Below are 142,653 nucleotides of genomic sequence, written 5' to 3'. Positions count from 1 at the left end.
GTTCAGGGCTGGAATCTTCTGTTTGTTTTGTTTTTGAGACAGAGTCTTGTAGAGTTGGCTTTGAATTAACTAGGTAGGCAGGGATTACTTTGAACTTCCAATCCCCATCTCAGCCTCCTGAGTGCTGAGATTACAGATATGTGCCACCAAACTCGGTTTATGCCATATGTGTGGGATCAAACCCAGGGCTTCATGTATGCTAGGCAAGCACTACCCACTGGGCTACATTCCCAAACTAGAATGTGGTTTGGATTGGGAGCATTTGTCAGGGTCCTGGCTGTCACAGATCTCTTGTCTCTGGAGGTGGAAGTGGGGATGTCTGGGTTCTTCTGTCCATATGGGTGGGCACCAGCTAGGTGGTCAACACCACCCAAAGCTGTAATCCCACTTCTCTGAACTCTAGTCTTCTGTTCTTCCTGAGCCCCCTGAAGCTCAAGGTCGACGAGGGCAGGGGTAGGGGTGGTTCAGCTTTTGGCAGAGGAAACAGTGTCACAGTGTCAGGGTTTCTGTCTCTGCTAGGTGAAGGGAAGGAGGGAGGTATTTCCCCTGCTTTCTCATCACCTCAGCCCGCAGGCCTGTGGGTGGGAGCCATGGTCCTTCTAGTCTGTAGTGTTTAAGTCGGGAGTGGTTAGTTGCTATTGGAATGTACATTTATTATAGTAGAATGGAGCCTCTGAGCAGGATCGGTGCCCACAGTCCTGTTATGTGGAACACGCTTTCTGCAAATGGGTAAATTGTTAGAGGGGATTCATTACTTGGAAAGGCTGGGGCTGGGTTTGGTTTCCTCCCTCCCTCCCTCCCCCTCTCCTTCCCTACCTCCATCTCTCCTTTCTCTTTACCCCTTTCTTTTCCTCCTCTCCCTCCTTCCCTTCTCACTTTTACTTGAATGAGTGCAAAATTCACCACAGCAGGGTAGGGTGAGGGCAGAGAGCGATAGTTGAAGTCCTTGTCACCATTGTTGGGAGAATGAGACTGGGGGTTGACTTTGTGGTTCACCTGGAGGCTGGTGTGGGTAGCTCAGTTGGGGTGACTGGAGGGAGGGGAGTTGCCTTGTGTTTCTGTTATTTGCAGTGGTAGCTGGTGTCTTGGGGACCTTTGGGGTGCTTTTGTGTGGGATGACTGTATGTGTGTTGGCTTCCATGAATTAATGTGTCTGTATTTTACATTTTTAATTTGGTGTTTAGTGTGTGTGTGTGTGTGTGTGTGTGTGTGTGTGTGTGTGTGTGTATGTGTGTATTTGAGCATGTGTGTGTGTGTGTGTGCGCTCCTGCTCGCACCTGTGCATGTCATGGTGCACATGTAGAGGAAAGGGGACAGTTTGTGGGAGTTGGGTCCTCTCCTTCCACTTTGCAGGTACTCATATTCACTCATATAATCAGACTTAACACAAGTGTCTTTACCAGCTGAGCCTCCTCACTGGCCCTGTGTGGACACATACACGCACACACACACACACACACACACATGCACACACACACACACACACTTTATTTTTATTTCATGTACGTGAGTGTTTTTGCATGTATGTAAGTGTACAGAGTATGTGCTCCTGTGCTTATGTTTTCAAGCTTCCTTTGAGTGTGTGTGTGTTTGTTTCACTGTATTTGGGCTTGGTTTGTACTAATGGGCACACACTAGTGTCTGTTTTGAAGATGGCTTCTTGTGTGTGAGAGTATACCTTGTCTTGTTCACTTTCTTCAGCCTAGGGGTAACTCTTGAGGGCAAGAGGGTGAGATCTGGAGGGAGGTCCCAACCAGCACCTGCTGAGAGGTGTGATTCATGCCTTATTTACATTTTTATGATCCAGCTACTAGCAGAGACCTCTTAGGGCAGATGGTCAGGCTCCCCACTACAGGTAGAGTGGACAGCTGCCTTTTCCACCAGCAGCCCCAGGCCTCTCCTGATCTAGAGATCCACAGGTTCTGGCTTCCCGATGGCAGTTCTGTGGCCACAAGGGGGACATTCTTTTTCTACCCAGGGCAAGATGCTCTTAGAGGAGGAAGATCATCTTTCACCTAAAGCTAAGCTGATGGATGGGACCTTCTCCCTACTCTGTACCCCAGGGACAGCTTCTGGGTCCTTTTTCATACTCACTACACGTACCTGAACTTTGAGGTAGCAAGTCTTTTCAGATGACCTAGGAATGAGAGTGCCTGGGTTCTAGCCAGAGTATGTCTAGTCTGGGGATGAGGTCACACAGAGGTGTTGAGGTCCTTACATTCTTCCTCTAGTGTCCTCTCCCTTACATTCAGCTCAGGTACCCTGGGCATCACTGCACAGATGGCCCAGGTATCCTATACTGTGGTGCATGTGGCTCATTTGCCACCATATTGTGTGGCTCTGTCTCCTCCTGCAGTGACTGCCTGGAGCTGGGGGACAAAGGAGCACATGGATGTAGTTTGGTGGCTTTTATGGCTTCTTAGCTGGCCTTCTCCAGCTTTCTTGGGGTAGCAGGTGGAAGGTGAAGGGGCAAAGGGAGATTTAGGAATGATATCTTCCTAGAGACCTCTCAGCATCTTTATGTATCTCTGGTGGCAGACATCTGTCTGAGTTTAGGCTAGCATCTGCCTGGCTGGAGACAACATCTGTTTGAGGCTGGGACACCTGGCTGAGCCCAGCACATTATCTGGCCTCGGGATAGCTTCTGTCTGGGCTCAGGACATGTGTTTGAGCCAGGCACAACATCTGTCTGGGCATCATGCAACATCTTCCTGGCCTAGGGGCAATGTCTGTTTGAGCTTTGGACATGTGTCTGACTTGGGGACATCTGCTGGGTCCAGAACAACACCTGTCTAAGCCTAGGAATGGGCTTGTCATTGCGGATAAAATCACCCTGGAGTCTTAACTTTGGTCTGTGGCTGAGAACTGTGTGGATGGCTCCCATCTCCGGCTCTCTTTTCCTTAGAGAAGAGTGCTTACTCGGAGTGCTTCAATTTACCTGTAGTTGTGAGTACCATGGTCTGGTTGCTTGGGTATCTTAACAGATGATCCAAACCTGCACCTCAGTGATTCCCAGAAGCCGGGGTTAAAGGAAGCGATAAAGGAAGTGACAGGTTCAGTCTAGTTACTGGACTGGAAGGCTTCTGCCTCCCTCCATCTCATCCTTTTTGAGTAGTTGACTCAGGTCAGAGTGCTCACGCAAAGACCCAGCTCAGCCATGGCACCAGGCTCTGGGCAGTGTGTCATGACTTTCCATATGCATGCTATCCAGTTCCAGTCCCTGGTGGCCCGTCCTATGTTTCTTTGAACGTAAAAGCATCGGTTCTGTCCCCAAAGCAGCCAGGCCCTCCCCTGCTTCCTGCCTGTGTATACCAGAGTCTCTTTTCCTAGAATGCTTTTTTCCCTCCTTCATGCCCTTCAAGTCTGGGTTGGAGGGTCAGTAGTACTGGGAAACTTCCTCCTCCAAATGGAGACATGGTCTCTGCCCCGCTTACATAGTCCATCTCTGTGACAACATTTATGGGCCCAAATGCCTTGGATTCTTTGTTGTCTGTTTCTCTACTGGCTGCATTTAACCTGTTCCCCTAGGACCCAGCTCCATCCCTGATTTATAGTGAGCACCCTTAAAAAATGTTTTAGCAGAGTCGTGGCTAGACTAGCCTTGAACTTACCATGTAGTGTTGGCTGGACTGGAACTAGATAAGCGTAGACCAGGCTGGCCTTGAATTTACAGAGATCTGCCCACCTCCTGCTGGGATTTAAGGTGTACCCATCTTCCTTCCCTCTTTTAACATTTTTATTTATTTTCTTGGGTTTTGGAGATGTATCTTGCTATGTAAATCAGGCTGGCTTGGAATCAATGGTCCTTCTGCCTCAGCTTCCTGGGTTCTGGAACCGCAGGTGCGCACTACCGTGCCTGGCTTAGTGCTTGCTTTTTAAAAAGGGGATGGTGAGAGGCTATTATAGGTACTGGCTTGCAGCCTCAGAGAAGGGGTAGGTCTTCTTGTTCACACTATAGTCAAAGTGGGCTAGGTCATGGACCCAGAGCGCCAGGATGGGGGGAGGGGGCTGTTAGGGCTCTGTTCTGCTTAACCTCTTCCTCCCCCCCTCCCAGCCCCAGACAGGGTTTCTCTATGTAACAGCTCTAGCTGTCATGGAAATCACTCTGTAGACCAGGCTGGCCTCAAACTCACAGAGACCTGCCTGCCTCTGCCTCTCAAGTGTTGGGATTAAAGGCCTGCGCCACCCCTCATCCCCTGGCTCTGCCTAACATTCTTTATCTATGACCAAAATGAAGATGAATAGGCTAGTCGGAGTAGAAGTCATTGTTACCAGTAGGAGCAGGGGAAAAAAAGCAGGGGAGGCCAGGGGCAGCCGTGAATCTGGGCTTACTATCCTTCGTGTGGGGTGAGTGACAAGACCAAAGCTAGTGAGGACAGTGTCCCAGCACGTCAGGACCTTTCCCCTGAGGGACGGAGGAGTATAGATTCTGGCTTAGCTCGAATAGAGAAGCTAAGGGGCCCTAGGCTTTGCTTATCTAGGCAGAGCGGAAAGAAGTAAGGTATTAGCAACATCCATTTGTGTAGAGCAAAGAGATCTCTCAGGTGGGGCCAGCCTGGCATCTGGCCAGGATGAGAGGGATATAGATTCCCAGGAGAACACCCCCCACCCCCTGGGGCTTTGGTACCTCCATGAGATGGTTAGGGAGAGAGGGCTCCTGGGACATGGTCTAGACATTGTAGCTTTTACTCTAACAAATAGGAGTATCTCTAACTGTTTTTGCTGTCGACAAAAGCAACATAGTCTCATTGGTAAAGATTCTTTGGAAGTATCCGAGATAGGAAGTGAAAGTCCTCCATCTGCCTCTCAGCTTCACCTCTTCGCACTGCTCGGTCTTTCCAGAACCTTCTGCACATAGATATAATATTTAATAAGAGCCACGGTTTATTGAATGGTTCTGTGCAGTTGTTGGGCTCACTGTAATTACTGGCCTTCCATGCTGCATCCTTACACAAGTTTGCAACTGTTACCCCGTTTTACAAATGAAGAAACTGAGGCTTGGAGAATTCAATTAATCTGCCAAAATGATAGCTTGCCTCATATACCTATAGATGTATTTTATGTAAACATACAGATGTAGACATGACTATTTTTCTTTTTCCTTTTCCAAAAAAAGGTATGGTATACAGCCCAGGCTGAACTTGACCTTGACCTCTCAGTTTTGTGTATGTTGGTATATAGGCATGTACCACCATGCCCAGCTAGATAGGACATGGGTTCTTTCATTAAAATTTTAAAATTACAAGAATTTCTTTGTGCCTGCACATGCTATGGCACACCTGTGGAGGTCAGAGGACATCTTGTAGGAGTTCTAGCTTTATGACAGGGTCTAACTCTGTAGGCAAGGGTGGCCTGGAATTCACTAAAGCTGGAGTTTACAGTTACCCGTGCCTTAGCTTTTCAAGTGCTGGGATTATAGGCCTCACCACTGCTCCCTACCTAAGCTTGCTTTTAAAAATTAACTGTGCTCAACATGGTGGTGCACACCTTTTAATCCCAGAACTTGGAAGCAGAGACAGGTGGATATATGCGAGTTCAAGGCCAGCCTGGTCTATATAGTGAGTTCCAGGACAGCCAGGGCTACAATGAAAGACCCTGTCTTAAACAAACAAACAAACAAACCAACAAACGGACTACTATACTTTGGATATCTGTGTATGTATGTATGTTGTAAAAGACACTTCATGTTCCCTGCCCTTGGGTTTGCCATACAGTATACTACCCATTTGTGTCTCATGTGGTAACATAGGAGTCCAGCCCACTCCTCATGAACCCTCAAGACTGCAGCTTGTATCTGAGGGTCTGCAGGGCTAGTGTGGGGCCCAGGAGTGGACAAGCTGCACTGTTGGGGGCTGGGGTCTAGGATGGCATGGGAGAAATGCTGGTCTCAGGAGGCTTGTTTTCCAGTCCTGTCGTAAGCCAGTTTCCCCTACCTGGAAACGGGAAGCAGATTGCTGGAGCAGTTCAGATCATCGACTGGGAGCCAATCAGTCAAATTTGGATTTGCAGTGTTAACTTAGCTTTTAAAAAAAAATTTTTTTTTTTTTGTTTTTTGTTTTGTTCTGTTTTTTTTGGAGACAAGGTTTCTCTGTGTAGTCTTGGTGCCTGTCCTGGATCTTGCTCTGTAGACCAGGCTGGCCTCGGACTCATAGCGATCTGGTGTAGCAGGAATCTTAAAAATTCTTATTAATAAAATCAAACCTGAGGAGAGTTATTGGGGTCCATGTTGGTAGATCAGAGAGACAGAACAAGCCACAGCTATCTCACCTTGCCAATTCCTCAGCTGGTCTTGTTTCCTCAGACTGGAAGCTTCTGTGTCCTCATCCCAATGGCTCTCAGCTGAACTGCTACTGGAAAGCCTGAAGCTTAACCAGCCACATGCTTAACCAGCCACATGCTGCTAGTTTCTGGTCCTCCGCCTTATATATCTTTCTGCTTTCTACCATTACTCCTGGATTAAAGGCTGCTTTCTGGATTAAAGGCGTGTGTCACCATGCTTGCTATTTCCAATGTGGCCTTGAACTCACAGAGATCCAGAGGGATTTCTATCTCTGGAATGCTAGGATTAAAGGTGTGAGTGCCACCATTTTCTAGCCTTTGTATCTAGTGGCTGTCTGTTCTCTGACCCCAGATAAATTTATTAGAGTATACAATATTTTGGGGAATACAATACCACCACAATCTGGCTGTAAATTTAGCTTTTTTTTTTCTTTTTCTTTTTTTAAAAAACAAAACAAAACAAACAAACAAACAAACAAAAAAACAACTGCATGGTCAGGTGAATTTCCTCAAACTCTCTAAGCTGTAGTTTTCCTAGCTTTAATCATAGTCTTCCCATTTCAGCTTTTTTAAAATTTTTTTTATTTATTTTATTTTATTTTTTATTAAGTCTAAATTTCTTTGTGTAGCCCTGGCTGTCCTAGAACTTGCTCTGTAGACCAAGGTAGTCTCAAACTCATAGATCTGCCTGCTTCTGCCTCTGAGTGCTGGGATTAAAGGTGTGTACCCCCCCACACTCTGCTTTTCGAATATTGGTTTACCAGTGTGGTGTTGTTAGCATTCGCAACTATTATTTAAAAACAAACAAATACTTATTTACCTATTTGTGTGTGTGTGTGTGTGTGTGTGTGTGTGTGTGTGTGTGTGTATGTGTCTTTCTTCCTGCCTGCTACCTGTGTATGTGGGAACATGTGTGCCTGTGGAGGTCAGTTCTCTCCTACCATGTAGGTCCAGACAATCAAACTTTCGTATTAGGCTTGGTGGCAAGCCTCTTTACCCGGCGACCCATCTCACTAGCCCTCCACTGGTGATTTTGATTTCTTGTTTGGGGTTGGTGTTTGAGAACCATGTGTAAGCTCTGAGCCTTGGAAGATGAGAGCAGCCCATTGTACATCGAGCCTAGGAGGTTTCGAGCTAGAAGATGGGCTGGCTGTTCAGGAGTTCTGATCTATCCTTGCAGAACAGAGAAGGAGGGAGCTTCAGGAGCTGAAGGTCTGGGCTGGAGAGATGGCTCAGTGGTTAAGAGCACTTGCTGCTCTTCCAGAGGTCCTGAGTTCAATTCCCAGCACCCACATGGTGGCTCACAACCATCTATAATTCCAGTTCCGGGGGATTTTAGGCCTCTCGCCTTGGGCATCCTAGGGCACTGTTCTCTCTCTGTCTCTCTCTCTGTCTCTCTCTGTCTGTCTCTCTGTCTCTCTCTCTCACACACACACAATTAAAAATAATAAAAGTAAACAAAGTAAACAAACAAACAAAAGGAGCTGAAAGTCTGGAGGAAGCTGGGTCAGATGTAGCAGGACCTGGTGGAAATGTGAACAGCATGCTGAGTCCCGATAAAGGCGTATTCTTGTTTCCTAGGGTGGTCACTAGGAGGCTTGAGATACCTGGTGTTTCAATTTAGCCCTCTCCCCCGCCCCCGCCCCCCAGCAAACCACAGGAAATGATCCAGGAAACATGGGGAGAGGATGGGAGAGAGACAGAGAAGGGGTGGGAAGCTAGCCAACAGCTAGAGCTTTATTCAGCAAGTAATAAGTTAGCTTCGAGGACACCAGTCCGTCCACTGGGTACCAATGTTGAACACATCTGGAAGTCCTACCACTAGATGAATGAGTCAGTGTCTACCAGCTGGGTCATTTCTCTGACTATGGAACACTCTGCCTTGGGGCCTGACTCTCCAACCCTTGTGGCCTCCCCTAGAAGGGGAGAGCTGCATCCTGGAGGTCAGCTGGAGCCCCCCAGGGAAAGCTGCAGTGACTGGCAGTCAGAAGCCAGGCAGGAGTGTACTGAAATGGCACTTCACATACTATCTCATTAAATACTTTTAGTAGCTAGTGTGTGGGAGAAAGCGGTGTGGCAATTAAGTGATTTATACTTCTAACTTGAAAATTCTAGAATCTAAGATGGTGAATTCATTGGGCTCCCCTGGATGCTGAGGGCTCTTGTCCCAAACCTCCCAAGCAGCAGCAGACAGCCTCCCTGGTGCCTGGCGATGCTGACTCATCAGAGAGAGATGTAAATTCCTACCTGGTTTGCATATGATTTACACATATTTATTTATGAGAGTCTTTGATTAATGTCAAAGTGTGTCTGTGATTTTTCTGTCAGGCTTCAGGGCCCCACAGAGGCCATGGCTAGTGTGAATGTGGGTGAAAGTCTGACTGAAGACGCGTGCTGGGCTGCTGTGGGTAGGTAGGTGGTTGGCGGGTTCAGGGGCACAGAATGGGCAGACTGGAGCCTGGGGTACCAGAATGGGTGGTTTGAGCAGCTGAGGAGAATGTTGTGTGTGTGAGCTCTCACCAGATGACGGGGTCAAAACCCCAGGTGCTGGAGTGAGGCGACAGATAGATGTCATAGTGACAGGCAGGCTGAGCGAGACAGAATCTGGAGTCACAGGGAAGGGCCATAGCGGGTGTGGGGAAGTGAGTTGCAGAGGGCCCTTCCAAGCCACCCAGGAACTGAGAGGTAGAGGGGGCCTGACTCTAGAGTGCCCTCCCCCGCCGCTGCCAGGGTAATTCCTGGCCCCAGATGCCTCAGGGCAGAAAAGCTGCTGATCAGCAATTGTGTGTGTGTGTGTATGTGTGTGTGTGTGTGTGTGTGTGTGTGTGTGTGTGTGTGTGCAGGCAGCGCCCAGCCCTGTGCCTGGAACTGTGGAGAAGGTCTGTCCCAGCCTGCAAGCCTTGGCAGGGGAACCGGTGAGATAAGGAGGCAAGGGCAGGCCCTGACCTCACCTCTGAGGGCTGTGAGCCTGGCACCCTGCGGTATTTTCATCCATTATGTACCTTAATCCTCCCAAGGGCCCAGAGGGGCGGTGGCTCTCTTATCTCCTCTTTGCGGAGGAGGAAGCAGGCTCAGACTGCTGTAGCGACTTGTCCAAGGTCACACAGCAAGGGCGTGGAAGGGTTCGGATTCAGAACCCAGCTCCGCCTCCTTCTGGAGCCTGGGCACTTGGTTCTACCCCAGCTATGTGCCGAATAAGGATATCAGCCTCTTTGGTTGTTAAGAGGGTGAATGAGGTCAAGCCTCTGGAGAGCTTGGCGTGGTAGCTGGGACAAAGAAACTGCTCAGTAAAAGGCCTTAAGAGATGTGGTAGAGCCCCTGGTTGCTGCCATGTGTAGGAACTGGAGGCCATTTCTGTGTAAGTAGTACACCGGCCAGGCAAGAGCCCTGTTTGCATAAGTCCTAGCCATAGGTTGGAGGGGAACACCGAGACTGGCTAGTCAGGACTGCCTGGATGCGTGTATGTGGGTTTGGTGAGGACTTGACTGGAAAAGCAGAGGGCATGGTGGGGAGAGGGAACTCCACCAGCAGGCAGTGCCCAGGACCGCCCTTGTTTCCAGCTGCAGAATTCTAAACCAAGAGCGGAAGCACGGACTATGAATGGGCCTGACGTGTACATTTCCCACGGTAGCTGTATCGACAATACGGACTCCTGCTTTTCAGTGTTCAAAATAGAGGAGCTCAGAGTCACATGCATTCATTCAACAAATAGTGCCCATTTGGGGCCAGGCACTATCCCGGGTGCTGATAGGTAACACTTTTTCCCTTCCTTCCTTCCTTCCTTCCTTCCTTCCTTCCTTCCTTCCTTCCTTCCTTCCTTCCTTCCTTCCTTCCTTCCTTCCTTCCTTCCTTCCTTCCTTCCTTCTCTTTCTTTCTTACTATCTTTCTTTCTTTCTTCCTTTTTCTTTCTTTCTAAAAATTTTTCAAGACAGGGTTTCTCTGTGTAGCCCAAGCTGTCCCAGAACTCTCTCTGTAGACCAGGGTGGCCTTGAACTCATAGAGATCTGACTGCCTCTGCCTCCTGAGTGCTGGGATTAAAGGTGTGCACCATGCCCACCTGACTGATAGATATGCTTGTTTTATCCAAGTGTTTTCACACACATTACTTCCTTTATTCCTCACAACTTTGCAATGAGTCACGGAAGTGGTCTGGAGAGAGATTTGGTCTCTTCTTATGTGCCAGCCACCTTGGGCATCTGGTATCTGCCACCAGGAACACCAGGGTGGGTGGGGTGGAGCCATCCGGCTGGACCGTCTCCGACACAGTTCTGTCCCCTCTTATTTTGTTAGCATCAGCATCCGCCTTCTCCTCCTGCCCTGCCCTGCCCTGCTCCACCCAGAGTTGCCCAGCTGTTCCCAGCTCTTTGGCACAGCTCAGCTCCACACCCCAGCTCAGGACTGAGGCTCCAGGAAGGGACAAAAGAAGGACCTGTAACTGTTTTCTGATCAGACTCACTAGCTCAGCTGGAGGCAGCAAGGCTGCTGTGTGGCCTGTTCACCTCACTCTGTTCCTTAGGATGCAGAACTCCACAAGGCTCAGCCCTGGTGGGCTTCTAGTTCCTGGTAGCTACGAGTGGCCAGGCACTGAGCTGACACCCATGGTCTGAGCTCCTCACTTGCTTGTGGTGTGAAAGAGGTGGTAGGGAGAGAAGTTTCTTCAAATTCCAGGGGCCAAGGAAGAAGCCTGATACTTCTTCAGTTTGCCTTTGGTGAGAGAGAAACCCCGCAAAAGGAATTTTGTTGGGAAGATAAAGGGACATCGAGTCTTGCATGGAGGCCTATGCTGCTGTGTTGATTTGGAAACCGTGGCTCCATCTCCTTGTCTGTCCATCCACCTTCCATCCACCTACCTACTCACCTGTCTACTTCCCCATGCGTGCATCCATTTATCCATTCATGCATCCGTCCACTCACCTATTAGCCATCCACGAACCCAGATATCCATCTGTCCATCCACCCACTTATCTCCCTATGTATGCATTCATGCCTGTATCCACCCATCCATGTATATCCATCCGTGGATTCTGGCGTCCCTCCTCTTACCTGTCTACCAACCTGACTCCATCCATCTAGCTCTTCGTCTGTCCATCTGCCACTGACTGTTTGCTGATGCAGTCTGCAGCTCCCTTCTGCTTATTGAATTAGTAATCTGGGGGAGGTGGCCAGTCCTCTGTTCTGTCTTCTCCCCATCTGGTTTGTGGGGATACTCCTCATGCCGTGGAACTGCCCCCTCTCTGGAGCCAAGGAAGAAGTCTGTCTTGCCTGTGGGTTGGCAGTGGCCACCCAAGTTGTGTACCTTGGTGGGGAATCTTGCATGATGTTCCTGCTTCTTCTAGACTAGACTTGTGACCTTCAGAGTTGTAAGTTCGGAATGTTAACTTGGTCACCAGGTGGGCAGGCCAGGGCCTTGGCTGCTGACCTCTGGCTCACAGAGCCCAAGGTTGATGTTTGTTTAGCTCATGGTTCTTAGGCTTGTGGGGAGGCGGAGCATTGTAGGGGGAGGGCCTGGAGGAGGAAAGCTGCACATTTTGTGGCAGCCAGAAAGTGGAGAAGAATCAGGAAGGGACAGAGAGAGACACATCCTTCTAAGGCACATCTCTGGTGGCCCACTTCCCTCATTGAGGTCCCATCAGTGAAGGCAGGGCCCTGGTGACCCAGCTGCTGTCCCCAAATTCCTTACTCTGTACACTGCTTGTATTAGGCTCTGTGCCTTTAACATACTAGCCTTTTGGGTGAGGAGAGTCCTCATCTCCAAACCCGACTCTGCCTTGACCTCTCTCACCCTTTGGAGGTGACCCACCTCTTCGTTTCCTCACAGATTGCCCTTGCTGCCACTCTGACCTCCCCTTGGGTGTTTAAACTTGCTGAGCTCTTGTCTATCCCAGGACCTTTGAACCCCCTAGTTCCCTTTCCAGGACCAGTTCCCATCTCCTCATGAGCTTGTCTGCTCACTTGATTTAGGTTCCCGTTTAACTGTCTTCTCCTCAGAGCCCTTTCTGCCCACCGTGGCAAACAAGTGTGCCGCCCGGTTACTCTCTGCTGCCAGAGGGAGAAGAGTCATCTTCCCATCGCCCAGGGAAGTTAAGAGCTTGTCCAAGTTCACAGTCATCAAAGCAATAGCCAGCTGCCCTTTATTGAGTGTCTGCTCTGTGGCAGGAAGTTGCCTTTATTGAGTGTCTGCTCTGTGGCAGGAAGTTCCCTTTATTGAGTGTCTGCTCTGTGGCATCAAGTTGCCCTTTTTTGAGTGTCTACTCTGTGGCAGGAAGTTGCCTTTATTGAGTGTCTGCTCTTTGGCAGGAAGTTCCCTTTATTGAGTGTCTATTCTGTGGCAGGAAGTTCTCTTTATTGAGTGTCTGCTGTGTGGCAGGAAGTGCCCTTTATTGAGTGTCTGCTCTGTGGCAGTTTTTTTTTTTTTAACCATCTCTTCTGTCAGTTCTGCCCTTGCAAATAAAGAAGCTGAGGCTCAGAGAGGTCAAGTGACTTTTCTGAAGTCACCCAGGAGATAGACCTGAGCTGGAATTCAGATTTGCTACCCAGGCTTGAGTTGTTCTTTTGCAGCCTCCTTAATTCCTCATGCTTGGATTTCTCTTCATACTGCATACATTGTTTACCTTTTTATCAGATTCCTGGTCTCCTGCCTCCCAGGTCAGAGGATTTTCTCTACGGATGGAACCTTCTGCAGGTCACTGGGGAGAGAAACAGCAGTCGGCAAAATGGAGGCAGCCCCTGGTGTCTGGCATCAGTCAGGAGGAGAGGCCACCCTTGCCCGGGCTCAGAAGCGGGGTCTCTCTCCTTCCCTGGGGGCTGCCTGCCTGCCTGCGAGCTGCCGCCTGCCTCCTCAGCCTGACGGGGCAGAGCTCTGCTTCATGTTTTATTAATAGCACTGCCAGCCTTCCTGTTTTCACGCTGATAACCTGCTGGGGAGGAGGTGGGAGGAGGCAGGGAGCAAGGTGGCCAACCCTGGAGCTCCAGGCCTCCCCCATGGAAGAGCGCTCTGTGGGACTGGCACAGCCCCAAGCCTCTGAAGTCGGCTCTTGGAGGCTTTTCACGTGGTCTGACAGAGCCCCTTGGAGGGGACAGGTCCCTTAGGAAACTTGTGTAGGAGGTTGGAGCATGGAACCTGGGGAGCCCCACCCTCGAGTCTTCTAGGATGCTAAGAGTGCATATGACTTTGGTCCTCCTTGGAGGCAGATCTGTGCATACCCAAGTGGCCATGGGTTCAATGGGTTCAGGGATTGTGGGGAGAGGGAGCGAGGGGGAACATCTGAATCCCAGAGCCAGACATGGTAGCACACACATGCAATGTTAACACTTAGAAGGCGGGGTCATGAGGGCTGTTTATAGAGTTTTAGGCCAACCTGGGCTACACTGTGAATTTGAGACAAGCCTGGGCAACCTAGTGAAATTATGTCTCAAAAAAAAAATCACATACACTCCACCCACATTGGTTCCCAGGGTTCCCTGGGTAGGAGGTGGCTGACATCTTGTCATACAAATGCCATACCTGAGCTGGCCTCTCCCTGACCTCTCCTCTTCCCCCCTCTAGATCATAATGGAAGGGCTAAAGGAAAGAAGCAGATGGGAGCTGGTCGTACACAGTGTGAGGTGGGTCCAGGCTACCCCGACAGCCAGCCTGCAGGCTCCCACAGGGGGCCACTTGTATAGGCCTGCAGGTGCCAAGCACAATGACGTCACATTAGTTCCTTAAACTTGGCCATGGTGGGAGTATTCGTGCCTCAAAAAGAAGCAAATTCAGTGTCTGCAAGATGGCTCAACAAGTTTAGGCACTTATGGCACAAGCCGGGAGACCTTGGTTCAAGCCCCAGAACCCACCTAAAGGTAGAAGGAGAAAACCAACTCCTCGGAGTTGTCCTGTGATCTCTACAGGTGTGCCATGGCATGTACACACACACACACACACACACACACACAAAACACACACACACAGATAGTTAATAAAATTAAAAAATATATAAATATATATATATCAGCAAATATATATATATCAGCAAATATATATATATCAGCAAATGCCTAGTCAGGTGTCATGGTGGTACATACTTGTAATTTCAGCATTTGGGAGCCCAGGGAGGAAGATTGTGAGTTTGGGACCAACGATAGAGAAAAGTTCAGTTAAAAAAAAAAAAGAACGGCAGCCGTGTGTACTAAGGATGCAGACGGCTCCCAGGCCTGGGGATGTGGCAGTCTTTAGCACAGCTCTGGAACCTGCATGGGGGTCCTGCCAAGTCCCATTCTTCGTAGGCCCGTACTCCTGCTCTTGACCTCTACCCAGACTGCCTTCTCGAATTTGTTCTTGTTTCTTTTCTTTTCTTTTCTTTTCTTTTCTTTTCTTTTCTTTTCTTTTCTTTTCTTTTTTCTTCTCTTCTCTTCTCTTCTCTTCTCTTTTCTTTTCTTTTCTTTTCTTTTTTCTTTCTGAGGGAGGGTTTCTCTGTGTAGCCCTAGGTGTCCTGGAATTCACTCTGTAGATCAGGCTGGCCTCGAACTCACAGAGATCCGCCTGGCTCTGCCTCCCGAGTGCTGGGATTGAAGGTGTGTGCCACCACTGCCTGGTTTAAATTTGTTCTTTTTCCCGGGGCTTGTTTCATTTCCCTTCCTTCCTCCTTTAATTTCCTTAAAAATTTGATTTTATGAATATGGATGTTTTGCCTGTATGTACACCTGTGTACCCTGTGCATGCAGTGACCCAGAAGAGGACATCAGATCCCCTGGAACAGGAGTGGTCGGGCCCTGCCTGACATGGGTACTGAGACTGAATTGGGGTCCTATGCAAGGGCAGCGTGTGCTCTTCACCACTGAGCCATCTCTCCAGCCTTGTCATGTGCTATAGAGGAAAAAAATACAAGCGAGAAACGGGTTCAGAAGTGTGCAGGCAAGTTCCAACTTTGTTAGGCTGGTCAGGAGCGCATCAGACTTCAGTGAGAAGGTAACAGTTAAGAGAGCGAGCAGGCAAACTGGCCAGTGCAAAAGTCCTGGGGAAGGGTCTGCTGAGTATGTGTGAACAACGAGGGAATCAGTGGGCCCAGAACAGAGTGAATGAGGGGGGAATAGATCAGAAGTACTGGAGTTAAGAGGAGAAGATAAGAGAAGGGTCCAGCAGGAATGATTAAAGAGAAGATGGGGTGAGGGTTCTAAAAGACCACAGCTTCCCCCTCTGCCCTAGGTAGGGTCAGATGTTGGGGGGACAGGGAGCAGGGAGGGGCTCTACCTTGAGTAATTCAAATAGTCTTTGTTGGGCTGGGGAGATGGGTCAGTAGGTAAAGAGCTTGCTTTAAGAGCATAGGATGTAGGTTCAGTCCCTAGAACCCACGTTAAAAAAAGCTGGGAGTCGTGGCGTGTGCTTGTAACCACAGTGTTAGGCAGACAGATCTGTGGGCTCCCTGACCAGCCATCCTTAGTCCAGCTGGAGTTCTCAGCCAGTGGGAGACCTTGTCTCAGAAGAAAAAAAAAAAAGGTGGGTGGCTGGCTGAGACCTGAGGATGCCACTAGAAGTTGTCCTCCAAATGCTCCTGTCTGCATGCATGTGTAACTGTGTGACACACACACACACACACACACACACACACACACACACACACACACACACCTTTGGCCTTTTGTAGATCCTGGTACAGTGTAGACTTGCCTCAGTTTCCTCTTTAAGCAACTACGAGCTGTTCTCATGTCCTGACTACGAGAAGCTTGCACCCGAGACCACACTGCTGGTCTGGAGTGGTGCTGTTCTTTCCTTTGAGTGTCTGAACTAGTGTGTCTTCTCCCGAAGCACCTGCTCCCCAGTTCCTCCTCTCTCTGTCCTGGGGTGCACCACACCCTGGCAGAGATGATGCAGGCGGGCCCCAGGGCCTAGAGCGGTGGACAGTGCAGGGACAAGTGGCAGGTCGGGCAGGTTGAGTCTGGTGCAGCCTCCTACCAAGACTGCTGGGTGGACGTGGTGCAGGGTGTGGCGTCTGGGCTGGAAACGTGTGGACCAGATTTATTGATCCAATGCCATACCTATCCCAGAGCCCTGAGTGCTCAGCATCATAGCCCTTCCCCCTCAATAAATCTTCCCAGTACATTTTACTGTGTGGACTTTCATGACCCTTCAGATGTCTCGTCACTCGGTTTTAGTCCCACTTGGAGCTGTCCTGAGAGCTGTGAAGATCATGCCTGGCACTCTGAGAGGTGGGCACTCCAGGAGGCAATCTGGCTGGAGCTGGGGGAAATGACAGCTGGTGGTGGGAGTGGGTGCCCGTTGGGAGCTCCTGTACTCTCTCTCGCTGGCACCTGGCTTGCTTGGGAACGTCAAGCCCTCCAGCGTAGGGATAGCCATCACCTCCTGCAAGAGAAGTCCAAGAGCTGGAAGTTGTGGCTCACACCTGTAATCGCTGCACTCAGGAGGCTCAGGCAGGAGGATTGCCATAGTAGGGACCAGTCTGGGCAAAATAATACCTGCCCCGCTTGTCTGCCTCAAAACAAACAAAAAACAAAGAGGTTCTGTGGCTCAGAGGGGAAGTCACATGCTTGATGTCACACAGCTTAGCTGATTGTCATTCCTTCCATGGTTCCAAATGGAGTCTGTCATTTTGGATCACCTAGGAGGCTCTCTCATCATACCTAGTGACCTTCCATGACTTGTTACCCATGCTCCCTCCTTCCCTCTATCCCTTCCCCCACCCCTTCTGTTCAGCAGAATCTCATGTAGTTCAGGCTAGTTTCAAATTTGCTGTGCAGCTGGGTCTGTCCTTGAACTCGTGAGTCTCCTGTTTCCCAAGTGTTGCACTGATAGGCCTGTGATCCTGTGCTGGCATTCTCCCTGCACTTCATTCCTAGCTTGTAGCTTGTAGCTGTGCATCCAGCTTTGTGGCCCTTACACTGCTCTCTTTCTTTCCTTAGTTGACACCCGAGCTCCATCAGGCATAGTAGCAAACGTGTAATCCCAGCACTTGGGAGGTTGAGACAGGAGGAGAACGGATGGAAGTTTGAGGTCAGCCTGGGTTACACACGGGGACTTCATCTCAAAATAGCAGCAACCAGTTAGATAAAAACCCGCAGGCAGTGATATGTTTTGGGTGTCAAGTTGAAAAGGGATGAACTTGTCACGGTCCATTTCTGTTGTCAACGCCTCTGGGTTTGGAGTCACCTATTTAAGAGACCTGTGTGGGTGTTTCTGGAGAGGTGTAAGTGGGGAGGAAAGGCCCATCCGAACATGAGTACAGCATCACATGGCTGGCGTCTTGGACTGAGTAAAAGGAGGAAGAAGACAATGGGGTCCGAGTACCAGTGTCCGTCTTCCTGACTGCAGACGAGATTGGTCAGCTGTCACGGTCCTCCCTCCATGCCTTCTCAGTGGGTTCTGTCCCCGCACACTGGGAAGCTCTCCCTTCACTTGCTTTCCTCAGGTAGTTTGTTGATGAGAAGAATAGTGAATACAGGGCTAGGGAGAGGGCTCAGAGGGTGAAGCATTTGCCAGGCAAACGTAAGGGCCAGAGTTGGATTCCCAGAATCCACAAATAAAGCTAGGTAGGTGTGATGGCCACCTGTAATCCCAATGTGGGAGGCAGAGACAAGGACTGCCCGGAACAAGCAGGCTAGTCAGACTTAGCCAAAATAGCGAGTTCCACATTCAGAGAGAGACCATGCCTCAGTTATGTAAGGTGGGGTGTGATCAAGAGAGACTTCTGTTGTTAACTTTGGGCCTCTACATGCATGTGTGCACCCGTGGATATGCACCCACACACATGTACGTGTGCACTCACACTTACACACATGCATCCACGCATTTGAACATATGAATGCATATGCATATATATTACACAAACATGTAGACAAAGAAAAGGGGTGGATATGATCAAGACACATTATTTACATGTATAAAATTGTCAAAGAATAAACAAGGATATTCTATAAAGCGAAAAGTAATGAATACGGGAAGAAACCCCCAAGCTCCATGAGGGCCTCTGTGTTGAGACTGTGGCCATTCCAGGGTGCAGTACAGCTGTTAGGTGACTGAGCAGACAAAGGAGGTAAGAAACAAAGGCACGGAGTGGTCGTTTGAGAAGGGAAGCATAAGCTGCCAGTGTGCAGCATCTCAGTGTAAGGATGGAGGGCCGAGCAGGCAGAGAGCCTCATGCTCTGGCCCTTACTCAGCATTTCTCTCAGCGTTCACCCCAAGGTCAGTTTCAAGCTCAGACCCAACTCAGATTCCAACTTCAATTTGACCCAAAAGCCCTTTCCTGCTTCTCGGATTGCTCCCAATCCACTCTTAACCTACCCTGCAGTCCAATTTCTGTTTTCGTCTTGTCTTAACCCTGGACCAGATCACATCCCAACCTCAGCTTCTGGTGCTAACCCATCTCCCCAGACTTCCCCAAGTCTAGCACAGCTTTAAACCCAGTACTGACCCAACCTCAGCTCCACCCATCATGGTCTTGATTTTCATTTTAGCCTGACCAACAGCTTTAGTTTGGGCTGGATTCTACCACTAGATCTTACCTCAGCTTCCATAAGAGACTACACACCTGTGTAGTAGCCCCACCCATGGTCGTCCTGGCAGGTCCCACATCCCAGTGTCCCAGGCTGACACTCCTGAATTTTCATGATTTGTTGGCATCATGGTGGAACTTTCTGGAGGCAAGCTGCTGAAGGGCCATCATTTCCATTTAATAGTGGAGGGAACTGAGGCTCATTGGGAAGGGACTTTTCCAAGGCTGGGCCATGAGTTGGTTGTAGAGCTTTGAATGTGGCTCCAGGTGGCCTCTGAGCGCTGACCTGAGTCCTGAGTCCTGACCCAGGGCTCTGAGTAGGACCTCCTCAGGAATATCACTGTAGCTAGGAATTTTTCTTAAAAAAAAAAAAAAAAAATACTTACTACAGAAAAATCATGCTACCTAGGAAGTACTCTGTGCTGGATATCATGCTGAGTCGCTGGTATGAATTCCATTCTTTAATCTCCTAAATCCCTTAAAGTTTGGTGCTATCATGCTCCTTATCTTATACATGAAGGAAATAAGACTCAGGAAGCTTGGTGTTCCCTGGCTGGTACACGGTGGAGCTAGGTCTCAAGCCTGGGTCTTAGCTCTGTAGGTTTTCACTTTTAATGCCTTGCTGAAGAAAAAGGGTCAGAAACAGTAGTGTTTCTCTTTTCTTCAAACAAGCATCTACAGATCCTTCAGTAGAAGCTGGCACAGATAGGCTTAGCGTGTACAGCTCGCGCAGCTTGTGGTGAGGGAGGCTGGAGAGAGGACGTGCTATCTTCGCTGTTACCATAGGGAAACAGAGGAGACGGCAAGGTTTGTGGGTGATGCACTGGATGGTCTGTATTGTGCAGGACACTATCTGCACTCATTATGCATGTGGGTGTAGTCTCTGAGGTGTGGGTATGCTGCACATTGATGAAGAGGTTGTGTACCTGCGTGGGAAGGTGGTGGGTGTGTCAGGAGTTAACCCTTAGCAGTTTCATGCTGTGTATAGTGCAAGGCCATGTGGAAGATCCATTAAAACCTCAATTTGGGGTGAAGGGGCTCATATGATAGAGTGCTAGCCCAGCATGCACGCAGTTATAGGCTTAAGCCCTGGTACCACATAGCTGGGCATGGTGGCACAGGTCTGTGATCCTGGCCACTCTTGGGAGATAGACACAGGAGGATCAGAAGTTCAGGCTTGTCCTTTGCTTTGTAGTGAGTTCAAGGCCAGCCTGGGCGACATGCGAACCTGTGGTGGTGGTGGTGGAACAGCTAAAGGGACTTTTCAGGAAATGTGGGCAAGGGTGAGCCTCTGGGGCTTTAGTGGACATACCTTCCACCAGTCAACACCTTCTGGGTCTCCCTGTGTATCAGTAACTTTTGTGGCCCCCACATCCCAAAGAATCCTAAGAAGAAACTAAAAATTGTCCTGATTCCTTTTGTGGGTCAGCTTGAGATAGGCTATGCCTGGGAGGGGGTGAATAGAGTGTTCCTTGTGGTTTCGAGAATCCTCTTGCTCATCTCTGACCTGTTTGCTTGTATGCAAAGGTGGGTGGTGAGCTCGTGGTTCTTTGAGATCTCTCCCATATGTTTTTCTTCAGCCGCTTCAGATGGGAGTCCCTCCTTCCACTGCATCTCCAGCCTGCAGGCATAGGTGCTGGCCATGGTGCTGAAGACAGTCGAGGTCTCCACAGGGGCTCAGAGGCGGAAGGGTGAGCCAGGCACCGGACTCAGGACTTGGGACAGAGCAAAGTTTTCTTTTAAGGTGCACCGAGCAGTCTGTTCTTGTTTACATGTAGTGATCACAGCTGTCTTGGAGGCGGTTATTAGAGGAAACTGAGTTTCAGGAGCTGTGGGTCTAACACCTGCCAGGAAGCTGGGGTTTGAGTTCCAGGTCCGGTCTCAGGACAATTAAGGGCAGCAGAGAAAACAGTGGCATGCAGAAATGGCTGATGAAAGTGTGAGGGAATGTCTGTTGACAGTGATTCGGAGCCCGCGGCCAGAGATGAATGATTGAAACACCAGGCTTGTTAAAGCGGGAGCACGTTTGATTTCTCTCCCCTGCACTGCATGCGATTTAGCTGGAGGGAAGTTAGCAATCAGCTAATTGACATTGAATTAACCATGAAACTCAGCCCGTGCCTTCTCTCTGAAGCGCTCTCCAGTAAGACTTTATCAAGGCTTTGAATTATTGATTATTACTTATAGCTCTGATGGGGTGATTTCCTTTTATTTGTTTTCACGTTGGGTGTCCTTCATAAGTGTCCCTGAGAGAGGGAGGCGTCAGACACAAAGCTTGTTACTTCAGAGTGGTGGAGAGAAGGCTGAGTCCAGGGAGGAAAGATCCAGAAAGACCATCCAGCCCCTCACAAATAAGCCCGGACCTACTAAACTGTAGAGCCGGGAGCTTTTGTGTTTGTTGATGTGGCGGTAGAAACCTAGCACACTGACGTGGAGGGGCTCTGAGGGCCTGGTCGGTCCCAGTATGAGGCTTAGAGTCTGAGTGAGGATGTGCTCCCCACACCTGCCCTTCAGGTCCTGCCTGTAAGGTCCCACCCTACGTCTGTTTCTATTCCTGATACTTGAATATTCTACTGCAAATTCCAACCCAAATGGTGTTCTGAATGCTGTTTGCATGTGATCGGGACAGGGAGTATTTCTCTCAGAATTGGAATTGTTTATGTCTCTCCCACTGGTCTGGTTCTGCCCCTTGGAGCCCTGAACAGTGCTCTCTATCTTTTGTCCACTGATAGCCCTTCAAAGATCTGCAGTCTCTTGTCTCCCCAACCAAAGATCTTTTCAGTTTTTCCTCAGAAGATTCAACTTTGAGTCTCTTTCCCAACTTGATCTCTTTTTGTTGTTTTTTTGTCTTTTGTTTTGTTTTGTTTTGTTTTTTTCAAGGCAGGGTTTCTCTGTGTAGTTTTGGTGCCTGTCCTGGATCTCGCTCTGTAGATCAGGCTGGCCTCAAACTCACAGAGATCCGCCTGGCTCTGCCTCCTGAGTGCTGGGATCAAAGGTGTGCGCCACCACCACCCGGCTGTTTGATCTCTTTTTATGGGAATTCAGTGTATTTGGGCACTTCTGAATATACAGCATCCTGAACTGGGCGTGTCACTTCAGGTACAACCTGAGCGTGACATGGCAATAGGACCGTCTCCTTTTTCAAAGTGACTCTTAGAGGGGCCCTTGAGATGGCTCACCAGTGAAGGTGCGTCCCATCAGTCTTGACTGGTGACTTGAGTTCAGCCAGAACCCACATGGTGGAAGGAGAAATTGTCTCCCGTACATTGCTGCCTGACCTCCACACATATGCCATGGCATGCATACTCTTGGGCACGTGCGATGTATATATATATATGCATACACAAAACATATGTAATACAATCCCCAAAACACATTGAGTATTAGAGCCTGGTTCAAGGTCATCCTTGACTGCACAGCAAGTTTGAGACCAGCCTGAGTTATGTGAGACCCTGTCTGAAGGAGAAAAAAAGAAGAAACAAATAATAATAAAAAATGTGAATATTAGGACCAGATGTGGTGACTCATGCCTTTCGTCCTAGCACATTGGAGGCAGGTGGAGCTCTGTGAGTTTGAGGCCAGCCTAGTACAAATAGTGAGTTGTTGTAGGCCATCCAGGGCTGCTACACAGTGAGACCCTGTCTCAAAAACAAAAGAAAATAGCAAAAAACTGATTAGGACTTGCTTGGTAAATAGTTTCATTTTCCTGGCAGCTGCTGCCTCTTTAATTCTGGTTCTTCCATAATTTCCTACCTTCCTTGTAGCCAGCCGGGGCCACATGATTCATCTGGCCAGTGACCTGTGGCCTGAAGTGATAGATGACCTTCTGGAACGAGACATTAGGAATGGCATTCCAGCTTAGTTTCCTTGCCCTGCTGGCCCAGAAGCCATGTGTTCTAGGTGGCTTGAGTGTCTGACTCAAGCATCCTGTGTCCCCGAGTCCCCCCTGGAGATAGAGCTGTCCTGAAGGGACCCGCAGTGGACTTGAGCAAAAATCAGTGCTCTTTGTGAAGTCACCAAAGCTGTTCCTGGTTACTGTTTGGGTAGCTCGGCCTCACCAGACCTGACTGACAGGTCAGCCGGCTGGCCGGCCGCTGCTAGCTGCATCAGGCTTCCCATCTGCTTAGTCACCATACAGCAGTGTCCCTGTCCTGTCCCCACGGCGCTCTGCAGTAACGTTCATTTCCTGACTTTGAGGTTAGCGGCTGTGCACTGTGTCTTCTATGTCTCCCAGGGCCTGCTCTCTTGTACAGAGGACATCAACTTTGGCAGAATAAAGAGCAGGAAAAGGAAGTTCCGGGCATCCAGGGAGAGGCAGGCAGCATCCCCCATAGGGCTTTCTTTGGAATGAGGCAGTGCGGATTGGAACCTCAAGTTCTGGGTAAGAGCACTTGCTCTGTAAGCTTGAGGACCCGAGTTCAAATCCCCAGCATCCGTATGAAAAGCTAGGAATGTGTATTTGTCATCTCCGCATTGGCGGGGGTGGAGATTCCAAGACCTCACTGGCTAACTAGTTACTAGTTACTAGTTATTAGTCAAGAGACCCCCTGCTTAAGGCGATAAGTGGAGAATGATAAAGGAAGACACTGGAGGCCTCTGCATGTGCATGTGTGGGTGTTCCCACACCCACATATCTCTCTCTCTCTCTCTCTCTCTCTCTCTCTCTCTCTCTCTCTCTCTCTCTCACACACACACACACACACACACACACACACACACACACACAGTTCCATCACTGACCTAATGGGTGTCACTTGGATAGTATGTAGACTCTAAATTTCTATCAAATAGGATAATAGTCCCAGTGTCTCAGGAGCTGAGAATATAATAATATGTTTTATAGCATATTATTAAACACATTAAAAAGTGTCTAGCATGTTGTATTGTAAGTAAGTGCCAGGTGCAATCTTTTCTGTCACCGTCATTATTGTCACTGGGTTCAGGGAGCATGGGTGCCCCAGATAACTGGGTAGGAGCAGAGGAGAGCGCCATCTGGGAAAGGTCCCTGCCAAAGGCAGTCACAGGTGGGCATTTAGGTACAGGTTGAGTAGATCTTTTCTAGCTCGAGACCCACATCCTGGGCCTGTCCTTGTGGAACTGTCCCTCAGAAGATGAACTTGAACCTTTCTTCTGCCTCACTGGATTTCGTGAAGCTGTGTCTGGCTGGGTGTGCTGGTTGTCACATCTGGCTGGATGTGCTGGTTGTCACATCTGGCTGGGTGTGCTGGTTGTCACATCTGGCTGGTTTCTCCAGTACAACTTGGGTTCTACTTGGAACTCTGGTGAGGTAACAGCGTAGTGAGGAGCCATGTCCCTGTGGCCTGGATAGGTGCCTCATTAGAAACAGACAGCACACACAGGCAGATGTCATCGAGAGATTAAAAGGAATCCCTATGCACTCTGTAAGGTCCCCCACCTTACTGACAAATGCCACAGTATAAACTCACACAGTTTTGGATTCTAATGTCTTTGGGGGAAGCAGACAGGCAGCTCGCCTTTTAAAAAGTTATTTTTAAAGACTTACTTATTTTATTTTGTATGTATGAGTGTTTTGCCTGCATGTGTGTTTGTGTACCATGTGTGTGCCTGGTGCCCACAGAGGCCGGAAGAGGGAGTCAGATCCTCTGGAACTGGAGTTGTGAGCCACCATGTGGGAGCTGGGAATCGAACCTGGGTCCTCTGCAAGAGCAGCCAGTGCTCTAAACTGCTGAGCCATCTCTCCAACCCCAGCTTGGATTTTTGAGCATTGAATTCATAGATAATAGAGTCCTCAGAACCCCATGAGGAAAAACCTCTTATCCCCATTTGACAGGTGAGAAAACAGAGACCCAGAAGCGTATGAGCTGGGGACTGGAGGCCAGGTCTGCCTGGCTGTGGTGCCCTCTTTTTCCCAGCATACCAGTTTCTTCCCAAGACTTCTCCTGTGGGGCAACATTTCACCTTTGCACTGTGGCAAATGCACCCTTTTGTTCCCCCTAAAACATTTCTTAATCACCACACATGGTGGTCTTCCTTTCCTGAAAATGGGGTAATAAAAGCACCCACTTCCTAGGACTGTGGTGAGCACCGAGCCAATAGTCACAAGGCATTCAGTACTGGCGCCCAGTGTTCCCTAGGAACCAGCACAGCCACTGTGTGGCGGACACTGTACTAACCATGCTCCAAGCATGGTGCTGCGTGCTTGGTGAGCTGCATCTTATCAATATTCAAGCCAATCCTTGAGAACAGTGTGGGAATCCCCCTGTTGATTTGGGGGAAATGAGGCTTACGAGGCGCTACCAGAACCTGAATTCACACAGTAAGGAAACAGAAGCATAGGCATCTGAGGCTTTATTTTTAATAAAAAATTCATTTATTTGTCATGCATGTGTATGTGTGTGTGTGTGTTCACATGTGTGGGCACATGTGTGTGCATGTTCATGAGAAGGCCTGAAGTAGACGTCTGGTGTTTTCCTCCGTTTTTCAGGGTAGGCTCTTTTGTTGAACATGGAGCTGGTAGCAGCTTGCTCTAGGGATGCCCCCTCTCCTGAATAGTCTGGCACACCTGCTCAGCTTTTATGTGAGTTTTGGGGATTTGAACTCTGATCCTCATGCTTGTACAGCCATGACTTTATTTACTGAGCCACTAGCTTGAGGGCAGGTCAGTCGGAATTTTGATTTTCTGACGCTGGGAGTTACTCTGTGTATGATCAGAGGCATGGACTAACGTGGTACTATAATACAAGCTTCTGTGGATTAAGTGGTCATCACACACCGGCTACAGCTCCCTTCTCCTCTCTCAATCTCTGTCTATATGCCTGTATTTATATCTGTGTCTGGGTTTTCAGCACTGCCCTCTGTGAAGTGGGTCCTGCTCATTGGCTGAGTTTTTGACTGGTGGGAATTAGGTTACCTCTTCAAGATCACACAGCTGAGAAACTTCAGTGCAGAGACCTAAGTCCAGGTCTACATGGGCCATGCAGTGGAATCCAGCTCTGTATCACCGACCCAGCAGGAAGATGTCTGTGCATGTATACGTGATCATACATGTGTGCATATGCTCATACACACACTTGGGATGTCTTGGTATACATTAAAAAAAAGTATACCAAATATATAGTAGAAACTAAAGGATTCAGGATGTTTTCAGAGGAAGGAATACATAAAGACATAGATGGCCAAGAGTAACATGAGAAAATGTGTGAATAGCTGCCTTTCTAATGGTCCTGGTAATCTGAACAGGTCACAGCCAATTTGGTGCAGCTCAATCCAGTCTTGGGCAGCCCTGTACATTGGAGCTGACTCCAACCGATTTGGTTTGACTGAAGCCAGCTTGAATCAATTAGATCTGGTTGCTGCCAGTTGGCACCAGTCTGAACTGGACTGACCCACTTTACATACTAGCAGTCTCTTCCGGCTGCCTAGCTTTCCAGCCTTCGTGTTGGGACTCCGGGTTGAAATCCTCTTGGACTGCCTGCTTGTGTGTCTTTGGTTGGGGCACTTGTTGGGGAGGGAGTGTAAGTAGATAAATGACTTCGTAGGGTCTGGCCCTCCACTCTCCAACAGCTGGAGGACCTCAGCTGGCCAGCCCTAGCGTGGATGATTGCCAGAGCATCGTCTCCCCACTTTCCATTTCTGCTGCCCCTCTGCCCCGCTGTGCGATTCCCCTGCTGCATGCTCTGCCCCTGCTGGGCCTATTCGAGCTACAGCACTCCTCTCTTTCTTTTTGAAGGTACAAACAGGAACCAAATGAACAAACTCAGAGCTGTCCCCTGTGACAGCAGGGCCTGTCAGGGATGGCCAGGCTCATGGGTGGGTGGTGTCACCTGTGATGGGTGACCTGACTGTGTTGCTCACATTGTTCTTAGACCCTGAAACGGATGAGACATGCACCGCTAAGCTGGTGATTCAACGGAGCGTGGATGCGTGTGGGGGCTGGGGGAGGGAGGTGGGTACAGAGGGCAGGCTCAGGCTAATGGGATGCCACATCGCATTACTGTCCTGCAGGAACAAGGCTCCCCCAGACAATAACAAGGGCAAGGGAATGAGTTCCAAAGAGACCCAAAACAGGACAGGGCTTCCGTGTGGGGCAGACATCAGCTGTGGGCCTCTGTGCCCAGTGGGACTAGGTTGGGATAAAGTTGTGGGACTGATGAGACCAGGATGGCTAGAGGATGGGGCCACCTCATTGGGCATTCTAACCTTACGGCTGGAAGACACATGTCTAATGCATTGTTCAGATCTTGGGAAGGTTTGGCAGCTGGGGCACAGGATCTTCCTCACATGCAGAAAGAGGTGGGGAGAGGAACCAGGGTCCTCTTTTCATCCTATCTTATGATTTTCCTCTTGTGTCAGCTTTAGAGGAGACTGGTGGAGGCCTGGCCTAAACTCCACACCCCTAGTTTCTTGCCCTGCTCTGCCTGTCCTTAGGCAGACAGTGCAGGACTCTCAGGAACAGCATTTACTTCTGTGGGCCCCAGCTCTGGCTCCTTGGTAGGTGGGCAGGGTCGTGCAAATCCACAAGGGATCGTCTCCTTGGCCTGCATCATGATCTGCTTTGCACTAAAGCTCCAGGTTGACTCTTTCCCAAGGACTCATCATTTGAGAGTCCAGCTGTGGTCAGGCACAACCGTGCTCAAGGAACTGACTGTGGACAATGCCCACGGAGGACCAGCAGTCCGTGAGCTGGATGTACCCAGGGACTGCCTGTGCCTGTGGGGTGACTGTGCCTAGGAACGGTGGTTCCAAGAGACCCTCTGAGGACTTGCCAGGTTGGGGGCCATTTGAACCGATGGCTAACTTGCCTGCTGGAGCCATGCCTGAGGACCAATTGCACTGAGTGTGGCTGTGCCTGTGGACTAATGATGTCCATAGTGTCTGTAGCTAGAGGACTGATGTGCCTGCAGATTGATATGCATGGAGAAACCTGTGCTTGGAGGTTCTTTTCCAGGGACCTTGGGTCCAGGAACCAGCCTTTCCCAGATGTCAGTTATGTTCAAGGACAGCTGGATTTGGCAAACAAGCCGGGACCGAGGCCTGGTCATGCCTAGGGCTGGACTGGGCTGGAGGGGATTATCATATATAGAAATGTAGGGCACGTGGTCAGCCATGTCCAGGGACGAGGGTGTGCAGATGTAGGGACAGAGACGGAGAAGCTCTTCTGGGTTTAGCACACAGGAGCGTCCAGCTTTGTGTCACCGTGCCTGGGCTGAGGGACAGTGAGCGGGGGACAGCTGTGCTCAACACCAACAGTCTCAGGCCCCACGGCCATTTGGAGCCTGGGGAGTCGGAGGGAGAGAGAACATGAAGTCCTATTGCACACGAGCTGTGTGTCAGTTGCGTTCCTGGTCTTTTCTGACCATCACATCATTTCCCCTCCAGGAAAACCCTACGAGGCAGGAGTTATCACCCCTCATCGACAGCTGAAAAATGGGCTCACAGATAAAAAATCTTTTCTAGTTTTTCTGAATCGGGAACCCTGTATTCATTTATTCATTATTTGATATGTGTGTGTGTGTGTGTGTGTGTGTACTCACATGTGCATGGATGTGGAGACCAGAGGGTGACTTTGGGTTTTATTCCATAGTCTCTGTCTATCTTATTTTTTGAGATAAAGTCTTTCACTGGGATCTGGGGCTTACTGAGTAGGCTGGCTGGCTGGCAAACCCCAAGGACCCTCCTGTCCCTGCTTGGCCTTCCCAGGGCTGGAATTACAAGTGTGTGCCATCATGTCTGGCTTTCTGTGCGAGCATGGGGGGACTGAACTCAGGTCCTTGTGCTTGCTCGGAAGCACTTTACTGACACCCATCTCCCCAACACCCCTGTTCTTGTTTTGTTTTGTGTATGGCCCAGGCTGGCCCGGAATCCGTGATCCTCCTGCTTCAGTCTCCAGAGTACTGAGTTTACAGGCACGAGCTGCCACACCCCGCTCCTGTCTCCAGGACTCTTAATCAAGATGACCGCGTGATTATGACTTTGGAGCATGGGACCTCTCTGCGTTTGGCGGAAGGGGAACCTGATCACAGGTCAGAAACCAGGCTTGCAGTTTGCATTTGGCAAGCTCAACCTGTTTGTGCCGGCATCCCTGACTCCCCAGCAAGAAGGGCACTTGGCAGGCTTGCTCGGAAGGGCTTCCTGCGGCTGCATTCCTGCTCGCTGTCCTGGAGGCTGAAGGGAGCCGCACAAGCCCCCTTTCAGAGTACTCAACAAGGCCCCTTCAGAGTCTGGGCTCGGCTGTGCAAACACGCACATCTGGGCTGCTGTCCGGAGCAGGGCAGCGGAACTCCCCCACAGCTGGCCCTCTGCTCCTGACCTTCAGGACAAAGGGAGGCTTTGGCCATGTGGGGGCTCCCAGGAACTTGGGGCTCTGGAGGGCACAGCAGGGAACAGCTTTCTCCGGCTGCCACCGGGAACTCTGTCTCTGACAGCGCTTCCTGCTGAGGGCATGCCCTTCCCCCCCAGAGGGTTGGCACCCACCAGGACTGAGGAAGACAGAACAAAGGCTGCAGGCAGATAGGAGCCAAGTCAGGGCACCGAAGAAGCGGGCAGCCAGCCTGCTCTAGGCCCAGTCCTCCTGGAGTTGAAAGACACAGATCAGTCACAAAAACAAAAGCCACATTTGCTTTTGTTTTGGTTGAGCTGCCTCTTACGGGGTGTTCCTCAGCTTCCAGGGCTGCCTTGGGTGCGCCACACCTTTCGTTCTCACAGCAACCCTACCAGAGTGCTGCTATTTTCTAGATTTGGCACTGAGAGCACAGAGAAGGGAGGTGACTTGCTGAAGGTCACACAGCAAGATTTGAACCTGGGCGCTGTACACCCACCCCCCCCCCCCCCCGCGACAGAGTTTCCCTGTGTAGTTTTGGTGCCTGTCCTGGATCTCACTCTGTAGACCAGGCTGGCCTTGAACTCACAGAGATCCGCCTGCCTCTGCCTCCCGAGTGGCTGGGATTAAAGGCGTGCGCCACCACTGCCCAGTGGTGTACACTCTTATCAACAACTCACATTTACAAACCACCACAGGGGCAGTACAGGGTGAGCTGGGGGAAGAATAGGGTCTGGGCTGCCCGGTGGAGGCTGCCATGATGGTTTGGGTGGGAACTGGCAGCCATCTGGCTTGGACCAGGGCAGAGGCAGAGGGCATGGGAAGGAGGGCAAGCTGGAAGAGACTCTGGGTGTGGAATGGCAGCCGCTGGCGGCTGGGCGGGTGTGGGAGTGAGGGCGAAGGTGGAGCTTGGGGAATGAGCCAGCCAGCTTCACCAGCTGCTGTCTTTGCCCTGCTTACCAGGCCCACCTTGGCATTTCTGCTTTTTCAGGAAAATGGACGGTCTATGGGACATGTGAAGGGCCACAAACATTGCTGCACGCTAGATGCTGGGAACATCCTCAAGGGCTGGTTAGGAGAAGGTGTGTGTTCAGAGGAAGCCTAGAGCTGGGCCACAGACTTGTATTTGAATCCAGATTCCTTAGATGATCTGGGAGACTCAGTGTGGCTCACTTAAGACTCTCTGCTTTGATGGGCAGGAGGGAGAACCTCAGAAGTAGGGGCTAGGCCTCTCTGGGCTAGTTTAGTTGCAGGTTCAGCTCATCGGGGGAGGCTGGCTGGGGGAAGCTCAGGAGGTCGGGACATTGGGCTCCAGGATGTGATATAATGTTGGGCACGCCTTCTTTATTTGGGGCCTTGGTTACCTAACCAGGGACATAACTCCCCCACCCCTGGTGGTTGGACAGTCAGAGTGGTCTTGCCAGGTAGAGAAGAGAATGGTAATACCCACTTAGCTCCTGGGTCCAGGCTGGTTCCCAATAGCATCTTATCCATGCCAAGCTCATCCATTCTTTCCACCATGCTTACAAAGTGCCAGACCCTGCCTGGCAATGTAACTCAGTGGTAGGATGCTTTCCCAGCGTGTTTGAGCCCACAGCCCTGGACCACAATGCAGAACAGCACAGAGTGCCAGGCAGACCCTGGCCTTTGGCCTGCTACACGGTAGTGACTCAAGGTTGGCAAAGCCTTAGCTTCCCAAAACACACTGTGACAAGGCAAAAACAAAAACAAAAATAAACCATCAACATAATGTAGAAACAACAGCATCTTCTACAGGGACAAAAATAAGTAAATAAACAAATGAACAAACAAATAAATAAAGCCAAAATCAAACTCCTAGCACCAAAGAGAGACAGGAGAAGTGTTTCTTCAGGTGGTGTGGGGACATCAGGTCTCCTGGGTGTCAGATGAGCTGATGAGATGCCATCTTATGACACTTAGGGACGCTGGCCAGTGCAGGTGACTAGGGTGTGGCAGGAGAGCGCTGGAATGTGGGAGAGAAGCCAGGTCATGTGGACCTTTACAGTTTTTTTTTTTTTTTCATGCAAACTCTCTTTAAACATTTTTATTTCATTTATTTGAGATGGTTTCAGTATGTTGAGCTGGTTTCGAACTCCTGAGCCGAAGTGATTGTCCTGCTGGGCTGGCAGGTGTGTGACACCTGGCCCCGCCAGTGTGAACTGTTTTCCAAGAGCCCTGGGAAGCCTTTGAGAGCTTTGAGCCTGCAGAATACAGTCTGCTTCCCTGCTGTGCTGGAAGGGATCCAGGAGAGAGGGGGCTCCAACACCCGTGGCCACCCTTGGCTCTGCTCCTGCCCTAACCCTCCCAGAAGGATTACTCCTCTATCTGCTGAGACCCTTCCCCTGACTCTTCCAGGCCAGGGGTCCTAGCTGTTCCAGGGCCCCAGAGAGTACCAAGCATCCAGGAGCAGAGGATTGGCGGGAAGCCACAGGCAGGGACTGGAGAGCAGTGCCAGCAGGCATGGGCATGGCTGTCCTGCCTGTTTCTACCCCCTGCGCAGGCCAGAGCCCTACCCCCACCCACATGGGGCTTTTGAATTAAAAAGTCTTAACTTTTTCTTTTAAATGGCAGCTCTGTGTACTGTACATGGTAATTAATACATTAGCATTTATGCAAAATACCATCACAGCCAGGCTGGTATGTCAGCTGCCTTCCTGAGCTGCAAAAATGTGAACGCCCCGAGGTACCTCAGACAGGCCCCCGCCCCCAGCAGACAGCTTCGTTTGACCCACGTCATTCACTAACATGTCTTGGGAGTCTGGGTGCATGCAATGCATCTGTGCACATGGACCAGTGTGCATGTTGCTTCTGTGTAGCTCTGTGAATGCATGTGTCCTTGTGTGAACACACATGTGTGCCAGTGTTTATATGAGTGCATGCATGTAGTATGTATGTACATGTGTCTTTGTGTGTCTGTCTGTGCCTGTGTACATAGGACTCTGTGTTTTCATTTATGTGTGTCTCTAAATGTGCATGTTTGTGTATGTGTGTGTGTATGGTTTACATCTTGGCATGCTTATGTACACATCTGTGAGTTTGTGTATTTGGTGCTTGATTTTTGTATATGTGTGTGTATATATATATATATATGCATATATATGTCTATATCTGTGCTTCCATGTTACCTATGTGTACATGTGTCTATGTATAATGCTATATATATACATACACACACACACACACACATATATATATATATTCATGTTCACATGTATCATGACATCTCATGGACAAACACCTTTATGGGTCATTGAGCATGTTTGAGGGGACAGATTTGTGTCTGTGTATGCCTATATGTGTTTGTATATATCAATGTCTATTCCTCTATCTGTCTAAAAATGTGTGTGTGTGTGTGTGTGTGTATGTGTGTGTGTGTGTGTGTACATGTATATGTGTGTAACTCTCTAGTGTCATTGTGAAGAGGAAGCAAATGTCCTGGAAATGGTAACATCTGAATTCAAGCTCCAGCCCCATCTCTTGCTAGCTTGTGACCTCTCTGAGCCTGTGTGACAGTGGACTGATGAACCTCTACTGTAACAATGGTGACACATGCCCAACAGCCACTGGATTGCTGCAAAGGAGGGTCACATCACTGTGGGAGAGATGCACCAAGAAACAGGCAGTGGCAACTTGCTCGTCACAGAGACAGTTCAGGCTGGCACATGCTGTGCTGTAGAGTGTCACGGATCCCAAAGGAGAAGATGGGACAGAGTGGGTCTGGAGAATGTTTCTCTATGAAGTGGCATCTTGGAGAGTGATCAGTTCAGTAGACAAAGACCCTGGGAAGAACAGGCCATCCCTTGGGAGTTCAGAGTTGGAACACCACTGCCACCTACCCCTTCAGGATGGCTGCAGAGCAGGATGAGGGGCAGGGCTTGCTGGGGAGGACCACCCAAGGCTGTGGGTCCTGAGGGTGATGGGGAGATTCTGAGCTCCTTCCTCACCAAAGAAAGGTATGACTTCACGTGTTTATGAACAAGGGCAGAGAGGGACACAGTGGCCAGGGAGGTGACTGTTGCTGAGGGCGTGCTGGGAGACAGCGAGGTCACTTGCTGCCCATGCACGGGGAGAGTGGGAGGTATACTGAGGTCTTCGGAGGTTGATTAGAGACGGATGGAGGGGACCGAGAGGGAGAGCCAGCAGTGGTGCTCAGTCTGTGGCTCAGTCATTGGGAGATGGGTGAGCGTGTTCACTGAGACAGTGGACACAGGAGGAGGAAGGATGAGTAGTATACAGAAGGGGTCTCTGGAAGGAGGGGGATGCATATGAGGCATCATCAGCTTGAGATAGCTATAAAATGGAATCCATTCAGTCATCTGTCCATCCATCCCCCACGTGTGTGAGACAGTGAGAGACCAAGAAGAACAAGACAGAAGATTGCCATAGGCAGAAGGAAAATCAGGTGCAAAGCCCCGAGGCAAGACATGGCAGAGCCCGGGAAGAATTGTGAAAGGCTCTGGAAGGTGGGAGCTTGTAGGAGAAGGGAGGGAGCCAAGGCCCCATCTTGCAAGGCCTGTAGTGGGTTAGGGAGGAAACTCGTTGGAAGGACATTGGACAGTAGGAGGACAGGGTTGGATGGGTTTGCTTGTAGAAAACCTCTTTTCTCTTCTTGTTCATCCCCACTTGAGGGATCCCTGGTCTTCTGAGCTGAGAAATAGGGCCAATGATGACCTCTGCAGTTGGCCACCCGTATGTGGATGAGGGTGAGTGCTGGGTCCTAAAACTATGTCTCAGTCCTCAGGGAGCTTGCTGTGTGGTGAGGGAGCTGGCAGGTACAGAAACAGACCCTACTGTGCAGGGGACGCCACAACAGGGACCTGCCTGGGGCAGGTTCTCAGGAAATCTTGGTTGATTGAATTATTCATGGAATGGAGACTACCTTCTGCTGTGGCTAGAGGACTCACCTGTGGCAGGGGATTAGGGCGACTCAAAGATGAGATGACTTCCAGGCTGGATCCTCCAGGATGACAGACATGCATCTGTCAGGTGGAGGAAGGTCACGGACAAGGGTGTGGGCGTATGACGGCATTGAGGGCTGGGTTGGTAAGACCGACATCATCACAGCGGCTGCAGTGGTGTGCACAGTGAGGTGTGGAAGGGACCCCGAGACTGGCAGATCAAATCACAAAGGACTTGAGTGCCAGGGAGAGAGGCTTAGATCTCCCCTTGTCCCTTCGGAATAGGGGGTCACAGAAGACTGGGTTTGTATTTTACAGAGCCCTGCATCCTAGGTCCGGATGAAGGAAGGCTAGGCTAAAGGCAGCAGAGGTGGAGTCTGTAGCCCAGGCTGGCCTTGAACTTTCTATGTAGCTGAGGCTGCCCTTGAACTCCTGATTCTCCTGCCTCTACCTCCTGGTTCCCCATACCTGGCTGCCTACTGTTTTTTGAAGCCTGGGCTTAGGAACAGGCACTGAGCAGGTAGCTGTGTCCTGACCACTGCTCTGCTCCCTGCCTTTATCTCACTCCAGGCCTTGGACTTGTCAAGTCGCTTGTCTTCGCTGGACACTAAGTTGTTCTTAGGTGAGAAGCCAGAGTTTGCAGAAAGTAGGAAGAGAGGGAGGGGCTTTGTTTCACCTCGTGGGGTGCAGGGTCCCCTCAGGGCACTGAAGTGGTGCTGTGAAGGGAACATTGCTTCCCTTCTGCTTTCCTTCTCTCCCTCCTGCACAGAGTGAGTGGGAGGAGGGTGAGGACAAGGACGAGGAGGAGCTCATGTATTTTCATGCAGCAGCCTCGACACTCAGCCACAGTCCCAGCTCACAGGGGCCCGGAGGCCGCTCTGGGGTGGGCCGACCCTTCTCGCAAGCAGACGCTCTGCTATTGTTCAAAATGGAATTGGTCCCAGGAAGCTTGGAGCCTTCGAAAATTCCTATGAATTTTGCAAAACAGCTCCGAGGCGATAAAGCATGTCAGAAGACTCAAATGTGGAAAACCCTATCTAGAAACTCCACTCTGGACAGGCACGGCTCCTGGAGGAGGGACAGGGGCACGCATTGGGCCCTAAGCACCCTTGCGCTGTAGCCTGGGAGGGTGCCCAGCTGTTCCAGAGAAGGAGACAAGCTACTGGGTCTCCTCACCCCCCTTCAGTCTGATTTGTTTGGTGTCCTTGCCTTTGGGTCCCTCACAAAGCACTTCCTATCCTTTCCAACGCACCTATAATTCTTTTGAAAGCAGCTTTATCATTTTGTTAAAGAAAAAAAAAAAAAGGATACATATGCTCATTGCAAAAAGAAAAAAAAAAAAAACCCAGACAATATGGAAAAGTTCAAAGAAAAAAATGTAAAAACCACCTCAGATTCCACCAGCCAGAGATAACCACATAACATTTTGGTGAACGTCCCTCCAGACTTCTCTCGGTGCATAAATATACACAAATAGATTCTACGTATGCAGCTCTACCCCGAGCAAGATCAGATGACACATGCTGTTCTGTCACCTGTCTCCCCCACCCCCCACTCAGCAATATGTCCTGGACATCCTTCATGTCAGTTCCTATGGATCCTGAGTTACATGCCTGGATCACCTGGTCTGTGGCTCTGCTTTGCTCTCCTTCCCCCGTCCCTAGGTCCCCAGCCGATGGAGACAGACATATTTCCAATTGTTTTGCTTAGAAATATCCCTGCAGTGAACATCTATGGGCTTCTGTCTTTGCATATTTCACTTATTCATCTTTACTCTGCAGATGTGACTCAAGCGTGATCTATATACTAGCCCAATACCAGGGGCTAGAGGTACCAACGATGTACAGAGCAGCCTTGGTCAGTCCTTGCTCTTACGGCAATTTATGGTGATGTGGTGAGACGGGACAGGGAATACAAGGATTTTTTTTTCCCCGGTGAGCGTATGTATTAAGCGGCCGCACGAATATTTATCCAATTAGCACTCCGTCCATTGTACCAAGGAAAAGCCCATAGTTAGGAAGCAAGGAGAGGACGAAACTGGAAAGGTCACTTGTCTTGGAGTCAGGGAAGCCTTCTCAGAGCAGGTGATGAATGATAAGGAGGTTAAGGGTATAGCTTGGTGGTAGAGGGTTCATCTAGCATGTGTGAGGGAGGCTCTGGGTTTGATTCCTAGCATCGCTAAAGGAGGAAGAAGGCAGACGTGTGGACAAAAAGCAGAGTGCGAGCTGTTTCCATGACAAACATACGGGGGATTCCTAAAACTGGAGTAGTTGGGTCAAGGGGTGAGCAGAACTTGAATTTTGTTACAGGTTGTAAACTGCACTTGGGGAAGGTGTCGAGAATTTACAGTCCTATAAAGGGTGGTACTCTACCAGGCTACCTACGAAGGTTCATTCAGCTAGCTAGCACAGAGCAGGATTAGCAGCAATCGCATGCAGGAAGTGAGCTGCTCGGCCCAAGTCATCACTATTCTAATTATCTTTGCCAATCTAATCAGTGAAAAATGATATTTCATCTTTGTTTTTAGCCAATGTGTCTTTTTTTCCTTTTGGACTCTGCAGGAAATTGAGCTCTCAGGAGGGGGAGGGGCGGTGGAATTGAGCCATCTTTCTTGAACCACCTTTGTCAGAAGACTTCCTACATCCTTTAGGGAGGGAGGAGATGCCAGGAGTCCTCAGCCTGCACAGGGTCCCATCCTCGGAGTAGAGCCCCTGGGTCTTAGAGATGTGTCCCAAGTGGCTGTGAGTTACCAAGGGCGGGCGCCAATCAGAGCTGATGGAGGTGGGTGGAAAGGGGGAGGATGGAACCTGTGTAGGCCAGCAGGCATTGTCCCTGTGGGGTGGCTAGGCAGGGGGTTGGGAGACTCAGGAGGCTGAATCCACATGCCATTAGGAGTGCTTAGAGATCCCAGGTGCTCCTGGATGATATTAATGCAGCTATATGAATATTAATAGCATGTCCATTAATATTAATGACAACAATAAACAAGTGTGAGGATTATTTTTAAAGAGGACTGCTACTCCAGCTGTTGCCTCCCTTCATTAGGAAGCCTCTGAGGTCCCGGCCTTTCTCTCCTCAGACCTCTAACAGACACCGTGGTATGCTCTCGACTTCTGCCCAAGCAGAACTGAGTCCAGTGGACATTTCCAACACTTTGGGTTGAAAGGGAATTGATGTAGGAAACCCCAGGTTTCCTTCCAAGGAGTTCTGGGCAATATGTGAGGGCAGGCAGGGGACCAGGGGGGTTTGTGTGTGGGCAGCCAGCTGTAGTGACTCCACATCGCACCCTCTCGAGGAGCAAGGCCTGACAGTCCAATCCGAGTAAGTCCTCCGATGAGTGTGGTCAGGGGCGTGCCAGGGGCCAGTCCCTCGGAAAGGTGGCTAGAGGAATTACCCTGCTAAAGCGGCCATGAATTATAGAAAGGAAGAGGGGGAGAAAGACCCAGAATATCATATGTGTAAATAAAGTGGAGTGGCGGCCAGACATAAAAGCCAGCTGCCGAACTCTGGCACCCACTGCGCCCCAGTGCCCGCAGACCCACCTCCTGCCAAGTACCACCGCCAGTCACCTACCTCCTTCTTCAAAGGATTTGTTAATAAGTCAATGACGGAACATCTAAAGGGGAAAAATATTTCTCTTTATAGTTGGAGATAATTGTCCCAGGAAAAAAAAAACAAAAAAACAAACCTTTAATTACAACTCACATGGAGAAAGCTTGATTTGTGGGCAAAGCCCGAATGCTGAGGAGCTGGGTGTAAAATATTTGTAATATTTAGGGAACCTAGAGTTTTACATAAAAGTAAACAGCATTGCCTGAAGGCACAATTTCCAGCAACACAATAAAATGTGCAGTGAATTTATGGCGGCCATCCATTAGCTCTTACCAAGGCAACGTCGCCCCTATCTGTCGTCCATCATTATAATAGAGGGTTAATGCACCGAATTTACATAAAAAAGTCATATTGTCTGCATGAATTATTTACACTCGAAGCTGTTTTTACAGCTTGGTTTCAAGCTGGATTCTGGGAGAGATTCTGCCAGTAAATTACTCTGTGGAGACCCTGGGTCTATAACCATGCACCGAGCTAGCAATGAAAAGAAAGGAAAATAGGCAGGCCCTGGCGGGTCGTTGGTGCCTACGCCTCTCAGGTGGGGGCTGGAGGCCCCGGTGGAGGCTGTGGGACCCTGTGCAGATGGGGTTCTGCCTCTGAGCCCAGGGTTTTAATGGTCACTGTCCAGCTGCCAGGACACTGGAAGCTGGCCAGTGTTCTTGGAAACACAGTGATTCTCCTGAGGCGAACAAGGGCTCCCTGCGGCTGGTGTCTAAGGTCTTTTGGGGATTGGGGTCCTGGAGAGGAGAAATCACTGCATTTGTTGGAGTTGGGCCTGTATCAGTAAGATCTCTGCTGCTACTGTGCAGATGGGGTGAGGGAGGCCTGGAGGGCACTTACACAAGAGTCAGGAAGTGGGACTTGCTTGTGACCCTAGCAAGTTGAGGGTGGAGGAGTGTGATCAGCCACCCAGTGAGAGTCTCGGTCTGAAGACAAACAAGACCCAGCCATATGAGGTGGGACAGCTGAGACTTGAGGGGAGGAGTAGGTGTCTGTGGAGGGGTAGGCTGCTTGCTGTCTCTGCCCTCCTGTTTTCGAGGTCCTTTAGTTAATTGGAAGCTGTTTCAGTCATTTTTCTGAGGCGGGGTAGACTGTCTGGACCTGGGTTCTCATGTTCTTCTTTCCATTGGTTTTGCAGTATTGTAAACGGCTTGTGTTCTTGCTAAGTGTGAAGTTACAAAGTGCTGGTTGTGGAGGGAAATACTTTTTGTTTGTTTGAGACAGGCTTTACCATGCAGCCCTTGGCTGACCTGGAACTCACTATATAGACCAGGCACATGCTGCCAAGCATGGCAAGACCTGGGTTTTTAATTCCTCGTCAGTTGCATAGCCATGGGGAAGTTTTGGGAGCTCAGTTTCCTCATCTGTGAACTGGAATTTTAATTAATATTAATTAGTATTTCTATGTTTTGAGACAGGGTCTCACTAGGTAGCCTGTCTGGCTTGGCAATTGCTATGTAGTTCAGGCTGGCCTCCAACTCACAGAGATCTGCTTTTGGTGTGCTGGAGAATCTCAACTCTTCTGTTCCCAGCCTGCCCCAAAGGAAGGGTGGGCAAGAGACTCCAGTGGGGTAAAATGCACCGGGAGGCTAGGGTGGGGTGTAAGCTAGGTCCCAGGGGACAAGGTGCTCTGTAGAGGGAAATGTTGAGATCAGGGATGCAGAGGCATGTGAAAAGAGTGAGGTGGATGATGGAGAGATGAAGTCAGACAGTCCCACACGAGGCAACAGAATCCTCGGAACTGAGAGCTAGGGTAGGGCAGGGAGCAATTGAGACAGAGGAGGGGAGGGGGGGGAGGGGAGAGGAGGGGAGGGGAGGGGAAGGGAGAGGAGGGGAGAGGAGGGGAGGGGAGGGAAGGGAGGGGAGGATATGGGAGAGGAGGGGAGGGGAGGAGAGGGAGGGGAGGAGAGAGGAGAGGAGAGGAGAGGAGAGGAGAGGAGAGGAGAGGTGACTGTCCTTGGGAGGAAGGAGACTCAAGCTGCCTGGGGCTCTGAGGCCACACTTCCCTGGACAGAGAAGAGGTTGGGCTGGCCTGCCCTGGTCTGTGCCACCTTCAGCCTGGACCTGCTCTCTTTATCCTGTTCCTTGCCTGATCCCTTCCTCCAGTCTAAGAAGCCTGGGGCTTCTCTCTGGCCCTGTCCTTTTGCTTTCCAGAGCTGCAGGCCAGCGTGCCTCCGACTCCCCAGACTCCCCAGACTCCCCAGCACCGGGTTGGGCATGCGCTTGTAGCTGTCACTCGACTCGGGTCTCCCGCTCCTAGAGCAGCCCCAGCGGGTCCCAGGGGCCTGGAGACAACAAATGACTCCCTGCTGATGGGCTCGCTGCCTCCTGCTTGCCAGCCCGGTCTGCCATTCTGCTATGCACAGGCAGGTAATCATGCAAGGCCAGGGAGCCTCTCCCCGCCTGTGGGGTGTGATTTAAACCTGAACTTGGCTTCACTTCCTCTCATCCCCTGGGAAGCAAGATTTAGATGATAAATTTCCCAACTTGCTGGGAGCCTGCACACACACACACACACACACACACACACACACACATACACACACACACTCTTATACACACATACACGAATTACATACACACACCTATGCACACATACACGAATTACACACACGCACACCAACACACATACACATATCACACATACGTTCATGCACACACACATGCATGCACACAAAGGTTGCAGACTCCCCATTCATGCTGGCTCGTGTGTGAATGCTTACGTGCAAATGTGCCCACTCATTTCCAATCACACGCAACCAGTTTTACACGTGATGGATGTATATGCAGACACAACTCATGGCCACAGGTTAAGGGAGGAGGGAAGTTAATTTGTGATTAGGACAGCAGTGATGAGTGGGAGGGAGGGGGACCAGGGACAAGGACGCTGTGGTTGTCAGAGACCCTCCAGGCCTCACCTGCCTTGGTGCACGAAAGACTGACCTCTGGCTATCTATCTATCTGTCTGTCTGTCTGTCTGTCCGTCCGTCCGTCCGTCTGTCTATCTATCTATCCATCCATCCATCCATCCATCCATCTATCTGTGTGTGTGTACGTGTGTGGGTGCACCTGTGTCATAGCGTGTAAGCGGAGGTCAGGAGATAGTTGTGAACGTTGGTTCTCATCTTTCACTGTGTGAGTCCCAAGGATTGAACTCAGTTTGTCAGGCTTGGTGGCAAGTCCCTTCAGCCACGGGGCTATCTTGTGGGCCCTGCATTTCTCTTTCTTAATTATTTTTTATGGTTTTTTTTTTGTTTGTTTTTTTTTTTTTTTTTTTTTTTTTTTTTTTTTGAGACAGGGTTTCTCTGTGGAGTCCTGGCTGTGTTGGAACTCACTCTGTAGACCAGGCTGGCCTTGAACTCACAGAGATCCGCCTGCCTCTGCCTCCCGAGCACTGGGATTAAAGGCGTGTGCCACCACCGCCCTGTCTTTTTTTTTTTAAATTAAGTTTTAATTTATCTATTGTGTGTGTGTGTGTGTGTGTGTATACACACCTGTTTTTGTATGAGTGTGTGTAATGTCAAGGAAATTGTAGTCAGTCCTTTTCTACATGTGGTCCAGCAGATTTCAGTCTTCAGTTGTGCTAATGTGCCTTACCACTACATTTGCAGCTCATGTGTGCTTTCGTGTGTTTGCAAGCTTGAGGCCTTCGTTGATGCTGAGTGAGAGTCAAGAACATGGAAACTGGCTGTTGAAGGTCTCAGACTGGTCCGTCTCTCCTACTTTCTATATCTGTGTCTTGAAGAGTTTTCTGAGCCTTACTTTTAGCTGCTGAGACGTGTGTGTGTGTGTGTGTGTGTGTGTGTGTGTGTGTGTGTGTACCTTTCACAGCAGAGGATGCTCCACATGCCTGTGTGTGCAGCCATGATTCTGATGGGTGACCTGTGGGTGGCCTTGCTCTGTGGAAGGATCAGTGAGGTGAGGCCAGAGACCGTCCTTGCTTAAAGTTGATTGCACGGCTCCTCACCCCCCCCCGCTGTAGCTGACACCCCCGCCGACGTTTATGTTGAATAGTGTATTTTTCCAGCTTTCTGAGGCTCAGGCTAACTTTGATGTACCGTCTTCCTGTTTCAGCCTCTCGAGTGTTGGGATTACCCATGAGTGTCATCACACCTGTAGTATGATTTTAAAATGTATCCCATACTGTGACACTGAACAAGGTAGAAGCTAAGTTTGACTGGCTTCTGCAGTGTGACCTCTGGGAAGGCTAAGAATGTTTAATGAGGTCATAAGCGCTAGGCCCTGAGCCTGGGGGATGGGGACCTCATAGGAAGAGGAAGAGAGACCGCAGGAAACTCAGTCCCTCTTGCCAACCAATGGAACTCTGTGGAGTTCCCAACAGCGAGAACTTCACCAGATGTGGCTGCCAGATCTTTTTGTTGTTGTTGTTGTTTTGAGACAGGGGCTCTCTATGTAGTCCTGGCTGTCCCTGGGACTTGCTGTGTAGACCAGGCTGGCCTTTAACTCACAGAGGTAACCCTGCCTCTTCCATCCTAGTGACGGGACTAAAGGTGTTGCACTACCATACTTGGTGGCTGTCAGATTCCCAAGACGACGACGAGTTAAACAAATTCTTTTCTTTATCAATTGCCTTGCTTGTGATATCAAGTCATAGGAGCAGAAAGCTGCTTCAGCTTCCTTCTTAATGCTGTTTTTAAGTTCTCTGAGCCTGGGCTGCGTCTGGACATGATGGGTACTCATGGGTCTGCTTGCTTACGGGTTCTCTACCAGATGGATGACCGAATGGAAACATCCTTGAGGGTAGGAGCTGTAGCGGGTTTCTCTATGAATGTCCCCACTACTGAAACTGTCTCTGGCAGAGAGTGGCCTTAGTGTTATGGACAAGTGATTGAATGACATTATCACCCCCTCCCCCAAGCAGTCCCTCAAGTGGCACTCTTCTTGATGGCTTGACCATGCCACTTGAAATTGCCACCTACCCCCACCGCCCACTTTCCAATTCTTGTAGTTAGAATAAGGTTTCCTTTTTTCCTCCCTGCATTACTTTCTGTTCTAGTTTTATTTCTGTTGATGTGATAAAAACAAAACAAAACAAAACAAACAAACAAACAAAAAAAAAAACCACACACACACACCCTGACCCCCCCCCCAAAAAAAAAGCAGCTTAGGGGAGAAAGGGTTATCTTAGCTCACGGTTCCACGTTACAGCCCACCACTGTGGGGAAGTCAATGCAGAGACTTCGAACAGCTGGTTACATCACACCTATAGTCAAGAGCACAGAGAAATGAATGCATACATACTCTTTTGCTTCCTTGCTTGTTCACAGCTCCATTTTCCCAGACAGTTCAGGACCTCTGCCTAGGGAATGGTGCCACCCATAGAGGGCTGGGTCTTCTCTCATCAGTTAACTCAATCAAGACAGTCTACACCCCTCCCCTCAAGCCCCAGCCCCCATATGCCTACAGGCCAACCTAACAAAGACAGCCCCTCCCTGCGACGTCCTTCCCAGGTGGTTCTAGATTATGTCAGATTGACCATTAAGGCTAACCATCACACTTCAATACGCCAAACGGCTCAGTCATTTAAGATTTAAAAAAAAAATTTTTGAAGTTGTATTTGGTTCCTGGCATCCCTCACAATGGGTGGGCTTTTTCGGGGGAGAGGAGGGGCAGGATTTTGCAAGGTTGCCCAGGCCAGACTTGAATACACAGCCTCCCAAGTGCTGGGATACAAGTGCATGTTATTGTGTCTGGATGGTGGGTGTGGTCTTTCCACTGATGTCTCCCAATACTTAGCATAGTGTTGGGAGGCGGCAGGTACTTCACCCACATTCACCAGATTAACAGGTGGGCTTCTGTGAGTCACAGGGGCCTGAGTGGGCTCATAGTGTTCAGTGTAAGTGTGCTTGTGGGCGTGGTTGCCAATGGCTATAGTTTTGATTGTGTGGGTAACTGTGATAGGAAGCAGGCTGGGCTTGCTCCAGCGCTCTGTTCCCATGGGGCAGGATTTCGATGGAGGCTTCAGGTTCTGGGCCTTTTGCCTGGATGCAGTACACAGACTCACAGGTGGTGTTCTCATGACTCTAAGGAGTCTTTTCCTTCACTGGTTGTCCCCATGGTGGCCATAGACCTGAGTTCCAGGGCTGGCCCCAGAATTATTTCTCCTCTTGCCATTGGTGGGTCTGTGCCATACACGTCCAGAAACTCTACAAGCCGCAGCCTGGTTTGACATCCCAGGATGGGCGCATGATCAGGAGGGTGAAAGCTGGTTGTCAGTGCTGGAGTGTAGCCATGGGGGGCAGCAGGTGCCTGAGCCTGACAAATGACTGAGGAAGAAGGACCAGCTGGCCCTGAGCCTGGCTAGTGGAGGAGTCCATGGCTTAGCGTTAGGAACTGGGTTAGTCAGGGTTCTTTAGAGCAACAGAACTGATACGACATAATAATTTATATGTAATAATAAGTTAATATATATTAATTTACTATATAATATACAATGCACAATAAGATATGGTAGCTGTTCATTCCAAAGCCCTGGAGGTCTCAACTGTCCCAGTCTGGTGCTGGAGCCCTAGGGAGATCCCAGAGAGCTGCAAGTCTTCAGTTTACATTGGATTTAGGAAGAAGGAGGTTCAGCAAAGGGATGCTTCAGCAGCAGGATAGATAAACTTGCCATCAAGAGTGAGAGCAAAGCAGGTAAAAGGTGAAAGCGCCTTCCTTTCATGACCTTTTATGTGGATTGCCCCCAGAAGATGTAGTCCAGATTTGGGGGTGGGTCTTCCCCCTCTAATGATCCCACAAAGAAAATCCCTCACAGGCGTGCTCTGTTGCTTGGGTTTTAGCTGATTCCAGCTGTGGTCAAGTTGACCACTGAGACTGGCCATCGCAGGAAGACCGTTTATAGGGCCAGGATGCAGGGTCCACTACCCTGTCTTCATGGAGAGCCATGGAATTGGTGCCAGAGTCTTGCTAGCTGAGGGTAGTGGGCACAGAGCTGCTGGGAGGTGGGATGAGGAGTGGCCCTCCCGTGAAGGATAGTACACAGATGATGCTCAGCTGGAGCTTGGACCAAAAGCCAAGTGCAGCAGGCTGAGAGGTCAGCTACTACTTCAGACCACCCTGTGATGAGTATGTGGTGTCCAGAGTCTGACCGAGCTGGGCTTTGTGATTACATTGACCTGCTGTGTGACCTTGGAGGGGTTTTGCCACCTCTCTGCCCCTTGGCTTCCTCAGAAGTAGAAGCATTTCTTTTCCTTTTATTCTGTGGAAGGATCAATCTCTCATCCCGACTGTAATTTTTTTTTTTTTTTTTCAAGACAGGGTTTCTCTGTGTAGCTTTGCTTTTGGAATCATTGTACCAGGCTGGCTCACAGAGATCGCTGCTCTCTCCGATGCTGATTAAAGCATGCGCACCCCCCCTCCAACTGTAATTTTTATTAAACAACAACGTAAACAAAGCAAAACAAGACAACAGATTTTTGTGTTTGTTTATTTATTTATTTATTTTTGTTTTTTGAGACAGGGTTTCTCTGTGTAGTTTTGGAGCCTTTCCTATAACTCACTCTGTAGCCCAGGCTGGCCTCGAACTCACAGAGATTCTCCTGCCTCTGCTTCCCGAGTGCTGGGATTAAAGGCATGCGCCACCACTGCCTGACAAGACAACAGAATTTAATGGGCCTGGTGGTGCATACCTGTGATCACAGCATGCAGGGTATAGAAACAGAAGGATTGCTCTAAGTTCTGGTCCAGCCTGGTCTATTGAAGTGAGTTCCAGGTCAGTCAAGGTTTTGTAATGAGACCCTGTCCCTGCCAAACAAAACAACAGAAACAACCCAAAAATGGAACCCAAAAGCCTAACCAGGGCTGGGAAGAGGAGACTGTCCTAAGAGGATCAAATAGGAAAGACCCAAAGATGTGGCTCAACGATGGCTCGATGGATAAAGGCACGTGCTGCTGAGTTTGGTGGCTTGAGTTGGATCCTTAGAACCCACATGGTGGATAGAAAGATCTGACCTCCACATGCATGTGCACATGAGTATGCACATACGTACATACATACAAAATAGATGTTTAAAAATTGATTAAAAAACAAAGAGCCACAGGGCGGTGGTGGTGCTGCATGCCTTTAATCCTGGTACTTGAGAGGCAGAGGCAGGTGGATTTCTGTGAGTTCAAGGCCAGCCTGGTCTACAGAGCTAGTTTCAGGACAGCCAAGGGGTACACAGAGAAACCCTGTCCGGAAAAACCAGGGAAAAAAAATGGAGAGAGCCAAACTTTGAGAAGAGGTTGAGTTGGTGTTGAGGTCTGACATGCATGAGGAAATCTGTGGTACTTGAGAGAGAAGGCAGTGTGGCTTCACCAAGACTGGGCACATGTGGTACATGCCTATGATCCCAGCACTCAGATAGATCAGGAATCCGAGGTCCTCTCTGGCTAGATAATAAGATGAAGCCAGCCTGGGCTATGTAATTCATACATACATATACATGTGGGGGGTGGAAAGAGAGAGAGAGAGAGAGAGAGAGAGAGAGAGAGAGAGAGAGAGAGAGAGAGAGAGAGATGGGAAAACAGAAAATGGCATGTTCAGATCGTTAGCTAAGTGACTGGTCAGTGAAGCCCATGAGCCAGCAAGGGCCGCAAAGGAGGCGTTACTTACTGAGCACCAGGTGTGTGCTAATAGGCCACACATGGTCTTACCTAATCCTCACAAGCTTGTGTCCTAGGTGTGGCAGTCTACATCATGGGACAGTTTCCCAGAGGAGAAATGAAGTTCTGGGAAACTAAATGGCCTGGGATTCAAACCTAGCCTTGCTTGACCTTTATACCCTCTCCTGTGGCCTCTGAAGATGTTGGATAAGGCCTCTCATGACCCATGGGGACACCAAGGACTCCTGTGAGGGCACAGAGCTGGTTTAGGTTTAGCCGCAGCGCGCAGGATGCTCATTTGGGAGAAGGGCCATCTGCAGGAGGTCCCTGCAGCCTGCAGCTGGGTCACCTTAATTCGAGGTTTCCTGTTTGGGTCAAAGGAGCAAACCACTGCCCAGCCTCAGTTTCTGCGTTTTGCTGCGGTCCCTAGTGTCCATATTTGAAAGTCGAGGCCATTTTCTGTTTTCCCATCTCTCTCTCTCTCTCTCTCTCTCTCTCTCTCTCTCTCTCTCTCTCTCTCTCTCTCTCTCCACCCTCCACATGTATATATATATGAATTACATAGCCCAGGCTGGCTTCATCTTATTATCTAGCCAGAGAGGACCTCGGATTCCTGATCTATCTGAGTGCTGGGATCATAGGCATGTACCACCATACCTGGTTTATGCAGTGCTGGGGATCGAACCCAGGGTTTCATGCATGCTAGGCAAACACTCTATCAACAGAGCAACAGACTCAGCCTTTCTTTTTCTTTTGGAGTCTGGCCCCGACATTCCATCTAGAGCAGGCCCCAAATGACATCTTTTATAAAGCATTTTTAATATTCATTTTATTTTTATTTGTGTGTGTGTGTGTGTGTGTGTGTGTGTGTGTGCGTGTGCGCGTGTGCGTGCGCAGTATCCATAGAAGCCAGTGAGGGTGTGGGATTCCCTGGAGCAGAGTTACAGGTGGTCATGATTCTCCTGATTTGGGCGCTGGGAATTGAACCCCAGTCTTCTGCAAGAGCAGCAAATGTATTTACCCCCAGTCTTCTGTTCTCCTCCCCTGCTCCTGGGGAGGGGGGAGAAAGATTCCATTTCTGAGTTTTGGTGTGAGCAGTATGCTTTGGGACTGATCCTTATACCCATCCAGCTATCTTCCCTTGAGGGGAAGAAACAGGCTAAGGGAAATGCCCAGAGAGAGGCCTGGTCCCTGTGGCGCAGGCCAGGGACGTCCCCCCTCTTCACAGCTGCCTGTCTCCTTCTGTCCCGGGGCCCATGTGGGCCAGGCCCCGCTCTGCTCTTTGCTCTGTTGGAGTCGGGTGGCAGCCGGGAGCTGAGCCTTGCTCCCGCTGGGGCTGCGTCGTCTCCGCTAGAGCTCCGTCACCTGCCAAGCTGAATTGGGCACAGGAAGCGCCTGGCGGGGAGACATGCTGTTGAATTTGGAGACTCTGCTCCACTCCAAAATGCACTTCTCCTGGCAGCTGCCCTGCAGGGAAGCTGTTGAGTCTCCCTGGCTCTGCCAGGATCACAGCCACTTTTTCCTGAGAAACAGGGCTGCAGACAGTTTTACTCATTAAAGCCTTCTTTTTCCTCTTAAATCTGTTTTTGTGATTTTTTTTCCTTTTTTTCTCTCTCTCCCCCTCCCTTTTTTTTTTTTTCACGAACGGAAAAGTAAAACGGATGATATTGAAATAAACAAGGCATTTGTGATAAGAAGGTTAAAGCAGATTGCTGGGGGTGGGGAAAGGGTTTGGAAATGCACACAGGCCTCTCCTTGCCTCTTGAGGAAGAAGGGCAGTGAGAGAGAGTGTATGAGTTGGCCCCTGCCTCCCAAGGCTTTTGGGGGTCACTGTGAAGAGCAGTGGGAAGGAAGATCACCTTTATTAGGAGCTGACTGAGTTCGAGGCTCGCAGTGTGGGGCTGCTCATTCAGTTCCCTAAGAGCCCTGGTTGGGAAGGGACCATTGCACAGACTGAGAAGGTTGAGGCCCCACTGGAGTCAGGCCCAGCGGATCCCCAGAGGATACTCAGGACTGGGATATGAGCCTCCATCCGTCTGACCTTGTCTGCTGTGCTGTGTGGCTACATATTGTGACCTGGCACAGTTGTGTTTTGAGCTGGAGGACAGGAGGCCGAAGAGGAAGGACGGACGATGAGGAGACAGTGGCTGTCCCCGAGCAGTGAGCATGGCGCCTGGTAAGGAAGCATGTGAGTGTGCCGAGTCCTCTCGCGGCTGCGCTCTGACAGACAGGGGTGTTCTGGGGAAGGGCATGCCTGTGTGGGTGTGGGTGGGTGTGGGTGCATGGATTTGGCTTGACAGCCAGAGCAGGCTTCCTGGAAGGGGAGGGCTGTGGGAGATGCAGGCGGTCCAGAGCAGAGCATCGCCGCCGCCGAGGAACAGAACAGAGGTCGGAAGGGTGGGTCTGGCTTGGGTAGGAGGAGCTAAGGCTGAACAGGTGGCCGTGGTTGTGGGTTGCCTATGTGTGTTGGTGTGGGAGGCTCAGCTTGGAAACTGTAAGACTAAGAAAATAAATAAGTAGATTGGGGGGCGGGGAGCCCCGTCCTGGGAGGCAAATGTGTCATCTTCATGCTGGTTCTGCCCTTTTGGCTTACTGTGTGATTTTGGGCAGATCCCTTTCCTTCTCTGGGCCTCAAGATTTTCCATCTTCAAAATTCTGGAATTGGGTCTCGGAGCCCAAAGAATACTTGCAGAATCCCACGAAGAAAGTCAGAGGGACTTGACTACCAAGCGTTGACACTGGGATCATGAAATGCCAGCACTTCTGGAACATGGCCCTTTGGAACTGCCTTCTGAAACTCTGGGTTACCCTCCTGAATAGAGCCACCGAGGCAAAGGGAAGGACTCAGGAGAGGGTAAACTGGCATCCTGGGCAAGACTGGGTGTGTCCAGTGTCGTAGATGGAAGTGAGACCCAGGCATTTGAGGAAACCAACTGGGATTGTTGAGGAATAAAGGCCGGCATGGGGTGGAGGAAGAGGCCAGTGCCCAGGGCTTTGGTTCCCTCCTCTGGGTCATGACCACCCACTGAAGGGTGGCAGCGACAAGACCCCGCTGTTGCAGCCTGCTTGGTGATGGGTTGGCGGACCCAGGGGAGAGCTGCAAAGACCAGTGCTATCAGCAACAGGTGGTAGCCGTCTGATCTGGGGGTGGGGACATTGGATGATAGCTCCTGCTCGCAGGTATAGGCTGTGGAATAAATGGGGCACTCTGGTTGGCTGGAGACAGGCGCGAAGGGAGGGAAGACACAGGAGGTGTAGCAGGAGAGACATGTATTAGGGAGACCAGGGCTCGGTTGTGGTTTGGTAACGTTGAGTGGAACACGCGTGTGCCTCATTCACATGTCTCCTCGTCAGGGTCCTTGGCTGTGGGATGCTGCTCTCCACAGTTTTCACCTAAGGGACAGTCAGTCGATTCTTCTGCCTCCTGTCCTGGGCATTTTGAATTTTGAGGAGCCCACCCTCTAGAGATGACATCAGGAGCTGTGACTAAGGTCTCCACTGTGTCTCAGGGGACCTGAGTTGGGGAGAGAATGTCCCCGTGAGAACACCGTGGAGGGTGGGTTTGACTGGAGTGACATTTTTGTGTCCCCTGTCACGGGATGCAGTTTGCTGGGGCGGGGTCCCATGGCTTGTAGAACTGATCAAGGGCTTCCTACCTAACTCTGTTCTGGAACATCCCCCTTGGTAGCTTGAATTGACCATCACTGCAGTATTTATACCCCAGCAAGTGGCAGCTGCTCCAAATCAGAGCTCTCTCTCTCTTTTTTTTTCCTCCCCAGGAGTTGATTGGTAAATTTGTAGAGGCTCATGGAATGTCTACTGCTTACTTAGAGTGTGGTAGGATGGATGCTGGGTACCTGGCACGTGGCCCCCACAAACACAGAATGTATTGCACACATTATTTGATAAGTGCAGCTTTGATGTCCCCTTTGTAAGGGACACCTTCATTTGTTCGGAGGGACCACCTCCCCTCAGCCTCTTCAGCTCACCATCTCAGGTCTCAGACCTTGAGCTCTCCCTTCCTGGTGGGGTGGGGCCAAGGTGACGAGGACTTGGGAGTCTCGAGAGTCTAGGTTTGCATCTCTGCCTCCTCTTCTTAGATGTGTAATGACCCTGGGCAAGGTATTTTAATAGCTCTGCTCCTCAGTTAAGTCACCTGCAAGCTGGGGATGGCTGGCCAACCTGCCTCATTAAGTTGTTAGGGAGATGGAATGAGGTCATGGGGGTGTAAGCGCCTGGCACCCAGGCACAGTTTCAGTGAAAGTTTGGCCCAGGCTGGCCTTTGTTCCCCTGACTGGGGACCCACCTCTGGCCGTGGGACGGAAGACTGCAGCCTAGAAAGGAAGGCTTTTGGCAGAACATATAGGTCATAGCACTGAGGGCTGTGGGACCCTCCAAACATATTGACATGCAGCGGAGGGGAACTCCCCAGCCGGCCGAAGAACCTACTTGTAGGGCCTCACCTGCAGATTGCCTCATAAGCGCCTGGTGTGTTTCTGGGGCGGCCTCAGCAGCCTGGGCTGCCCTGATTTACCACTCCAGCCCCAAGCAGATGAAATCAGCCGGAGTCATTTGAATTTTACCCGGCCTTGTCACACAAATCTTCAAAACTGCTGTCTGGCAAGAAAACTTTCTCTGTACTTTTTGCTGGAAGACTAGATGCTCTAAAAATTGAGGTGAACTAGGAAAAAGGAGGAGGTGCCTGGGGCAGGGAGGCGAGCACTTCTCTCTGTGTGACATAGGGCACCTCACTGAGTGTCTCTGAGTCTCACAGGATTGTGGGGAAGGCCAGAGGGGCCAGCTTGTGTGGATTCGTGTACAGACCTCCGTCAGTTCTGTGGTTGGGGAGATGGGACAAATGGCTGAATAAGTAAATTATCCATGGCAGTGGGGAGCAGAGAGCAAGAGAGTTGGGAGCTGGAAAGACAAGGCCACACAGTTGACAGAGGACTGGGTCTAAAGGAAGCTCAGCTCCCCACAAGGTGAGGGAGGGAGGCTGGAGAGCCTGGCATCCGGAGGAGCAGCAGCGTGCGGGACTCTGGGATGTCTTTCCTCCTGCCCTGGGTAAGCAAGAAGAATCCTTCCCTTTGTTGTTTCTCAACCAAATCACAGGCACAGTCGGTCCCTTGGTCACAGGGAATGAGTGGCCTCATTAGGCAGAAAGTAGAGGTGTTTGTCAAGAGTCCTAGGAAATGGCCATTTTCTCTCTCTCTCTCTCTGGGTTTGAAAGAGAAACACGAGACGTTCGTTTCTGGCAGACAACTGTTCACAGACATAGTGACCCGAGGGTCTAGCCAAGACATGGAGGAAGAATCTAGAAAAAGCACAGACAAATTGTCTGATCCTGATCAAACTGTGCCTGAGAACCCATTATATCCAGAGCAGTTAGTAAGTGAGGTAGTAAATCTGTTTTATTCATTCTGATTTAGTTTTTTGGGTCTCATTTGCCATATAAATCAGACACGGGCTACCGGAGGGGTCTGCACGGGGAAGCGAGAGGCTGTGTGGTATAAAGTAGCAGTTAGCGAGAGCGCTGGTGTTGGAGCTAAAGGTCGGTCGGAGTTTGTGCTGCGATGGAGGTGACAGCGGGTGCCGGAGGACCGGACGGGAGGGAAGGCTGGGGTTGGTGAAAGAGGGCCTCAGGGCAGGCTTGGGAAGGAACCTGGGCGACTCTCTAAGCAGTGGGGAGTGACCGTAGCAGGGCAGGGCGGGACAGCAAAGCATGAGAGGACAGACTTGGGGACGCTCGGCCTCACGTGGGGGCATCATTAGGTTGGATCGGGAAGTGGGGTGAGGAGGGGACACAAAAGGTTAGCATTTACTGATCTGTGCCGAGTCTGTTACCAGTACATTTATGTGTGCTCCCTCATTTAATCCCTAAAAGAGCCTGGGCCTGTCCCACCCCATTTTAGTTTGACTTTCAAAGATCTTGTGTGACTTGACTAGATCATAGGATTGGTAAATGACAGAATCAGGTCTTGAACTCAGGCCACCCGATGTCAGACTCTGCCTTCTTCATCGTGTTTCTGATAATGTAGGTGACACTTTAATAGAGGTTAGACTCGGGTAGAGATGACAAGGCTTGAGAGGGGACAAAGGACATTGGGCCAACAAAACCCTAGTTATATGCTCATCAGTCAGAAACCATACAGGGTAACTATTGTCTATCATGTGTCTGTCTGTCTGTCTGTCTATCTGTCTATCTATCTATCTATCTATCTATCTATCTATCTATCTATCTATCATCTATCTTCCTCTTCCTCATCTATTCATCTACCCACCCACCTACCCACTGTCTATCATCTATCTATCTATCTATCTATCTATCTATCTATCTATCTATCTATCTATCTTCAACAGCAGCAGCATCTATTCATCTACCCACCTACTCTGTCTGTCTGTCTGTTTACCTATTGGGTAGGGTGCTGGGGACTGACTCAGGACCTTGTACCTTCTAAGTCTGTCACCGAGCAACACCTCACTTTTAGAGTGTTTTTCCTGAAGTCAACATTGCAAGCAGACACAAATCTTGACTAGAAAGTGTAGATACTGGACAGGTGAACAAATGGTCTTAGATGTGAGGGTCAGATTATTGTCTGGAAACTCCAAGACAATTCCTGAAAAACAGCTGGAAGAAAAAAAAAGAGTTTAGTAAATGTCCTCACAAGCCCTGGGAATGGTGGTGCACACCTTTAATCCCAGCACTCAGGAGGCTGAGGCAGGAGGATCTCTGTGGGCTTGAGGCCAGCCTTGTCTATATAATGAGAGTTCCAGGACAGCGAGGGCTATGTAGAGAGACCTGGTTTCAAAATACCAAAATAGCAACAACAAAAAAGTAAAATCTACTGGGTTGTTTTTCTTTTCCCTTTTCCTTCCTTCCTTCTTTCCTTCCTTCCTTCCTTCCTTCCTTCCTTCTTCTTTTCTTCTCTTCCTCTTCCCCCATGTCTTCTTCTTATTCCTTTTTTAAAACAAAACAAGACAAAACAGGGTCTCACTATGCAATCATGGATGTCCTGACCCAAAATTGACTTATGTGGCCTCAAACTTGAAGAGATCTGCCTGCCTCTGCCTCCTGAGTGCCGAGACTAAAGGCATGTGCTACCATGCCCTGGAGGTTTTATATTTATAACATGGCTATCTAAATGAAAAGGCTCTTCCACAGTGTGAAGGAACCCAAACCACAGCATACCTAGAGATGAACTTGGTCAGAACTGGGGTATCACATGAAGAAAACCAGAAAACTTGAGAACAGAACAGAGGCAAGTGGATACAGCTCACTCCTAGCTGCCTTGGGAAGCTTTGAGACCACAATGGTACCAGCTCTTCCCACATGAATGTATGAAATTAAGATAACCAAGAGCTCTGGGCTGGAGAAATCGCTCAGCTGTTAAAGACTAGGCTTACAACTGAAAATATGAGATAACCAAGAGCTCCAGAAAAAGTTGGCGTTGAATTTGACAAAATAATCTTAAAGCTAATCTGAAAGAGATTAAAAAATGAGAAAAGTCAGAAAATTCTAAAGATAAGAAAATGAATATTTATCAGATATTAGTATGCTTTATAAAGGACACTCATTAAAACTCTCATGTTAAGAACAGCTCCATTCTGTCATTGGGACAGAATGGAAAGTCCAGAAATGGATCCAGATATTTAAGGGGATTTTTTTAAATGCACAATAAAGTGGCATTTCAATTGAATTGGGATGATATGGATGATTTTATAGATTTCATTGAGCAGGAAAGATGGGCCAGTTATAACATAATAGAGTTCTTAGCCTACTGTGGTCATATCAGGCTGTGGAGACCGTGGTGATGTAAATGAATAAATATTTTGTTCATCCTAAGGTGGGACACATTCTTCTAAGCATACCATGATACCCACAGGTCATAAAAAAATAATAAATTTGTTCTGGGAAAGATGAGTTCAGTTCCTGGGACCATGGTAGAAGGAGAGAATGGAATCCCACAGATTGTCCTCTGACCTCTACATGTGTGTGGAGGCCCATAAATAAATGTAAAAAGTTAATAAACTTGACTATGTGAGAATTAAGAACTTAAGTACATTAAACAAGCAAACAATTAAGGGTTATGTGTGGTGGCACACATCTTTAGTCCTAGCCCTTGGAAGGCAGAGGCAGGAGGATCTCTGTCAGTTTCAGGCCAGCCTGGACTGTATCGTAAGATATTGTTAAAATAACAACAATAGCAGTAACAACAACAAAGTTTCAGGGTCATTGCCAGCTGCAGAATGAGCTTGAGGCCAGCCTCCAAAGAAGGAAGGGTGGAAGTTGGGGAGAATGACTCAGTGGTTAAGAGTACTTGCTGTTCTTCTTCTTTCAGAGGATGTAAGTTCAGCTCCTACAGCCATCTGTAATGTGCTCCAGAGATCTTCTGGCCTCTTCAGGCACCCAGACACGTGGTAGATATGCGCGCGCGCGCGCGCGCGCGCGCACACACACACACACACACACACACACACACTCACACACACACACACACAAAATAAAATAAAATAAAATTAATAGGGGGACTGCAAGATGGCTCAGCAGTTAAGAGCACTGGCTGCTCTTCCAGAGGACCTGGGTGCAACCACATGGCAACTCACAACTGTCTGTAACTCCAGTTCAAGGCACTCAGCATCTGGGACCCTCACAGACACACATGCAGGCAAAACACCAGTGCACATAAAATAAAAATAAATCTTTTAAAAAATTAAATTAATAAAGAGGGAAGTGCAGAAAGGACACGCAACAGAAAATTTTAATTTTATCTTTAATGTGCAAAGAGCATCTACAAATTATTAAGAGAAAGATAAATATTTCATCGGCAACATGGGCAAAGGACATAAACGGGCAGTTCAGAAAGAAAATAACCAAAGATAAATGAAAAGACATGTAACTCTTGTGTCCACTTGTGATCTCAGCAGTGAGCCACTGTTCTGTGCCTAGCATTCGTTTCTGAAGCTGACAAGACCCAGGCTGGTGGGAGTGGGAGCAGACAGGTGCTAGAGCGTGGCTTCTGTGGCCGGCAGTGGTGCAGGGCCAGGGGAGGCTGACCTCTTGACAATGCAGCACGATCTTGTCATCTGTGAAGTTCACAGTTGAGAACTGTGCAGTCCAGGTTTTTTTTTTTTTTTTTTTTTTTTTACAAAGTTACAAAAAGCAAAACAAAACTTAGGACATTTAAAGAAAGTTTATGACTTTTGCCTGGGCCTTACTCATAGCCATCCAGGGCTGTGTGTGGCCCACAGGCTACAGACTGGACATTCGTGGTTAGGCTTTCTAAAGGGCAGCATGGTAAAATTAGAACTTCTGTCTCCTCCATTGCAGCAATCAGTGTTTAGTCTAAGGAGCTAACATGTACTCAAATGAGCAAAGAGATGCGTATGAGGATGTTTATCCCGACGTTGTTGATGCAAGGAAAATCTTGACAACATCCTGCGTGATCATCAGTAGAGACCCAGGAACATAAAGACGATGCACACATACAATGGAGTACTATGGAGTAATTAGAATAATTTTGTAAAGCTCTATTTATTGACATAGAAAGATGTCTATGACATATTGTTGAGCGGGAAAAGCAGGTGTCAGCGAGAACAGTATGTATAATACAACTCCTTAGCTATAAAATTATATACATGGCGCTCCATGTGTATATATGCATAGAGATATGTCTGCAAGCCTGTTCACCAGAATGCTAGGAGTTATATCTGGGTGATGGGATTTTTTACTTTCTTTTTCCATACTTTTGAGCATTGGTTGGATTTGAGCTTTATAATGAAGATGAATCATGGTTTTCAACTGGGACAAATGATAAACTATGTTCATTTGGGAAGGAAAGTGAGTATTAACTAGGAGGACCGAGCACATGGTGGTTCAACTCGTGTGGATAAAGGCACGAGATGCAAGGCCTGAAGGATTGTGTGGGGGTGGCAAGCCCAAGAGAGTGAACTGTGGAGAAAGGAGGAGGCGTCAAGGCATGTGGTGGTGGCTAGTAGGCAGTGTGGCTGCCTCCCCCGGGGTTCTGTCCAAGGACAAAGCTGTGCTCCAGAGCTGGGGGAGGAAGGCATGCGTGGGTGGGAACAAGTGAGGGGCCGTGGTAACAAGGTGGTAGAAGCAATGGGTGCAAGGTCCCAGAGCCCCAGAGTCCATTTCTTTTTTCCTTTGGCTTCTCGAGACAGGGTTTCTCCGTGTAGCTTTGGTGCCTGTCCTGGAACTCACTCTGTAGATCAGGCTGGCCTCGAACTCACAGAGATCTGCCTGGCTCTGCCTCCCGAGTGCTGGGATTAAAGGTGTGTGCCACCTCCGCTTGGCTCCAGAGTCCATTTCTTAAAGGCAACATGGGCAGATATGTCAGAGCACGGAGGCATGGAGGTGGGGGAAGAACGCAGGACTTGACAGACAGGAGGTGTTAGTGACCTGGAGAGTGGTTTCGAGGGGGCAGTGGGCTGTCTGGCCACCGTCACATGCAGGAGGCAGGATTGCAGTTAGAGGATTTCAGACTGCAGGGTAAGGGATGGAGCCCTGATTTAGGATGTCACTAACAGGCACACGTGCCACCTGCCCTTTCACAGGCTCTGGCAGACATCGATAATCATTCTTCCCAGTCTGGAAGAAGCTTCAAGTCTTTCTCTCTCTCTCTCTCTTTTTTTTTTTTTTTTGTTTTTGTTTTTGTGGTTTTTTTTGTTTTTTCAAGACAGGGTTTCTCTGTATAGTCTTGACTGTCCTGGAACTCTCTGTAGACCAGGCTGTCCTCTAATGCCTGGGATTAAAGGCATGTGCCCTGCTCCAGTCTTTCTCTCAATGGCCCGTCCAGGGAGGCAGTACCAGTGGATGGGAGCTGCTGGGAGCTGGAGCACAGACTTGCAGGATGACACCAGGGAAGGCGTGGATGAAGTGATGTATGAGCTAGAGCAGCCTGCTCTCCATCCATGTGGACATGGACCACCAGCTCCGTCTCAAGAAATGCCTAGCCGGGAGCTCAGGATAAGTGGAGCTTATGGGATGCGCTCAGGAGTATGAGCTGATGGGGTTGGTAGAACGTACCTTCACATTGGGTCACATCATGACAAAAGCCTGACCGTCGGTCAGAGCACAGGCATGGGAGTGCCTGCAGTGCCTCCCATCTGAGTATCCGAGGAAGGCACATGAGGGACTCTACTGCCTGCAACATGGAGCGTAAGGGGTCTGCTTGTGGGTCCTAGAGGCAGAGCTTGAAGGCAGAGCAAGACACTGAGGCTCAGTCATGTTTGCCTGGGAAGACTGTCAAGGGGGAAAGCTCTGTGACTGTGTCAGTGGGAACCCAGGGGGCCTGGGGAGAGGAGGTGGAGGTCATTCTGGACTCTTGGTAACCAGAGCTAGAGGAATGTACGCACACAGGCAGAGCTCACCTACAGGGAAGGAGCAGGCTGGCGAGAGGCCCATATAGGAAAAGAAAAACACTTGGTGCTGCCTAGGCTGGGGGATTAGATGTCTTTTAATCTGCAGAAACGCTTCCCTAAAAATTACTCCTGTGAGCATTAGTTTCTTGAGGTGCTCCACAGAAAAAGATTCTGTATCCCCGAAATGTAGCACTCACAGATTGGCACACGTAAACTCAGTAAAGGCTCCGAGAAGTCCTGCAGGGAAGAAATTTGTTCAGTATGGATTTTAGAGTTCTCCCAAATTTATTTGTAGAAACCTTTGAATTTAACAGCATGTCTCTAGCAGGACTAATGGGCAAGAGAAGGTGACAGGATCTGGGTGTTTCCTGGGGGCCGTTTTGGGGTCAGTGTGGGGACATGGTGAAGAGGCAGATTCTAGGTCCCTTCTTGGAAGGACTCTGTGCCTATCTTAAAAGTTTTATATATATATATATATAATGGAAGAAGCAATAAAGAGAATCTAGCTCCTGGGAGCCTCAAGAAGAATGGAGGCAAATTCAGCTGAGGCTAAGGGAGCCAAGCTCTGGGTGTGTGTTAGCACAGACCTCTGGGGTCCTGTGAGCCCTGGGAGGGGTCTTTCTGGTTTATCCGAAGGCGTACGCTTCCCTCAGATTCTGCAGCCTCGAATCTTGGCTTGTGTTGTTAAGTGCTTCACCCAAGAGTCCCAAGATGCTGGAACTGAGCAGTCTGTGGAGGTGTGGACATGTATACATCCTTACGCAGCCCCAAATACACACCCCAGACTCCACATGCCAGGAGCCGGAGCTAGTGACACCCACAGTCCTAATTACTTCTCTGTACTCGGAGAAAGTTCCCTCTCTGGCTCCAGTTTTCCCTGCTCAGTCAGGTAATAACTGCCAGCTGTGGCAGGCAGTCAGGTGGGCAGTGTGTTTTCAGTGTTACCAACAGGTGCCACCGAGATGGCTTTCTTGAACATTCTCTGCTGGCCTTCTGGAGTGGGAGTCTGGGGGTCGGAGGCTCGCTCTGATCCCTGTGGGTTCACACTGAGCTGCAGGCTGAAATGGATGCCCTTGCCCCAAGGGACTTGATGAGTGCTATTCAGAGAAGCTGTAAAGATTTAGATCTGGTACAGGAGTGGGGGATGGGATGCAAGGAAGTAGCAACTCCTGTGAAGTGGTTTGAGGGTCATTATCTGTGTCCTAATCTGGGTTGGAACCCCACAGCTGACCATGGAAGTACAGAGGCTGGGGACCAGGTACCTTTCAGAGCTGGAATGTGCAGAGGCCAGGGAAACTGCCTGTGTCTTGAGGGCTGGGAGCGAGGAAATACATCCCCGAATAAGAGACAGTATCACTGTTCCCTGGAAATGACTGTGACCCAGGAGAAAGACAAGTTCTCGACAGGTGGAATATAACCTTCTGTAGACGGCAGGCAAGCTTCCTGTGGATTCCCGGTCCCCAAGTGACACCTGGCTTAGCTCCTTGCCTTCCTGTCCCCAAAGACTCGAAAGACTCAAGGAGACCCCTCTGAGGTTTCATTAAGGCCGTCCATAGTCTGGTGCTGTCAGCAGAGGCTGGCTGGGATGTTGGGCCACCAAGGCCCTTGGTGGCGGCCAGGATAGGTGTCCTGGCATAGGCAAGCCAGGGCCTCTCTTCCCATTAGGCTTCCTGTGGGTGTCTCATGCCACTTTCAACTTTGCTTCCTGGTTCTCTCCCAGGAGCCAGCTCCATTCCTCAGCCCCAAGTGGCGCTCCTTGGGCCGGAAACAATGTGCGTTCTCCACGACTGGGAGTGGAAGTCAGCAGTTTGGCACCGTCTGGCTGGCAGCCTCTACCAGCTTCCTTTGGCACTTTATTGGCAAAGGCGGTGACATTTCTTTCAGTTGGGTGGGTGGAGCTGTTATGCAAACTCCCGTTCTCCTCATTCGCCAGATGAATATTCATGACTCAGGCAATCTGTACCAGCCAGACTTTCCTGAGGGCGGCAGCTTTTCTTCTCTTCCTCTCTTTCTTTCTCCTTCTCTCCTTCCCAGCTCTTTGGAAAGCTGAAGTGAGGCTATATTTAATTTACAAATACAGAGCTATTTAGCTTGCCTGTGAGATACAGGCTTTGGAGAAGAGGTGCCGGGGAACGGGGACGGCGACAGAGGCTCTGGGTCCTGACCTTGTGTCCCCAGGCCCCAGTGTCTACCACCTGGACCTCAGAGCCCAGGAATCCAGTGGGGCTGGGGGGGGGGCTTTGCTCTGAGAATCTTGGTGTGTCTGTGCTTGAGGACACAGCAGATCGCGTCACTTTAGGCCCCATCGGCCTCTGAGGCTGACATGGAAATCATAAGGCGGTGATGCTTGGGCCAGGCACATCAGCCTGTCACAGCTTCTGCCTCACTTCCATCCCTGCCTGCCCCCCTTCCTGCTCCACGCTTGAGGTCAAAGCACTGAGAACATGGGACATTTCCTAGTCATTGGCTTCCTTAGGAAGAACCCGTCAGGATTTGGGGGTCCTATTCCTGGGAGACACACTGATTCCTTTCTAAGGACAGCTCTGCTAGGTACAGTGGTACATGCCTGTGATGCCAGCATGTGGGAGGGGAGGTGGAGGCAGGAAGAGCAAGCGTCCAAGGTCATCCTCAGCTAGATAGCGAGTTTAGGATCATCCTCGCTACATGAGATCTTGAGACCGTGTCTCAGAAAACAAACAAAAACAAAACAAAAACTAGAAAGAAAACACAGCCACCCAAAAGGGAAAAATTCCCTGGTTTCCTTTGTCTCTTCCCCAAAGAGGCACCAGACACCCTGGCAGAGGGGTCAGAATCTCCAGAGATTTCCAAGAAATTTGGTCCTAGCAAGGATGTGCTCGCATGAGTATGTCTTGTGTGTAAATATTTATGCACAGCTTAAGTGAGTCTGTGTGCCTACATCTATGTTCAAGTGTTTGCGTGTGTGTCTGTATGTGTAAGGGCGTGAATGTGTGTGTTGAGGGAAGCCTGGGAATGTTTGCATGTGTGAATGTGCCTCTCCAGTTGAGTTGCCTGTGTGCCTCTGTGGGTCTGGAGGTATTGAGTGTGTGGGTCCTCCTGGGGGGGGGGGAGCTGAGCCTTGTGTGTGTGTGTGTGTGTGTGTGTGTGTGTGTGTGTGTGTGTGTAAGTGGATTGACTGTAGGTGTCAGAATCCAGGAGAGAGGCAGAGGGAGAAGGGTGGGGAGAGCCAGTTAGGATCTGGGGCATGCTTTCTGACCTCCATCCTCTCCTGAACCTTTTCCTTGCTGGGGATGGAGAGGAGGAGGAGGAGGACCCCCCCACCCTAAGTGATGCAAATTCTATCCAAGGATGCGAACAGAAGGTTTTCCAGCACAGAGCGTCCTGAAATCACTTTGTATTCCCCCTCCTTCTTTCATCTAATCAAAATAGCAGTATTAGGCTCACCCATGCTCACTGCTGCCCACCGTTCAACTCAGCCCCAGGGGTAGGGTGAGGAAGGAGGGAGGCTGTCCTGTTTGACCCCCTTTGAGAGCACCTTTCAGCTTGTAGCCAAGGAGCTGTCTCCCAGATCTCCTCTTCCCATGCGGCCCATGCCTTAGTGGCAAGAGCCAGCTGCCTCCCAGCCTGCCAGCAACTGCCAGGCTCTTCCAGAACCCACATCTAGGCCCAGTCTCATTTACAGATATGCAGATTTGCCTCTTTTCTGGTATGCAAATGGAGACATGACAAATAACTAATTAGGGTCAAAAGAAGCACTTGAACCAATTAGTGGAAGGAGCGGTCCCTTTCAGCTGGGAGGAGCTGACTCCCAGACACTCAGGATCTCCCGATCTCGGTGGTGGTCATGGTGGGGTGATGACCGTGACTGCCTTGTCCCTCACCCTCTACCCCTGTGTCGTGAGACTGGGAAAGACTTGGATGGAAAAAGGATTGAAGACTGTATTATAATTTCTCCGTTGATGGCACCCCTTCACCACTCCAGACAATTATGAGTGGCTACTTAGAGTGTGGTATTGAGAAGGAGTCTGAGGCTAAGAGACGGGGATGGATTAGTGATGTCTGCAGTGGGCAAGTCCTTGGACGCTGGCCGGTTACAGGCTCCACATTTATTGGCCGTGAAAATACGCTTGGAACAAGAGGCTGTCTACTGCTTTGATTGAGTTCTTTGGCCTTGAGCGCAGCTTCCTGGTGTAAAGCTGATGCATGAGAGTTTCTGTAATAAGTAGACACGGGATGGTTAGACAAAGGCTCTTCGTCATCTGGGAGGGGATGTGTCAATTTAGCATGTCAGCGGGGGCATCCACATTGTCCCGTGTCAGAGGTGAGGCTGCTGAAGGCTGGAGAGGGTGGGTGGCTTGGGCCGGCGGCAGCAGAGGCCTCTCAGGCGGGCCTGCACGCGGCTGGTCTGTTCTGTCTGCTGCTGTCGGATCCTGGCTTCCCCGAGCCACCCCCATGTTGGTGCACCAAGCGGGCCACAACAAGCCCGCTGGCTTGGCTCCACTGCTGGGTGTGAAATTTGGTTGAATTGGCAACGCTGAGAATGGGGCAATTGCCGTCCTGCAGCCTGGGGCCTGGGCCAGGGCCAGTGGGCAGATGCAGGGCTGGTGGGTGGCTAAGTACTAGGGAGTTAGTCAAAGCGAGCGAGAGTGAGTCAAGGGGTGACCTGGCTTGAGGAGAGTGTCTTCAGGGGTGGCGAAAGCCAGGACACACTTCAGAGAATAGCCCAGCCATGTGTTGCAGGCAGTGGCAGGATGTGTCAGGACATGTCTGGGTGGGGGTGCTGTCACACAGGTGTGTGTGTGTGTGTGTGTGTGTGTGTGTGTGTGTGTGTGTGTGTGTGTTCATGTCATTTCAGGAATACATGTGATATATAGTTGTACATGCCTATGTCGAGGTGTGCGTGAGTGTGAGCCTGTATGTCTGTTTGATTTTGTTTATCTTTGCCGTACTGGAAACGTGACCTAGGGCCTTGTGTAAGCTAAGGAATCATTCTACCTCCAAGCTTCACTTTCAGCCTCACGTGTCCGTGTATAACTAAACTAGTGTGAGGGGATCTGTCATGTCTGTGGACACACGTTTAGGTTTCTGCCTGTGTCTGAATACAGTTTCTTCAGCCTGCCCGCCTGTGTCTGTAGTAAGTGTGGATACCTGTCTGTCTGTGGATGTGGACCTTGGACCTTCTGTTGGCATACGTCTGTACATGTGTTACTGCACATCTGTGTCACAGCCCTCTGTCTTGTACACATCTGTAAAGCTGCCCATGTGTGTGCGTGTGTCAGTGAGCCTCTGTTTCTGGGCTTATATGTGGGTGCATTTCTTGTTGTGTGTGTCCACCGGAGAGGTGGATGCTGGATGGGCTCTTTTGTGTGTTCTCACCCTTGCCTTGAGCTCCTGGGCCCTCACGATCCTTTGCTCTGCTGAGAAGGGCTTGGGACTCTTGGAGAAGGACCTGACGGCCCTTTGGTACTTACTCATCCCTCCCTCCTTTCTGATCTCATCCCATATTCCTTTTCTGTTCTTCCTTCCATGACCCCTGCCTCATGTTCTCCCTTTTTACATTCCCTGTTCTCAACTCTCTTGAAGAGACTGGGCCTTGGGCTGCCATGCAAGTCACTGTTGAAGCCCCCTTTCCATGAACTCACTTCAGAGCCGCACAGGCTCCTGGGACATTAAATTAAAACCACTGCCTTCCCCACTGTATTTATTATTTCCTCCCTGGCCTCTCCTTTTCTTTGCAACCATTTTTTTTTTTAAAGTATATGTATATGTGTGTGTTTGTGTGCAGGTATGTTCATAAGTACAGGTGCCTACAGAGTCCAGTAGAGGGCATCGGATCTTCTAGGCCTGAATTACAGGTAGTTGCGAACTGCTTGCTCAACATGGGTGCTAGGAGCTGAACTGGGGGTCCTCTGGAAGAGCAGCAAGTGCTTTTAACCTCTGAGATATCTCTTCATCTCCCCCAGCTTTCTAATTTGAGATAAGGCCTTACTGTGTAGCTTAGACCAGCCTGGAACTCACGATCCCCCTGCCTAAGCCTTACAAGGGCAGGGATGTACTCCCGTGCTCAGCTTTCAACTGTAATTTATTTATTTACTTACTTACTTATTTTTTAAATAATTTATTTTTATTTCATGTACATTTATGTTTTGCCTGCATGTATGTCTGTGTGAAGGTGTTGGATCCCTGGAAACTAGAGTTACAGACAGTTGTGAGCTTCCACATGGGTGCTGGGAATTGAACCCAGGTCCTCTGGAAAAGCAGCCAGTGCTCTTAACCACTGAGCCAACTCTCCAGCCCTCAACTGTATCTTAATAATCACCTCAAATGGTGGCTGAGGCTAAGAAGCCCTGGCTTTCCCTCTTCTCTGGGGTGTAGTCCCAGCCAGCCGTCCATGGCTCTGCACCTGCTGGCAGTTAGGCTGATGTAGACCTGACAGCATCCTTAACCCAGCTCTGCTGCGGGCCGTCCCATCCACCGTGCTTTCTGCCATCATCTCTGGACCTTTCCTGGAATTGTCCTGGTGGGGATCAAAAGCCAGCTGTTCCTAGTGGGGTTTCCAGGCTGGCTCCAAGTGTCTTGTTCTTTTTAATATTAAAACATATAAGCTTTATTTTTATTTTATTGTGTGGGTGTTTTGCTCGCATGTATGCCAAGGTACCATGTGTAGTGCCTGTGAAGGCCAGAAGAGGGTGGTTGGATCCCCTAAAACTGGAGTTAGAGATGCTTGTGAGCTGCCATGTGGGTGCTGGGAATCAAACCCAGGTCCTCTGAAGAGCAGCCAGTGCTCTTACCTGCTGCGCCATCTCTCCAGCCCCCTTTCTAATGTTTTTTGATAGCCTTTGAGGGAGGGCCTGGGTCAGATCCACCTTGCCTGCCCCATAGTTCACTGGCCCAGAACCTGGCCTCCAACAGAGCTAAGAGATGGTTTTGGTAAGAAATGAGGTACCCCAGCTTATTTATACCTCATACTTATCAGATGCCCCCCATCTTCCCTTCTCCTCGAAATCCTCTCCCTTTGTTTACGACTTTATTTATATTTATTATTTTTGAGATGGGGTGTCACTATGTATTGGCTGGCCTGGAGCTTACTATGTAGAGCAGGCTGGCCTTGAACTCACAGAGGTCCTCTTGCCTCTGTCTCTCAAGTGCTGGAAATAAAGGTGTGGGTCACCATGCCTGGCCCTTTGCCAATAACTTTAATAGAATAGACTTTAAAAGAAAAAAATATTAAAAGTTGGAAGGTTCAAAAATAAAAATAATTAACATTGATGAATGCCATCCAAGGGACTGGAGAGGTGTCTCTGGTAAAGAGCACTTGCTGGCTGGGCGGTGGTGGCCCACACCTTTAATCCCAGCACTCGGGAGGCAGAGGCAGTCAGGTCTCTGTGAGTTCGAGGCCAGCCTGGTCTACAGAGTGAGTTAGTTCCAGGACAGCCAGGGCTGTTATACAGAGAAACCCTGTCTTTGGGGTGGGGTGGGGGGAAGCATTTGCTGCTCTTGCAGAGGACCTGATGCCTGTACTCTCTTAGTTCTCGGCCCCATTCTTGCAAGTACATCCAAGGCCAAGGTGGTCCTTCCTGGAGGCGCCCACTCATCCAGGCCTGTCCACAGAAGGAATCCAGACCTGGAATGAACTCAGCCTGAGGTAGGAAGTCAGCCAGGCACTGGGAAGGTGGAGGTTGGTAGCTGACTGAAGAGCACCTGGGTTGCTGGGGAGGGGCCAGGGCTGCACTGTGCACTAGAGAACACTTCCTGAAGGAGGGCTGAGGCGGCTGTGTTTGCCTGTCTCTCCACCGCTTAGAACAGTGCCTCACAGAGACACCTCTGTGTGTGTGCCGTCAGCGCCTGGAATAGGGGTGGGGTCTAGCCATTTCAGGGCAAGAAGAAGCATCGTGGTACAGTTGGGGCCTCAGGGCAGTCCTTGGGGTAACGGGGGGGGGGGGATGGTCATACCCACCTCCACTTTTCAAGTTGTTTCTTCCAAAGGGAGCAAGGATTCTTTACAACTGGAGTCATTTATACTGATCTAAACCCAACCTGTTGGCGGCTAAGCATAGTTTTGGGTTCTAGAACAAGACTTATTGTTATTTATTATGATTATTGTTAATTTGTGGGCTCCTTTCTTTCCTTCTCTCTCTCTCTCTCTCTCTCTCTCTCTCTCTCTCTCTCTCTCCCTTTCTCTCTCCCCCCCCCCCCTCTCTAGCAGTCTGGTAAAACCTATGGGTCCTTCTCAAAACAGTTCTTTTTTTTTTTTTTGGACTGGGGCTGGTGGGGTATCAGTGGCAGGGTTTCATGTAGCCCAGGTTGGACTCATACTCCCTATAGCAGAGACTGACTCTGAACTTCCTCCCCCCACTCTCCAAGCATGCAGAGGAAGAACCCAGAGCTGCCTTTGCAGACTGGAGTGTTAGTCTACACAAGAAGTCAAACCGGCCATTTGAACCACATTCTAACCCCTGGTTAGAACCACATTTCAACACAACGCGTTTCCTTTGGAGTGCTGTGTCTTATTTTATGTATCTACAAATACTGTTTGAGGGCTGGAGAGGTGGTTCAGAGGTTAAGAGCATTTGCTGCTCTTGCAGAGGACCTGGGTTCGGTTCCCAGTACCTCATTGTGGCTCACAACCGTCTGTAACTTCGGATCCAGGGGATCTGACATACTTTTCTAGCCTCTGCAGGCACCAGGCATGCCCATGGTACACATGTACACACACATGCAGGCAAAGCACTCATACACAGAAAATAAAAATACATACATCATAAGAACACTGTTTGAAGCTAGGTGTGGTGGCACACACCTAGAATGTTAGCTTTCAGAAACTTAGGCAGGAGGGTGGCAAGTTTGGAGCCAGCCTGGGCTGCATAAGCACGAGTCTTTCTCAAAAAATAGATAGGAGCTGAGGATGTGCCCCTGTTGGTGGAGCACTCCCCGAGGGTGTGTGCGTGCCTGCCTGCCTGCATGCCTGCGTGCGTGCATGAATCCTCGGGTTTGATTCCCAGCGCTGCATAATCTGGGTGGGTGGGACAGACTTGTAATTCCAACCCTCAGGAGGTAGAGCTAGGGGCCCTTGGGGGAATGCCCCAGGAACAAGAGAGCTGGGCTTCTGTGCAGGAGGTGAGCTGCAAATTCATCTCTCAGGGCTTCTGGGGTCAGGGTTGTAGGTAGATGCTTCTGCCTGGGTGAGAAAGGACTTCCCGGGGCTTCTTTGCAAGTGATCTGAGAGGTAACCTAGGGTTACAGGATCTTTCTCCTCCAGCCAGCCCAAGCAACACAAGCCACTCTGGAAATCTGAAAACGGTCCCTTGCTACTGGCCTCTGCTCGTCCTGTTTGTGTGAAGGAGCTTGCAGCAAAGACACCTCTCTTTTGCTTTAGCACAGTAGCTGGTCTTGGTCCTCTGAAGACAGTGAGCTTCCGGCTGAGGCAACATGACAGCGTTCTGAGTCAGGGTGACTTAGAAGCCACTCAGCTGCTAACTGCTCCGACTTCCAAAGTGGGGTCTTGATGGGCTCTCTTCCTGTTTCTGCAGATCTTTTTTTCTGGAGTTTCAGGGTCCTCAGCCTTGCCCGGGACCGTCTTCATAACTGCTGGTCCAAAAACCAAGGTAGGAGTGTGGATGGGGTCACGGATGCCCAGCCTGGGCTAAAGCTAAATGGTATAACCTGGGGTGGCAGAGCTGGCTCTAGAGTCCCAGTCTCTAACCACCCCCCTACCCCACCCCCTGCTGCTGAGAGTGGAGCCAGAACAGCAGGGAACTGAGGCAGGAGGGAAGGGCAGCCTGGGTCCCCTTTGATAAGCACATCATGCTCGCCACCTAAAGCACCTCTGTGGATGGGGAGCCGGGGATGGTCTATTAGCTTTCCCCCCCGCTGTCCCCCGAGGGTGCATTTGTCTGTTTTGCATTTTTTCCAGGCTGTAGTTAGACAACTCCTGGTCCTGGGGGGGAGTGCAGCGAAGAGAAAATGTCAGGGCGACACGCCGCCAAGATAACATTAGCGAAATATCAAGTCCTTTATGATGTCAGGAGGGATTCCTTCCCGCTGCCGGAGCTGCCTAATGACATCATAAAACAGGCCTGCAGCAGTCGCAGCCCCCCTGAGTCATCAATCAGGCCTGTCTGGAGGGCTCCGGGAGGCAGGGTGGGGGTGCAAGATTTTAGACTCAAAGGAAGCCTCAACACAGCAGCACCATGAAGGGCTGAGGGACTGAAGACACCTACAGGCTCAGTCAGGGCCAGGTCCCTGAGGCTCACCTGGGCTCCAGGAGGCCGGCATGAATCCGGAATTGTAGTCCCCCCCAAGATATTGACGCCCCACCTACTAATGCTCCCCAGAGAGGCTAGCTCCTAGCCATGAGAACTCAGTGGGACTGAGCAGGAGGAGGGCTGGCTGATCTGTGGCTCCGGGGACACCAAACTTGACAGGGAAAGACACTGCTGGGTCCATAGGTTTCCCTGCCATGAGATGCAGGGTCAACCCCCTAGAGACACACAGAGGGTGTCTCTGACTCCCTGGAGGCAGGCGTGTGTTTCTGTATGTCATGTGGCTTGCTTGTGTGTGCTCCTCTGTCTCTGTTTCTGGGGAGTGTTCAGGGCACATACACAAAGGGGGGGGTGTCTGTGTGTGTCAGTGCTTTGTGCATACATGTTCACCTGTGTTGGGTGTGTCTTTCTTACTGTCCGGGGACCTCTCTGTATGTCCATAGCTTGTGTCTGTCTAATTGCAGATGTTGGAGGGGACCAGGAAGCCTGAAGAGGAAAGGACGTTCCTGGAGGGTGAGTGGGTGCATGGGACATATGGGCCAAGGACATCCCTGCCTTACCCCCGGCTGAGAATGGTATTGTGTCGGAGTTGTCCAGAGCAATTAGTAACCCTTCCTGTGTTCCTGTCTCACCTCAGATCAATGAATCCGGCTTCCAGGAGCCAGGGTCCAGGCACTACTGTTTTAAAGGCTCCCTAGGTGATTCTAAAGGACATCGAGGCCCTACTATTCCAAGTGCGGTCTGAGGGTTTTCTGCGTTGGCTCTACTCAAGGGCTTCTAGGAAACACAAAAGAGTATCAGCCCCTGGGCTGGACCCCACGCACCACACTCCGAATTTGTACCCTTTAGTTTGTATTTGACCAGAGTCCCAGGTGACCCGTGCATCAATTCAAGGTTGAGAACCCTGGAGCTAGGCTTCTCAGCTGGAACATGCAAGAAGACATATTTGCTAACTCCTGGGAGATTCTGCTACTGCCCGATGGAAGCAGTCAGGGCAGGAGCGTGAGGACTTGCTTTTTCTTTTCTTTCTTAAAAAGTTATTGTTATTATTGTGATACTGATTCTGATGATGATGACGACGACGACGACGACGCATGTGCATGCATGATGTTGGCGTGTGTGGAGGTCAGAGGACAACTTCAGTGGAACTGGTTGTCTCCTCTCACCTTACATGGGTTCAGGCCGGCTTGCTTTTCTAATGAGTGAATTCCAGGTGCTGCTGTTCCTGCCACCTGCTGTCCAGAGACCTACTGGGAGAAATGACTGGAACAGCTGTGGCAGATGAAGAAGGATGTGGAGCTCTCTGTCTCTCTGTCTCTGTTTCTCTCTGTCTCTGTCTCTGTTTCTCTCTCTCTCTCTCTCTCTCTCTCTCTCTCTCTCTCTCTCTCTCTCTCTCTCTCGTGTGTGTGTGTGTGTGTGTGTGTGTGTGTGTGTGTGTGTGTGCATGCGCGCGCATGTGCACATTAATGGCATAAGGAGGGCAGAATGGAAGGAGAGTCCATATTCTCTTCAGGAGTCTGCCTTCCCATTGTTGCCAAAGCTGGGGTAACATAAGAGAGCAGGAAACAGGGGCACTGGCATTTGGACCCTTCTGCTTTCTATGGAGTTCACTCCTCCAGTTCCTTGAGTCCTGAGTGTAAGAGTCAGTGTGCCCCCACATCTTCATGGGACTTAGCAATCTCTGGAGGCTCAGGAACCCAGGCTGCCATATCCCAGCTTGCCTGGCACACTCTGGGTCATAAGAATCTGTGTTTCATTCTCCGCAGCTGGCAGGTAGTCTTGTGCACCCCTCTGTAACAGTAGTTACCAGAGTGATTAAAGTTTGACTGAAGTAGAAGGAAGGATCCAGGAGTGCAGGTGGAGGTGACTTAGGCATGTTTTCAAGGGGGAAGCTCACTGGGACCCCGCCCCTCTAGGCGCTCTCTCCTTGCCAGGCTTCTGGGGGTCCTTTGCAGGATGTCAAACTATGGATCAGAGTTCAATCAGGTAGGGGTGGGTATGGTAGTAGGGGACATCTTTCCCACAGGGCAGTCAGCCCTCTTTGTCTGTCTGTCCATCTGGTGGGGAGGCCAGAAGAGGGTGGAGGTGGCAGTGGGAAGAGCAGGCAGGCAGGCGGGCGGGCGGGGGCTCAGCGGCAGCCGCGGTCCCGCCTGGAGGTAGACTGTAGTATCAGCATCTCCTTTGCCTGCATTGGCGGAGCAGATAGTGATCAGCCAGAATACCAGAGGTGTGAGGCAGGCATGACTTCACCCAGGGTGTGCCTGCTCCCTGAGCCCTGCCAGGCCACCCTCCCTGCCCGCTCCCAGCACCCCCCACCCCCACCAGGCTAGACAACAAGCTTCAGCCAGCCACAGCAGGGCCGTCCCAACGCGCTGGCTGGGTCCCAGCCAGCTAGACTCAGGCAGGGAACGAGATACCTCTTTGGAATCAGCTTCTACCAAACCCTGAGGGCTTCACGGTGGTCCCAGATCGTCTCTTGGGCCCTGGGTGCTGGAACACTTTGGGGATAGAGTTGGAGCCAGGGAGAACTATTTAGGACTAAAATCACACGCCAAACCTATGGGCGAAAAAGAAGGGCCATTGATACTCTCAAATGATGGAGGAGACTTGGAGGCCCAGCTCCGCTTGGGCCAGGAGACAAAAATGAGGAAGTAAGAGGCCCAGCAGCATGGGCCAGCAGAAGGACACCTACTGTGTGTCTGGCACCATGCTAGCAAATACCAATTTGGAAATCACACCCAGAAAAGCCGGAAAAGATGGTAGGAAGAATCTACCAAGCCAAATATATAAAACATCTCTTGGTAACTGCATTTTCCATCCACCCCAAGATTCCCATTGTGGCAAGATGGGCTGTCAAAGTCGAGTGTTAGACCGTGGAACTGGTGTGGACATGGGTGGTTGCCCCTAGGAGCCATGTGGGTCCTGACAACCCAAGGACAAGGTCTCAGTTGAGGGTCTGGGGCAGAAAATGGGCTGGGCGGTCACTGAGATCCTGTCCTTAGCTCTTGGTGAGGGGCTCCTGCTGTCCCCGCTCGGTCCCATCCTCACTCCGCTGTCCTCATTTGCACCTGCGAGCACACTCAGGCCCTTCCCACGCAGCCTCGCTTACCTCCTCTCCTACCCTGCTTGTACCCACCACCTCCACACACACCCTCCACCCACACTCGCAGGCAGGCAGGCAGGCAGGCCTCGGCCAGGAGCTTTGCACAGAGAGCTGGGAAGGCATCTTTGCACACCGTGGATCCACCTGGGATGCTCTTCCTTTCTGTAGCTTCAAGTCGAGTCCCAAATCCAGCAGGGAATGGGCACACAGGGCCCATGTCTAAAGCCCACTTTCCGGGGCTCCTTGTTGCCACTTCCTTCCTTGAGGGTTCAAGTGTCTTCAAGAGCACCCCCGTTCCTCTCTGTGCTTCCCAGGGACCCTTGCTGGGTTGCTGTGTGTGGTTCATGGTGCCATTTCTTTGTTTTTAATTCAGTTTTGTGTTCTCTGACCTTTCCACATTTGACCTTCTGCTGAACTCTGGGAAACAAGGGAGGAAAAGATGTGCCCATTCACAGAGCAACGGGGTCTGAACTGAGCATGGCCACCAAGCTGGTCACGCTGTTCCCTCGCCTTGCCCCACCTGTCCACGCTCACCTCAGCTCATTCTCCCTCCTGTGTGTGACAGTCACCCTCCTCCTCCTCCTCATCTCTCCTGCCTCCCTCACGCCCTTCCTCACACTGTCTCGGGATGGTTGCTAACACCTCCCTGGTCACGTCCTTGTGTGCTGGGCCAGTATCGGAGAGCTGTGGGAGTCTCCGAGCCTTCCCTGGCTGCTGGCAATCTCAGTCTCTTGCTTTGGCACTGAGAGAGGGAGGGCAGGGAGGACCCTGCACAGGTGAGTAGAGGTTCCTCTTGGGCTCTGGGTAAGGGCCTTGGCAATCTTGAAGGCCTGGAACATGGTGGAGAGCTGACAGACGAAGGAAACAGGGGAGGAAGAGGCGAGAGAAGAGTTCAAAGTCTGAGAAGAAGTGATAGAGTAGTCTCTCTTATTCGTGGCTTCCCTTTCTTCAGCTCTAGCTAGGCATGGTTGGTCAAGATCTCAGAATATTAAATGGGAAACTTTAGAAATAAACAGTGTATGAGTTTTACGTTGCATACCGTTCTGAGTTGTGGGATGAAATAGCCCTCTCCACTCTGCTTCACCTGGTGGTAAATTATTGCTGGTTCAGTGTATGCACACTGTATATGCTATGCTACCTACGCAAGTCACTTAGCGTCTATGGGACAAGGTGATAGCTGTGGATTTAAGCATCTACTAGGGAGGGAGGGGTGTTATAGGATATGTCCCTGTAGATAAAGAAGTACTCCTCGAGGGGTAGCAGACAGGTATGATCTCATCACCAAGCACCCCTAAAAAGCCAGTCTTTGCTTAATATATTTGGGTCTATCTCAGTACACATGGGTGACACCACATGGGATGCATAACCTGATCCCTGGGCTCTAGCTGGCCTCAGCGTTTCGCTCCTGCCGTGGTAGACAGGCGAGGGTCCTCAAGTACTAGGGTTTGGAAAGTGGCAAGCCTCTTTTGAGGCTGGTCTGATTCTGGGATTCTCCCATCTTCCACTTCATGGGCCCCCAGCAGGCTGTGGGCTTGACACCCCTCAGTTCAACCTTCCAGGAAGCTTTATAAGGGGTGAGAAATCAGTGTTCTGGGAAATTTTGTGAATTCTGGGCAGCCTCTGGCCCTACCTTGTGTGGATGGCCTTCAGGCTTTTCTCAGGCACTGGGTCCAAGGTTTCCTTTTTGCTTGTGATAGCTGGGACCTGAGAGGCTGCCTGGGTCAGGGTAGGAGTGAGGGCTCTGCAGAAGGAGCTGGGCATTCCTTCTGCTCAGCCTGATAACTGGTGAGCACTTGGGAAGGTTTTGATCCAACTCAAGCCACTCTGCAGATAGCCCTGGGCCCTTCCTTTTGCCTGGGTGGCAGGAGGACCCACCCGAAACCCTGGCGAGGGCTAAGACCTTTGCTAACAGCCAGGAGCCATCCCAGGAACTCAACCAAGGATGGTGGCAGTATCAGCAAGTCCTTTTTTGTCCCCACAGCATGCACCCGCCCCAGGACAGAGGGGCCTTGGCAGCCTTCAGCCTGGTTATCTGATTTGGGGGCTGATGGGGTTTCTAATGGGAAAACAATATGTTAATTTCAGAATGTTCCTGATTAGATGAAAATGATACGGCTTCAAAGTTACTTCCTTAATTTATTCAGAAAATAACAAGAGAGAATTCTCTGCTATGATCCTTAATTAAACCGGAGCCTCCACCTCCCAGGCAAAACAGGCTCTGCTTTCCAGGTGTGGGGAACAAAGGCGCCCCTGGCCTGAGTCTCCTAGTGGCCGCCTTGGGGTCTCCACCTAGTCAGGCTGTCAGTTAGCCTGTAGCAGCGTTGGCCGAGGTGGGCAATAGGTGTAACTCCCCCCATTGCAGGGACCCCTCAAATTCAGAGTCATCCTAGAATCACATCAGTCTTCCATACCTTCATCCTGTTAATGACCCAGATCCACAGTCTTAGTGCACCGAGGTTGGAGCTGGAATCCCGGGGCATCTTTAAATATGGAACAGCTGTAGAATATGGAAGGCACTGATGGGTCCAGGTAGGAGCTACACTGAGATCAGCCAAAGAAAACTCATCCAGGGACTTTGGAGAGGATGAGACATAGTTGTATTGAGGTTACTTCCTTAATGAATTTGGAGAGGATGAGGCATGGTTAGGTCGAGGTTACTTCCTTATTTATCTGGTAGGCCACTAGAATCAATGGGAAGGAAGCTGTGGTGGTTTTTTGGGTCCAAAAACACATAGGAACGGGGACAGAACTAAGGTAGAGGAACTTCACAGCTGGGGTCAGAATGCCAAAACTTGGAGAGGAAACAAGACATGCATCCTCAGTTTCTCTTTTCCTCCCCCTCCCTCTCCTGTAGGCACAACACATGGCAGACTGTCCTGGAAGCTGGAGGTCAGGGGAGCATACTTTGTAGATGAGGCTCCTGGGACACAGGCAAGACAGAATGAATGTCGGAACAGAGTAAGTGAGTAGAGAATGGCCAGCTCAAGGTGATGGGAAATATCCTCCATCCTTCTCCTGTTTCCAAATTGTTCACCTTCCTGGTCATCCCCCACAGCAGTCCTGGGTACCTATTCCTGTCTCTTGGAGGAAACCAACTCAGAGAGGTCAAGTGGTGTACTTGAAATCACATGGTCAGGATGCCACGGATTCAAATTCTCCCTTCCCTGAACAAAGTCTTGGTGATGAAAGAGTTGGCCTGAGTAGGTGTGATGAAGTAAGTTTTTGGTGTGACTGAGGCTTGCCTGGAAGCTTCTACAGGGTTGCAAGGGAAGCCTTCCTGCTGCTCCCGTGGGAAGGGATATAGAATACCTTCTGCTCCCCACAAACCAAGCAAGAGTCAATCCCCAGGACCTAAACATTTCTTACCGACTGAGACGGCCTATGCTTGGGATCTGCTGCATCCAGAGCTGGAAAAGATGCCTACAGTATGGACCTAGAATGGAAGGAACCCCTCTTTCCGGGATGTCTTCTCTTGGGACCACCTGGACTTTCCATTGCAGGGTGCCCGTGGGTGATGTTTGAACATCTCATTACCCTTTCCTGCCAGGAAGTTTCTCATCTGCTGAGCAATGTAGCCAGGGACTGGATGAGGATGCAAGGGGAAAGTTGGTTTTTTTTGGGCGGGGACAGGGTAGGGTCTCCTGATTTTGAATTCTAGTGTAGCAAAGGTTAGAGAGTTAAAGGCCTGAGCCTTGAAGCTGCAGCTGAAGAGGACACTAAAGGGCAAAAGACATCATGTCATGAGGGTAGGGAGCCTGGCGTGGGGACAAGTGGTACCTGTGTGCATCTGAATATATGAAGATAGGTGTGTGTGTGTGTGTGTGTGTGTGTGTGTGTGTGTGTGTGTGTTAGTGTGTGAGTGAAAGAGAGAATGGGGATGTGTGTTGGGGGGGGGAGAGAACTGTGAAGGTGATAAGGGTCAGAGTGAAAGGAAATGTCATGGATGGACCATGCCAGATGATGACAGTCAGCCTGAATTTATATAACACCGGATGCCAGGCCTGTTCTAAATTATTTACAAAAAAAAAAAAAAAAACTTAAAAAAATTTTCTGTGTATGAGTGTTTTGCCTGCATGTATGTGTGTGTGTATGTGTGTGCGCGCGCGCGTGCTTGTGCCTGGTGCCCACAGAGATCAGAGGAGGGCATTGGATCCCCGGAGTCACAAGTAGTTGTGAGCAACCACGTGGGTGCTGGGAATCGACCCCAGGTCCTCTGCAAGAGCAGCAAGTGCTCTTAGCTGCTGATCCCTCTCTCCAGCCCCATGTTCCAAATTTGTTGTATGTATTAACCATTTTAACCCCTGTAACCAACTTCAGATATTATCAGCCCATTTTACATTGCCTGAGACTGAGGCCCAGGGAATCAGTGACAGTAACAAATACTGGAGGTAGGATTTGGGCCCAGGCTCAATACTTTTTTTTTTTTGAGACAGGGTCTCTTGTAGTTCAGTCTGGCCTCAAACTCACTATGAAGCTAAGGATGACCTTGAACTTCTGATTTTTGTGCCTCCATCTCCTGAGTGCTGAGGTTTTAAGCATGTATTACGATGCCTTAGTTTATGTGATTTTAGAGATCTAACCTAAGGCTTCCTGCCTGCTGGATGTGGTGGTTTGAATAAGATCGTCCCCCATAGGCTCTGTATTGGAGTACTTAGTCACCAGGGAGGAGCTGTTTGAAAGGATTAGAAGGATAGGAGCTGTGGCCTTGTTGGAGGATATGTGTCACTGGGGCGTGGCTTTGAGGTTTCACAATCCCATGTCAAGCCCAGTGTCTTTCTCTTGGTCTGCAGGTCAGAATGTAGCTCTCAGATACTGTTCCCGGGCCATGTGTACCACCACGCTCCCCACCATGATGATAATGGACTGAACTGTAAGCAAGTAAGCAAGTCCCCCCATTAAATGCTTTCTTTTGTGAGAGTTGCCTTGGTCATGGTGTCTCTTCAAAGCGCTAGAACAATGACTAGGAGACCAGACAAGTATCCGCAGTCCCCTAACCCCAAATCATAACCACTGAAAAGCTCTGCCTCTTAGCTCTGGGTGAGGTGGCTCTGGTCTGGTTAGCTCTGGGTGGGGTGGCTCTAGTCCCATGGCTCTGGGTAGGGTGGCTCTGGTCTTGAACTCAGGCTGGGGCCTCCTGGAATCACACTTCCCAGCCAGCTTCCTGTTGTGCTTTGTTCTCAGTAGGTCTCTTGAGGGCGTAGGAAACTGATTCCTTAAAGCCCGAGCACCAAGCAGGCTGTCCTGCCAGTGTCCAACAGGGAGACATTGAAGGAGCTTGGGGTTGGGAAGGCTGCCTCTCCCGGTGGTTGGTGTATGGGATGCACAGGGGTGAGGTACAGTCGTGTGAGGGGGGGTGTATCTGTAGGGTGAAGTCTCTAACTGGGGAGAGAAGAAGGCGAGCATCTAGGGTGACATGGTCTCCCTAGAGGTCTCTGGCTGCCCATGGGTTACAGTCGGGAGGCCGGAGTGAGGTAGGTCCGAGAGTAGAAAGACGGAGCAGTTCCTGGGCAGAAGGTGACGCAGATGACCTAGCCTGGCTGGGCCTGGTGGCCGAAGTGGGGATTCAATCCTAGAGGCAGAAGCCTTGGTATTCAGCAACAGATGGCATGGTGGGCAGAGGGGAAGGAACCACAGAGAATGACCTCTGGGCATTTGGGTAAGCGGGTAGATAAGAGATATGAGGGTTGGCCCATGGCTGTGGTGGTCGAGACATGGTTATGTAGAGAGACAACAGATATATTCACATGAAGGTGAGGTTTGACTTCCTTTATGTGTGTGTGCAAGTGCACATGTGTGCACATACATGTGTATAGAATGTACATGGAGGCCAGGGGACAGCCTTGAGTGGTGTTAAGTGCCACCCCCTCCTTTTTTTTTTTTTTTTTTGGAGGCAGGGTTTCTCACTGACTTAAAGTCTGCCACAGGCTGGGCTGGCTGGCTAGTGAACTCCAGGGGCCCATCTGTCTCCCTCTCTCCAGGGCTGGGATTACAAGTGCAGACCACTGTTTGGCTTTTGGGGTGGGTTCTGGGGATCAAATATAGGCCCCCTACCTATCAGGCAAGCCCTATACTGACTGAGCTATCTCCCCAGCCCTTCCTCACCTTTTCTATTTTTAAGATCAGGTTTAACTCTGTAGCCTAGCCTGACTGGAACTCATCATGTAGCTCAGGCTAGCCTCAAACTCATGGCAATCTTCCTGTCTCAGTCTGTCTCGTGCTAGGGTTAATAGGCTTATGCCACTGGGCTGACCAGGAAAAATTTAGACAGAGACATCTTTATTCTTTGTGTTCAAGTACCACACTGTAGTTAGAACTCTGATTCTGCAGCGAGAGTTCAAATCCCCACACTGTCACTTCGTTAGCTGTGTGCTCTCCGGAAAATTCACTGCACACTCTGGGCCTTGGTTTCCTGTGCTGACGGAGCTCAATGTAGCACACACTTCCTGGGCTTGTGTGGTGTAAAGCGGACCAGCAGTGATGACTCTTGGCAGCAGGTAGGGGACAGGGGTGGCTCTGGCATGTCTCTTTGCTTGTTTCTAGTTGGTGACACAGTCCTATCTTTGGAATTAGGGGAATTGTTGGAAAGGAAAGGGAGGCCTTTCTGGGCCAGGAAGGGGTGCTGATGAAGACTTTTGTATCTCAGGGCCTTCTCTTCCTAAACCCCAAGGCCCTGCCTCTCCCCTGCAATTGTAGGACAAGATAGCAAAGAACCCGACACCCCTGCCTGGAGGCAGGGGCTTTCCCAGATGGAGTCTGTACCTGTATTTTCAGCCCTTCTCTGCCAGGGCAGACCTCAGCATCAACCCGAGGGTCTGGGTTTCACCCCATCCCAGCCTTTGCCTCTTCACTGTCCCAGCAGGGCTTCTGGACCAGTGTGGGAAGTACTGCTGGGCAGTCCTACCCCTGGTTAGAGTGAGGAGAGAGAGCGCGGCCCAAAGCCTTCCTGAGAGGTCAGGGGTCAGGGTCCTGGCCTGAGGTCCCTCTTACCCCAACCCCGACTCTTGAGAGTTTCTTGACAGCAGCGTGGATGACTTTGGTGTAGTTTCTGTGGTTTAATAAGCTACAAAACCGACATTATTTTAAGCCAATCTGGATATAGCACAAAAACTCTCACCCCGTCTGTTCTGTGAAACTCAGATACCCTGACGAGAACACAGCTCACAACCAACTAATACAATATTCTGCTGGGCACGCTGTCAGCGGGCCCCACGCGGGCGGGCGCCGGCTCCCCGGAGGCCAGCCCAGCCGCCGCACCGCAGGCCCGAGCGGGAAAGCGCGGCCCGGGCGCCGCCGCGCAGGAGGAGGACCCGCGTGGTTGCCTCGCCGGGGTGCCGTGGGTCTTTTCTGCGTGGCCGGGGACCGGCCGCACCAGCCCCTCGCTCCCCGCCCCCTGCCCGGGGAGGAGAGAGGAGGGGAGGAGAGGCGCGTTCTGGCCTCCTGACAGCAGCTCTACTCCCACAACCCGCATATGTCTGATTCCGAAGCAGGGAAGTGTGTCCAACACACCCAATGCAAAGACAGGTTGTTGAATATTTTTTCTCTCATCACTAAAAAGGATTCCCTGCTGGGTGCAATCAAGATCCATAAACTCGCGGCTCGAGTCGGTGTGAAAGCAGCGCTCCAGCCCAGACTCCCTCGCTGGCGCTAAATGCAGGCTCCGGGCGGGCGGGCGGGCGGGCGGGCGGGCGGGCGGAGATGCGCAGACATCCGCTTGCAGTCTGGCCTTGCGACCGGCAGTTCCCGGCACATTAGGCAGTGCGCTTATTTTGGGCTACGCTTCAGTGGATTAACTTTACAGCGTAAAGTTTCGCGGTGCGGGTATGGTCCCTGTGCCCCCGCCCCCTCCTTTTTTCCATGCAGAGCTAGGGGAAAGCGGAGAGACCTGGCAGGGTTGTTGGCTGCCTCTGAGGGGTCAGGCAAGCCGGGCAGGTGGTTCCCTGCTGATCTCTGGCCCCCTTGGGGGAAGTACGCAGTTGCTGACCCAGCCTGCCTCTGGGCTGCAAGATGCCCTTGTCCCCTAGCAGAGACCAGCTTGCCGGCTTTGAAGATCTTGCACCCATCTCTGGTGAGGTTGAAGGGTAGGGGTGGCCCTCTGCATGGGTGGCAAGCTCAGGATCCCCTCCCCCTTATTGTCCAGGAGGACTTCTGACTCCTTCTCACAGCGGGGGACAGGAGGCCAGGACACATCTTGGAGACTGGGATCCTGTTGTCCATATAAAGACATTGCTTTCTTTTCCTTCCTTCTGGGTTGTTCCTAGCTCCTGAGAGGGGAGACTGAGGCAGGAAGGAAGTAGTAGAGGTCTCTGCTGGGCTATGGGAGCACGTTGAGGCCATTGAGGAGAGCTGAGAGATGGTGTGAATTATAGAAGCGCCCCCATTTCATTCTGCTGTTTGGGGAGGGAAGAGCTCAGAGTTCTTGTGGAAAAGACAGACCCTCCTCCTCCTCCTCCTCCTCCTCCCCTCCCCTCCCCCCCCCCTCCTCCTCCTCCACACTCTCTGTGACCATCCTCTGGCCTTAAGCGTCTCATGGATTAAGTGTCATCTCCAAAACAGTCTGCTCTCTCCCAGTACCCCATTTTGGGGGGATGGTGGTGGCGTAGCACACAGTGTATCGTTCCAAATCAGAATGAGCCTCAGTTGTAGTAGGCAGAGGGAGGTACTCTTTGTGTGGTGTGCAATCTATTATACAGAACTTAGTTATCCAAAAAGGGTCCTTGGTGTTGACTTGGTGCAAGTTATTAGATGTGACTGTGGGGGACCCAGAGGTCCCATCTAGGAGGAGAGAACAGCTTCCCATTCAGTCCTCCGTTTGTTCATTTATTAGAGCTGACTGTGGGCCAGGCACAATGTTTAGGCACCCAAGGAGAGCAGATGGAATTTGAATGTAAGACAAAGTGGAAAGGACTGGAGAAGCGGGGAGATGGGAAGAGGCTGCTTAGGAGAGGCAATGCTGCCCAGGTCCTGTCGGGCTCTAAGCCCGAGCTCAGGGAGGGCTGCAGAAGCATCCCCTCTCTGGCCTGTGCCCTTCTGGGCTTTTCACTGCTTGCAAGAGACCCCAGGGAGAAATGTGCTTGGAGCGTCGCACACCAATGAGAAAAGAAATGACGAGAAAGGAAATGTCGAAGTGGTTTGGGGGAGCCCTGGACTGAAAAATCCTCTTCTCCTCACTCATGAATCATAAATCATTCTTGTACCCCCCACCCCCACCCCACAGATCAGCACATTGCAAAGACAGGTTGTTGAATATTTCTCTCTCATCACTAAGAAGGCCTCCCTGCTGGGTGTAATCAAGAACCATAAACTCTCCTGGCTGCAATGTTGCAGAGTCGGTGCGAATCGAGCCCCACTCAGCTGCCCTCGATTCAGACAGCTCTGGCTGGCTGACAGCGCAGGCTGCTCCCCCCCCCCCATGCATTGGAGGGGTCCAGAGCAAGGGGCTGGAGGCTGGGGGCTGGGACTCCTCATGTCTCCACAATCAGCTGTATAGTGGCCTGGAGTGGAACTCAGGGCACCTTTCCACAAAGGTCAGGATAGAGAGAAGTCTAGAAGGCTAGAGAGATGCCTTCAGAGGAGGAGTCTGGGCGCTGACACATATTATGGGCGTGCCTTGGCCCTCTCTGTATGTCCTCGGTTCCCAGGGAGAGGAGACAGGAGTCAGAATGAGACCTGGTGGGTTGCTTGTAGTGGGCTGGCTGATCAGATGACATGGCTTCCCTCTGGTTTTCAGAATTGTTTGTTCCAATATGGGAGGGTATAAGGACCCAGGATTGCCCCAGAGGGCGGGGGTGGAGCTGGAGGATGGGGAGGGTGACAGGAGAAGACAGAGTTGGGGAGAGGCATCGGGGAAGATGACTGCTTAGTCACAAAAGGCATCATCTGTTCTTTGGAAACTCACTAACAGAGCTAGCTTAGTCTTCCGAGGACAGCGCAGGTGGAAGCCTGTCCCATCTTTCCTCGACTTTCTATCTCCGATGTGACCCTATCCATTGTCACTACCACTGCCTAGACCATTGGCTCCGATCACTTTTCTTTCCCCACTCACGGAGGGCCCCCAGTAATCCATTCCGAATTGACCCTCCCAGTGAGCCAGCAAACCCAAGAAGACCCAGCCAGCACCCAAGAAGCAAACCCGAGAAGACCCTAGCAGTATAGCAAATACACCTTACATTTCCTTGCCATAGGGCCTTTGAGTTCACCGTCCCCACCCCCAAGCCTGGCTTGCTACTCTTTTCTCCATCTATTTTCTAGCAAGCTCCTACCTGTGTTTCAAGGACCAGTGGAAAAGTCCCCTCTTCCAAAGAAGCTTTCCAGATCAGGTCCAGCTGTGTGCTGGGCAATTGTGCCTGTATCAATTCAGGTCTGTATCATGATCATCGGGCCAGGGAGTGTTCCCCTCCTGCTGGGCAGGTGCTCCACCCTTAGGGCTTCAATTCAATGATTCCGCGATGATATTTTGTTTGTGCTCTAACAAATAAAACTTATCTGGGGATCAGAGGACAGAGCCAGCCACTAGATTAGATATATCTCTGGTCTCTCAGTTTTCACCGCCCCCCCCCCAAAAAAAAAGATAGGATTAAAGGCATGTGTGCCACTACTGTCTGGCCTCTATGTCTAATCTAGTGGCTGGCTCTGTCCTCTGATCTCCAGATAAGTTTTATTTGTTAGAGCACAAATCAAATATCAGCACATGGTACCCAGAGCCCAGCGCTTACCTTGTTGGGATGAACAAGACTTGAACTCTGATCACCAGACTTCAGCAGCATTCTCTGCTGTCTCTATTTGTTGCCCTGGGTGGTAGAGTGTACCCTGGTTTCCACAGACCAGTCAGTTGTGGGTGTGTCTTTTGAGCTCCAAGAGGGACAGGGGGGTTCTGCTTCCTCTCTGACAATACAGACTCTAAGTGGGAGCTGCTGAGCTCATCAGAACTGGATTTGGATTTTTGGTAAAGTGGATGGAGCATGGGGTCTACAGGATTGTGCTGGGTGGCTTCCTAGGGAATGGTGGAGAAGTCTCTGTGGGGATGGGTGTCAGGGGAGTGTTGTCAATGCAGAGCTTTCATGGAGTTGGAGGGGCCTTACTGCTTAAGCCTGGAAGGGCAGATTGTAGATCTCGGGGTTGGAGCCCAGTGTAGGGCACCTAGCTGGTGGGGAGCTCAACTCTAACGTGTCCAATCCTATAGCTCTCCAGGAGACAAAAGGGCCGTGTCGGTCTTGTGGCTGCCTCCTCTGCCTCTCTGGGGAGAGGCCTGGAGCAGGAACTCAGCTAAAGCGAGGGCTTCCTGTCAGACAGAGAGCAAGCTGCCCTCCGCCTCTGCAGAGGGGATATTGCCCGGCTTCAGGGCTCCCATAACTCTTTCAAGACAATCACTTTATTTATATGAGTTTGTTTAAAAAAACCCACAGACGATCCACCCAGGGACCTCTCCGACCGCCTCGGCTTGATTCTCTCCCTCTCCTTCGAGTCCATAACTCTTAGTCTTTTGATTCTCCCAGTCCACAAACTATAAAAATCTTATTTCTATAAGGTCTTTTATGGTTACCAAGATAGTCAATAGTGTCATTTTCATTCATATCATTCTGCAGGGAAGTTAGAGGAAACGAAGCAGACAGAGGAGAGCTATAAATAAGGTTCAGCTACACAGGGCCCCAAGCGGATCCCACTGCGTTCCTTTAAAACTACTCATGCACAGAATACACGCACTACATACACAAACGCACACAGATATGCACACGGTGCCCACTCATACCAAGAGACAGGTGCACACAGGTCCAGCCATGCACATAGACAATTGCTTTGCCCTTTGGGCAAGACCTCGGTGCTTGTATGCATGCTGCTTGCATGCACGCACCACAAGCACATGCATGCATGCATGAATGTGCACGCGCATACACACACACACACACACACACACACACACACACACACACAACTTGGTAAGTATTAGAAAGGAAAAAAAATCTTTTCTGGAATTTGCCTGGCTTTGAAGAGCCGAGAGCAGACAGCAGCACTCACAGTGGCAAGATGGGGGGCAATGAGGCAGGCCAGCCTAAAAAACACATTCCAAAGCCATGAAGCACGGGCTTGGGCACCCAGCCACTCATGAGCTCATGTGCAGGGAGGGTTAGAATTGCCACTGACAGAAGAGCCTGAGCCCCTCAGCAAACCCTGGGAATGCTGTGGCCACTCTCTGGGCCCTTCTCACAAGGGAAGGGAGTGGGGTGAGGGCTGCACGGTCCACTGGTCACTCTTGTTATCAGTTTTTCTTCGGGGGTCGGGTTGGGAGGTGGTCTCGAGAGGATTTCTCTGTGTAGCCCTGACTGTCCTGGAACTCACTCTGTAGACCAGGCTGGCCTTGAACTCAGAGATCCTCCTGCCTCTGCCTCCTGACCGCTGGGATTAAAGAAGGGCACCACCACTATCCTGTATTTTATTTAATTCCTTTTGGTGGTATTTGGTGCTGGAACCTAGGCGCTTGCATATGTTAGGCATGTGATCTATCACTGAGCGACACCCCCAGGCCCAAATCTGTCTCATTGGCTAGGTGCATAAAGGAAGGACCGGCCACTGGGTCAGGAAGCTGAGTTCATACTGTTACCTGGTATGGAAGCAGGCAGACACCCTTCCCTCTCTGAGTCTCTGAATGTTTCTACTCCAGGGAATCATGGGAGGAAGGAGCTCCCAGGCCCTTCCTAGTTTGGGAAATAGCAGGTGGACTAGCTACACCACAGGGTTCTCCTTAGTCTCCCCATCTGCAAAATGGGGGCAGTGGGTTCTGGCTGTTAGTAACATTGCAGGGACGCAGCGGGAGGGTCTCTGCAGCTCAGGAGGACCCAGGCGCCTCTTCAGAGGGCGGCAGGTTTGAAGCTTTTAAGAAATATAACACATCAGGTTTCCTGAGACCCCGGGAAAGCTACTCTCCCAGTTTTCTCCTTCCTCCACACTATTTAGCCTCCCCGCTCCCAACACTGAAGCTTAGCTGAAGCCTGGGGCTCTGAGCTCAGGGGTCTGGAATTCCTCTGTCCCCCCTCTGCCTTCTACAAGGGAACTATTAATTGTAATTTAAGCCTCCCGAGTTAAAAGCGGCATGTAGATTCAAAGATTCTTTCATGCCAATTACACATCGTTTCTGGCTGCACTTTAGTGCCAGGCTTTTATCTGTTGTTCCGGGGAATCACTTACCGGCCAGAGCACTGTGCCGCACACAGATTTTTTTTCCTGATTATGTTTAATGGCAAAGGGAGAGTTAACTCTCCGCCCTCCCGAGCCGAGCCGTGTCAGGAGTTTCTCCACGCAGCCAGACACAGCAGCTCAGGAGAACAGACGGGCATTTGGGAGCTGTAGGCACCTTTGTGTTCTAGAGCCGTTTGTACAGGGCTTCAAGGGGACTTGCGTGGTTCAGGGCGGCCAAAGAGGGCATGTTGCTGTTCTAAATACCAGCAGCAGCTAATTGCTCACTCTACACACTCCATAACCATGGGAGGAGGCTATTGTGTGCCAGGCTCTGGGCTGTCGTCATCTCCTTACTCACATTGCAAGGTGCTGGATCTTCATGGCCACACAGAGGACGACACACACACACACACACACACACACACACACACACACACACACACACTCCACACATAGGGACACAGCTTTGATCTCTCATCTCATTCACAGATGTGCGCATAACTGGATGCTTTTCACAGTCACTGTGTGTCTGCCTTGCCCGCCCCCCTTCCCGACCCCCATGTTAGGGGCCACATGGACTTGGTGTGGGTCTTGGGATGTCAAGGGGTGGGATTAGAGAATCAGCCCTTCCCACCCCACCCCGCCTCCCCATGCTATTGAGCCTCCAGTGTTTCCAACTTCCGCTGTGCCCCCAAATCCCATCATCTATCATTCCCAATTGGAATGGTAGCCTACTTTGTCCGTCCCAGAGCTGGGTATGCTATGGCGTTACTCTGTAAATCTCAAGCACAGCATGCCCACATCAGGGCTTCTCTAAACCTTCTCCAGTGGGTGTCTCCCTGTCTGAGGTCTTGGCAAGTCTTTCCATCTCAGGACAAGAAAACATCATGGTCGTTCCTGGCTCCAGTGTTTTCTTCACTTCCTGTGCCCAGTCATTGGCCACACATACCTCTGCTCACCATTTACCATCACTGCCACCCTGGCGCACCTCACCTGGCTTACTGCAGTGACGTACAAGCAGGCTGCCCTGCCGCTGCCCTTTGTCTCTGCGTGGACGTCTGGGCAGGTCTCATTTCAGACCAGGTCCTCTGCCCAAATCTGAGGACCTTATAGTGGCCTGCCAGTTCCTCTATGCTCTGTTCCCTGTCACCCCATTCCACTGCTGACCTCTCCTAGTCTCTCCTCCCCCTGCCTGGGATGCTTTCCCACCAGGTTTCCACTTGGGTAACTCCCTTGCCTCCACCTTCAAGTCTCTGCTCAAATATCACTTCTTAATGAGGTTGCCTTAAGTATCTTTGATTCCACAGCCTGCTGCCTTTGGGGACCCTGCCCTTCCGACCCTTTCTCTTCTGCAGATTTTCTCTTTTTGTTTCCCCCTCTTCCTTCCCCTAGAAGATACCCTTCCCATAGCAGGTTGAACGCACTGGGAAAGACTGGGATAGAGAATGTTCCTTGGAGGAAGTTTACTGGGGAAGGCTCTCAGACCTGTGGGGAGTGAAGGAGGGAGCCTAGGGCAGAGGCTACGTTGACATGTGATGTAAGTCACAGCAAAGACTAGCTGATCCCAAGGGACCTGGGAGCCAGGATAGCTTTCAAAGTGGCTAGGCATTAAGACAGGGGATGGGACATTTATGATTCCCTACTGGCTAGACATTGGATGGAGGCTGCTCCTAGGGCACAGAGTGACCTTAAGTGAAGCAGCTGTGTTTCTGGAGCAGTTTTACAGAAAGACTTTTCTGAATCCCATGGCCAGCAGCATTCCCCATGACCAGGGAGAAAGAGTCTTAGTTCTGAACTGGGGAACTGGGGCAGACCAAAGAATCCATTATACATTTAAACATATATGAGTGTTGATGTATTAGATTCATTCCTTATCCACCTCTCCCACTGTACAGGAAGTTACATGAGAGGAAGGCTGTCTGTGGCTGCAGCTGCATGAGGTTTCACAAGTGCTTGGAACAGTAGGCTCTCCATAAATGTTTCCTGAGTCAATGAATGAACCAGTTCAATTCTCAATGTCTCTCTCAACAACTTAACTGGAATCTTGGTCCCAGTTCTGACACCAACCAGTTTGTACAAACCATTGACAAATAGTCTAGCTTCTCCCTCTGTGAAATGGGTAAACAGAGGCACCGGTCTCACAGGGGTTAGAGAAGAGGAATATACAAACTTGTAAACACAGTTAGCTGGTGCTCAGTAACTGTTAGTTGCGGTTGGTGAGGTCGCCCTTGCTTCCTGGGTTCTGATCAGAGTGGAGACTCCAGCTGGCATACCTGAAGGCAACAGATAAATGGGAAGATGTGGTATTCAGATGTATAATCTGCAGCTGATGAGGACAGAGATCTGCTTACCAGCCTCTGGTGGAGTTCTTGCTTTGGGAAAGCTTGGTATGCACCTGTGTGTGTCCATGTGTCGGTATACATTATTGCATTCGGGGAAAATGTAAATACAAGCAATGTTCAAAGCTGTTTACTTTCTTTGTTTTGAGACTATGTAGCCCTGGCTGGCCTAGATCCCACTATATAGACCAGGCTGGCTTTGAACTCACAGAGATCTGCCTGCTTCTGAGTGCTAGCATTAGAGGTATGTGCCACCATGCCTGGCAAAGCTGTACTTCTAAAAGACAACTTATCTTAGGCACTAAGTTTCCTCCAGCAGCCATCCATGAGCGGGGGAATAGAGTAGCCAAGCGGGTCATCTTCTCTCCTGCTTCTCCTCCTCCTTTACCTCTTGCATGAAATAGCTCCCATTACATCATTGAACGAACACTCCACGCCCATAGTCTCTTGTGACTTTATTGTGGCCAAACCCAGTAGAGATGGACTTGCCCTCAGGAGCAATACCAACCACCATCTTGAATCCCCTAATATGGGTTGTGGAGGATGCTGTGGTTTAGTTCCCAGTAACAGCATTGGTGGCCCATAGCATTCAGTGGTCGCTCTCCCAGAATTGCGTTTTGATAAACGGAACTGCCTCTCCTAGAGTTTATGTTCCTCCCTGGAGGCATTTTCAATTCACTGACGGCTTACTTTTGCCTCATTTTGGTACATCTCTGAAGTGCCACACCTGCTCTAGAACTTTCCAAGGGATTGCGGTCTGTGATGCACATGCACAGGGTTCAAGAGCTCAGTCAGCCCAGTCCTACTTTCTTGCTTTTTTGCTAATGTTCCGGCTCTTGCTCTCCAGTAAGTCCTCTGCATGCAAATCTCCATCTTTGATCTATTTCTGGGGAACCTGACCTACTACTACAGTTGGTGCTGGGAGTGGGTTCCTAGGAAACAGACTCTAAAATGGGAATCTCGAGCTGGATTATCCATCGGCCTGTTGGTAACGAGAGCCCGTCTCTGGTGGTGGGTGGAGGTTCTAATGGCCCCTGACTGGCTTCAGCAGTCCAATTGTTAGAACTTTTAGCAGTGGTGAGGGAGGATGGGGGAATGGTGGGAGGGAACGTCCTGATGAGTAGTCTCTCTTGTGCTTGAGAGGCTCAGAGGAGGTAGTGACTATGAAGTCTATAGAATCAGATGATGATGGCCGGGGCAAAGACAATGGAAGGCTGAGGCGATTCATCACTTTTTTTTTTTTAATTAAAAATTAAGTTCTTTTTACGTGTATGGTTATTTTGCCTACATTTATGTCTGTGCACCACGTGTGTCCAGAAGAGACTGTTGGATTCTCTAGGACTAGAGCTATAGACAATTGTGAGCCACCGTGTCAGTGCTGGGAATCGAACCCAGGTCCTCCTGGAAGGGCAACAAGTGCTCTTAACCGCTGAGTTATCTCTCTATCTCCTCATCACTAACCTTATAGTGAACTGTGAAAATGAGGGGGGCTTCCTGGCCACCAGAAAAAGAGAATTTCCCCTACAGCTGGAGGGTAGAAAAACAGATTTTAACCCAGCATCAGGGTAGAGGATTTCCAAAGAAAACAGAATTTTTTTAAAAAAATTTATTTATTATGTACACAGAAGAGGGCACCAGATCTCATTACAGATGGTTGTGAGCCACCATGCGGTTGCTGGGAATGGAACTCAGGACCTCTGGAAGAGCAGTCGGTGCTCTTAACCTCTGAGCCATCTCTCCAGCCCCAAAACAGAATTCTTAATATAGAATGTCTACTGTGTTTTGATTGATCAAGGTTTGGTTGAGGGTCCTGATACTTAGGACAGAGACGTGTGGATGGAGTCCCTTGACTACCTTGCTGCTCCAGGTCACCTAGGGGACAGGCGACCTTCCCCTTCCTATTAAAGGCTATAGTTTTCCTGTGTATGAGGATGATCTAAGGGCCTTTCAAGACGCTGTTTAAGTTGTCCCTTGTAGCAACCGTAACACTGCCAGCCACCAGGCCCATGACATGGACAAGGCTGCGATATAACCTGGCTGCCCAGGACAAAGAGGATGCAGGGCTCAGCCAGTGGCCCCAGCAGGAGCAGGAGCTAACGTATCTCTTGCATCATTGCCGGGCTCTCTGCTTCTGGTCTCACCTTCCTGGTCCACCTTCCACCTTCCTGTCAGAGGAATCTTTTGAAACAGATGGCTCAGCAGTCTCTGCCTTGCTTCGAACCCTTCAGTAGTCCCTGTTGCCTCAGGGGAAACCCACATTCCTCTGCTCGCTGTTGCCTCCTCTCTTATCTCGTTTCCGTGCATGTGTGGGTGAGTGCGTGCATGCGTGCGTGCGTGCACGTACTCTTGCTGTTTCCTTCGCCTGGAAGCTCGCTCTCCTTCCTCCCTTCGCAGGGAGCCTCTTGTTCAGTTCAAGTGCCATGGGCTTACCTCCAGGAGGGGTTGCCGTTCTGGTGCCTGCCTTCCTCTCCAGGGCATCTACCTCTGTCTTCAGCTGCTGAGAATGTCAGTTGCTCGGTGTGCCCAGCCACATCCCTCCGTGGGGACTGTGAAAAGCAGGCAGACACCTTCGCTCAAGCGATGGCCCCTCGTGGAACAACCCCCAGCTCCTACTGGCTGATGAGGGGACTCGAGGGCCAGCCTCCTGGCCTCCGCTTAGAACAACTTTTCCCTTTGTGACTGCAGAATAGTCAAAGGTTGGTCCCAGGCCTTGGGTGCTGTTCTAGAGACTTTTTTGTTGCTGTGAAGAAATACTGTGGCCAAAAGCAACCTGGGGACAAAAGGATTCATTGCATTTTACACTTCCAAGTGACAGTTCATCACTGAGGGTGGTCTGAGTAGGAATGGAAGGCAGGAACCAGAGCAGGAACTTGAGGGAGAACCCACGGAGCAGTGCTGCTCACTGACTTGCTCTCAGCTTCATGTTCAGCCCAGGCCCACCTGCCTAGGCACGGTACCTTCCACAGTGGATTGGGTCCGCCTACTGAAATTAGCAATCAAGTGAATGCCACAGATACGGCTCACCAACCAATCTGATGGGAACAATTTTTCAACTGGGACTCCCTCTTCCTGGTTGACTCTAGTGCATGTCAAGTGGACAGAAACCAACTACCACAGGTGCCAGTCCAGTTCTAACTTACTCATTAAAAACAGTTTTAATTGACATGCTCTAGTCACACATGTTTCTAGGGTACAGCATGCTATTTGAACACATGTGCATACTGTGTGCTGTTAACTGATGGGCAGTTAACATTTCCTTGTCTGTCATCTTCATCATGTTCGTAGCTTTTGAGAGCCTCTCTTCTTGCTAAAACATGGTACAGTGAACTCCCCAGACCGTGCCACAGACCATTAGAACACATTGCTTCTGTCCAGCTGCGACTGGTACCCCTCATCCATCCCCCGCCCTCTCCACCCTTCCCATCTCTCATGATCACGATGCTACACCTGATGAACTTTGCCTTTGGCTTCTTCCTTCCCTTAGAGGTGTCTCCAGAGAGCATCTCCTCCCCAACGAAACCCACTCTTTGATTTTTATTCTGTTTCAGAGGCTATTCCAGAGAGCCCAATCTAAGACATTTTTTTAAATGTGTTCTTAGATTTTTCTTTCTCTGGGCCTCCTCAGAACATAGACATCAGCTAGTGTGTGTTTTTCAGTTTCCTGTGGCTGCGTAACAAACTAGGCCGTAACAATAGTGACTTAAAAGTGATTGAAGTTTTGCTCTATATTTTATGAGTCCGTTGGGCTCTTCTGGGCAGTTCTGCATTATCTGTTGTGACTGCACTCAGCTGGGAGCCCCTTTGAAGCTGCAATGTCCCAGATGTTTGCTCCCTCTCCAGGGCTTCCTTCCACATGGTGTCTAATCATTTGTTCTGACTTTCTTACACTGTGGTCACGGATTCCCAGAAGGAGGAAGGAGAAGTGACTGTCATCTGAAGGCCTGGTCCTCACTCTTGCCACATACTACTGATGAGAGCATGGCGATAGGCATGGTGAAAAGGAGGGGACCAGGTTCCTCTGTGAGAGGAGAGCATCATGATGTCAGGTAAGAGAGAGGAAGAGGAGCCGACCACTGGACACCGACTCCCACAGCGTCTTGAGAACAAGGATTCATCTGTATGTCCATTGTCTCCAGCCCAGGCACTTCCAGGGACTGTCAGAGATCCTTGGTGACAGAGTTCCAGTCCCACTATTTCTCATGTTAGAATCGTGGGCTGAGAGAGAGTAGAGACGGGTGCCGACAAGCCGAGGCTGTCAGCAGCCTCTGATGCATCCTCCCTTTACTTCCAAGATCGCATCCAAATGCTGCCTGGGAGTCTTTCTGGGCATGGGCTCTGCCCCCTGGGGCGTGAGCGGGCAGATTTGATTCAGCCACATGGTTACACAGGGTCCTGGATCCAAACACAGACTTAATAGCTAAGACTTGTCTCCTCTCTCCTGTCATTGTACATTTAGAGCATGTGGAAGTCATTAGTGTTGTTTGTCAAATATTTCTGGCTGTGCACCTGCTGAACACATGGAAGGATTGCACTTCTTGGCCCTCTTGTGGTTGGGTGAAGCCTTGTGATGAATTCTGGCCAATGAGCTGCGCGTGGAAGTGATTCGTGCCGTGCACGGGCGGGCGTTTAGTCCCTTGGGGAAGCCTGTGGAGCTCTCCCTTTCTGCCCTAGTGCTGGCAAAGTTGGAGAGGGTGTCTGCTTCGCCAGTCAGGTGAGGAAGCCAGGGGCGGAGCCTCACCAACCTCAGGGTGAGCAGGTGGCGCGGGTACACCGGGCACACCGGTTCAGCTACTCAATTCAAGGAGGGTTTGGTTAGAGCCCCCTGACCTTGACTTTCTGCCGATAGAGGGATCCTAGCAGATCCCGGCTGAGCTATCCGAGCAGAGACCTGGAGTGAGATGGAGATGGAGGAGATGCTGGGGCTTGGGGTCCTACACCCACCCAGACCACACGCTGTAAGCAATTAGCACAGTAATAGGTAACTGCAGTGTGCAAGGGCTCAGTGTTCAAACCAAGAGGGCATGTTTCAGAAAAACGGGGCTTGAAGAAAATTTAAGAAACATAGCTCCTGTTTGGACAACCCCCCCCCCAATCTCCTCATTCACTCCTAGGGATCTGAGTCCTTGTCTTAAAGGCAGTGATTTGAATGCCCAGACATTTGCATATGGGCTTTCCTTCTGTTGCTTTCTTGATTCTAGTTCAGCGGCTCTCTAACTTTAGTGTGCCTAAAAATTTCTGTTCATGGCTGTGTAAACAAACTCATGGATACTGTACTTTGCGAGTGGCTTCAGGTTTTCCAAGGGCACTTTTGACTTGGTGCAATTCTCGTCTCATGCACTTCCAAATCTGGCCCCCCGAGTAAGATGAGATTCCATTGTTCAAAACCAGAAGAACCTTGCAATTTTTATGAGATGCTGAGAGCACAAGATGCCAGTAGCAGCTGCTCTTAGCCCGTTATCCACCCATCACCCAAGTCCTGTTGATTTTACACCCACAGTCTAAGCCGCCATCATCCTTTTCCTGGATTCCCCGGGAGGGCTCCTAACTCACCCCTGCTTGCTTCTGTTCTTGCTCCTTCCAATCCATTGTCTGCACAAAGTGAGCCCCTCCAAACACCTGTCTGGTCACACAGCGTCCCTTGTGCAAATCCCATTACCTGCCTCTCTTGGCTCTAACAGGGAGAACCAGCATTTTTACAGTGTTTCGGAGACCACAGGGTCTGACCTTGTCTGCCTCTCCAGCCTCATGCCCCTGCAGGCTCCCCTTCGGTCTCTGTGGTCTGTGCCGACCTTTTACCTTCATCTACATTTTCCAGTCCTTCTCCCCCAACGCTGCAGAACCCCGGCACCTGCTCTACCATCTGCTGGGACTGTGCCTTCTCTGCCCTCCCCTTTTGTGCTTGGCTAACTCCTACTCATGCTTCAGATGTCAGTTCAAATGTTATGCCTTCAGAGGCGCCTTCAAGCCAGCTCGTTCTTTATTTGCTCTCCTAGAATGTGTCGCGCTCCCTCGGAATATTTATGCCAGTTTGTAATCATGCACTCATTTGTTTGATTATCTGATGAGCACTTGTTTCTTCCACTAGAATGTAAGCTCTAGGAGAGCAGGGCTGGGACTGCCTAGCTGTTCTTGTATTTGCAGCCCATGCTGTATGAGGGGACTGAAAACAGCGCTGTGGCTCCCACAGCGGCGGCGGCACCGACGTCAGCGACAGCCCTCTCCCTCTGCATGGTTCAGGCCGTGGTTTCCTCCAGGTTTTATTTCTGAGCTTCTGAGGCCCGAGAAACAAGGAATTATCCCCAGATGGAAAAACCACGACCTAGAGCAGTGGTTCTCAACCTGTGAGTCTTGGCACCTTGGGGTCAAACGACCTGCACATCGGATCATTACATATCGATTCATAACAGTAGCAAAATGACAGCTATGAAATAGCAATGAAATACTTTTATGGTGTGTGTGTGTGGGGGGGGTCACCACATCACAAGGAGCTGTATTAGACAATTGCAGCCCTAGGAAGGTTGAGAACCCCTGCTCTAGAGAATAGATAATACTCACAGGCTGCTTTCCAGGTTCTAGGGGAGGATTCTTTCTTAGACTCCACAGAACTCTCTGGCTTGTGCACTGACAAGCTAGATATTGCCCAGAGTCTCCAGGGTGGGGGCTTCATTGGGTAGACACAGCACAAGAGCTTTGTTACAAACAGCACTTCCCTCCTTCTCCCCCCTCTTTCCCTCCTCTTTCCCCCTTCTCCCGCCCTCCTCCTTCTTCTACAATAGAAAATCATGTCTTGAGATAAAATAAGCTTGGGTGATGGGAAAGTATCTGAGCTGGTGCGGCCTAGCCCACCTGTGGGACCAGTGAGGACCTATGGGAGGCGTTGGGTGAAGGATTCAGACTTGAGGGGCTGTATTAACATCGTGCTGTTGGCCTTTCGGGGCTTTAGCGTCTGACTGCCATCTGTGAGAGGGTGACACTCTTAGAAAGGACGGGCATTTCTGCTTCCAGTTGTTCTGTGGCCAGCTTCATTCTACAGCAGAGAAGAAAGAGCTGTGGGGTAGAGTTTTGCCTACATTGTTTTCCTCTTTCTGGAGGCTTGGAGCAGTCTGTCCTGGATCCTTAGACGCAGGAGCGACTGGAGTGGTTCATAGCTCAGTTGCCGCAACAGGAAAAACGTGAGCGTTCTGTTTAGTTCTTGGTTCCATTGTGCGTGTTGTTAAGTGGCGGCTTTCTCTCAAGGCAGTGAGGGGCCCAGCTCCTGCCATCTCAGGATGCACTCGTTTTAAATGTGTGATCCCCTCTCCTCCCCGCCCTCCTCTCCCCTCCCTTTCCACTCTTTTCTTCCCTTCTCTCCCCCCACCCCTGCTTCCCTCCTTCTCTTCCTTCCTTCCTTTATTTATTTATTTTGACAGGGTCTCAGTCTGTAATCCAGCTAGTTTGAACTCACAATCCCCCAGCCTCTGCCATTGTGATTACAGATGCCTGATTACAACTTTGGGTAACATGTCACCCTCCCTCCCTTCCTCTCTCCCTCCCTCCCTCCGTCCCTCCCTCCCTCCCAGCTTCCCTCTCTTATCAAGTTTCTTTCATGTAGCCCAGGTGGGCCTTGAACTCACTTTGTAACCGAGGGTAACCTTGAGTTTCTGACCCTTCTGCCTGCGCCTCCCTAGTACCAGGGTCACAGGTGTGTGTCACTAGAGCCACACTGTACTCTAGCAATATGAGTCTTCTGTCATTGTTGGTTTTCATTTTCACGTGTGCACGTGTGTTCACATGTCTGTGGGCTCACCTGTGTGTGGGAATGTGTGCGCAGGTGTGTATATGCATGCATATGGAGGCCTGAGGTTGATATTGGAAATCCTCCTCCTCTGCTCTTCCACCTTGTTCATCGAGGCAGGATCTCTCAGTCAAACCCCAGGCTCACTGATCTGGCTAGTCTTGTTAGCCACCTTGTTCTGGGGGAATCCTCCTGTCTCTGCCTTCAAGGCTGGAACTACAAGTTGGACGTCATGCCCACCCAGCATTGCACATGAGTTCTGGGAAATCTAAGTTCTAGTCCCTTTGCTTGCCCAGGAAGCACCTCGACCACTGAGCCATCTCCCCGGCCCCACACATGACTCTGAAGGTCGACACGGAAGTATGGAAACAAGCTTGAGTCGGCCAAGTGTCTGCATAGCTGGATCAAGGAAGGCCAGATTTGACTCACATAAGACCCGCCTGTGCTGCTGCTCCTGTGCAGCGGTGGGCGTCAGGCAGGTGTGCCTGAAGGTGGGGGGTTGTGGGGGGCTAAGGGCGGGAATCTAAGTGTGGCTCAGGGTGTCGGCTGTTGACATAAGAATACTTTCCTAAGAGCCGGGAGCCTATGTCTACACGGACTAAACTTACTGTCAGGGCTAGAGCGCTGTTGGTATGTCCCTGTGGGGTTCGTGCCCGCAGTCAATTCAGGGTGGTGCTGAAGTTGCCTTGGTAGAATATTGATGACTCAGTCAGAGGCATGAGACTGGGACTTTGTTTTCTCGAAGGGTCCAGAGGACACTCTGGCCACTAAAGTAGCAAGGGGTACCCTCACCAGGATTTCTGAAGGGCAAGGATGGATAGTAAGAGATACTGCCAGGGAGCTGAGATGAGAGGGGCAGCGGGGGGCTTTAGAACAGCAGAGGCCGGCAAGTAACAGACAGGAAAGGTGTGCTTGGTCACCACGTCAGGCAGTAGAGCCAGGTGGCAGCTGGGAAAACCTGCACCCAAGGGTCCCGTGATGATAGCTAAGGGACTAGACGTGGGCAGGCAACCAGGGCATGGCTTGCCTTCTGTCGTCAAGGAGGAGCTGGAGTAGGCGGGCAAAAGGCTCATAGCAGCCTTTCTAACAGAAAATGACGGCTCCTCACTCACTTTCCAGATCTGAGCTACTTTTTAGACTGAGTCCTTTGATGGAAGGAGAGGCCAAGTCCCCTTGAGCAAGCACTTAGAAATGGCACTCTAAGTATTTACAATAGGCATTTCTCCAGTCGTTTTTCACATTCCACACAAGCTGTTGGTTGGAGTCCTGAAGGTCCAGGTTGTTCTGAGATTATGATGGTAGACTGTCTCATTTAGGGTCACTTTTGCTGTGATGAAACACCATGACCAAGGCAAACCTGGGGAGGAAAGGGTCACTTCCAGGTGACAGTCCATCATGAGGGAAGTCAGGGCAGGAACTCAAGCAGGGCAGGAACCTGGAGGCAGGAGCTGAAGCAGAGACCATGGAGGGGAGCTGCTTACTGGCTTGATCCTTGTGACTTGCTCAACCTGCTTTCTTATAGAACCCATGGCACCACCCACAATAGGCTGCCCCCCCCCCACATCCATCACTAATTAAGAAAATGCCCTACGGGCTTGCCTGCAGCCTGATCCTATGGAGGCGTGTTCTTGGTTGAACTAACCTCTTCCCAGGTAGCTGTGGCTTGTGCCAAGTTGTCCTAAGACTAGGCAGCGCATGGACTGTGGAAAACAAACAGCCTCTCCAGCTGTAAGCCGCTCTGTGCTGGGTTTGGTGTCGTCACTACAGTAGATCACTGTTGCCTCCAGCATTTGCTATGCAGCGTTTGATCTTTTCAGTTCACATCAGGAAAAAGGATTAGAAGTGGTTTGTATTCACACGGGAGAGACAGCAATATAGATTCACTGTCTTGCCTCAGGGCTCTGTTGATTTTCTCCTGTTACATTACAGTCTAAAGGGTCTTTGATTGTCTTGACATTCCAGATCCACCATGCTGGTCCACTATACTGATGGCATCTTTCTCCTCAAGCCCAGTGAACAGGAAATGGCAAGCATGTGGATGCCCTCACATGAGATACGTGTATCAAGAGGTAGGAAACAAACCCAGTAAGATTTATGAACCAGCACACTGCTGACACTCTTAGTGTCTTGACAATTGAGTTTCCAGCTATGGAGGAAGAGATATAATGCTTTGTAGGTCCTTTGGGGATTTTTGAGGCAATAGATTCTCATTTGGGAATAATAGTGTTCTAACTGATTTGTTAGAAATCACCCAGGATGTGGCTAGTTGTTTGTTTGTTTGTTTGTTTGTTTGTTTTGTTTGTTTGTTTTTTGAGACAGGGTTTCTCCATGCAGTTTTGGTGCCTGTCCTGGATTTTGCTCTGCAGACCAGGCCTCGAACTCACAGAGATCCGCCTGCCTCTGCCTCCCGAGTGCTGGGATTAAAGGTGTGCGCCATCGCCGACTGGCTTGATGTGGCTAGTGTTAAGTAGGTTTAGATGAAAAGAGCGCAGAGATGCAAGTCTGAGCTGTGGTGCAGTTTAACATCCCTGTCTTCTCGGGTCACATGACATAGTAAATACAATAGCATTGGAGGTGTCTCTAGGAGAGTCTAGCAACCTCCATTAGGAGACTCAAAGAGAAAACACCTAGAGTTTTGGAAGGCGGCTGCACCCACTATAGCAAATGATGCTTTCAAACCAGTCCCTGGAGTATTACTGAACTCCAGCAAAGACTGAGCACCTGACCATGAATGACCGAGTCACTTTATGGCCAGAGAGTCCCACTTGGAGCTAGGTATTAGCATAACTAAGTCCTAGACTGAGGACAGCCATCAGCAGTCTGTTGTGGTAGGAATGGTATCCTGGACTGAGAGCTGAACCGACCCGGAGGCTTAAGCACAAACAGGTCCAAGAGGCTTAGCGGTCTGTGTCATCCAGCTTGGTTGAGCCGATATCTTCCTCTCAGTTCAAATCTATCCCCTTGTCAGGAGAGTCCCATGGCCCAAGGGTGGGAGGAAGCCCCCGAGTTAGTTCATGGATGGGTCCACTCAGTATATTAGTGGGCCCTGATGACTAAGTGTTGAAGTCTTTCACAAGGAAGTGTTTTAAGCTGTATAGTTGGGTTGTCAATTTTTTTTTTTTCTTATGGAGGGAAGAAACAGTCAGAGATGCATTTCTAGGAAGACCGTAGGTCAGTGCCGAATTGCTTTGCTCATTCATTGGTCAGAAAACTGGGAAAGATAAGATCAGAGAAAGGGAGTCAGGGGATAAGGGTGTAGATGGCTCTCTGGGTGACTTGCCTGCCTTTCTCATCACTGTGACAAAATCCCCGACCAAAGCAACCTAAAGGAGGGAGGTGACGTTTGTCGTTTGTCGAAGTTCATCGTGGTAGGGGAGGTGTGGCAGGAGTGTGAGGCTGTGGGTCAAGGTGCATCCACAAGATGTGTGAGGTCCTGATGCACTCACCATCAGGAAGCAGAGAGAAATGAACACTATGTTTAGCTGACTTTCTTCTTTTATTCAGTGCAGGTTTCCAGTGCATGGTATGGAATCACCTACATTGAAGGTAGGCCCTCCTACCTTAATTAATGTAATCTAGATCCCTGATGGCCCCTAAATGGTGTCATGTCACAAGGGACAGAATACATGGATCTGGAAGCCAAGGGCTGAAAGGGGCTTTGGGTTCTCTCAGCATCATTTTCAGGGACCAAATTGGGGAACTATTGCTTCCTGTCTCGAATCTTCAGTTTTTGTGGCATTAGTGGTCCTTGTCCCAAGAGGTGGGGTCCTTCCACGAGGAGAGACAATAAGGATTCTATTGAACCTCAACGATTTTTACGTAGTTGTCTTGGGTTCTTTGTGCTAGTAGACCAGTGTATGAAGAGAGGAGCTGGGTGTGTGTGCTGCATGATGGGACAAAGAAAAAGATGTCTCGGACTCTTCTACCTTCCCTGTGAAGGTTTTGCACACCCTACATTATATGTGCTTCTCTGGGACTATCTCTTGCATCTGAGTTCATGTCTCAGGGTCGGAACACAGTAAGCCAGGAGGCTTGTGAATTTTGTCTTCTGGCAATGGAATTCACTTTAAGCTAGTGTGCTACATGAGTGTATTTTAACAGATGGCCCTGTGACTGGGTGAGGAGTAGATGGTGGGGCTCAAGTGGACTGAGGGAGTTGAGGGAGAAGGTAATTATCATAACCAAGATAAGAGATGGTTATGAGCTGGACCTGTGTGGTACTAGCAATAGGAATGGAGATTTTGGGGGGGGGGCAGAATCAGAAGACAGGAGTTCCCTTGTTCCACGATTTGCTCAAGATTGTTTTAGTGCATGCAGTCATTGTTCCATGCAAGGCCAGTCATCAGCTCCAGAGCAAGCCCCGCTTGGACTTCTTGCTGATAGCTTTTTTTCTTAGAGAAGGATGTATATGTGACTCAAAGAGGCACCCGCTGAGCATTGAAGCTGTGTAGTGCTCTGAAGCCCTGGTGTGGGACCTCTCTAGATAAGCCTAACTAACGGAGGGGGGGGGGGGGGGGAGCTGAGAGCTGTTAGCAGAGCAAAGGAATTCTAGTTCTGTTTGAGACACTCAGAGTTGCATTTCCGCAAAACTCTGACACTGTGGTGTTTGGTTGATTGCCATTATGTGGAGCAGGGGTCACATTGACTTGTGGGAATCATGTGGCAATCCTTAAAATGTCCAGAATTACTCAATAGGAGAGGTACTTGGGAGTGGAATGGAAGAGAACTCTTTCAGATGGGACCTCAGTTAGCTGGAGGTCCAGGATAATGGGGCTCTCGTTTGTACTCCGGGATATTTGGATTGTTATGTCTGTTGTTTCATAGCTCTCTTGTATGTTGCTTGCTGCTCAGAAACATTCTTTAGACCGGGCGTTGGTGGCGCACGCCTTTAATCCCAGCACTCGGGAGGCAGAGTCAGGCGGATCTCTGTGAGTTCGAGGCCAGCCTGGGCTACCAAGTGAGCTCCAGGAAAGGCGCAAAGCTAGACAGAGAAACCCTGTCTCGAAAAAACAAAAAAAAAAAAAAAAAGAAAGAAAGAAAGAAACATTCTTTAGGACAGTGGTTCTCAACTTTCCTAATGCTGCGACCCTTTAATATAGTTCTCATGTTGTGGTGACCCCTAACCATAAATGATTTCATTACCACTTCATAACTATAATTTTATTACTGTTGTGAGTCACAATGTAAATATTCAATATGCAACCCTGGTGAAAGGGTCATTCAACCCCCAAGGGTTGAGAACTGCTGCTTTAGAGCCAAGTTTCCTAAGGCCCTTGTTACAGTTTGAACGTGAAATGTCCCTCACAGATGTGTTTGTTTGAATATTTTGTCTCCAGCTCCTAGTGCTGTTGTGTTGAACCTTTGGGAGGTGGGGACTAGCTAGAGGTGTATATCTGAAGGGCTAAATTTGAAGTTTATAGCCTGCCCCCACTTCCTGTCCCAGTTCTGTTTCCTGGTCTGCAGAGATGTGAACAAACAGCCTCACACTCCACCGCCACCAACTCCAGCTGCTCCGACAGCCACGTTCCTCAGCACGGTGGACGGTCACCTCCAACTGTGAACCGAGATGAGTTCTTCCTCCCTCAGGTTGCTTTTGGTCAGCTTTTTGGTTAGAGTAACAAGGAAATCAATCAATACAACCATTAAAAATGTAATAATCACTAAAGGCCGTGTCAGTGGTATTTCAGAATGACCTGGACCTGATGACTATTCCCCTGAGCTTAGCTGAGACTCAGTAAATGTGTGCTGGGCCACAGAAGAGGTAGATATACTCGGGGACACTTAGGAGTCTGTTAATCATGCTGTTAAATGCATTTTTTATTTTTTTAAATAGAGTTTAAAATAATGTCTGTCATAGTAGGAACTCAATAAATAATTGTTCAACTATTTGAGTTAAGTTCTTTCCTGACAATACCCATCATAAGTGCTGATTCTTCTGGGGTCGCTACTGTTTTCTGTGTAGGATAATTTAGTCTCCATGTAGGGAATTAAGGCTGGTAAAGTTCAAGACCTCTTACTGACAAGGCATGTCTTTGGAGAGTCTTCAAGAGGCTCTTGCCTCATTGAAGCCTCTTTCAGATAGTCAAAGCATGGGTCTCAGAGGTGAGAGATGAAGGTCCAGAAGCCTGCTGGGACCCCACTTTGTGTGTGTGTGTGTGTGTATGTGTTTGTGTGTGTGTGTTTGTGTGTGTGTGTAGGCCAGAGGTTGACATCAGATGTCTTCCTCAGATGCTCTCCATATTATTTTTTGAGATAGTCTCGTACTGAACCAGGAGCTCACCAATTTGACTAGATTGGCTTGGGGTCCCCCTGGCTTCACTGCCCCAGAATTGAAATCACATACCACTACCACTACATCCAACTTCTTTGTGGGCTGTGGGACCAAACACAGGTCTTCATGCTAGTGTGACATGCACTTTACCAACTGAACCCCACTTTTATGAGTCAGGTGGTGACTGGTAGTAGTGGTTGCGTGGGTGGGGGTGGAGGGGAGGCCACTCCTTTCAGGTTGAGATAGCTGTAGAGCCTTTCTGGTTGCCCAGGTTATGAGGACAGGGTTTGGAGTTAAATAATTTGGATTTAAATCTTTGCTGTTTTTGGCTTTGTGACAGTGGGCATTTAAAAAAATCTTCAAGCCTTATTTTTTAGTTCTTTTTAAAAAATAGCTTCTTTTTTGTTGTTGTTGTTACTTTTATCTTACTTACTCCACCCTATCCCATTCTCCTGTTTCCTCTTCTGGTGTCTTTCCTCTTCTTAAATAACTCCCTTCTGCTTTCAATTCTTTAAAAAAAAGTCTAGATTCTATATATTAGAAGAAAATGTGATATTTTTTCTTTCTGCACCTGGATTATTTCATTTAATGCGAAGATCTCCAGTTCTTCTCCTCTCCCTTCAAATAACATACTTTTGATTTTCTTTGTGGCTGTATAACATCGCACTGTGTACATATCCCATATTTTCTTTAATCATCTGTTGATGGGCCTCTAGGTTGATTCCATCACTTGTTCAAGCTCTGTCTTTCACATCTGTTAGATGGATGTTTATGTCGTCTGCTCTCAGTGAGTTGTCGTGAGAATGAATTGATAAAGCATGGAACAGGCTTAGTTCAATGATCGGCATATAGAAAGCATTCAGTAAGTGCCAGTAATAATAGTAATTCAGTCAATAACACTAATAGCTATTTCAAATCTCTAACAGTGTCATGCTTTCTTCACTTTCTGTGTGTTCTGTAAGTGAGGTGTCAAGATTGTTTTCATTCTATTGAGAGGAGGAAGGAGCTTGGAGAGGTAGAAAAGATTCGACCCAGCTATGTAAATGGGGCGCGCGGGGTGGGGTGGGGGAGCCAACGGGTCCAGTTCTCTGACCCCGAGCTTTTATTTCCCATGGCTCATGTCATGGGAGCCTTAGGAATAGTTGGGTCATCTAGCCCAAGCCAGGAGACTCTAGGGAGACAGCACATTCTCATCATCTTAGCCACAGCGCTCCCTTGACCCCGTGTGTGTGTGTGTGTGTGTGTGTGTGTGTGTGTGTGTCTGTGTGTGTGTGTATGTGTGTGTGTGTGTCTGTGTCTGTGTCTGTGTATGTGTATGTGTGTGTGTATCTGTGTCTGTGTATGTGTATGTGTGTGTGTCTGTGTATGTGTGTGTGTGTCTGTGTGTGTGTGTGTGTGTGTGTTTTGAAGGGTGAGGATCAAAGGGTGATCAAAGCACCCAAGAATCTCCTAGTCACAAAAGGCCTTTTTTCCCCTGCCATTTTAACACCAGTGTGAAGCCATTCTCCTAGATCAGTCTTTGAGAAAGTCAGATGCAGTGAAAGTGAATTCAAGTCAAAGAGGCACACATTCTGTGCGCGTGGGTCCCCCTCCCAGCCTTCAGCCTGACTCAAGACTTGGATGAAATCGGAGGTCAGAATACTTAGTTGGATTTTCGTTCTTACGGGTCTGTTTTGTTTCTTTGCTCTTGAATTCACCGCAGCCTCAGTGTTGGGACTACAAGCGTGTGCTGGGACACAGGGCTCCGTTTTCTGTCTCTTTGTGACTGAATGACCCCTTCTACCCCCGGTTCTCAGTTTCACTATGTGTGGACCTGCTCTGGCTTGATACTCTATAACTCAATGCTGCACCCACATTTCCCACCTTTGGGGGGAAGGAGGGAATGACTGGGGGTTGTAGCATCAATCTCCTCTCTGGGATGGTTCCTCTGAGTTCTATATTTCTTGCCCATAGTGACCAGGGAATTTTCCCTTATTGATTGCTTTCTGTAATCGAGCTTAACAAATAGAAGTTCCCTCAAATGATTCTTCCAACTAAACTGATAGAAAGCTAACCTTGTTATATTTATTGACAGAACATTGAAATAAATATTATAGGTCTAGAGGGAATGTTTCAGCTCATTGATTTTTTTAAGGAAATAATAAATGGAGCCTATTCCCTTTGGCATATTATGCTGGGAATAATCTGAAAAAATGCTTAGCTTGTTCAACACAGGGCTTAGAAGCTCTCCCTCCACTCCCGGCGGAGCAAGGGCCCGGTGCATAAATCTGCTCTGGCCCAGACAATCAATTTTCAATTTTAATTATTTTCAAAACTCGTTTATTATTTGCTTGTTCAGTGAGTTGGGAGCTTTCCCTTTTAGTGAGTTTACAGCCACAGTGGTCAGGCCTCTGGCTTGGATCTGAATGACTGCGATTTCTTCCTTCCCTGGCACAAGGGACAGGGACTTTTGCTCGTCTGCCAACTCTGGACCATGAGCCAAAGCCAGCACACTTCCTGTTCTTATAAATAAAGTTTTATTGGAACTCATGTAAAAGCCAGGCACAACAGTGTGGCACCCGTAAACTCAGTATTGAGGGTGTGGAAATAGATGGCTTCCTAGGGTTTGCTGGCCAGCTAGTCTAACTGAAACAGCCAGCGCCAGGTTCCGTGTAAGAAGAAATGTGGGGAGCAATAGAGGAAGACTCTTAGTGTTGACTCCTGGCTCCCTCACATACATGCATGGGCAAGTGCACCTACACATACATGTGCAAATACCACACACACAGACACAGACAGACAGACACCCACACACAGACACACACACACACACACACACACACACTCACCCCACTAAAGTAGAGCCTTTGCTGCCCCTTCTCCATTTCTTCCCTTCCAACACTCAGAGGGTTATAATTACTTTCTCCATCGTTCAGTGTATCATCCCACAATCATTTCTTCCTTCGCTCTTCCATGCTGGTGGAGGTTTTGGCACCTGGTTTAAGGGGTCCCTTTCTTGGGTGGTCTTCATTCATGCTGTGGATATGACTGGGTAACTAGAATAACTTGCATGGTCATTAGCAGCCCTTTTGGGGGAGTGAACTTAAGCCATGTTATAGACTCATGTCCAAGCAAAGGTTTGGGTTACTCAACAATCATTCTTGGACCATTTGTCCTCTCTGGCTATTGCCATATCTTTGACCTTCTATCATGACCAGAATGACTGAGTTTCTGCTCCACCATTGTGCCTGTGTTCTTTCCTTACACCCATCCCTCAATCCAATCTAATCCAGTGTCTATCTAGAGCCCGTCACTGAGCTGGCTCTTAAGTCCTTGTGCCTCCCAAAGCAAGGACAGTGCTCTCAGATCTCCCTGTCTCCCTGAAAGGCAGTGCACCCCAGCCACATGCTCTCTGCTCCCTCCCCATCTTCCTGGACCCTGGGCTGCTATGATGATTAGTTGTCATGGTCAAGGTGACTACATTTGCAAAGACTTAGAAGATACAGCTCTTGGTGTGCCTGTGAGAGTGTTTCCAGAGAGGATTAACTGGGGCGGGGGGGAGACCATTTTGAAGAGCTGGCACTATTCCGTGGGCTGGGGGGTCCTGGACTAGATAAAAAAGAAGAGCAGGAGAAGGTGAGTTGAGCATTAGCTTTCATTTCTCTTGCTTCCTGACTGTGGATGCAGTGTGACCAGCCACTTCATGCTCCTGTCACCGTGCCTTCCTACCAGAAAACCATGTGGACTGTATCCCCTCAAACTGTGAGCTTGCTTTAATTGCTTTTATCACAACAAGAACAGTAATTTGCACAGGGTCCCTTTCTAGTCCTGCTATATCTGTCCAGTTAAATTTAGGGGTACCTTTGCAGCCATCTGAGCCCCTTTTCTTATCACAGGTAGAGGAAGGTCACAGCCCATTTATTCTCCCACATTTCCTCCAATATCAACCAGAAGCCAGATCTCCTTCCCGAACTCCTAAATATATGTCACAGTGTCCACGTTACTCATTGAACTCATTATTGGCCCCACCCCACAAATGCCCACCGAGCTGTTCAGACCCCGGGCTTCTTCTGTCTCCCCTACTCTCTGTAACTGGCCTCTGGATTCCAGTTCTTACACCATCTCTCGATTTCCATCCCACTCTTAATGCAGATGCCTTCCTATGTGCCCTGATCATCTCTCACTTGGATAACTGATTAATTAATTAATTTGACAACTGTTTATTGTGTGTTACTCTGAGCTGCTACTCACTGGGGAAAATAATATTGAACGAGGCAGACCATGTCTCAGCTTTCAGAGGCTTGGATTCTCCATCGACAAAAAGGCAAATATTTAATTAAGATCATTTCTGATAGACTTGTGGGGAAACTAAACGTGAGCGACAGGGGTGTAAGTGACCAGAGGTGGGCTCCTGAGGGTCAGCAGGGACTCTCTGAGGAGGGGACATTTTAGCTGAGACCCACGTGACAAGAAGCAGCCTTGTAGGATGTTTCAAGGAGAGGAAGCAGTTGGTGATACATGAGGTGGGGGTGAGCTTGCTTACTCAGGGAGTGTGAAGTGACTGTTCGTGACCTCTGGCCCGTGATGTGCAGGGCTGGGGGGTGGCCAGTAGATCATGCATTTCAAGAGGTGAGGGCCAGCAGGGGCGCAGCAGTTTATATTTAATTGTAAGGTGACAAGAAGCCTTTGGGAGCATGTCACGTTATTTTCTTTGACAATGATATACAGGGTCTCCTTATGCAGCCCTAGTTGTTCTGGAACTTGCTATGTAGACCAGGTCTCAAATTCACAAGAGATCTACCTGCCTCCGCCTCCCCAATGATGGGATTAAAGGCGTATGCCACCAGGCCCAGCTACACAATATGTTTTGATCGTATCCACTTACAAAATTCCTACCTATTCCTCTGCATAACTGTAACATATCACCTTCCTGCCTTCCTATTCCCTCCTTTAAAAACAAACAAGCAACAAACAACCCAGCGACCTTATCTAGTGCTGGGATGTCGACTCATCTTGTGCAGGTCACTATAGCTGCGGTGCGTCCATGAACGCGACAGCCATGTCACATCCAGAAGGGCGTGTGGATTCTGGTGTATGCCTTGGGAAGCTCACTGTGGCTGCTGTGTGGGGAACAGGTGGTCAGAGCTTGCATGTGGAGGCAGGGGCATGGAGTCCAGTGCATCTGGTGACTAGGATGAGGATGGTAGAAAGGGGGCAGGAAGGGTGTGGAGGGACGGGGCTTGTTGGGAGGTAGCATCAGCTGGTTTATTGATGGAGGGAATAGGTGCGGGTTGGGGATCACAGAGAGAGAGACTTCAGTTAAAGTCTGTCCTTCCTCACTCTCTGTGCTTCCTTCCTGGAGAAGAGCTTCATGTCCTCCCATGCCCTTGCTCTGGCAGTCTGTTATAGAGGCAGCCTGGCCTGGGGTGTGCCGCTGGCTGGGCCCCATCATGAACTGAGCCATTCAGGAGGGGTCAAGTCACCTCCCTAGCCTTATCTGTTGCCCTGTGATAGCCCATCAGTAAGTGCTCCTATAAAGTCTCCAAGGCTGAGAGGCGACACCGTGTTCTCCGGGCTGGACCCTTTCTTAGCCTAGCTGAGTTCTAGTTGTCTCTAGGCAGGAAGAGCAGTGGGATCAATCAGATGGTCTGGGCAGACGGTCCCGTATGGGGAGCTTGTTAAGCTGTGTGACCCTGGGCAATTCATTTCACATCTTTGGACTTCACTTTCTTCCCTGCAAGTGGGCAAATTAGTTCCATTGCTCTGGGCTGTGAAGGCTTCGTACCAAGACCAGTGCTCAGGCCCATGGGAATGAGGGCCATATTCCTCTGGAGGCCAGAGGAGAAAAGAATTCCACTTTTGCAGAAAACAGCAAATCCTCCATGGGTAGGGTGGAGGAGAGTGGTTTTCCAGAATCTTCTAGCTATTGTTCTCCTGTGACCCATTCAGTGAGCAGAGATCTGGCAGAGTTCTACCCTCAGGGACCAGACAGAAAACCAGTGAGATGGGCCTTGTGGAGAAGATGGTCCCATGAAGGGTGTGTATGTTCCTGTGTGCGTGCATGCGTGTGTGCGTGCGTGTGTGCGTGTGCATGCTTGTGTGCACGTGTGCGTGTGTATGTGTGCACTGTGTGCACGCGTGTGCGTGTGCGCGTGCATAAGACAGCTGTGGCAGGTCCAGCCATGGCTGACACACTGTAGGAGTTAAGCTTGATATTGCTAGACCTTCTGAGTTTTTAAGAGAAGTCAAAAATCTGGAATTTTATGTGATATCTCCTGAATTTTGCATGCTGGCAACTAAAGTCAATTAAAACAAAAATACCATCTTGGGCCAAACAAAGCTGCAGGATGCATTTGGCCTGCGGGTGGCCAGTTTGGGATGCCTGATATGGAATCACAGAGGGACCCAGGAATAGTCACAATCTAACAATAGCCAGGTGCACCAGCCAATAAAAAGCGCAAGGAATCGTCGAAGTTTAATGCCCATGTCTTCCGGCCAGGGATGCTCACATCTGCAGAGGATAGACCTGATGGCACCTGGGTGTTTCCACCCCAGATGCTGAATTCTCTCCAGTGCCGGGTAGCAAGAGTTAGCCAGCTGATGGTTGGAGACAGACGATGCTGTACCTTTTGTCGCTGTGTATGCATGACTGTTTATTTCTTCCTGTACTCTGCAAGCTCCTTTAATTAGCATATGAGGTGCAGTCCTGGTTTTGTGTCATGTTAGAAGTTACTTGTAGGTCCGGGGAGACAGCACATTTGGAGTGTGCTGGTGTGAGGAAATGATTCTGGATCTTTAGGACCTAGGAGAAAAGCTGGATGTGGTGGCACACTCTTATAATCTCAGTGTTGGGCAGGAGGAGACAGGCTGATCCCTGGCTTTCACTAGCCAGTCAGTCTAGTCTGGTTGGCGAGCCTCACACTGGTGAGAGAGTTTGTCTGAATAAGTAAGGTGGGTAGCTTCTGGGGGAATGACACCTGAGGTTGACCTCTGGCCATTACACGCACATGTGTGCAACCGCACTCACATGAACATGTATCCTCCACCATGCACAAGTTATTTGCAGTAATACCAGAAAGGGTAAAATAAGTTCCGTGAGTACAAGCAAAGGACCATGGGAGTAGTGGAAGGAAGGTAAAAGATGACAGCCGTCTACCTTTGGGGGACCCCAAGGAGGAGGTGTTTCTGGGTCTCCAGCTAGCAGATGGTAGATTGTGGACTCCTTAGTCTCTATCTAGCCCTGAAATGAGCTGAACGCACAGAAGGAATTGATCCAACGCTGTTATCATCTTCACTGGTGTTCTATTGTTTTAAGGAGGCACCATGACCAAGGCAACTTACAGAAAAAAGCTTTTAGTTAGGGGCTTGCTAATAGTTTCAGAGGGTTCATCCATGATCATCATGGCAGGCAGCAGGCAGACAGCAGACAGGCAGACAGGCAGGCAGCAGGCAGGCAGACAGGCAGCAGACAGGCAGGCAGACAGGCAGCAGGCAGACAGGCAGACAGGCAGCAGGCAGCAGGCAGGCAGGCAGCAGGCAGACAGACAGGCAGCAGGCAGGCAGGCAGACAGGCAGACAGGCAGGCTGCAGGCAGGCAGGCAGACAGGCAGACAGGCAGACAGGCAGGCAGCAGACAGGCAGCAGGCAGACAGGCAGGCAGCAGACAGGCAGGCAGGCAGCAGACAGGCAGCAGGCAGACAGGCAGACAGGCAGGCAGCAGACAGGCAGCAGGCAGACAGGCAGGCAGCAGACAGGCAGGCAGGCAGCAGACAGGCAGCAGGCAGACAGACAGGCAGCAGGCAGACAGGCAGGCAGCAGACAGGCAGGCAGACAGCAGGCAGGCGGCAGGCAGGCAGCAGACAGCAGGCAGATAGACAGGCAGGCAGTAGGCAGACAGACAGGCAGCAGACAGCAGGCAGGCAGCAGGCAGGCAGGCAGGCAGCAGGCAGGTACAGTGTTAGAGCAGTAGCTGAGAACTTACATCTTATCCTCAAGCTAGAGGCAGAGAGGGAGGGAGAGAAAGAAATAGTGAGAGAGACTGGGCCTGATGGAGGCTTTTGAAACCTCAAAGCCCACCTCCCAGTTTCACACCTCCTCCAATAAAGCCACACCTCCTAATATTTCCCCAAAACAGTTTTACCAACTGGGAACCAAGCATTCAACTATATGAGCCTATGGGGGCCATTCTCACTCAAGAAACCACAGGTATATTTTATTTTACTAATTTTGAAAAAAACATTTTGTTGTTTTGTGTATGATTGCTTTACCTGCATGAATGTGTGTGTATGTTCCAGGTTCCTTCAGAGGTTGAAAGAGGGCATTGGATCCCCTGAAACTGGAGTTACTGACAGTCGTGAGCCACCATGTGGGTGCTGGGATTTGAACCCAGCTCCTCTGGAAGAACAACAAGTGCTCTTAGTTGTTGAGCTGTCTCTCCAGCCCTCAAATACAGTTTTAGTACACTCTGCAGAATTAATCTATTTAGATTGGAGGGCAGCCTAGCTACTTCAACTCTAATTAAAGAATTATATTACATCCACATATCCACCCACACCTACATTCAGGAAAACATCTGGAAGGATTTTCACAAAAATGCTGATAGTGGTTGTCGTAGATTGGGTTTGGGATGCCTCTCAAAGTTGGTTTTTAGAGCCAGGCATGGTGGCACACATCTGTGGTCCCAGCACTTGGAAAATGGGAACAGGAGGATCCAGTTCAAGGTTATCCTTGGCTACATAGCAAGTTCCAAACAGTTGAGGCTTCCTGACCATCTCTGTCTCAAAAGAAGTAAAAAGTTATTCTTTAGCCTGGTGCCGGGAGACGGTGTAAAGTTTAAATGGTAGAGCTTGATGGGAGCCTTTAAGTCTCGTGCCACTGAAGAGAGTATTGACCCCAGAGTCATCCTCTCTTTGGTTCCCAGCTTTGAATTGAAGGGTTTTTCTCAGCTGCATGTTCCACACGATTGCTCTGCTTCCTCATAGGCTGAAATACACCGCTCTTCTTTGTAAGTCAATCTGTCACCTTAGGTCTTTGTTACAGCGATGGAAGGCTGACTGATACTGCCTACCTACAAGGATCAGGGATCTGTGTAAGTTTTCTCTTCTTGCTCCTTTTACCTCTACCCCTCTGTGGTTTCTACGGATGTAAATATCAGCATTTTCAAGGGGCGGGGGAAAGGAGTTTACTTTTGAAGACTAAATTTGGAAAATTTTTTGATGTTTTTGTATTTGCTAGTTTTTTTTTTTAATCATAAAGTTAATTTTAAAAATTAAAAGAAGAAAATAAATTGGGAGCGGCAGCAAGAAGGCTCAGCGGGCGAAGGTGCTTGTGGACAAGTCTGGTGAGCTGGATTTGATCTCCAGAACCCGTGTGAGGGTGGAAGGAGAGGACCCGCTCCACAAAGGTGTCCTCTGTCCTCCTCCATGCGTGCACCGGGACACATGTGACCATCTCATCCACACACACGACAGGCAAAATAAAAAATAAAAACAGATTTGGCAAATACAAATTGCTGACAGAGTAAACTAGCATCTGTGTGTCTGTCTGTTTGCCTGCCTGCCTGCCTGCCTACCTTCCTACTTATTTTTAAATTTAGAACCTAAGGCCTTGTTCATGTTAGGTGAGCATTGTGTATACTGACCGAGTCTCTTCACCAGTCCCTTAGTATTTTTTTTTTAATTTAACTTTATTTTATGTGCATTCGTGTGAAGGTGTCAGATCCCCTGGAACTAGAGTTATAGACAGTTGTGAGCTGTCACGTGGGTCCTCTGGACGAACAGTCAGTGAGTGCTCTTAACCACAGAACTATCTCTCCAGCACCCCTTAAATTAGTATTTTAAGAATATGACTGAGGAAATGACTGATGGACATGTGCACTGTTCCCAAATCACTTTTACCCCTCTCTGCCCCTGCAAGGGACAGCCATCTGCTTGATAGCTCTTTGTGGTGAGTGGGACACAGGGTCACAACTCATCAATCCAAGGCCTGTCTCTTTGTCTTACACAGTGAGTTTACCCATGAGATTTAGGACACTTTTACCATAATATTTATTCAGTTTTATGGCTTTAAATATAACACTAACTCCTAATAATCAATATTGATTTAACTATAATATCTTATTTATAGACAGTCCTCTGGTTTGCATATGGACTCAAGCTATAATGGAACAGAAATAAGCCACTCACTCTCCTGGCCCTGGGCCAGCACTGTCAGCCTCTGTGAATGGCTGGGAGGCCAAGATGGAGTTCGCAGTTTGTGATGTTCCCTGATCCCCATCCCCACCAAAATGGCTGCCTCCTCCTGCCAGGCAGTGAGTCACGGGGTGAGGGTGGGGGAGTAGGATGCCTATTCTGAGGGCCTACCGTCAGTCTTGGGCTACAAACATTCCAAATATAGAGACAACCAGTTCTCGGTAGAAATGTGAGAGGAAATGATGCTTTGATGGATAGAGAAATATCCAGATGTAGAAAGGCTAAGGTGAAGCTTGGGAAAACAGAGCCTCGCCCCCACTTCATCCCAAGGAGCTCTGGGGTGGGTCTCTCAAGATGTTATTGTTCTGCCCATCATTAGTGTGCCACAAGCTTCTGGGCAACAAAACCTGTGGCCACCTCTGTAGGTGTGGCCATTGGCCTGGTCACTGTGATCTGGTGCGACACAGGTGTGTGAGGAAGGGAGAAGAAGCCAGCCATTTATCCTGGAGAAATTTATCCAGAGAGACTGGGAAGCCTGGGGTTAAGGAGATAACTTGTGTGCATTTGTCCAGGTACTGTTTCCCCCATTGACTAGGATACAATGTCTGTGGCCCAGAACATGGCCCCTCTCTTTGGAAGTTTCTGAAATCCCCACTGTATTGGATGAGTGTGGTGGAGAGCTGTATTTATATCCCTGCAGACTCTCTGCAGACACACACACAATATTCATTTACACGTCTGAAGACAACTCGAGATCCCCCAAGAAGCCCATGACTTAGGCCTGCCTGATCAAAGCGTCTCTTATCCCTGGTTACAAATTAGGGTGGACCCCAGGACTTTGGGAGGAGCCTGGCTAGTTTTCAATACATGCAAAACAGAGGGTGTTGTGGTTGGAGCTGGTGGTGGTTAGTTTTAACCATCAACTTTCTACAACCTAGGATCGCTGGGGAGAAAGCCTGAAGGAGCGATTGCCTAGATCAGGGTGGAGTGTGGACATGTCTGTCAGGAACTTTCTTGATTCTTAACTGAGGTGGGAAGACCCCGATGTGGGCAGCACCATGTCATGAGCTGGGTCCTGAACTGTAAAAGAGAAAGCTAGGTGAGTAGCAGCCAGAGAGTGAGCAAACACGGATCCATGCCCTTGTCTCTGCTTTTGACTGCGATGTGATGCTTCTCTGCAATAATGGGCTACAACCTAGAATTCCAAGACAAACAGGCCCCCTCCCGCTGTATTGCTTTTCTGTTCCCGGTTGTTTTTATCATTCCAATGGCAGAGATACCAGAATGGAGCTCCTGTAGCCATTTGGCACTGTGTGGCCCGTGAAGAAAACCAAACCGACAGACCAACATAAAAGACATGACCAAGATGAGCTTTGCAAGAGCCCTACTATTTTCTTCATACTTCAAATCCTTTCTTAGAGAATGCTCCCCTACCCCAACTCCATAAGGTCCTAGGCACATGAGACCTTCATTCTTGTTCACAGGTGACTTTATCAAGGTGTGAACACCTACCTAGCCTGGCCAATCAGATTCTTCCTCTTAACACAGGGACTCAATGAGTAGGAGAACAAAGAGTGATACAGGGTAATTGCAGGATTACAATTGTATTTCGGAGTAATAGGACATGGATGCTCTAGCTTGTTCACTGCTCTTGGGACACACTTCTCCTCGTAACAAGCCAGAGAATGAGACCACAAAGAAAGTGTAATTATAATACCAACAGTGTTTTGGGTGCTTACCGATCATAGACCAACCCCGTGTTTAAGGCCTCAGAGCGGCTGTTTCTTCTTCTCTCTCCTGGTTCTGGGGTAAGCTGGACTTGGCTGGGTGGTTCTCACTTGGGTCGCTCCCGATGTTGTAGTCAGATCATGGCTGGGGCTGGTGTTGTGTGGGCGTGCAGCTGGCCTGCATATCCCACTTGGCTGTTATCTGGCCGTTGACACTGGCTCACAACTGCTGCTTTTTGGCAAATAGTGGTTCTGGGCAAGGAACTCTTCTCGAACTGTTTCCAGAGCCTTTCCAGGTGGCCTGGATTTCTGCCGCATGTGCCTGGGTTCTAAGTAGAAATGTCCCCAGAGCAAGAGACTGAGGAGAAGGAATCAAAAATCACCAACTTTCCTCAAAGGCTGGATCTCACGCTATCACGGTGTCATTTCTACCCTCCTGGGACAAGCCATCACAGGCCCAGCTAGATCACATACAGGTGACTGGACCGGAGTGACCACCTGATCAATCTAGACCAATCACTCGGTTGCATCTTAGGCTGGATGGGAGGGATCAGCTGTTCTCTGTGGTGTTTGCTTTTTTTATCAGGCTCCTGGCAACTTTTCCTTTTTCTCTGTCATTGAGAGGCCTGGGCTAAAGTGATTGGGAGAAACGGTGGTTTACAGGGAGGGAAGAGATTGGACAAACAGTCATGATTTCTAATCGCAATGGTTGCTAACCATGTGCAAGGCAGGTCTGTCTCCTTCAGTCCTGGTGAGATTGTAGATGAGAACATGGAGGTGTGGAGAGGATGAAGTGTAAGGGATGCTTCATTGTCAAGCAGTAGAATCTCAAGCTAAAAGAAGTTAAGATGATAAAAGCCCATTGGGGGGGACCAAGAAGTTGAGAACTCCCCACCTACAGGTGTCTTCCCAGTGGGCTGGGGTGATGTCTCAGTTGGTAAAAGGTTTGCTATGTGGGCATGTGGACCCCAGGTCCAATCGCCAAGGCTCCTGTAAAAGCCACTCTGGTGACCTCTGTCCGTAACCCCAGCACTGAAGGGCCTAGAGTGAAGAATCTCTGGGGCTTTCTGACCAGTCATTCTGGCTGAATCTCTGAGTTCCAGACCCCAGATCAAAAAATGAGATGGAGAGAGATGGAGGAAGTTACCCAGTGTTTGCCCATGGTCTCTCCACACATATGCACACATTTTCATATGTGTACACATACACACACACACACACACACACACACACACAGAGAGAGAGAGAGAGAGAGAGAGAGAGAGAGAGAGAGAGAGAGAGAGAGAGAGAGAGAGAGATTCTTCCCAGATTTTCACCCTGTTGTCTTCAGAAGCTGGGTTATGTCTCCTTCCATCTTGGCAAGATGGCTGCAGCAGGTACCAGTGATTGGCTACATCTGAGACACCAGTCATCTGCTCATTGTGCCAGTTTTCTTCTCTTCCTTCCTTCCTTCCTTCCTTCCTTCCTTCCTTCCTTCCTTCCTTCCTTCCTTCCTTCCCTCCCTCCCTCCCTCCCTCCCTCCCTCCCTCCCTCTCTCTCTCTCTCTCTCTCTCTTTCTTTCCCTTCCTTCCTTCCTTTTTTTTTTTTTTTTTTTTTTTGAGACAGGGTCTCGCTGTGTAGCCCTGACTGTCCTAGAACTCTCTATGTAGACCAGGCAGGCCTTGAACTCACAGATATCTGCCTGCCTCTGTCTCCTGCGAGCCAGGGATTAAAGGTGTGTTCCACCTTGCCCCGCTACCTGTTTCTTTTTGAGTGTCCTACAGACTTCCTTCTGTGTCATAGTCCAGACCTGGGATAAACCAAGCACTGACGACAGTATGGTTAAGACTGGTTTAAACTAGTCATAGGTAGCTGTTACTGTCATGCAGCTTGGGGGTGACATCAATCATGCTGCTGTGCCACCTCGCCTGCCCTGGATACTCTACCTACTGAGTCCAAGACAGACGAGAGGGAAGGAAGGAAGATCGGTTCTCCCCCGGTACTGGGGTAATCCACGGCCCGCTGTTCTGGCTGGACGAGGAGCAGATCCCACTGTGCCCCACGTCTGAGATGGCAGTGGCAGATGGGGCCCATTTTGAAGACACCGGCTGGGAGCTGTGCCAGTGAGGAGATACTGTCTCATGAAGCAGGATGGAGTCTTCCCAGCCTGAAGAAGACCTAGCTTCAGGCTGCATTGTCCTCTGGATCACTGAAAGGCTGTTGTAGGCAGAAGAGTGGCCTCTTTACGGGGACCCTGAAAAACAGGGAGGGCCCTCACAGAGGACACAGGAAGCAGTACAACTTCTGGGGTTTACCACCCCCTCTGGAGCTTGAGGAGCTGGGCCCACACCTCATTTCGGTTTTTTTTTTCACCTCACCTCAGTGACTGTCAACCTGGGAAATCACCAGATTGCACATGCAGCCGCCTAAAAATACCCGTTCCCCAAATCCCTGCTGAGGCAGGTCAGAGCATGGCAGAAGGCAGGTCCTCTCTCCTAACACCCTCTTTTCCTTGAGTTCTATGAGTAGGTCTCTGTCTCTCTGTCTCTGTCTGTGTCTCTCTGTCTCTGTCTCTCTCTGTCCTTTTGAGACAGAGTCTCATGTAGCCTAGGCTAGCCTCAAATTCACTATGTAGCCTAGGATGACCTTGATACCGATCCTTCAGAGTGCTGGGATTATGAGTATGCATGGTCACTTCCAGTTTTTTTTTCTTAAGAAATTGTTTATTCATTTTACATATCAATCACAGATCCATCCCCCTCTCTTCCTTCCTCCCACCCCCCATTCCCGGTTTTTGTGCTGCTGAGACCAACCCCAGGGCTCTGCGCGTGCTCAGCAAGCATCCGACCAGCGGAGGATGCTTGACCCTGGGTCTGCTCCCTTAACAAGTGGCCCATACACTGAAGATGGCCTGGATCTCCTTAGCGCCATTGTGGGGCCTCGGGCTTTTTCACATAGTGGCACCATGCCGGGTAGGAATACATCTTGACCTTTGCTGTGTCCCTAGTTCTGTGTGGCCCTGTTCGTGTCATCCAGGCCCAGCCAGCGAGGACAAAGCCCCCTGTCCCCTCTCTGTAGTGTTTCTTGAAGCTTGGCTACTCAGCACCCAATGTCAGTCCCACCTCTTCTTCTTGCTCCAGGGGCACCAAGAAAACCGCAGGGCGCCCTGCTGCCTCTGGCCACCCATGAACGGGACCGTGGCGTCGGTTTAGAAGAGGCAAGCCACTCACTAAGGACCCTGGGCACTCTGGGTGGCATTTCTGACACCACCCGGGAGCGTTTGGGAGGCTCTGACAGCTACTGGTGGGGGCTGGGAGATAGGTAGAAGGAAGGGAAATACATTTTTAAAGATAACCTGGAGGCAAATATAATATTTATACTTATTTATCCTCAGAGCTCACTCGCAAGGCCCCAGACATGTCTAATGAGCAGGAATTGCAAAATGGCCACGAGTCCTACTTGTTTGCCTTTGCAGATTCTCCTAGCAGGCACACGGACCCAGATTTTTCAACTGTGCGACTGCTGCAGGCAAAACGGCTGTAAGGAACACCAGAGCGTGTAGCAAGTGTCTGAGTCCCAGAGGCACGGAACCACAAAACTGCCAACCCAGGAAAATGAGGTGCGCCCGTGCCCTCCCCTTCACAGAACACAGAGCTTCCACACGTACGCCCGAGCTCAGGGTGCTGACATACATATGCACACACACACACATGCTCGTGCTGACGTGCACTGAGATCCTCTGTATCCTCGCGCCTCTTTCACGGTCCTGTGGACACATCCCTGAATAACAATTCCACACATGCTCTCTGATGGGTGCAGTGGGTGCATCCTACGGCAGGATGCGTGATGGCTGCGGTCTTGTTCTGGTCAGGACTCTTACGTGCTCTGGTCATTCTGGACGCATCATAAACATGGCTTCCTGGACCATTGAGATGGCTCAGTGGGTAAGGGTGCTTGTCACCAAGCCTGAGTTCAGTCCCTAAAACTCATGTGGTAGGAAGAGAAAGCCAATTCCTACAAGCTGTCTTTTGACCTCCTCATGTGGCGCGCACACACGCACGCATGCACACATGCATACACTCGCATGCACATGTAAATAAATGAATATAGAAAATAAACAATGTCCTATGTGTATAATGGTCATAAAGAGATTAAAGGGAAGAGAATGCCATAGAATGTCCTATATGGTTAACTTGAACTCCAGTAGCCATGCGGAGCATCTCTATGTACAGTTATACAAATACATCTACAAATACATATGCATATGTTCAAACAGAAAAATATGTGGTTATAAATAAATGTGTGCATATATAAACGCTGCACCACCAGACTGGGGTCTGCCCTGGGTCTTGAGTCCCAGGCTGGGTCAGGCTTGCCCCTGCACCTCCTGAAATGGCCGGTACTCCTTTCTTCAGAGCACTTACATAGTAGTCATCTAAGGGCTGTCTGTGATGCTGGGTTTTCCAGGCTGCAGGGGTGGGAGGGGCTGTGTCTTCTTGGTCAGCGCTTACTAAGAAGGTGCTTAGTAAAGGACAGGTGACTGAAGGCAGGGCCCCTCTCTCCTGCTGCGTGTCCTTTCTGTGTCCTCTGAGCATCCAGTGGGCACCAGGAGGGCCATTCCTTTTAATGCCAACCAACAGCAGTGACATCCCAGGCCCTGTCTGCCATGTACAGCTGTCAGAACACACAAGGCCTGCAGTTTCTAACAGGGGGATTTACAGTTTGGATCTGGACAATCCCCCACAGGCTCACGTTTACGTCAGTTGGTTACCAGGTGGTGATGCTGCTTGGGGGAAGCCTAGGACCTTTAAGAGTCAAGCCCTGGATGGGGGGCTGGAGAGATGGCTCAGTGGTTAAAAGCACTGACTGCTCTTCCAGACCTAGGTTCAATTCCCAGCACCTACATGGCAGCTTACAACTGTCTGTAACTCTAAGATTGGACACAGACATGCATGCAGGCAAAACACCAATGCATGCCAGGCCTGGTGGCGCACGCTCAGGAAGCAGAGGCAGATTACTGTGAGTTTGAGGCCAGCCTTGTCCACAGAACGAGTTCCAGGACAGCCAGGGCTATTTCACAGAGAAATCCTATCTCAAAAAACAAAACAAACCAAACAAAAAACACCAATGCACATAAAATATATTAAACAAAAAGAATAAGTCGTTCGAAAAGAAGAGTCAAGGTCTGGCTGCAAGAAGCAGGTCTCTTCAGAGTCAAGGTCTTGAGGGGTCAAGGTCTTGAGAGGAATAGCCTGGCCCTACTTCCTTGCTATTCCGATGTCTGGTTGGCCTCTATGGTGTGACCAGCGACCTCATGCTCAGAGCGACAGAGACAATGATGTACTGCACCCACGGAACCTTCTGCTGGGTGTTTGGTCACAGCAGAGAGAAAAGGAACTCCCACACCCTGTTTACATGAGGTGAGCTCCTTTCTCATGGTTGGATCCTGGTGCAGTCAGCTGGAGTGGATGACTCTGGCATGGCCTCCTTTTCCCTTTTCTTGTGGACTTTTGGGGAGAAAGACACAAATCTCAAGAGTTGATGAGAAGGAAGGATCGTGACAGCTATTTGTTCAAACAGTGACCGTTTGTACGTGGATCCTGTTCTCATCATCCCGCACCTTGTACACAGGGCTCAGCCCTGCGAGACGCGTTTCTAGTACAGTGTAAGGATCTGAGTTTGAATCCCCAGAGCCCACAGAAAATCCGGACATATAGCAGGAACAGCTCTGATCTCAATGCTCCTATGAGTAGACGGGAGGCAGAGACAGGAGGCTCTCCATAAACTTTGTGGATCCTGATGTATTCAGTGGAAAACAAAACAAAACAATAAAACAAAATAATGTAGCCGGGCAGTGGTGGCACACGCCTTTAATCCCAGCACTCGGGAGGCAGAGGTAGGCGGATCTCAGTGAGTTCGAGGCCAGCCTAGTCTACAAAGCGAGATCCTGGACAGGCATCAAAACTACACAGAGAAACCCTGTCTCGAAAATCCATTAAAAAAAAAAAAAAAGGAAAAAACAAAACAAAATAATGTAAAGACCAGGTCTCAAACAAGAAGATTGTCCTCTGGCATCCATACTCACACCGTGATATGTATGTTCCACCCCACCCCCGTCATATGTATGTGAGAGAGAGAGAGAGAGAGAGAGAGAGAGAGAGAGAGAGAGAGAGAGAGGAGAGAGGAGAGAGAGGGAGACCATTGCTGTCTTTAGAACAGTTGGTCCCACAACTCTCCAGATCTGCCAACACACTTACCCCTCTCTCCTGCTCCCATCTCAGCCTTTCTCATGCCTGTTATTTTGGAGGATGTGGGGGTAAGAGCACATCTGCATCTTACTGAATTGTGGTGTAGTTCATGAAACAAGGAAGAATGTAGGTAAGCATGGTGCTACAAAAGCTGAATTTGTTCCAGGAGCGTATTTGTTACTTTTGTGTCTCCGGTTCAAAATACCTGTTGGAAATAACCTCATGAAGAAAAAGATCTATGTGGGCTCAGGGATTCTGGAGATTTCAGGGAATGTGTGGTGGGAGTGTGAAGTGGCTGGTGTGGGCAGCTCCACCCATGCGGTGGGAGTGTGAAGTGGCTGGTGTTCATATGGTGGTAGACCAGGAAGCAGAGTCAGCTAGCCTGGAACCAGGGGTGGGTATAACCATCAGAGGTGTGTCTCTAGTGACATTAATACTCCCACCAGCCAGGTTTCTCCCTCTGAAAGGCTCCACTGCCCTAAAAGTAGCTCTACAAGCCAGGGACCAAATACCTAAAACCATGAGCCTATAGGGACATTCTGGATTCAAACCACAGCAAGCTAAAAGATAGGTCTTAGCAGAATTTCCGGAAGGCATTCTGACTCTATATGGCTGGAGCTGTTGAGATGGGTTGTGAAAGGTTTGGGGGTGAGTCAGTGGGACAAGCATCTGTTAGAAAGGACTATGAGTCTCCTTGACCTTAGGCCTCTCGGCCAGTGAGAATTAATGCCATTTGGGAATCTCTGAATGAGAACTGAAGTCTATAGTTTTTAGCCTGTTCCACTTGGGAACCCGGACCTGCCGACACAGCCGGTATGGTCCTATGATTGAGCCTCAAGCACACATGGTCCAGACAGCTCTTCTCCATCCTCCTGGTTGATGCTTTGGAGTATGTAGACGAGGAACCAAAGGAGACTTGCACCAGGGACCTAAAGCTCACGCCGCCGCAAAAACAAGAACGTTTTTGTCCCAGAGGGCAAGTGTCCATGTGGTCACCTCCTAGTGAGCCTCACAGAACCCTTCTGGCTCCAGCCTTCCCCAGGGACAGGGCCCTTCTTGATGTCCGGGGAGCTGACCTTTTCAAGAGGGGTGTTGGGGGAAATGGGGCTACAGCTGGGCCCCTGACCCTCTGCCCTCTCCGGTTTGCAGCCATTGCCGGAAGGACCACTTGCAATGGTGACTCAGCCCTTGGCCATGGGTGGCCGGGCTGCATTGATTGGGCAGGGTCCTTGCAGCTGGCTGAGCCCGCTTCCTCCAGTCTGGTTCTTGCACTTTCTTCTTTCACCCTTGACTTTTAATTTTGGAAGTTTTCAAACCTATGGACTAGTTTGGAAGAATGGTGGCATTATTACCCATGAAGCCAGCAGGGAGGGTTGGTCTGTTGAAACTGTTTGCCACGTTGTTACAGCTAACTTTGTTTGGCGGAGCATCTGCAGGTGAGTTTGGATACTGTGACTCTCATCTGCAAATGCTCCTCCGGAGAAGAAGGCTATCCTTTACAGTCACGGTGTCTCTTTTGCATGTGAGAAAATCAACAGCAGTTCCAAAACATCAGTCTGCAGTTCAGTCTCATTTCCCCATTGTTCTAAAATAAGTTTTTTTTATATAGTTTGTTGAAATAATTTGGTGTCTGGGCTGGGAGCATGACTCAGTGCTTGCCATGAAAAGCATGAGGACCTGAGTTTGATTCCCAGGATCTACTTAATAAATCTGTGGTGGTGACAGGCAGATCACCAGACAGCCAGCTTAGCCCACTTGAGCTCCAGGCCAGCGAGAGGCCCTGTCTAAAACACTGGTGGGTGGGCTGGAGAGATGGCTCCGGCCTAGGAGTGCTTACTGCTCTTGCAGAGGACCTAAGTTCAACTCCCGGCACCCGTGCCAGGCAGCTCACAATCACCTGGAATTGCAGCTCCAGGGGATAGACGCCCTTCTCTGGCCTCCACGGGCACCTGCACCCATGCGGCGTTCATACATAGACATAAACATAGACGCGGATAAAAATAAAATAAATCTTTAGAGATGAATTAATTAATTAAAAAAGGTGGATGATACCTGAGTAATGGCTACGTCTGAGGTTGTACTCTAGCCTCCACACCACACATATGTGCACACGTGCAGCCTTACACGTGTGAACATGTGCATGCATGTGTACAATCTCATACATATGTGCATGTGTATGTACATATACAACCTCACATGTATGAAAATGTGTGTGCCTACATTCAAGCTCACACAAATGAACTTGGGTGTGCACATGCGCAGCCTTATACTTATGAACGTGAATGTGCACACTTACAGCCTCACACCTAGGAGTTTGTGTGGTGTGTGTGCACACGTGCAGCCTCATACTTATGAGCATGTGTGTGCACATCCACAGCCTCACACATATGAATGTGTGTGTGCATACATTTGAACTAGAGTCTAATCAGGTAATACATTTTTATGTTTTACATTTGATCTTTTAAGACCTAGAATCACCCTCTTAACTTTTTTCTTACTATGTTTCATTCTTAAAGGTTCTAGGCCTTTTGTTTTGGTGCAGGTTTTCTGTTAAATTTACTGACTTCCTCCTGAAGTCGTTTTACTCGCTCGCAGTCTCTGGTTTTGTTGTAAACTGAAATTAGTCCTAGTTGCTGGCAGCTGGCTGCTGAGACCCGGAGTAGACAGGTCTCACAAGGTCCTGGGGTCTGGCAGCTTGTGTTACTGTGCACCAGGACTGTGTCCAAGTTTATTTCAACTTTCTTTCTTTCTTTCTTTCTTTCTTTCTTTCTTTCTTTCTTTCTTTCTTTCTTTCTTTCTTTCTTTCTTTCTTTCTTTCTTTCTTTCTTTCTTTCTTCTCTCTCTCTCTCTCTCTCTCTCTCTCTCTCTCCTCCCTCCCTCCCTCCCTCCCTCCCTCCCTCCCTCCCCCTCCCCCCTCCCTCCCTCCCTCTCTCTTTCTTTTTTTTCTTTCAACAGGTTATGCTATGTAACCCCTGCTTGCGTGCATCACCTGGTCCTTCTGCCTCAGCCTCCTGAAGGCTTGGATTATAGCATGTGCTACCAGGGCTAGTTGATATGCAACTTGAAAACATGACATAGATTTGGAAAGATCACCTGCTATATGCCGGCCCTTTGAGGCGCTTCTTGGAAAAATATCATTTATTATTGTGTGTATGTGACATGTGTGGGGCACACATGTCAGGACGTGCATGTGGATGTCAGCAGTGCTGGCATTAAAGGCGTATGCCATCATGACTTGTATACCATGCACCCCACAGGCAGTGCTCACACTCGACGACTCAGTTACAGCCTGACTCCTTCTAACCTTCCCCTGAGGACTTTTCCTCCCCAGTCCTTATGTGTGTATTCTCCTTGGGTGCCCCTCACCTCTGCACCCCATAACCTTTCGCTTCTTTGAGGTCACTTGGCCTGGATGCCCCGCCCCTCAGCACCCCAAGTTCATTTATCCCCCCAGTGCCCAGCTCCAACGCTGTCTTGTAGAAACCACTCCCATGTCCACCCAAACTCAGCCTCACTGCCTTGAGGTCTTTTGCCTGCACCATGTCTCAGTGTTTCCTGTCTGGTGCACAAGCTTTGCTTGTAGCTGGTAGAGCAAGCTCTCAGGAGTCAGCGGTTCAAATCCCAGGCCCGTCATACACTGTGTGACCTTGCATGTGTCAATTCACCTGAAACTTCATTTTCCTCATTCCTAAGAGGAAGAAGCTTGTCAAGGACAAGGCTTCATGATGCTTCCGAATCCAACGATGCTTTCATAGAGTGCTTGGCAGGGTGAGTGTGAGCTCCTGGCAGACTCTGAGCACTGTGTGAGCAGAGACCCTGATGACTGGATTTCTTTCCTGGACCCCACATGCAGCCTGACACAGAGCAGCTGGGGATGGCCTCGGGGTCATTTCCCCCCGAATACCAAACGGGTCCCGGCAGATGCCACAGACCTGGGGCTTGCCTGAATTTTGGCATTTCTTCATCACCCTCCTCAGTGTGGGGCAAGACTCGGCTGGGCCCACAGCCAGCAATAAAGCGGATGCTAATCATATCATTATATGCTGAATAATTAACTGTCATTTAAATATTCATATGTTGTTGGGGGCAAGGCCTTTTATCAGTATCTGGGGACGTGTCAGCAGAGGAAAGAGATGGATGTCACCAAGGCTGACTTTGCCTGTGAAGGGCGACCTGGGGTCCAGGGAGAGCCATTGCGATGGCCACCAGACAGTCAGCTAATATATAACTGCAATATTCTCACGTGATAAACGACAACTTCATAAACGCTTGATGCATATGCGCAAGCCTAAAACAATATTGGAAGCATTAATTTCATTTGACTAATGCTTATCTATATTTTATTTGGTTCCATCTTTGAAGAAGCCCCTCTTTCCTTCAGGGCAAGGGCGGTAGGGCCGGAGGACTGCTGAGGGCCTAGAGCAGCCCAGGGTGGCACTTCCTGCTAGTTCTGTCTTCTATATGATGTGGCTTGGGACATCTGTCATGGACTGCCTCTGAGTGTTGGAGACCTGCCCGAGAGTTTGCCTCTAGCCCTGTGCGATAGCCCTGTGGGATAACTCGGCCTCTCTGGTGGCATCAGGGGAGAGCAGTGTGGGCATCTTGGGTCTGGCCAGGAAGAACAAAGCTATGTAGATGGCCACTTGCTGTCAGGGATGAGCCAAGAGGGGAGGCCCTGAGGACAGAAGTACGGGTATGTGGGGCCTGTTCTGAAGTGACTGCCCCGTGGTGGGTTTGGGTGGGGAAGGGAGCAGGAGGAGAGGAAGAGAGGGAGTCACGGGAGGATGAGAAGACACGAAAACCAAGAGAGAGATAATGGCACCTAAAGGTCTGGGGATGGGTGGGCTGGCTATTCTGGGGCGGGGGAAGCAGCTTGGTAGGGGGCTAATACCAAGGGTTTTAGAACTGGAGAGTCATGGGTTGGGCTCTAGCTGTGCCTTTAACCACCTGTGTGACTTTAGAACCCCTGTTTTCAACCCTCAGTTTCCACTTGTAAAATGGGAATTGGTGTTTAGTGGATGCATTGTCTATTCTGTGTGGATTCTAAGAAGGGACCTTCAACTTGGCAGCTTTAAATAATGTTTCTCACCACATTGGTGGGTTGATGGCTTACCTGGTCCTTCTTCTGAGGATCTCACATAGCTCCATCAAGGATCAGCTGGGATCATCCATCAGGTGGTCCGAATGGCTGGTGGTGGTATTGATGATGATGTTGGTGGTGATGGTGATGGTGATGGTGGTGGTGATCTTGGTGGTGATGGTGGTGGTGATCTTGGTGGTGGTGATGGTGATGTTGGTAGTGATGGCTGTGGTGATGTTGGTGGTGATATTGGTGGTGATGTTGGTGGTGATGTTGGTAGTGATGGCTGTGGTGATGGCGGTGCTGATGGTGGTGGCAGTATGATGGTGGTAGTGGGTATCTGCTTTCAAGAACCCTCTATAGTCAGCTGGCTTTTGTTTCCTTTCAGGACCTCACTCTTGCTGGCTGTCCGCCGAGGAGACCCTCAACTGTGAGTGAGCCACAGTCACTGGCCTGGGGATTTCTTCAGCATGGCCACTGATGACATCAAGCAAGAGCCTGTATCTAAGACAAGCAGCATGGAGGGACATTGTCACCTTTCCAGGTCTGTTAGAGGTAAGTGACAGGTTCTGCCCACATATATGGGAGGGGATGGTACTAGGGTGTGAATACCAGGGCGCTGGGGTTGTCAAGTGACTCTCAAGTCTTTCCATCACGTCTAACAATGACGGCAGTAACTGCTCGGTACCAATTACTCACTGTCTCCATGTTTTGTGAACTCTCTCATCTAACCTACAGAATAACCCAGGATAAGCAGTGACTACCACCACTGTACCAGTGAAGGAATGTGGAGCTCAAGGAGACCCCCTCTGACCAGGGGAAGGCAGGGGCACTGTGGACTGGGTCATGGCCACCCTGTCATCAAATACCCAGAGTTACTGATGAAGACAAAACACAGAAGATGCTCCGGACGCACCCTGGTCCAGGTCTGGTCACTAACACCCCTAAATAACCCAGCTGGGACTTGGCTTCCTCTGACAGTCTCATCTATCTGTACCCCACCCACAGGAAGGAAGGCCACCTTCATACTCCCTGAATGGTCACATGACTTTCCTGCAGCACACTCGGGCCAAAATGAGGACCACGGAGGATAACACTGGGCGTGGGTCTCTTTATCTGAAGCACTTGTCTCTTGGTGCCTCAGGCCTCAGCTTCACTATCACTGGTTCTTTGTGGCTGAGGTAATAGCTTACCATACTTGATAGCCTCAGCACATTTTTATCATCTTGGGATCTGAGGGCCAGGAGTCTGAGATGGCTTTCGCTGGACTAAACTCAATCAAGGGGTGGCTCAATTTCTTGTTGTCCCGGTTTCCTTGGCTCTGGGCCCCTTCCTGTCTCTGTCTCCGTAGCCAGCTGCGGCTGGTCACATCTGTCTCGTGGGGCATCACTCTGACTTGACTCCTCCAGGACACGTGATAACACTGGGCCACACAGGTGACCCAGGACAAGCTCTCTGTTGTAAAGTCAGCTGGTTAGTAACGAACTATACTCACAGCTTGGTTCCTCATGGGTCCAGTGACATGGCGGATTCTCAGTCTCCAGGATTAGGACTCTAGCGTCTTAGGCATTTCTACTGCCAGGGACTCGTGGGGTGGATGCTCTGCTCCTGTCCCATGTCATTCTTTACCCTTTGCCACCCACAGCCCTCCAAGGGTCTGGAGCTCACGCTAGAGCCAAGCAAATGTAAATTTAGTCTCTGGACGTGAGATAAGGAAAAATGATAACACGTGGAAAAGAAAGAAAATGGGAGGAGAGGGAAGGGACGGGCAAGGAAGGGGAGGGGAAGATAAGATGAAGGAGCAAAGGCACTTGCCACATTTATACATTTTAAAACTCTGTGCGGCCCATAGACGGCCAGTGTGCTTCCAGGCCTCCTATTAGACCAAGGTCCCTTGCGTCCCAGCGTGAGCCAAGGTTGGGGCTGCAGAGATATCGTCAGCACCTTAGCATTGGGCCATCAGTGTCAAACCCCGGGGCACACCGAGCAGGTCTTCTCTGGGACAGAGTGGCCAGAACTGGAGCCTGTATCCAGTGCCCCTTAGCGGGACGTCTTGTGCAATGCACAACCTGCACCCGGTCTGTGGCTCTGTCCTGCTGTCCTATACAGCGTGTGACACAATGCACAAGTGCGGGCAGTGTGCTTGTTGAATGTGTAATTGAATGAAACCCGGTGCCTTTCATTCACTCTGCACCCTGCTCAGGGATCTGTGACCTCCTTCTTCAGAGCGTTGGGCTCTTCATAACAGGCTCTAGCCACAGGCACAGTGGATACTGTGTGCGTGTGTGTGAGCATCAATTACCGGCTCCATTGACCTGGAACCCGGAGTGGGAGCCTGTGCAGGAAGTGACCATGGCCTGGACTGAAAAGGCCAGGTCAGGGAGCTGAACCATGGGGCTTCTGGCCTGCCCTGGCAGCTGCCCCAGATGCTTCCTTCCCACTCTCTCCCCTCACCCCCCTACCCCCACACATTCGAGATTCCCGGGAGGTCGAGCCTGGTGTAATTACAGGGTATCTGCTGCCTCCCTATAAATCTAATAGACTTTTTGGCCTTGTCAGATTAAAACTTACCTATCAACCCGCCGCAGTCCTCTAGATCTCCCTAAATCTGTACTTGGGAGAGAATTTATGGCCAGGAATTGCATTTTGCAAAATGATTAAAGTTGCCAAACAGCCATAAAAAGTTGCAGGAGGAGATAGGGTTTTTTTGAAAGTCTGCTTAATTTATAAGGGGTGGAAGGTTTATTGTCATTTAGAGTCCACAGCAAGGCAGCGATGGAGCGTTTGGCGGCAGCTGTGCACAGCTGCTCTTGCTTTATGCCTTTTACATGTTTTTAAATTGCCCTGTTTGAATCGGGGCTTCTGCAAGCCGCCGAAGCAGCCTGGTTCGCGGGAAGGGTGGTTCCCCCTGCCCTCTGACGCTGGCCTCTCTTGCCCTACTCCTTAAATTACCCAAGACTCACCTCGCAGAAGTGTTCCTGAATGATTCAGACCCAAGATGACCGCTCCCTGCCCTCCCCTGTCCTCCTGGCTAGCCAGGAAACACTAGCAAGCACCCACATGTGCAAAGCTTTTAGGTTTATAGGCGGCTTCTCGGGTCGTGTCTTAGCACTTGTCGCCCTGTATTAGACGATTAAACAAGATCAAACACTCAAGGCTCCAAACGCCTGGCATTACCTCGTGAGCTAATAAATAGAATTAGGGCTCCCGTTTATTGACCACATGCGAGACACCGGAGCCTCTGCCCCACACCCCTAGCACGTTAATTCACAGCATCTTGGCTGCCTCTGTGGGAGACAGTGGTCAGTTCTACTTGGGTTTTGGGAAGTGTGAGGAACTTAAGGCCCAGGTCGTGCACTCAACACTCCATGCACGTTAGCCACTATTAGTAATGCCGTTAGGGCCAGCGTCTCACTTATCTGTCTCGCAGGCTGGCACGGAGCAGTCCCCGGGTGGATGCTGCTGAGGGCGAGCCGCATGCCTGCATGCCTGCATGCCTGCATGCCTGCATGAACTGAACTGTCCCAAGTGCTGTTTCTTATCCCCCTGCCACCCCCTACTTCCTCTTACAGACATCAGACCCTGGATCATCCGAAGTCCAGCTTAGTACTGAGCCTGGTGTTTGACGTATCATAGTTCTTTATTCGTTAGAAAGATGACTGAATACATTCAATCCCCATGGCCCTCTGAGGACAGTTTTAGGACTCCCATCCTGCAGCAGGGAGGAGGCCGAGGGTGTCTGACACCTGCTCAAATCACAGCCACCGTGTCAGAGCCAGGATTTTGGATTCCAAGCACCATGTTTTGTTTTGTTGTTTGGTTTTCTCACCAGCGCCCACCTAACCACCTGCCAGGCATTTGGGGGCGATTCAGAAGTTTTTCTTCTTCATCACCATCCTGTCTAGTATTTATTAAATACCCATCACTCACCAGCTGCATAGACTCCCAAGGAAGCCTCATAGCATCCTTGCGAAGTGTGTATTATTTCCCCCATTTTACGGATGGAGAAACAGATCGAAGGAGGTTTCGCAGTGATTGGCTGAGCTGATTTCAGAAGCAAGGGTCAGCATGACTGGGATAAAGGCCGACAAGGGGCGACCTGCAAGCCCAGCTTGGCAAGGGCTGGCAGGAGGGTCAGAAAGCTTCTAGAAGACTACGTCCCAACTGGCCTTTGAGGACAGAGTGGAGCTTTGTCAAACAGTTGATAGGAATTGTTCTCTGGGCAAGCAAGAGCAGAGCTGGCTGGGCTGGGAGCATTTGAGCCTGGCCTGAGTTGTCCTGAACGCCTTCTGGCTTCAGTCTTGAACTTACTCTTCCCTTTAATGCCAAGATGATCAAGAGAGGAGGGTCTGTAGGCTGTTGCGCCCAGCTGATCCTAAGGTTTCTATCAACCACATCCACATTTTGCCCTCTTCTCCCCACTAGCCTCATGCCTGCACTGTGGAGTAAAGAGCAGTTAGGTGTGGGATGATGAGTTGGAGCCACTTGGATGTACTCCGGTGCCCCCCAGTGCCTCCCTGTCCCTTCCTGTAGAGCGGCCTGTCTTCCTGCTCACAGACAGGCTTGGCAGGCAAAGCAGCCTCCCCTTCAGTTTCCCCTGCTTCTCAAACATTCCAGACACCCAAAGATATCTCCCGACTCGTCTCTGGTTCTTGTATTCCTTCCTCCATTCATTCATTTGCTGAGTCATTCAACAGATATTTTCTGAGCCCTTAGCATGTCCTGGGAGCTCTTCTGGGGGGCTGGGAACACAGCCGTGACTTCAGCTGACCTGTCTATTGTCTGCACATAGGTTACCACAACCGAATGGATAGACACGCTGATTTTAGAGAGTGACACAAGCCTCGATGCCAGTAAAACACAAGGCATCATGGGATGCCTTTGTTAGGTTTGTAGGCTACAAGAGGGGACATCTGCAAGGGGATTTGTGTACAGTGAAGCTAATCAGAGAAACATCCGGATGAAGAACATCCCATACCCAGTGAGCAGGAAGTGCAAAGGCCCTGGGGTGAGAGGGAACTTGACCAACTCCAGGAACAGCAGGAGGCTGGGGCCTAGAGGTGAGTAGGGATCCAATACACAGGAGTCGTGGAGAGGCTTTAGATGTCCCCCTAAGCACAATAGCAGCTCTTGGGAGCTTGGGTCCAAGGAGGACTCTGACTTGATTTATCTGTCTCTCTGCTTTTTGTACTGAGAACAGAGAGAACATCAAGAGCTCTGGGGCCAGGGGATGGCTTAGTTATTGAAATGCCCGCACGCAGGCATGAAGACCAGAGTTCGAGCTCCAGTGTGCACTCAAACTAGCTGGGAATGGTTCTGTGAGCTTGTAATCCTAGAGCTGGAGAGATGGACAGGGGGCTTCTTGGGACCAACTGGCTAGCTAGTCTAGCCAAATAATTGAGTTCAAGGTTCATGACAGGCACTGTCTCAAAGGAGGTGGACAGTGTTCTTGAGGATGACATTCAAGGTTGTCCTGAACTTCCAACACATCTGCTGGCACGTGCACACACACACACACACACACACACACACACACACACACACACACACACGCGCGCATGCACGCACTCACACACGCACTTGAAAAAAATGTGCCGGCCACCATTCTGACACCACAGTCTTCTCTAGCACTGTTCATTCCTCACACCTCCATGTCTCTTTCCAGGAATCCCACACTTTTTGCAAAGTCCCTGTTCACTCCTCAGGGCCCAGCTTCTATGCACCCTTCTGGGGAGCCCTTCACCTCCTCCCATGGCAGGATAAATTCACATTCTCACTGTCATTCCTAGTTCCAACCATGGGCACACATAGTGTGTCTCTGGTCCCTCCCTCCACTAGGCCAAGACTCCTTCCAACACTAAGATCTTACTCTGATGTGTCTCAGAGACCCCAAGCCTTTCCTAGCCTGGTCTGGGGGTGGAGCCTGAAAAATAGTTTCTGGGTTGATGTGAGTTATTTGAGCACCTGGGTCATTGGCTGAAGCACCAAGTTAGCAGGTGCCCTTTGAACAAACAAGGTTAGATGTATCTTACTGTTTTTCCTGGTAATGCTCCACAAAGCCACACTTTTTGGGACTCCTGACCTCTGGAGGGTGTTCCTCAGTGTTTTCTAAAATCAGTAGCCAGTGAGAGTCAAAAATTGAATGTATATCTCTCAAGAGCTGGTCCTGTATTACCTTGAGAGAGTGTTTGTTAAAAAGATTCTAGTTAGAACACATCTTGTAAATACTTGTGTTTGAAAATGTACACTTGCAGGATGCTTTGTGGGTTCCTGTACATGTTCACTGCCGACTGTAAATCTGTTTGTCACAGATGCTTCCGATCCCTGCTTGTTGTTTTCTTTTCCTTAATTAATCTATTGATGGAGAATTATGCATCTTTTCCCATGAAGCTAGGAGTGCGTTCAGGAGCTCATTTCCTTGTCTGAGACATGTGCAAATAAAAGTTAAAGAAGATCGAAACAGTGTCCTGTCTCTTTATGCCATCTAAGGACTAACCTGATGTGTCAGGGTGGTGTGACCAGACACACGGCAGTTTATATCAGTCAGCTGTGAGCTTGCTGAGGTCAAGGAGATGGCCTTATTTGCTGAGGCATCTCTGGTCCAAGTCTTGCCTGTTGCTTCAGCAAATGCGTGTTGGTGGGGGAATAGTGAATTCGCCCCCCAACTCAGTTGCCCTTCTCATTGCGTCAAACCCAGTGTGGACTGAGGCCTATTGTTTGCTCTGCAGGGGGGTGTATGTCTCCTGCTCAGCCCACCCTGAGTACCGTGTTGTGACCTGTTCTTACAACGGGCTACCTTGTATGCATGGCACAGATTGGCTAGGGCTACAAGATCTTGGCAACCTCTGGGTAAATGCTGAAAACAGCATCCCTCCGGGCAGCAGTGGCACACACCTTTAATCCCAGCACTCAGAGGCAGAGCTGGGTGGATCTCTGTGAGTTCGAGGCCAGCCTGGTCTACAGAGCGAGATCCAGGACAGGCACCAAAACTACACAGAGAAACCCTGTCTTGAAAAAACCAAAAAAGAAAGAAAGGAAGGAAGGAAGAGAGAAAGAAAGAGAGAAAGAAAGAAAGAAAGAAAGAAGGAAGGAAGGAAGGAAGGAAGGAAGGAAGGAAGGAAAGAAAGAAAGAAAGAAAGAAAGAAAGAAAGAAAGAAAGAAAGAAAGAAAGAAAGAAAGAAAGAAAGAAAGAAAGAAAAAAAAAAGAAAAAGAAAAACAGCATCCCAAGATCTCCATCTTTAATCGCAGGGATGGCCAGAATGGAGAAGGAGAAACAGGTAAATAACTGAAATCTCCATTCTCATGTCCACACATAAAGGGTATCACAGTGCCTTTGGGAAGAGAGCCCAATGCAGCTGAGTGGTTCATCAGCTGCTGAGGTCCAGGCAAGGGACCCTCTACCTTTGCTTCTGACATCAGAGTACAGGTTGAGACAAAGACTCCTGCCCCAACTCTGATGAAGTATCTGCTTTGTTCAGTGTGGTCAGGGGTTCGTTCAAGATCATACAGATTCTACCATTGCTAACCCTAACACAGACAGCTGATGTCTATTCTGGCTTGAACAAGGCTGTCACTTGCCCTGTTCTTGCTTCATCCCTCCGGGCTGCAGGCATCCTGACAGGTGGCTCTGGGGTAATTGATGCCAAATGGCCTGATCCTCTCAAAAGACAATGTAAAACTTCACCCCTTAATGCCTTGTTCATAGTATTCAGCCTTGGATCCTTGGAGTCTGTACTCCGGGAAGGGGTGAGGAGGGGTGGAGTGGAGATTTGGGGTAGTGATGTACAGGCAGTAGGGAGTGTGAGAATGAAAAAATTAGACCTGAATGTCCGTTGGCTCTAAGTGCTCCCTCCTGAAAGTCCATCCTCAAGTCTAACTCTAATATCTACCTATGGAGTTTCTGGGAGACTGTATCTACCTGTTGTCTGGAATAGAAGCAGATGCATCTTGGGTAAGTGTTGGGAGGGGATCTAGTTCTTTCTTTTAGCACAGGGCTCTGTGTTCCCCTGATTTTCAGGCAGAACAGGAGGTGAAGGATGTGTTCTGTGTGGGGGGCTGAGGTGAGCCATGCAGTTGCATTCTGGGGCAAGGCTGAGGAGGAGGCAGGTGGAGATCCTGGTGAAAGGATGTTCGGGGCCTCTGACCTCACTGTGAGAGGAGGCATGGTCATGCCAGAGGTCTGCTGAACACTGAGTATGAGCAGCATGTCATGCTTTGATCAGAGCAAAGGAGTTCGGGTCAGATAGGACAAGAAACATGGAGAGCATTCACACACATGTTGCAGACTCCACTAAGTGTATGGTCTCTCCTCTCATCATCCAGCTCAGGGTCTGCTCTGGAATCAACAAGACCCCCAACTCCAAACGCCCAGCAGCAGAGTGCAGGATGGCATTGTTGTCCATCATAAAAATCAATGGTTCTTTTGCTAAGTGGTCAATATTTATTTGGCTTTAGCATTGTTTAATTCAATGCATCAATTAAAGATAGTGTCATGTCTGCTCTGGTCTGCAGCCTCGGCCCTCTGTGTGTCGTTACCTCATCGGTTTGAGATCACTCACATCCTTACGTCTCCGCTCCTTTGTCCCCTTGCATAACTCAAGGACAGGAGTAATTGACGTGAAACTTTTAAAAATTAATTTTGCTGCATATGCCACGGAGGGAGAGTGCAAGTCCTCCCAGCCATTTATAACGTCACGGTGATTGGTCCTGACAAAACAATACCTTAAAAACTCACCAAAGTAAATTATGGCCCGAGCAAATGGCTGCTCCGCGGCAGGGCCGGAGGCTTGGAGGGGAGCCAGGCAAAAACAAAGTAATGTGCTTTTGATATTAATAACAGAGATGATATCGATCTGCACGCTGGTGTCACTTCTCCACTCCGGCGAGGAGATTGCTCCCGGCATTTAGTCCACTGAAAGCCACTTTCCATGCAGGCCATTTAATTTTGTGAGTCTTTAATTATGTGAAATGGAGTCTAGTTAAAGGGCCAGGTCCCAGTTTCGCCAGGCGGAGACGCGGGCTGTGATTCAGGAAGCTGTCAGAAATGCATATAACTCAATTCTTAGATCTGCAAATGCAGTTGTCTCTCTAAATGTTTATTTCATCCTTGCACTCCCCTGGCCTGGTGCCACCGTGCATCAGGACAGACACAGACTCTGATTACAGGACCACATTTTTCAAAGGACCTGAAGTTAATGTGCCTGTTTTCTGCATAATAAAAGTCATAACTCACAAGAGCCGCCAACGCCTCTCCCCCCGGAAAGGCTGTCGAAGGGGCCGTGCATCCCAGCCCCAGTCATCCCAGGCCTGGCCCGATTCTGGACTCCTGGTCTGTTTGTGGATCTGTGACAGACCACACTGGGAGACCACAAATCAGACCGCAGACCCGTCCATGGGTCAGAATACTTCAGAGGTTCAGGGGATAGGCAGGAGAGAAACCCACATACCAGACCACAGTGGCAGCCACAACTTCTGCTCTAGAATTCTGGACAGTGGCCCTCCAGGGCTGTGCCTGGGTTCTCTCAGCACCTCTCCTCAGTTCAGGTCGGCCGGTCTGTGCTCACTTTCTCATGCCCACACAGCCCTTTCTGTATGTATTCATGTGTTCCACAAAGGCACCCTTTCATTTTTGTGTCTGCGTGAGTGCATATTCACACACACACACACACACACACACACACACACACACACACACACACACTCACTCACTCACTCGCCTATGGCCATGTGCAGCCCTGGAACTCCTCTTGGGTTCTGCTTTGTAATGTTTTTATGCTGATCTTTCTGTCACCTGACAAGTCTAGCTGTCCTGGGTGTGACAGAGGACTTTCTTGTTGAACCACATCTTCCGTGTTTAAATCAGCCTGCCTGGGCCGTCCTAGGTGGTTCTGGGTGCTGCCTGGGTGTTCCCTGGCAGGGACCACATGGAGGTGGACAGGCTGACCCGGCTAGCTTCTGCCTTTCTGCTGACATGTCACAAAGAGAGATCGGAGTAAAATAGCATACTGTATGTCTAGAACTTGGCTCCCCTGACAGCTCTAATATCCCAGTCAAGGATGAAGAGCCATCAAGATAGAGTGCCACAGAACATGCACGTGTTCCTCACGTGGGGGTTACCCATGACCCTTGCCCTCTTCTTCTGCTTTGTGAGTAGTTTTGCTAGGCTCCATTACTGCTTGTCCAGCCCACAGGAGACTTGGGACTTAGAAGAAAGAAATGGAAAATGGCTTCTGGGGCATTTTCGGGCGCAGAGCCCACTGCCAGAACAGTAGGAAGTCGCTGAAGTCCGGGGGACGAGGACAATGTTACAAGCCTACGAAGGAACCCCTGGTGGCGGCAGTAAAGTGAACTGTATAGAGGAGTGTGGGGGAAGGGCATATGCAAACAAGGGGTTTAAGAAAGCCAGATCCGGGCTGGGGAGATGGCTCAGCAGGGAATGTGCTTGCTGCATAAGCGTGGAGACCCGAGTTTGAATCTTCCACAACCACACAAAAAGCCAGGTGCGGCAGCACTTACCTGTAATCCAATTACTGGGAGGTGGAGACAGGATGCGCCTTGGGGGTCACTGGCCAGGGAGCCTAGTGGAATTGGTGAGCTCCGGGTTCAGTGAGAGACCCTATCTTAAACAAAATGGAGAGAGATTGAGGGAGATACCTGATGGGAACCTCTGTTACCATGTCCACGGACACACAGGTGTGTTACTATTCCCACACATGTATAAACATGCAAATGGGCCAGGGGGAGGGGAAGATCCAAGAGGGTCTCTTCCTGGAGATCTTAGTGGCCCAGTACGCTAACATGCATAGGCCATCTCTGAGGGTAGAGAGTGTGATCCAATTGGTCTCAGCGTTCTCTGCCTTTTGTGACTGACTCCCCATTCTCAGCTGCAGAGGGTCCTGAGAGGTTGCTGTCCAGCTGTGCACACCTAGAGAAACACTCATAGACAGAGGCTGAGGTCCACCCTGGCGATGACAGCGGACACTGCTGGCCCCCCTTGCAGGAGGCCCCATTTGTGGGGCTGTTCCTCGTGGGGGTTGCTGTCATTTGGGTGTCTCCCAAAGCTTTCTGTGTTGGAAGCTTGTATCTCAGGTGGCGGTGTTGAGTGATGAGACCTTTAAACGGAAGAGCCTGGTGGCCGGTGGCTGAATGGAGCTCTGGTGGACTCCACTTAGTTCCTGTGAGAAGGGATTGTTATAAAAGGATCTCCCTTGCTTCCATGCCATGTGGCCGTCTTCTCCAGCTCACACATATTCTTGGTATGAGGCCACCTGTTAGGCTGCGATACAGCCAGAAGGCCCTCACTAGAGCTGAGCAGAAGGCAGCGCTGTGTTCTCGGACCTCTAAAACTGTCAGCTAAATCGACCTCTTTTCTTCACAAGTTATTCAGCCTTAGGCATTTTGTTCCAGCAGCAGAAAAAAGACTAACCCAAAAGTCTATCTGTCAGCTCCAGAAGCGAGCACAGAAGTCACACACGCCATTGACACAATGATCGGTTTCAGGAAAGGCTTGTGGTCTGAACAGGGCTGCGGACGTGCCATGGGACTTTGCAGCGGAACTGTTTGGATAAGAGACAGTTGAATTGGAAGACAGAGGGGATGTGAGGCTGGGAACTGTGACAGAGAGTGAAGCCCTAAAGAGAAGTCAGAATGGAAGGGATCGGGGCTGAGTGGTGGAGCTCACCCAGACCTCTAAAAGATCAGCGTTGGTGCTGGGTGGAAATAGGAGTCAGGAAAGGGTCCAGCGTAGAGACTGGGAGAAAGTGACCAGAACAGTTGCTTAGATTAGAGAGGAGGGAGGGAGAGATGGGTCAGAGGACAACTTGTGGGAGTTAGTTCCCTCCTCCCACCAAATGGGTTCTAGGGACCAAATTTAGGTTGTCAGGCTTGGTGGCCAGTGTCTTTACCCGTGGAGCCTTCTCAGCAGCCCTCAAGGCTGGTTCATGACATGCCTCAGTGCAATGCTGAGCAAAATATTAACTTAAGGCCACAGGAGAGCATTAGCTCGGACATAGGGAGCATCTCGATCAGGTTCTAATCACTGTTGCAGAATAGCAGACAGTTAACTTCTGAAGGGGAAAGGGAGAGTGATTGGCTTACCGTTTTTTGTAGGTTCCGGTCAAAGACGGGGGAGCAATTGTTTCAAGTCTCTGGTGGAAGGTCTAGATGACACTGTCCCAGGACTATGGGATAAAATGACCCACTCACCTCATGGTCAAGAAACAAGAGTGTAAGTGGATAAGCTGGAGTCCCCAAGTCACCTCACAAGGTATGCCACTAGTGACCTTGGGGGCCTCTTACAGGGCCCGTTCTGAAAGTCCCACAGCCTGGGGACAGGCCTCTGACACACAGATCCCATGCCGTATGTTATGTCAGATAGCATCCAAAGCATATCACAAGAGCAGTGGTTCATGGCAGGTATGAACCATCCATGGCAAAGTCTCAACCCCAGGTCCGGGGCAGGAGGGCGAGCCTCCCAGGAAGGAAGAGCAAGCTTAAGGTAGGAATGGATGGAAGCAGTCAAAGCATTAGTAATGACAGCCAAAAATGGTGACTCCAGGTGAGACCTTGTTGCAGGTGGTTCTATGCACCGCCTGTGTGTGACTCCTTACAAGGGTTCTTTGAGGAAGAGAAGGAGAAACTGAGCAGTTAGTTGTTTGCCTGGGGGGTCACACGGATGGTAAGGAATGGAGCTAGAATTCAAATGTGATTCGAATTCAAACTCTGGTTCCAGTGTACACATAAGTCTAACCCTTAACTTATACTAAAGACATCAATACATTAAACTTTTGGGTCAGTTTTGCTGTGGAGGAGAGAGAGTGATGGACCAATATAAGGAGTGGGGGATGTGGTGTGCAGGAGGGCTTGTTCTGCCATGGGGGGACTTGGATGTCTCAGTGTCATTAGGGGGAGGAGATAAAGACAGGAGGGAGGTGACACAATGCAGGGTGAGTGGTTCTGAGCAGGTGGGAGAGGAGGGGCTGCGAAGTACGGGTGTGTGTGTGTGTGTGTGTGTGTGTGTGTGTGTGTGTGTGTGGTAGAGGCAGGTTGCAGGCCGGATTCTTTTCTGATGACTCCCATCTCTCCGTGAAGTGGGGAGTGAGGTCATCAGGTAAGGAGAGAGGGATGGAGGCATTGCAGAGGTTTGAGGAGCTGGGGGCATTTGAGCAGAAGAGGCATTTGATGGGGAAGTCGGTGATTGTGAAGTTGTACGTTTTTGTGTAGCGTGCAGAAAGTAGGGTGTCAAGGTCACTCAGGGCCAGGGCTTTGATATGTGGGTAAGAAAGAAAAGACAGAGGTGAGAGTCAGGGGAGAAGACACAAGTATTGATGAGATGCTTGACCTCGGACAGTACTCAATAAAAGGAAGAGAGCCAATGGACCCAGAGAATGCAAAAGAGGTGGACAGAGGTCTTGGTCCTGATGCAAACTTGTAGGGATGGAGGGGTGGGACAGGCATCATGATTCTGGTGTGGAGAGAGCAGCTTAGGGCAATAGCAAGGCTCGTGATGAGACGGGGAGTGCATGGCTGGGGGGTGCAAAGTCATTGGAAATGGGGTCAAGGACCTGGGAAGTTTGGGTGTTGTGTGCGGGATGGTTCTTGTAGGTGCTGAATTCACCCAGGGGGAAGGGAAGACCTGAGCCAGGTACCAAGCCTCCAGTAGCTGGATTGAAGGGGTTGGTCAGGATGGCAGCATGCACATGCCCATCTACAGGGAGGTGGAGGAGAGGGGAGGGCTGAGTGACTTGGCTTGCCCCGGTGCACTGGGTCTTGAGACACAAGAAGAGGAGAAGAGCATGGAGAAACAGATGGTGTGGGGACATGGGGAGGAGAGAAAGAAGAGTGAGTGAAAGGCACCACAAGGGTGGGGCACCAGGAAGCTAATGGTCTAGGGACCCTTTGGTCACTGACACAGGGTCATAGAGGTTGAAGGTTGGAGCCGATGTTGTCTGAAGGTGGTTGATTCCAGGCTCCATTGCCAGTGGACATGGCTTAGCGCGGGCAAGAGCTGTCACTCAGTGTTTAGGTCCTTCAGTGGTTCTGTAGAAGCAAAGTGCTTCAGTCCTTTATAGAACCCTACATCTCTTCTGTGTTTAGCCCTGATTCTTTGTTCTCTGCTGGGGCCTGTTGGTATTTTGACTCTAGATTAGTTTAAACCCTCACTGGACGTGACACAAGCCTGTAATCCCAGCACCAGAGGCAGGTGGACGGCTGCAGATTTGGTCTACATAACAAGACCCCATGAAAAAACACAAAAGCAAACAGAGGCGGAAGAGTTTATACTTCAGTCAGATAATTCTGAATTTCAGCTCCGCCACAAAAGAGCTGTGGGATTCAGGCAGCTTTCTCTATCAGTCAAATCAGGAGGCAGAGGCAGGAAGAGTCAGAGCTGGGCTGCATGGCAAGACCTTTCTCGAAACCAGAAAGAATGGGTGTAGTGTAACAACAGCTCCATCCTTAGATTATTGTGAAGACTGTTACGTGATACACACTATCTGATACAAAGTGAGGGCTAAACAGTATGTTGTAAATTTACCGGGTTCTTACTGTGTGCCAGGCCCTCTTCTAAGACTGTCCACGTAAGGATTACGTCATTCTCTTAACAGCTGCCAAGTGGGAACTCGCACTCCATCATTCCCACTTCTCTCGGGAACCTTTGTTCAGAGAGGCTAAGCGCTTTGCTCGAGGGGAACACCGTCAAGTATTGGAGTTGAGGTCAAATTCAGGTGGCCTGAGCTGGGTCCTCAGCCTCCACCGTCATGCCATATGGCTTCTCACTATGCCGTGGATGTTAGTAATTAGTAACTATTATCACTAATCATCATATAATTTTTCATTAATTATATTGCCGTATTTGGTTAGCCCAGAGTCGGGCCTGGTGTCCACATTAAGCAGGTAGCTGTATATGGGCCTAGACACTTCCTTAGCTTGCTTCCTCTGTCCCCTGGGCTGGGCCTGTCTGCCTCCCAGTGGCTCAAGCTGGGATGTCTGGCTCTCCAGGAACCATAGGCTGTCAGACTCAGGGCTTCTGTCCATCCAGAGCATCCTGGAGACAGAGCTTGGGGCAGGGCACTCACTGAGTCTCGCTTCCCCCTTTTTCTTCCTTTCGTCCTGTTCCTATAATGACCTCAGGGTCGTTTTGTGTTTCTGGGGGTCCTGGGAAGGCGGCTCTCTGGGCCACTCTTCCCAGCAGCCTATCCCTTCCCTTTCCTGGGTTTCTTCTTTCTGGGTTCACAAACACCTGTCCCCCCACCCACTGAGGGCCGGGGCTGGCAGATTGAAGAGAGCAAGCCTAGTGTGCAGGCCTTGAAGGCTCCACTTGTTCTGAGGGATTTCTTTGGTCTCCTATTTGGAAAAATTGTTGCTGGGAGCCTTAACTCAAACTCTGGTGACTTGACAGGCCGTCTAGGCACAGCTCAGAGATGTTGAGGGTCTGGCTCTCACTGGGTGACCATTGTGTGACTTTCGTGGGAAGACATAAGGAGAATCCGTTCACTCCAGCTAGGGGGATCATCGACAGACCCCAAGCACGAGACTGTCTAGCTTGGTGAGGGGGGTGAGTCTACTGAGGTTGCTTATGGGTGACTCAAAGGCAGGTATATCACTGGGAAGTGCCCTGGACAACCTGTGGGCAGCTATACCATTGAATGTCCCTCCTGTGTCATTGACGACTCACAAAAAGACGTGCCACTGAAGAATACCCTGGAGGGGCCTGTGAGCTTCCTCACTCCCTCAATGACAGAGTGGTAATAAGCTTGATCTTGTGAAAGTCTGGCTACAGACAAGCACAGCTCCTCTGATGCAAGGTGATGATGATCGTGCCCAACCTGGAAGAAATAACTTCACAACAGAGCCCTCCCTGGGACCCCTCACTAAGTGAATTCCTGGAGGTCAGAGCCTATGTCAACCTCATTTGCCAACGGATCCAGTGTAGGGCTCTGAGTAGGGACCTTGTAAATATTTGTCATGTATCTGATTCTATTTTCTATTTCAGAAGAGAGGAATTGAGCAGGGAATGATAAACTTGATAATAAAAACACTTGCAAATACATAGACAATAGTTACTATGTGCCCGGGATTGTTCTAAGTGTTTTACATGAATATTAATTAAATCCTCACAGCCTCAGCAGGTGGGTACCAGCATCATTCACATTAATGGACGAGGGAGTTGATACCATGATATTAAGTAACTTGCTTGTTAGTTAGTGCCAGGGCTGGGATTTGAACCTCTATAGTATAGTTTCAGGGTGGGCCCTTGATAAAGACTTGTTCTACATTTCTCATTCTGAACCCAGTCACCAGGGACAGAGGCATAAGCCCAACTTCTTCAGCTGAATGGGAGGAGTTGATTCAGTGTTTGTGATATTATAGGCCTACTTGGGGTTTAAGCCACTATAAGTTCTGTTAAGCCCACTCATACGTGAGGAAGTGGGCCAGATAGCCTGTCTAAGTTCATACAACTTGAAGTGGTAATCTTGGTCTTGAAACCAAGACTTGACCAGTTCACCCGGCTAGCCAGGTGCCTTGAGAGCATATACTGACCGTGATTCATCTGGGTTCCACAAGTCCCCTGAGGGGAGTGACAGGCAGGCCCCTGACGGAGGATAGGCTGGGCCTTACCAGGGCCTGGGTCAGGGTTGGAGGGACTCTGGTTAAATGATGTGTGAGTCCCTAGAGCTGGTGATAGTTGGTTCCCTGCCCTTCTCTGGCCCTGCCTTGTCCTAAGGCTGTGTGGTCTTGGGGACTGGGCATCTCCCTGGGCCTCTGGCAGGGAACGAGCAGTACTTGAGGCAGGAGGCAGGCAGGCTCGTCGCGGTCCCTGCCCATCTGGGTAGTGCTCGGTGCTGGCTGGAACTGAGCAGTGGACGGTGTTTGGGCTCAGAAGCACGAGCCCAGCTCGGAGGCTGCGAGGCAGAGCCGTGAACGCCAACAGTCTGGAGGCAGGCTCCGGAGGGAGACGGCTCCTCGGGCCCATTTGCTGAGCTCAGTTCCCACGACAGCTCAGCAGACAGATGGACCTGGGAATCCCTGCCGCCTGGCCAGGAGGGTGTACACGTGAAAGGGAACGCAGGCACCCCCATAGGGAGGAATGAGTTTCTAGAGACACCAGGATAGGGGACCAAGGGGAGGTGTCGTGGCCTGGGATGAAGTGTCAAAAAAGCATTGGTCACAGTGGGGATCTGGGTTAGAGTAGCCTCTGGACCAGGTACGACCTAGAACCTGACCCCAGGACTTGCCTCGACGCCTCAGAATGACCCCTGAGCTGGAACTTAGATATGAGCCCTTACCCTGGTCTTGACTGAACAGATTGAGCCCTGACCCTGACTAATCTGAGCCCTGATCCCAATTGCCAACTGAACCCTGCTCACACTCACAGTCTTCCGGGCAAATCTGCTTCCTTATGTACTCTTCAGAAGGGTCTCAGAACCAACTGCCCACAGCAGGCCCCAGGAGATGGGAGGTAAGGGGCGCGGGGTCCAGCCACACGGACAACTTCTGGATGGCCTAGGAAGCAAGGCGGCAATGATCCAGAACCATGGGCCACGAGGCAGCGCAGTGGACTAGAGATGCCCCAATTGCCTAGATGATGACCAGAGGCGGTCCCTGACTCCCATGGCAGGCCAAGGATGGAGCTCAGGAAGTGGGACTTCTCGGTCAGAGCTTGTGGGAAGCACGTGAGAAGGAGGCAGGAAAGGCGGCCAGGGAGGGGCCGCTGTGGGTACGGCTTTGACTAGACAGGTAGAACTGGGCCAGAGGAGGAGCCACTCTGTTGGGACAGAGTGCTTGGGAACTCAGCCATGAGTGGGAACCAAGAAGGCCAGGCAGGTGGAAGCCTGTGCAGATGTGGAAGCTGAGCAGCTCATGGTGGAAAGGGCCAGGGTGGGCTTCAGTGAGGGCCCTACCTCTTCCTTAGAGCAGTTCAGGATGCAGAGGGCCCTAGATACCAGCTCTACCCATGTCCATGAGCCTCCCTTGGGAGTTGCTCTGGCTGCCAGAGTGATGGGAAACAACTGGGTACCAAGAGCCCAGCGTCCTCTCCTTCAGGGGAGATGACTCTGAGGGATGTCTCTGCCATGTCCTAGACCACGGGCCAGTGAGCATTATCTGGAAAGGACAGATAGGAAACCTCTCAGTCTTTAATGATGACATGATATGTGCTACAGCTTATTTGATTCTTAAATGTTTGTCTTAGGGTCTGCTTCTGGGGATCCTAAAGCTCAAACGGGATCTCTTATACATGAAGAGATCGAGGTACCTGGAGGTCAGGGGCTTGCACTTGAACCTGCAGAAGAATCAGAATCACCCCCATGATCTGCTGTGGTCTTATCTGGAGCCCCCCTCACTCCAGCTCTACCATCCCCCCTGGGGTAGGATGTGCCTGCCTGTACAGATCGGGCCTCCTCAACATAGGCCCTGGAGCTGACAACTCTTTTAAGTTGTCCACTCTCTATGAGGTGTGTGGGGCATCATGCATGTTGCTGTCCCTTCCTTGTTCTAGAACCCATATAATGACATGTTTTAAGTGACCATTCCATTTAGGGAATAATGGGGCCAGTGTCTCCAAGGGAAGATCTTATCATATTATTCCTTGGGTCTTCTCTGAAATACCTATAGGCCGTGAATGACAATACCTCCCATTTGGGTAAACTCAGGCATGGGGAAGGAGACTTGTTCCAAGCCGTATAGCTCATGCTTATTTCAGGGCTCTGTGAGCATCTGTGGGCTATCAGGAAGGGAGGTTTTTCTCTTGTGGGCCGTGGGGTGGGGGACATGACAGACTTCATGGCTCTTATAGACTCTGCTGCTTGGTCACCTCATCACCACAGATCACCATGTCTAGATTTGCTACATCACCAGTCAAAATGATCTGGAAGTGTTATCTGAGCTAACTTTCATTTGACAGATGGGAAAAAAAAAAAAAAAACCAGAGAGGGGGGAGTTTCCCAAAGGTTATGGCGGTGAGTCAGGCCAGGCAAAC

The 142,653-nt window shown here is 50.0% G+C and overlaps 2 long non-coding RNA genes across 4 annotated transcripts; both read left to right on the top strand.

Annotated features, from left to right (window-relative positions):
* The first annotated feature begins 64,996 nt into the window (after positions 1 to 64,996).
* Positions 64,997 to 100,088, top strand: LOC119087448. Of its 2 annotated transcripts, XR_005090903.1 has the most exons (9): positions 64,997 to 65,199; positions 67,085 to 67,159; positions 68,281 to 68,329; positions 68,454 to 68,514; positions 73,774 to 73,877; positions 75,710 to 75,797; positions 96,165 to 96,271; positions 97,707 to 97,748; positions 99,646 to 100,088. It is a non-coding gene; the product is annotated as an uncharacterized LOC119087448 (long non-coding RNA). The 2 variants fall into 2 exon arrangements; XR_005090902.1 differs by lacking the exons at positions 64,997 to 65,199; positions 67,085 to 67,159; positions 68,281 to 68,329; positions 68,454 to 68,514 and having other exon boundaries at positions 69,201 to 73,877.
* Positions 100,089 to 101,846: 1,758 nt separating this feature from the next.
* Positions 101,847 to 130,136, top strand: LOC119087449. 2 transcript variants are annotated; one of them, XR_005090905.1, is made up of 3 exons: positions 101,847 to 102,105; positions 124,065 to 124,231; positions 124,415 to 130,136. It is a non-coding gene; the product is annotated as an uncharacterized LOC119087449 (long non-coding RNA). The 2 variants fall into 2 exon arrangements; XR_005090904.1 differs by lacking the exon at positions 101,847 to 102,105 and adding an exon at positions 115,130 to 115,967.
* The last annotated feature ends 12,517 nt before the right edge of the window (positions 130,137 to 142,653 follow it).

The sequence above is a fragment of the Peromyscus leucopus genome, chromosome 2, assembly GCF_004664715.2.
Source record: "Peromyscus leucopus breed LL Stock chromosome 2, UCI_PerLeu_2.1, whole genome shotgun sequence".
Lineage (NCBI taxonomy): Eukaryota > Metazoa > Chordata > Mammalia > Rodentia > Cricetidae > Peromyscus > Peromyscus leucopus.
This window is presented reverse-complemented; position numbering and strand designations above follow the sequence as displayed.